This window comes from Oncorhynchus clarkii, chromosome 12, assembly GCF_045791955.1.
Source record: "Oncorhynchus clarkii lewisi isolate Uvic-CL-2024 chromosome 12, UVic_Ocla_1.0, whole genome shotgun sequence".
NCBI classification, from domain to species: Eukaryota; Metazoa; Chordata; class Actinopteri; order Salmoniformes; family Salmonidae; genus Oncorhynchus; species Oncorhynchus clarkii.
In genome coordinates this window covers 40,143,216-40,279,005 of record NC_092158.1, presented here as the reverse complement: position 1 = coordinate 40,279,005, position 135,790 = coordinate 40,143,216, and the positions used below count along the sequence as shown (strand labels likewise).

General features: G+C 43.7%; 2 protein-coding genes, 1 long non-coding RNA gene and 1 pseudogene across 3 annotated transcripts; 1 reads left to right on the top strand and 3 right to left on the bottom strand.

Annotated features, from left to right (window-relative positions):
* Positions 1–6,288: 6,288 nt before the first annotated feature.
* On the bottom strand, positions 6,289–7,175 carry LOC139422034 (tectonic-like complex member MKS1). Its single transcript, XM_071173174.1, has 4 exons — positions 7,108–7,175; positions 6,845–6,971; positions 6,564–6,716; positions 6,289–6,482 (listed from the first exon to the last, which is right to left on the bottom strand). Exons 1-3 carry the CDS (start codon positions 7,146–7,148, stop codon positions 6,591–6,593), a joined length of 294 nt encoding a protein of 97 aa, XP_071029275.1. The 5' UTR covers positions 7,149–7,175; the 3' UTR covers positions 6,289–6,482; positions 6,564–6,590.
* A 64,414-nt stretch (positions 7,176–71,589) lies between these two features.
* LOC139422464 (uncharacterized) lies at positions 71,590–75,099 on the bottom strand. The gene is made up of 7 exons (XM_071173633.1): positions 75,073–75,099; positions 74,233–74,307; positions 73,490–73,594; positions 73,265–73,399; positions 72,794–73,081; positions 72,495–72,637; positions 71,590–71,811 (listed from the first exon to the last, which is right to left on the bottom strand). Exons 1-7 carry the CDS (start codon positions 75,097–75,099, stop codon positions 71,766–71,768), a joined length of 819 nt encoding a protein of 272 aa, XP_071029734.1. The 3' UTR covers positions 71,590–71,765.
* A 276-nt stretch (positions 75,100–75,375) lies between these two features.
* LOC139422463 (rhomboid domain-containing protein 2-like) lies at positions 75,376–115,656 on the top strand (annotated as a pseudogene).
* LOC139423191 (uncharacterized) lies at positions 109,366–111,468 on the bottom strand. The gene is made up of 2 exons (XR_011635811.1): positions 111,181–111,468; positions 109,366–110,162 (listed from the first exon to the last, which is right to left on the bottom strand). It is a non-coding gene; the product is annotated as an uncharacterized lncRNA (long non-coding RNA).
* Positions 115,657–135,790: the final 20,134 nt, after the last annotated feature.

Here is a 135,790-nt window from a genome sequence, read left to right as displayed (position 1 = left end):
CCTATAAGTCATTTTGAACTGAAATCAGTAACATATGCACATTAGTTATACATTCTGCAATGAGCAAAGCAGTGTATAATTAATTCTTTACTGTTTATAGTCAATCATTGTGAGCTGTGGGCAGGACCAGACATCTAGGGACGGATAGAACATCAATCCAGAGCCTCTCAGCCAGATCATCTCTGCTGTTCCATTAGACACAACAGATAGATCAATCTGTTGATTCATATGGCCATTTTGGTTGGCTTGGTTGAATTGACAATTATCCATTCGAGATGCTAAAGAATCCTATACTATGGAAGGTCTTTAGCCCCACCCCTAATGTTATGCAAGTTTTCAGTTACCCATGTAACTGCATTTTCAGTTACCCATGTATTACTCACTACTTGTACAACCATGTTGAATTGCCTACATATTCTACATTTCCTTGAGGGTCAATGCCAGTGTATTCTATGGCTGCCATGAGTACATGCCTTTCTCTGTCTCCTCAGTCTGGAAGGGTGACTCGGCTGATAGAGAGAAAATATCATGACGTGATCTCATCCTCCATTTCTGATGACTTTTCCATCTACTCCCTCACTGACTGTGAATCGGAGGTAGAAGAGTTATACCCTACCGTACATGTCTGTTGAGTGACATCACTGTGAGGAGGATGGTCTCTGACATGTTGACTCTGATACACAGTGTAATGATGAGGATCATGAAAAGAGGACACCACCGCTGAAAGTTGAGGATGGAAAAGTGACAAGTTTGAAATTAGGGAAATGGACGAGGATGATGACCTGTCTATCTCCTCTTCCCCACTTACACACGCACACACACATTTTTGAGTAACTCTTTCACTGAATGTGGAGAATGGACTATGACCAGCTAGCTCTCTAACACACAGCTTGATGATGGCAATGACGTCTCTACTGAGGACAGTCCAGAGCCTCCAAAGGAACCACAAGGACCACTGAAGGACCATCGACTGGTAGGCATCTTAAATTTGTGTGTGCGTGTCACATCTCAGTGGTTTGACCCTATATCTGTTGAGATTATTGTGGCCAAGCCCAACATCCTCCTCCCTGCCTCTGTGAGTGCCCTGAAGAAGGTGTCACACCAGATGGAGGTGGTCCCCACCGTCCGGCCCTGCAGGCAGCAGCTGGACAAGAAGACACAGTGGACCAACACCAACGAGGAGAGTCTGAGGAGGATCAAAGAGAACCTGACCTCAATATAACTCAACCTGGAGGAAGGTCTGAAGACACACAATGACGGTCAGCACATCAACCAAGAGGCAGAAGAAGAATGAGGGATGCTGTAGAGGATGGATTGCGAAGTGAATGGGGAGGAGGAAGGAGAGACTGAGGGATGAAGACGTGGCTAGGGAGGTCAAGAGGATGGGCGAGCAGGTGAGGGCACTGATCCAAGTGATGAAGAGAAACTGCAGTGAAGGTGATCTTAAGGCAGTAGACCTGGACAGTTGGCTGAATGACTTGGAGGTTGAAAGCGGCATTCAAGAAATGCACTGGAGAGATGGCTGAAATTATAGACAGCATGGCAGAAATGCAGACCAGTATAGTCGAGAACAGGCTCCTCAAGTCATAAAAAAAGAACAATGTCCAGAGCTTTGTAAGTTACTCCAACTTATTGAGTGTAGTCATGTATTTGCAATGTGTATAGAGTAGTTATAAAGTATATCTACAGATTGTTTTTAACATAGCCTTTTCCTGATATTTTCCTTTACTTTCTGGTCCTACAAAGCCCAGGGAAGGTCTCTGGTCCTGTGTCTGGCAAGACTAGCCTCTCTGCTCTTGTGACCTCAGCACCCTGGACCCTGGCTGAAGCCCTACAGGCCCTGCCCTCTGCTGTGGCCCCTCCCTCCCCAGAGAATGTCCCAAGGCCTCGGACTCCTCTCAGCTCTGTCATTATCACTCCGTCCGCTACAGAGAACTTCCAATACCGCCACATGCCTCACCTGGCCCCAATCACCAACCTGAGCCAGACCGTCAGGAAGCGGCTCCAGGAAATGGCAGTAGTGGCCCCACAGGTGGGAGGAAATACAAGAAGGGTATATTGGCCACATGTCCTTCTACAGTATCGCATAGCTCTAGATTTTGCAGATCAAGAGAAGAGAACCCATGAACTTACATTACTTAATCTCCTTGTCCAAAGAATTCAGGAAGGGAAGGTCAAAAAGACAAAGGGAAAAGCCAAAAAAGTAGTGAAGCAAGAGAAGGCCAGTAAGATACAACAGATGGAAAATGTTGGAGAAAGTAAGGAGGAGGAAAAGAAAGAGGAAAAGAAGTCTGAGGAAGATGTGAGGAAATAGAGGAGGGAGAATTGAAACATAACCAGGGAATACTAGACCAGAGAATTAGAGAAATAGAATGAGGTAGCAGAGAAAGAGCATCTATCTGATGTGTACATGGATATATTGTACTTTTCATAATAAAACGTATGTTAATTGTCAAAACTATTTCGTTATCGATTTTACATTCCCTCTCCCAGTCGCAGCTTGACGTTTGACATGAATATTGCCCTGGAGGCAGAAATTTCTCAAGATATGGCAGATGCAAAGCCAAAATTGGCTATATTGTAAATATTTGTGGAAAATAATTGTGTTTTATGGACTTAATTTAAGGTAAGGATTAGCAGTGTGGTTAGGGTTAAGGTTAGGTTTAAAATCATATATTACTTTATGCCTGTGCCAGCTTGTGACCTGGGGGGGCTCGGAGCGATGCCAGGGGGGGGGCGCGTGTGATCCCGGGGAACATGCTTTTTTTTGCCGCAGGGAGTAGGGTTTTTTTTGCACCGAACAAGAGCACACAGTACAGAGCAGGAGATATGAAGTGCAGATAACAAAAATATTTAACAGGGATGAAAAGAAAGGCGGAGAGAGACGGAGATAATGAGACAAACGTAAGTCTCCCGAAAGCTAAGACGAAGCGTATGTAGCGCTTGGCTTCACTGTGACTACGGTGGGAGACGAGGAAAGACCGGTATGTTTACTGTGTATAAAAATTGTTGTTATTCAGCCCCCTTAGGTTAATACTTTGTAGCGCCACCTTTTGCTGCGATTACAGCTGTAAGTCGCTTGGGGTATGTCTCTATCAGTTTTGCACATCGAGAGACTGAAATGTTTTCCCATTCCTCCTTGCAAAACAGCTCGAGCTCAGTGAGGTTGGATGGAGAGCATTTGTGAACAGCAGTTTTCAGTTCTTTCCACAGATTCTCGATTGGATTCAGGTCTGGACTTTGACTTGGCCATTCTAACACCTGGAAATGTTTATCTTTGAACCATTCCATTGTAGATTTTGCTTTATGTTTTGGATCATTGTCTTGTTGGAAGACAAATCTCCGTCCCAGTCTCAGGTCTTTTGCAGACTCCATCAGGTTTTCTTCCAGAATGGTCCTGTATTTGGCTCCATCCATCTTCCCATCAATTTTAACCATCTCCCCTGTCCCTGCTGAAGAAAAGCAGGCCCAAACCATGATGCTGCCACCACCATGTTTGACAGTGGGGATGGTGTGTTGCTTTTACGCCAAACATAACGTTTTGCATTGTTGCCAAAAAGTTCAATTTTGGTTTCATCTGACCAGAGCACCTTCTTCCACATGTTTGGTGTGTCTTCCAGGTGTCTTGTGGCAAACTTTAAACAACACTTTTTATGGATATCTTTAAGAAATGGCTTTCTTCTTGCCACTCTTCCATAAAGGCCAGATTTGTGCAATATACGACTGATTGTTGTCCTATGGACAGAGTCTCCCACCTCAGCTGTAGATCTCTGCAGTTCATCCAGAGTGATCATGGGCCTCTTGGCTGCATCTCTGATCAGTCTTCTCCTTGTATGAGCTGAAAGTTTAGAGGGACGGCCAGGTCTTGGTAGATTTGCAGTGGTCTGATACTCCTTCCATTTCAATAGTATCGCTTGCACAGTGCTCCTTGGGATGTTTAAAGCTTGGGAAATCTTTTTGTATCCAAATCCGGCTTTAAACTTCTTCACAACAGTATCTCGGACCTGCCTGGTGTGTTCCTTGTTCTTCATGATGCTCTCTGCGCTTTTAACGGACCTCTGAGACTATCACAGTGCAGGTGCATTTATACGGAGACTTGATTACACACAGGTGGATTGTATTTATCATCATTAGTCATTTAGGTCAACATTGGATCATTCAGAGATCCTCACTGAACTTCTGGAGAGAGTTTGCTGCACTGAAAGTAAAGGGGCTGAATAATTTTGCACGCCCAATTTTTCAGTTTTTGATTTGTTAAAAAAGTTTGAAATATCCAATAAATGTCGTTCCACTTCATGATTGTGTCCCACTTGTTGTTGATTCTTCACAAAAAAATACAGTTTTATATCTTTATGTTTGAAGCCTGAAATGTGGCAAAAGGTTGCAAAGTTCAAGGGGGCCGAATACTTTCGCAAGTCACTGTAAATGTCCATCCAGAGGGGGGAAAAACTTTAGAACAACTTTACTCCACACACAGAGATGCGTACAAAGCTCTCCCTCGCCCTCCATTTGGCAAATCTGACCATAATTTTAACCTCCTGATTCCTGCTTACAATCTAAAATTAAAGCAGGAAGCATTGGTGACTCGGTCAATAAAAAAGTGCTCAGATGAAGCAGATGCTAAACTACAGGACTGTTTTGATTGCACAGACTGGAATTTGTTCCTGGGATTCTTCCGATGGCACCACATTAGTCACCGATAAGTACATCGATGACGTCATCCCCACAATGACTGTACGTACATACCCCAACCAGAAGCCATGAATTACAGGCAACATCTGCACTGAGCTAAAGGGTAGAACTGCCTCTTTCAAGGAGCGGGACTCTAACCCGGAAGTGTTGTGTATTGATATTCTAGTGTTGTCCCATTAGGGCACCTGTAAACGCCCCTTGCTTACCTACGTTGAAATGCTCGGAATGTTCTCCCTGTGAAATGCATTAAACAATGCCCACGTTAATTTCTACTCCTGTCTCATGTCCTGTCCTTACATTAGTTGTATAAGTAATACAGTGTGCTATACAACAAAACTGGCGACGAGGAAGAAACGTTCTCACGTTTGTGCTCATCATTTTCTGCAGAAAGTCTGAGGTAAGTTCGTAATTTTTTGGGGCTGTAGAAAGGCGCAAACAAAACGTGGAGCTAGCCAGTTGAGTGATGCTAGCTAGCCTTTGATGTCACAGCAACGAGAGCCTCGAGGGATAGGAAGAGTTTCGCTGCGGGAGAAAGTGAAGTTAGCGTGAGTTAAAAGAAAGGAAAAAAAAGGGTCTGGGAGTAAAGGATCGTCTGAAAAGTGTGAGAGAGAAAAATAAACTGAAAATGTCTGCATTGATTGGAAATATAGGAACATTTGATGAATCTGTGGAACAATGGAGTTCTTACACAGAACGTTTTGAGTACTTTGTGTTGGCAAATGGAATTAAAGCAGAAGTCGTTGTGCCAACATTTTTGACTGTTATGGGAGGAAAAACATTCAATCTACTGCGCAGCCTAGTAACGCCTGAAAAACCTGGTGATAAATCATATGATGAAATTGTGGCTACCTTAAAAGGACATTATTCTCCCAAACCACTGATAATCGCAGAGAGATTCCGGTTTCATAAGAGAAATCAAGAGGAGGGGCATCAATCTCACAGTTTGTGGCTGTATTGAAACAGTTATCTGAACGGAAGCTCCATCCCCACAGAACGTGAGTCAGCTGAGATCATTCTTAGGACTGCTGACATACTACGCAAAGTATGTGCCAAACCTTTGCACCCCCCCACTGTTTTAAGCTGCTGCTACTCTCTGCATAGTCACTTTACCTCTACCTACATGTACATATTACCTTGACTAACTGGTGCCCCCGCACATTGACTCTGTACCGGTACACCCTGTATATAGCCTCGCAATTGTTATTTTACTGCTGCTCTCTAATTATTTGTTACTTGTATTTAAATGATCTATGTTTTACTTAACACTTATTTTTCTTAAACTGCATTGTTGGTTAAGGGCTTGTAAATAAGCATTTCACTGTAAGGTTGAATTCGGCGCATGTGACAAATAAAATTGGATTTGAGATGACCTTTGCTGACGAAACAACTTGTGTTAAAGATCTGTCACAAACTAGATGCATACCATTTCAGTCCTGGCCAACCAAGCTGTTGAGGTAGTCTTTATGACGTACATAACGCTGAAATGAGGAAAAGAGAGGAGAGGTCATCATCATAGGAAATACTCTAACCTGCCTGAAAGGCTATAATAATATTTCATCAGTGTACTGTATGTACATGCATAAGGACAAATCTGACATGAGGCCACTTTGGGATACAAAAACATCTTCCAAGTTTTGATTTTGGGATGAACTATAATACAAGTATTATTACAGTGCACCAACAGTGAATAACACTACACACTCAGTCACTCACGTCTATATATGCACTGTTGCTGTTCCGTCTCCTCTGGTCTGACGCCACACCTCCCTCTTCTCCCCCTCCGTCTCAACCTTGGGTGCAAACACACAGCATCATAACACAGTAAATGGCTGAGGATGTATGAATTCTGCTACCAAGTAAGTGACCCTTACTTGAGCTAGGGGTAAAACATTTTGACTTCAGCGGGTGCGGGTCACTGGCCTGTTGGGCTCCTTGCCTTTGTTGAAGTCTGATTTGATGGTAACCACTCCATTTCCATCTGCTCTTATCGTGCAGACAAGCATTCCTTCTCCTTTTGGCCAAGTCTGAGAAATACAATAATAAAATGCCACTTTTCAATGCCTGAATTGGAATCTACTTCAAAGTTATTACATACAAAGCAGTGTAATAAGTGTATAGGCTACATAGTGGTTTTTCCCCTTGTGCTACTCACTTGCCCGCTGGTCCCAGGTTCCCCATGATGTGCATGGTCTGTACAGGTGTGTTGACCATGTGGCTGGTCTTCAAAGTCCTCCGAGGGGTCCCAGGTAAACAGCCTGGACTTGGGGATGGTGCGGTCACTGCAGACCAACAGAATACCACAAACACATTTTGCATACAAGGGTATGGTGTAATGTGAACATACCGGTATATCAATGCTGCTTCAATTACATTCACTTTAATAACAATTCACTTTGGTGAGTAACAGGGACCTACACTGGGCGTCTGTCCTGTCGTCTGTGTCTGACATTGGCCATCCTATGTGCCAGTAAGGTAGGATTGGACTTGACCTGCGTCACCATACTCTGGGAATGCTGTAGTGAGTATATCAAAAACAGCTTTAAAACACTAACGTTTCTTTTGGACAGAAAATAGGTAAATGCTTTGTTTTGAATAATGAAATTGTCACGTCTGCTCCAGAGGTCGCCAGGCTGCTCATCATTACGCACACCTGTTACCATTTTTACACGCACCAGCGCTTCATCGGACTCACCTGGACTCCATCACGTCATTGATTACCTCCCCTATATCTGTCACTTCCTCAGTTTCATTCCCATGTCTGCATCGATGTTGTTTTGTTTCTCTTGTCCAGACTGTTCGTCTTTAGTTTCATGTCTATTTATTAATAAATCCTCCCCCTATACTTGCTTCCCGTCTCCCAGAGTCTTTGGTTACAGAACCGTTACAGAAATGGAGATTCTGTTGAAAACCGCCCCTTCCCAATTGGTGTAGCAGTCAGAATCGGTGTAGGTGAAAATCCTGCAGTTCCATCTGCCCCTGGTCCGCTCCTGAGCCATGATCTCTGTGTGGTATTGTCTCTCCAGCGGAGTCTGGCATACTAACTCACTCTGGAACAAAACCACTTCATATTGTGCACACACACACCTTACTATGCAACATCAAACTATCCTAAACAGTAAATGCTTATTTGTTATAAGGACACTGACTGAACAGCTTCTCCTGCCAGCCTACCACTAACTCCTTATCATCATTTCTGGCTGAAAACAAAACCAAGATGTTGTGGTCCATATCTAGTCACCACGAAAATGACATCTACTCAACTAAGAAGCATCTGACATCTTTCTGTTTCAAAACATCTAACATCATCTTGCTGTTTCAAAACAGTGTTAACACCTGATTGAGCCTGAGTTGAGGGTGTCCAGCTCAATGCCTTCCCTCTCCTGTTGAGTCCAAACCTGCTGCTGAAGGTGTTGGGAGAGGGCTGCTGTGGAGGTGACTCTGAATACGGATCCTGTAAACACCATTGTAAATAAACAAAGTAAACAGGATTCTAGCTAGCTAAATGCCATGTTTTCATGGCAAACTCTGGGATCAGGTCAAGCAATATACTGGGTGTTTATCATCATCTGCTTTGAGAGCTAACGTTAGCCAACGACAGTGTATTGCTTGTATGGCAATGCAAGGACTAAAAGCCACACAAACGCCAACTGCAACTTACTTAATTGTAAGGTTTTTGACAGCATCCCGGGAACGATAGGCAGCCTCTCCGGTGTCGGTTCTCCTGCCGTCTGCCATGTTGTAACATTAGGAACTTTATTGATGGCTAGCTAACTAGCTAGGTTAGCATACACACACACGCGCTATGTATACAGTAGCAGGCAATTTTGCAGCTAGTACTTTTCACAAGCGTCTGCAAGCCTGGTTGGGTTTCTGGCGAGCAATACAACTATTTATTGGTTCACTACCGCCACTTACCGTGGGATACAGTCCAGAGCAGAATAATACATCCCCCCACTGATAACAGGTAAGATAATATCAGTACAATAATATTCCCTAAGAACCCCTGATGTAATTAAGACAAATCTGTCTGACACAAATAACTGCAATTTAAAAAGCTTTATTGGAAATGCACTTTTCAAACAGCACAATTCTAGTACAGATGAGTGTAGCTAAATCAGATACATGCTAATTTAGTTTAAATGTGATGTATTCCTCCAGTCCCAGTTCATTTCTACTCTTTTGACATGCTTCAGACCAGATGCATGCTCCACTTCAGTGTACAATGGTCCTGAATTTGCATATCAATGTGTTTGAAGCTTTTACGTTCTGCATCTCTCTGCTGTCTTTCATCTGAAGCCATATCCTCCAGGGTCTAAACAGGTGTAGATTTCCATCTCTGTGTGGGAGACCAGATATTGCAAGGAGACCAGTAAGGGGCCCTCAATTCTTCACTTTGGCCAAATGAAACCTAAGACCCCAATACCAGTGACACTGCCCTAAGGTTGGTGCTGTCCTTTGGATGAGACTGTCTAAAGATGTCATGGCACTTATGACATGAGTAGAGGTGTTGACCCTGCTTCTCCTGGCTATATTTCTAAGCCTAAGCATGTCAATCCAACTCATTATCATAGGCTGTATGGGGATCAATATTTTTTAAATAATGCTGCATGTCTCAAAATATAAGAATGAGACCAATATATGTATTTTGCTAATCATAGTTCCTGTCTCTGAAATTACGTTTGTGTGTGTTGTAGGAATAACCAATACTCAAAATCTATGTGTATGTGTGTGTGTGGTAGAAGTAATAGTTGGCCATTATTTCTTTGAACATCTCAGTTTGGGCAGCAGCCACTGAAGAAACCTGTCAATCAAAAACCACAGGAGAATAAATAGTATTATAAACTGGGTGGTTCGATCCCTGAATGCTGATTGGCTGAAAGCCGTGGTATATTTAAGCAATAAGGCACGAGAGGGTGTGGTATATGGCCAATATACCACAGCTAAGGACTGTTCTTACTCACAACACAACACGGAGTGCCTGGATACAGCCCTTAGCCGTGGTATATTGACCATATACCACAAACCCCCAAGGTTTCTTATTGCTATTATGAATTGGTTAACAACGTAATTAGAGCAGTAAAATTAAATAATTTGTCATACCTGTGGTATACGGTCTGATATACCACGGCTGTCAGCCAAACAGCATTCGGGGCTCGAACCACCCAGTTTATAACAGACCGTATACCACGGGTATGACAAAATATTTGTTTTTACTGCTCTAATTAAGTTGGTAACCAGTTAATAATAGCAATAAGGCACCTCGGGGGTATGTGGTATATGGCCAATATACCACGGCTAAGGGCTGTATCCAGGCACTCCGTGTTGCGTCGTGCTTAAGAACAGCCCTTAGCCGTGATATATTGGCCATATATCACACCACCTCGTGCCTTATTGCTTAAGTTTGCACTTACACATCAGATAGCTGCTCTTTCTCTGCTACCTCATTCTATTTCTATAATTCTCTAGTCTAGTATTCCCTGGTTATGTTCCACTTCTCCCTCCTCTATTTCCTCACCTCTTCCTCAGACTCTTCTTTTCCTCTTTCTTGTCCTCCTCCTTACTTTCTCCAACATTTCCCATCTGTTGCGTCTTACTGGCCTTCTCTTGCTTCAATTCTTTTTTGGCCTTGCCCTTCTTTTTCTTATTGACCTTCCCTTCCTGAATATTTTGGACAAGCAGATAAATTAATGTAAGTTTATGGGTTTTCTCTTCTCTTGAGCTACTATACCTAGAGCTATACTATACTAGAGAAGGACTTATGCTATACTATAGAAGGACTTACGGCCAATATTCCCTTCTTGTATTTCCTCTCACCTGTGGGGCCACTCCAGCCATTTCCTGGAGCAGCTTCCTGCCGGTCTCACTCAGGTTGGTGATGGGAGCCAGGCGAGGGCTGTGGCGGTATGGGAAGTTCTCTGTTCGGGGCAGAGCGATAATGACAGGGTTGAGAGGAGTCCGAGGCCTTGGAACATTTACTGGGTAGGGAGAGCCTACAGCAGAGGGCAGGGCCCGTAGGGCTTCAGCCAGTGTCCGGTGTGCTGAGGTCATAAGAGGAGAGAGGCCATTCTTGACAGATACAGGACCTGAGACCTTCCCTGGGCTCTGTAGGACCAGAAAGTAAAGTAACATATCAGGAAAGTGCTATGTTCAACACAATCTGTAGAAATACTTTATAACTATTCTATACACATTGCAGATACATGACTACACTCAATAAGTAATTGTCTGCATCATTTCCAATCCCCCATGTATATATATAAAAAATATTTAATATGCAGAACTTACCAGGAAGTCTGACTCATCGAAGGAGTGGAGAGACAGATCATCATCCTGGTCCATATCCCTCACATCAAGCTTTGTCACCTTTCCATTCTCAACTTTCAGCTTTGGTGTCCTCCTTTCATGATCCTCATCATCACACTGTGTATCAGAGTCAACTAGTCAGAGACCATCCTCCTCCCAGTGATGTCACTCAACAAAGACATGGACCGTAGGGTACAACTCTTTTACCTCAGATTCACAGTCAGTGAAGGAGTAGATGGAAAAGTCATCAGAACTGGAGGATGAGATCTCGTCATCACATTTTCTCTCTATCAGCCGAGTCACCCTTCCAGACTGAGGAGACAGAGAAAGGCATGTACTCATGGCAGCCACAGAATACACTGGCATTGACCCTCAAGGAAATGTAGAATATGTAGGCAATCCAACATGGTTGTGCAAGTAGTGAGTAATACATGGGTAAATGAACATGCAATAAATGCAACTCCCATAACATTAGGGGTGGGGCTAAAGATCTCGAATGGATAATTGTCAATTCAACCAAGCCAACCAAAATGGCCATATGAATCAACAGATTGATCTAACTGTTGTGTCTCTATGGGAACAGCAGAGATGACCTGGCTGAGAGGCTCTGGATTGATGCTCCATCCATCCCCAGATGTCTGGTCCTGCCCATAGCTCACAATGATTGGCTGTTAACAGTAAAGAATTAATTCAACACTGCTTTGCTCATTTTGGCCTTGAATTATGCATCAATAAATAATATAAGGACTGTTATGTGGTTGAATTTGAATGTGACTTACAGGCCTTTTGTGGATCTGAGGGGTCTGCACTGAAGTAGACTGTCAAGACAGCATTCAATGAGGTTAGATATCTGCATTTGCTTTAATTCTGAGAACTGCAGTTTGCACATGCAGAATGCATAACTAATGTGTATGTGTTTTTGTTTCAGGTCAGATATGACTTACAGGCTTTGGCCTTCTGTGCACCTTGCCGGTTGGCCACAACACGGATTCAGGGGTGTTCACCCTCACTGGTTTCAACTGTCAACACAACACTCAATTTAAAATGTGATAATATAACAAAAACAGGACAAAACAAAGAAATATTTGATATTTACCACATAAGGACGGCGTCTTAAAGCTCTTTTGATTCTCTCATCATTACGATCCATCTTTCTCTCTGGGGGAAAAATTTCCATCAATTATTTGACTATTAAAACATCCTAACACACAGACACACACACAAAGATGGCATCCCAAATGGCACCCTATTCCCTATATATGTATATATATGTTGGAAAGGAGGTGCACCAAAAGGCCAAAGATTACCTGCAACAACCTGAGTGAAGAAAACTATTGTACAGATTAAATCAAATCTGAACACCGTTTATGTAGTGAATTAATGCATGGTTACGTCATTTTGGGTCACAGCTTTATGACTGCGCTTAATACGTCACAAGAAAAACGCTTGTTTGGAGCCGGACTGTTGGAATCATCTTTTAACTGGTTGTAGCTCAATAACGAACGTGATGTGCTTATTATATCTTACTAACTGAGTAATGGTTGTATCGATGGTTGGTTGGACGTTTTACATAGATAGGCCAACATGATATCAATAGGAAGAAACCATTCCTTGTCAAATATTTTGTTGTATTATTGTTTTACTTTGAGTCACATTAAGGGACCACAATGGAAGCCGTTTACTTTATTGTGTTGTCCCTGGCCTGACACGTTTTATTTAATTAAACGGGTTTTATTATTTTATTAAACTGTCCAATCAAATATATCTAACTTTCTATCTAACTCACATGAGCTGTTGAGGACGCCTTGGTCATCACATTTCAGGCACAAGCCAGCAGGTGGAAGGAAGTGTCTTTAAATGCAGCACTGCCTTTAACGCACTTCATGATCTGCGCAACAGTATCTTTGTAGTTGTGAAAGTGATTAATCCAAATGCAGAAGTTCATTACATTTGTTTTGGTTTAGCAAGCTAGCTTCTCAAGTCTTGGCTAAAGTGTTGTGCAATATTGGAGGAAAGGTGTCGTTACTGACATTTTGTATTGTGCTTGATTATCCTCTAGTAGTTTGACAAGTATGCACTGAGCATCAACATGATCACCCGAATAGTTTAGAAAGATGTGGTTCAGAGGTTCAAGAGTTTTACTCCTGAGTTCAGGCTAACAAGTGGCATTGTTGCTGTCATTATAGTATTGTAATGAAACAGACAGGGAGCAGGTCTCGAACCCTCGGATCTTCTAGCCCGAGGTCCGGCGCGCTATCGACTGTGCAGCAAAAGCATGTTCGTGCGGCAGAGTCCATTTCCGTGCTTATAAACCCAGGGTCGTTACAGTATCATAAGTTTTGTTTACAGTCACTACATATTTCGGTTTATCAGAAGATGTCTAAAGTCTTGGAACTACAGTTTTTGCCAATGGGCATGGTACCTTAGCAAGGAGGGGTTGAGTGACTCAAGAATCATGCTCGGTAGCTAGCTAGCCACTTTGAATGGGTCTGTTGTAACGTTATCTAGTTTGCTACAACGTGTAGCTAACGTTAATGACGTAACAGATTGTGCCATTAGGTTTCAGCAGCAAGCTAGAGCACAACACATCAATGCCGCTGATGTCTGTCAACCCGATAATATCCGTTTAATCCTCTCCTCTTCCTTTGCGGTACACAAGCTCATCACATACTCCTTCCACCACCAGACAGAGATCCAGATACTCCTCAGCATTGGGGTTCTGGTGCTCCTCTGTGGTGGGATTGAGAAGAGTGTGGGCACTGTTTGGTTCCTCCTCATGTTTCAGCTGCTCTCTATCAACACAGGGGTGTTGTACACAATCGTGGGGCTGGTACTGTTTGGTGCATCTGCCCAGAATCAAGTGGAGGGGTTAGTTCCTGTATCCCCCTCCCTTATGGGTATGGCCACAGTGTACTCACTTATGGTTAAGGGCTTTCTTTTTGGGGTCAGTGTACCCATGTTAGCCCTGGCCTGGCTGTTTCTGGTCATAGTAACACTTTTGGTCCCACACTCTCTTCCTCTGCAACCCCATTAAAGCAGGGGGATCTCTATCCTTACTCCAACCTTATTGTGGTTGAAAATAACTGTGATACACTGCAGTATGTCACAGCTTTAAGTGGGCTTAATAGTGTAGTTAAGTGGTAATATGTTTATGTGCGGCGCTGTGGTCTAAGCCACTGCTTCTCAGTCTACAGTCCCTGGTTCGACTCCAGGCTGTATCACATCTGGCCGTTATTGGGAATCCCATAGGGCGGTGCACAATTGGCCCAGCTCTGTCCTGGTTTGGCCAGGGTAGGCCGTCATTGTAAATAAGAATTTGTTCTTAACTGACTTGCCTAGTCAAATAAAGGTTAAATAAAAATAAATAATATGCTTGAAATGTGTGTTGAGTTCTCATGCTGAACATAACGGGATGTTTGGTTAGGAAAATCTACCATCACTGTGTCACACATTCTCCTTATCTTGCCAGGGGCACCGGTGTCTTCATTGACAGATTGATAACATAGAAAATTCATTGAATGACAGAGCTCTCTCATTTGTTATACGTTGAAATGTAATATACTTGGACATGGGGTTTGAGGTAGTACTTAAAAGGTACACGGTTTCTTCACTGATGATTTTGGTTTGAAGAGTCAATCAAACTCTGAATGTTCAGGGTCAAATCAATGCAAGAAGTTTTTGATTGTCAGTTGAATGTAAGACCACTCCTTTTGGCTTGTACTTTGTGTTGTTCTACACATACGGTAGACAAATCTCTTGGCACTCTTGATTTATACAATCTTTATAAATCAGGCAATTTATATTACACTGATGTATTCCGTTTTTCAGCAATGAAATGAAATAGCATCCACTCACCAGTAAATTAGATCCATTACATGCAGTTTGTTGGGCAATGCATCAGTCAACATTATTGTAAATTCTGGAGCAGGGAGCAGTGGTTGAGGTTATCAAGAGTGTGGGCTACAAGGGCAGATTATGATGTCATCTTTAGAAAATAAGGTAGTTGGGCCTCCCAAGTGGCGCAGCGGTGTAAGGCACTGCACCGCAGTGCTTGAGGTGTCACTACAGACCTGGGTTCGATCTCAGGCTGTGTTACAGCCGGCCGTGACCGGGAGTCCCATGAGGCGACGTACAAATGGCCCCGCTGGACGGTGTTTCCTCCAACACGTTGGTGCGGCTTCTGGGTTAAGCCGGCAGTGTGTCAAGAAGCAGTGCAGCTTAGCAGGGTCCTGTTTCGGAGGATGCATGGCTCTTGACCTTCGCTTCTCCCGAGTCCATAGCGGAGTTGCAGCAATGGGACAAGACTGCAACTACCAATTGGGAGATAAAAAATATATATATAATAATTGGTCGTTGTACAACCAAGACTAAGTATAGAAAATCAATGATTATTATTTCTTTACAAATGCATTGTCACGATTCTTCAAAATCGAACCCAGAAGCAGACCAGGACAAGGAGAATAGGAAGAAGGTGAGTATTTATTTACAAGTGAATGTGAATGAGTAGATATATCCAGGTGGTGTAGCGGGTAGCGGTGGTGAGTTGATGGGAGTAAATAGGTGGATCCAATGGGGAAGTGGAATCCTCTGACGACCAGGCGGGAATGGGGTAAATGATCCGGGTGAGTAACTGAAGACAGAACAAACAGAGGTAAGTTCAAGGCAAGCCATACGTAACAAACAACAAAACAAATTCTATCCAACTTGAGGCTGATACTCTGGCACAACATACTGTTCATGGCTAACGATCCGGCAGGGAATGGATGTCAGGTCAGAGCTTTTGAAGGGGAGAGGTGATGATCAGGACAGGTGTGCAGATTACTGATGGGATACAGGTGCGGGTGAACATCGATCTCTCAACAAGCTAATTCGCCCGGCAACCAGACAGGGTGCGTTCCAGGACACCGGAAACACACTCCAGGACAGAAACACAGGCAAACACAGACTCAGGAAGCGGGATTCGTGACAGTACCCCCCCTCCGACGAACGCCACCGGGCGGACTACCTGGAGCGCCAGGGTGCAGGCGGTAGAAGTCACGAAGCAGGTCGTCATCAAGGATCTGACGCCGAGGAATCCAACTCCTCTCCTCTGGACCATATCCTTCCCAATCCACGAGATATTGGAACCCTCGACCCCGCCGTCTGGAGTCCATGATGCGGCGCACCGTGTAGACAGGACCACCTCCGATCATCCGAGGAGGAGGTGGCAACAGAGGACTGAGGTGAACCGGCTTGAGGCAGGAGACATGAAAGGTGGGGTGTACCCGAAGCGTTGCCGGCAATTTGAGTCGGACCACAGCAGGGTTATGATTCTCTCCACCACGAACGGAAAGATCCCTCTCCTGAGAAGGAAACAAGGGGAGGTTGGTAACCGTACAGGCATTGGAAGGGAGACATCCCAGTGGCAGATGAAGGAAGGGTATTATGGGCATACTCGACCCAGGGTAATTGAGATGACCAAGAGGTGGGATCAGAGGAGACAAGACAATGCAGCGTGGACTCCATCTTCTGGTTGGCTCTCTCCGCCTGACCATTAGATTGGGGGTGAAATCCAGATGTGAGACTGACTGTAGCTCCAATGGCCAAACAGAAGGATTTCCAGACAGCAGAGGTAAACTGAGGACCACGGTCAGAAACAATGTCACAGGGCAACCCGTGGAACTAACCAGGATCTCGGACATCTCAGTGGCAGAAGGCAGCTTGGAGAGGGGAACAAAGTGGGCAAACTTGCTGAATCTATCCACAATGGTCAGAATAACCGTGTTACCAACAGAAGAGGGCAACCCCGTGACAAAATCCAGGGCCAGATGCGACCAAGGTCGTCGGGGAATAGGTAGGGGGTGAAGAAGCCCAGAGCTGGCCCGATTGGTACTCTTATTCTGCGCACAAACAGGACAAGCGGCAACAAACCTCCGGGTATCTTCTCCCATGGCAGGCCACCAAAATCGTCTGCGCAGTAGCGCCATAGTCCGAGCAACACCAGGGTGACAAGCTATCTTGCTGGCGTGGGACCACTGAAGGACCGCAGAACGAACCGACTCAGGCACGAACAACCGACCGGGTGGACCGTTACCGGGCCCGGGCTGTGTCCGAAGAGCCGCCATCACCTCCTCCTCAATCCTCCATGTAACGGCTCCCACGACAACGTTCTGGGGAAGAATCGTCTCAGTCTTGGCCTCACTCTCCTCCGTCTTGGAGAACATCCGGGACAGGGCGTCCGCCTTCCCGTTCTTCGACCCAGGTCGGAACGTCAGGGAAAAAATTGAAGCGTCCAAAAAACAAAGCCCACCGGGCCTGACGAGAGTTGAGACGTTTAGCCGATTGCACGTAAGCCAGATTCTTGTGGTCAGTCCAGACCACAAACGGTTGCTCCGCTCCCTCCAACCAGTGACGCCACTCCTCCAAGGCAAGCTTCACAGCGAGAAGCTCCCGGTTACCCACATCGTAGTTTCTTTCAGCTGGAGAAAGACAAGAGTAGAAGGCGCAGGGATGGAGTTTACCGTCAGTGGAGCTACGCTGGGACAGGATGGCGCCCACCCCCACATCAGACGCATCCACCTCCACAACGAACTGACGGGAAGTGTCAGGTTGAGAGAGAATCGGGGCGTTGGTGAATCGGCTCTTCAAATCTAGAAATGCTCGGTCTGCCTCAGGAGACCAACAGAACTTTCTGGTGCAAGACGTCAGTACAGTTAAAGGGGCGGCCACCCGGCTGTAATCACGGATAAACCTCCGATAAAAATGTGCAAACCCCAGGAATCTCTGGAGCTGCAATCCCGAACCGCCCGAACCTTCTCTTGGTCCATCTTGATCTCTCCCCTGGAGATGATGTAACCGAGGAAGGACGTCGTGTGGGCGTGAAAATCACACTTCTCAGCCTTCACGAACAGACGGTTCTCCAATAACCGCTGCAGGACCTGCTTGACATGTTGAACGTGGCTAGAAAGCTCCTTCGAGAAGATGAGGATATCATCCAGGTAAACGAACACAAAAATACCAATCATATCTCTCAGAACGTCATTCACCATACTTTGGAACACAGCAGGAGCGTTGGTCAGTCCAAACGGCATCACCTGGTACTCGAAATGTCCCATCGGAGTATTGAACCCAGTCAACCACTCGTCCCCCTCTTTGATCCGAACCAAATGATAAGCATTACGTAAATCAAGCTTCGTAAAAACCGTAGCACCCTGTAAAGAATCGAAAGCCGAGCTCATCAAGGGCAGGGGATACTTGTTCTTGACCGTAATATCATTCAAACCCCGATAATCAATACACGGTCGAAGAGTGCCATCCTTCTTGCTCACAAAAAAAAAATCCTGCTCCCAGAGGTGATGACGAGGGCCGAATGAGACTTGCAGCTAGAGACTCCTTGATGTAGGTCTCCAAGGCCTCACGTTCAGGTCGAGAGATACTGTATAACCGTCCTTTGGGAAAGGCGGCTCCAGGAAACAGATTAATCGCACAGTCATAAGGTCGGTGGGGAGGAAGGGACTGAGCCTTCTGTTTACTGAATACTTCACCCAACTCGTGATATGTTTCTGGAACCAGGGACAAATCAGGAGGAGCAGAGTCACTGACCTGACTGGAAATGGCAGGAGAACAGGCAGTCCTAAGACAGTTAGCATGACAATCAATGCTCCAACTAGTTACCTTACCCGTCACCCAATCAAACGAGGGATTGTGTTCCTTCAGCCAGGGGTAACCAAGAACCAGAGGAACATGGGGCGAGGACAGAATGAAGAAGGAGATAAACTCTGAATGATTACCCGACAACAACATCTTAACCGGTTCAGTCCTCATAGTGATCCGTGCCAGACTACTGCCGTTCAGAGTGGTTGCTTCAATGGCTTCCGGCAATTCCTCCTTGGAAAGCCCCAGCTGTTCCACCAAGTCAGCATCAATAAAGCTGCCATCGGCACCTGAATCGATAAAAGCGTTCATCTCTAAGCTCTGATCCTTATTCATAAGGGTCGCAGGAAAACGGGGTCTGACAGGATTCTTGAGAGGTTGAATCTGGCTCGCTAAAATTCCTCCCAAAACTAGCGAGCCGGGCAGTTTAACGAGCGCTGTGGACAAGAGGAGATGTAATGTCCTGAGCTACCACAGTAGAGACAGCTGTTGGTCTCACGTCTACGTTGGCGCTCCTCCTTAGTTAGCGCATGTCGCCCCACTTGCATTGATTCAGGCTCTGGTGGCAAGACCCCTCCACTAATCCCATGTGGGGAATAACGATCAATACGTTCTGGTTCACTTCCTGAACCGAATGGTAACCGAGTTGCTGATTGATTGGATGGGCCCCACTGCTTCTCCCTCCTTCTCTCTCGGACTCTATTATCTACCCGAATAGATAAAGTGACCAAGCTGTCTAGGTCACTAGGCTCTGGATAGGATATCAGCTCGTCCTTGAGTTGCTCCGACAACCCCTGGTAAAAAGCCGCTTGTAGTGACTCCTCATTCCAACCACTCTCCACAGACAATGTCCTGAACTCGATCATAAAGTCTGCCACACTGCGAGCTCCTTGGCGAAGAGTGAACAAACGTTTAGCTGCGTCCTTACCTCGGACTGGATGGTCAAAAAGCCTTCTCATCTCTCCCGTGAATTCCTGGTATGAAGCCATGCAGGTCCCCTGTCGTTCCCAAACGGCTGAAGCCCAATCCAGAGCTCTTCCACGCAGCAGTTCAATAACAAAGGCTATCCTAGCCTTGTCAGTGGCGTAAGAATGGGGCTGCAGATCAAACACTAACCCACACTGCATAAGAAACGAACGGCATCTTCCCAAATCCCCTTCATATTTATCAGGCGTCGGTACCTTGGGTTCACGGAAGGAAACCGCATCAGGCACGGCAGGTGAGATGGAAAGCAAACTGAGCTGATCCTGGATCTGTGTCAAACTAGCAGATAATTTCTGGATTGTAACCGCTATCTCCTGTAGCGCCGTCTTGTGTTGTCCCACTGTCTTCCCCTGCTGGGTAATGGCATGGCAAACGGAATCCAGGTCCGCTGGGTTCATTCTTGGCCGGATCGTTCTGTCACGATTCTTCAAAATCGAACCCAGAAGCAGACCAGGACAAGGAGAGTAGGAAGAAGGTGAGTATTTATTTACAAGTGAATGTGAATGGGTAGATATATCCAGGTGGTGTAGCGGGTAGCGGTGGTGAGTTGATGGGAGTAAATAGGTGGATCCAATGGGGAAGCGGAATCCTCTGACGACCAGGCGGGGATGGGGTAAATGATCCGGGTGAGTAACTGAAGACAGAACAAACAGAGGTAAGTTCAAGGCAAGCCATACGTAACAAACAACAAAACAAATTCTATCCAACTTGAGGCTGATACTCTGGCACAACATACTGTTCGTGGCTAACGATCCGGCAGGGAATGGATGTCAGGTCAGAGCTTTTGAAGGGGAGAGGTGATGATCAGGACAGGTGTGCAGATTACTGATGGGATACAGGTGCGGGTGAACATCGATCTCTCAACAAGCTAATTCGCCCGGCAACCAGACAGGGTGCGTTCCAGGACACCGGAAACACACTCCAGGACAGAAACACAGGCAAACACAGACTCAGGAAGCGGGATTCGTGACATGCATGTTTACAAGTTATACTGTTTATATACAAATAGCTATTTTGCATAAACAACTGGATCAAGTGGTAAGTGTCATGTAACAGGTCATGATGGAACACGTTATTCAATATCAGTAATGCAAGAGAAAAAGTTCAAAGGAACACAATTTTTACACTTTATCACGACTTAATCAAAGACCTATTCTTTAATGAACCGATGAAAAACAAAGCACAATGACTGAATAGTTACTGCAATTTAAATGTACGAATTGAACAATACATGGTACAATATGAATGTGCTACAAGTATGGATATTTTACTCTAATTTAACTCTTCTCTCTGTATTTACACAACCTTCCTAGAGCATCTGAATAGGCAGCCATGTTGAATTTTGTAAATACATTTACAGACAGTAAAAATAGAATGCTTTCAATACCTTACATTTGAAATGAGTTCATATACAAGAAGGATCTTCACAGCATGATAGATGTCCTGACGCAATATTTCATATCATAATCACCTCGGTCACACCCTGACCATAGTTTGCTTTGTATGTTTCCATGTTTTGTTTGGTCAGGGTGTGATCTGAGTGGGCATTCTATGTTATATGTCTAGTTTGTCTATTTCTATGTTTGGCCTGATATGGTTCTCAATCAGAGGCAGGTGTTAGTCATTGTCTCTGATTGGGAACCATATTTAGGTAGCCTGGTTTGTGTTGGGTTTTGTGGGTGGTTGTCTCCTGTGTCAGTGTTTGTACCACACGGGACTGGTTCGGGTTTTCACGTTTCTTGTTTTTGTAGTTTATTCATGTATGGTTTCATTATTAAAGTTATAACCACGCTGCATTTTGGTCCGCCTCTCCTTCACCAGAAGAAAACCGTTACAACTACCCTCTGTAGTGCCTTGCGGTTTGAGGCCGAGCAGTTGACGTACCAGGCAGTGATGCAACGCTCTCGATGTTGCAGCTGTAGAACCTTTTGAGGATCTGAGGACCCATGCCAAATCTTTTTAGTTTCCTGAGGGGGAATAGGCTTTGTCATGCCCTCTTCACGACTGTCTTGGTGTGTTTGGACTATTCTAGTTTGTTGGTGATGTGGATACCAAGGAAGTTGAAGCTCTCAACCTGCTCCACTACAGCCACATTGATGAGAATGGGAGCGTGCTCGATCCTCCTTCTCCTGTAGTCCACAATCATCTCCTTAGTCTTGGTTACGTTGAGGGATAGGTTGATATTCTTGCACCACCCGTCCAGGTCTGACCTCCTCCCTATGGCCTGTCTCGTCGTTGTCGGTGATTTGGCCTACCACTGTTGCATCGTCTGCAATCTTAATGATGGTGTTGGAGTCGTGCATGGCCAAGCAGTCGTGGGTGAACAGGGAGTACAGGAGGGGACTGAGCACACACCCCTGAGGGGCTCCAGTGTTGAGGATCAGCGTGTTGTGCAGGTGGGAGAGGGCAGTGTGGAGTGCAATAGAGATTGCATCACCTGTGGATCTGTTTGGGCGGTGTGCAAATTGGAGTGGGTCTACAAAAACAATGTGTAACATTTAATGTATATTATCTCCAACTTTTCTAATCTGATGGGAAACAACAAAGGTCTGGCTGCACTCTTAATTTTATTTAAAAAATCTATTGGTTTATTCCAAAATAGAGAATCATTTTTTCCCCATAACCTTAAAGGAGAAGGTGGACCAAATCTCACCCTCCTCCACCCCTCACCCAAATGAAATAGGTTAACATCTAGGGCAGTGGTTCCCAAACTTTTTATAGTCCCGTACCCCTTTAAATATTCAACCTCCAGCTACGTACCCCCTCTAGCATAAGGGACAGCGCACTCTCAAATGTTGTTTTTTGCCATCACTGTGAGCCTGCCAGACACACACTATACAATACATGTATTAAACATAAGAACAAGTGTGAGTTTTTGTCACAACTCGGCTCGTGGAACGTGACAATGAGCTCTAATAGGACCAGGGCACAAGTAAGAATATATTAATTATCAATAATGTTGCTCTTTATTTAGCTATCTTACATATAAAACTTTATTTGTTCATCGAAAATTGTGAATAACTCACCACAGGTTAATGAGAAGGGTGTGCTAGAAAGGATGCACATATCTCTGCAATGTTGGGTTGTATTGGAGAGAGTCTCAGTCTTAAGTCATTTTCCACACACAGTCTGTGCCTGTATTTAGTTTTCATGCTAGTGAGGGACGAGAATCCACTCTCACATAGGTACGTGGTTGCAAAGTGCATCAGTCTTAACAGGCGATTTGCCAAGGCAGGATACTCTGAGCACAGCCCAATCCAGAAATCTGGCAATGGCTTCTGATTAAATTAAATTTTCACAGAACCGGTTGTTGCAATTTCTCTTGTTCAGATATCAGTAAGTGGACTGGAGGCAGGGCATGAAAGGGATAATTAATCCAGTTGTTTGTGTCATTCGTTTCAGGGAAGTACCTGCTTAATTGCTCACCCAACTCACTCAGTTGCTTCGCTATATCACATTTGACATTGTCCGTAAGCTTGAGTTCATTTGCACACAAAAAAATCATACAATGATGGCAATACCTGTGTGTTGTCCTTGTAATGCAGACAGAGAAGAGCTCCAACTTCTTAATCATAGCCTAAATTTTGTCCTGCACCCTGAAAATAGTTACGGAGAGTCCCTGTAATCTTAGATTCAGATCATTCAGGAGAGAAAAAAAATCACCCAGATAGGCCAGTCGTGTGAGAAACTCATCATCATGCAAGCGGTCAGACAAGTGAAAATGGTCAGTAAAGAAAACTTTAAGCTCGTCTCTCAATTCTAAAAAATGTGTCAATACTTTGCCCCTTGATAACCAGCGCACTTCTGTTTGTTGTACAAACGTTACATGGTCGCTGCCCATATCATTGCATAGTGCAGAATATACACGAGAGCTTTAACAAAGTATAAACCATTTGCCCTGTAGTGTCCAAAATGTCTTTCAAGCTGTCAGGCATTCCATGCTGTCTATAATTTCAGCCATCTCTCCAGTGCATTTCTTGAATGCCACTTTCAACCTCCAAGTCATTCAGCCAACTGTCCAGGCCTACTGCCTTAAGATCACCTTCACTGCAGTTTCTCTTCATCACTTGGATCAGTGCCCTCACCTGCTCGCCCATCCTTTTGACCTCCCTAGCCAGGTCTTTGTCCCTCAGTCTCTCCTTCCTCCTCCCCATTCACTTCGCAATCCATCCTCTACAGCATCCCTCATTCTTCTTCTGCCTTTTGATTAATGTCCTGACCGTCATTGTGCATCTTCAGACCTTCCTCCAGGTTGAGTTCTATTGAGGTCAGGTTCTCTTTGATCCTCCTCAGACTCTCCTCGTTGGTGTTGGTCCACTGTGTCTTCTTGTCCAGCTGCTGCCTGCAGAGCCGGACAGTGGGGACCACCTCCATCTGGTGTGACACCTTCTTCAGGGCACTCACAGAGGCAGGGAGGAGGATGTTGGGCTTGGCCACAATAATCTCAACAGATATAGGGTCAAACCACTGAGATGTGACACGCACACACACAAATTTAAAAGATGCCTACCAGTCGATGGTCCTTCAGTGGTCCTTGTGGTTCCTTTGGAGGCTCTGGACTGTCCTCAGTAGAGGCGTCATTACCATCATCAAGCTGTGTGTCAGAGAGCTAGCTGGTCATAGTCCATTCTCCACATTCAGCAAGAGTTATTCAAAAACGTGTGTGTGGGGGAGAGGGGGGTAGATCTGCTTTAATATTGCAGATACATTTTGAGATCTATCAATATAATTGTCTCTATCATTTCCAATCCCCCATGCAACATGCAGAACTAACCAGGAAGTCTGACTTGTCGTAGGAGTGGAGAGACAGATCGTCGTCTTCTACCATATAACTCACTTCAAGCTTTGTAACCTTTTATATCCTCCTCATCCTTAACTTTCAGCGGTGGTGTCCTCCTTACATGATCCTCATCATCACACTGTGTATCAGTCAACTTGTCAGAGACCATCCTCCTCACAGTGATGTCACTCAACAAAGACATGGACGGTAGGGTACAACTCTTTTACCTCTGCGACTGCAGAGTGCATCAGTTATTTGGAGTAAGGATACAGATCCTGCCCTGTGATGATGACGTTGCAGAGTAAGACAGTGTGTGGGACCAAACATTTTATGAGCAGAAACAGCCAGGGCAGGGTACGCTGACCCCAAAAAGGAAGCTCTTAACCATAAGTGAGTACACTGTGGCCATACCCACTTGATTCTGGGCAGATGCACCAAACGCTACCAGCCCCAGAATTGTGTACAACACCCCTGTGTTGATAGAGAGCAGCTGAAACATGAGGAGGAACCAAACAGTGCCCACACTCTTCTCAATCCCACCACAGAGGAGCACCAGAAGCCCAATGCTGAGGAGTATCTGGGTCACTGTCTTGTGGTGGAAGGGGTATGTGATGAGCTTGTGTCACTCAGCCCCTCCTTGCTAACTTACCATGCCCATCGCCAAAAACTGTAGTTCCAAGACTGAAGGCATCCTTTGATAACCTGAGACATGTATTGACAATAAACAAAACAAATTACATGATAATAACAGGATCAATGCCACTCGTTAGCCTCAACTCAGGAGTAAAACTCTTGAACCTCAACCACAGTTGTGGAAAATTCTATTCAAAAATTAAGGCAGGGTTTACTTACTGACTTTATTGTCCCCATGGGGAAATTTTGTTGCAGTGTCATGTACATGTTTAAAGTGGCGTTTAAATACAAAACAACATTTACAATACAACTTTCACAAGTTACATACCAATAAAACATTTAAAAAATGACTAGCCTGCTGGCCTTACTGATTCGATAGGAACATCAGCCCGAGCTATTTAGGAGGGATATCACACCTGGCACAAATGATTGTCTAGTTCTGTTTTTCTTGCTGAGGGGTGCCCAATACCTGTGCCCAGTGGGGAGTAGTTCAAAGTCTGGGTACAAGGGGTGGCTTGGGTCTAAAATGATTTTGTGAGACTTGCGGAGGGCCCTGACCTAAAAGATCTCATCCAGGCCTGTGTTTGACTCCAAGTACTTTGCTTGCTGTGGTGATAATCCTATATTTAACAATGTAATAAACATATTTAATACAAGCAGCTGCAGAGGAGAGCCACCTCTATTTTCACAGCAAGGATGAAATGGTTACATGTCCCTTATATAGTGGGAGGTGATAATACAATCATATTGTATTCACACAAGTGTTTTCTATTAATCAATAGTTCCGGAACACAATGGCCTTGTGTTAGGACGCAGACATACCAGTAGTCTAAGAATCGCATAACATCACAGTCCAACACGGAATATATCCCTTGAGAAGTTACAACAGCTCACCCCAAATTCTTCCACCACATCTTTCAAAACTGATTTTTGATGCTCAGTACATATGTCAAACTAATACCAGTGGATAATCAAGCACAATACAAAAATGTCAGTTACGACACCTGTCCTCCAATATTGCACAACACTTTAACTAAGACAGGGTAGATAGATTGCTAAACCAAAGCAAATGTAATGGACTTTTTATTAATCACGTTCACAACCAAAGTTATTTGATGTGCAGATCATGAAGTGCACTAAGGCAGTGCTGCATTTAAAGACACTGCCACCTGCTGGCTTGTGCCTGAAATGTGATGATCAGAGTTCTCAACAGCCCATTTGAGTTAGATAGAAAGTGAGATAGATATATTTGACAGTTTAGTAAAAAAAAATAAAAACGTAGAAAAAACGTTTAATAAAATAAAACGTGTCAGGGACAACGCAATAAAACAAATTCCATTGTGGTCCCTTAGTGCTTGTTACTCAAAGTGCAAAATTATTTTCGGGGGGGCAAGGAATGGTTTCTTTCTATTGATATCCTGTTAGCCTATCTATGTAAAAAAAAAAAAACATCCAACCAACCATCGATACAACCATTACTCAGTCAGTAGGAAATATGCACATCACTTTCATTAATTAGCTAGCTACAACCAGTGAGAAGACAATACCACTAGTTAGGCTCCAAACAAGCCTTTCTCTTGCAATGTATTATGACGTAACCAAGCATTAATTCCCTACATACACTGTGTTCAGATTTGATTTCATCTGTATAATCTCTTTCTTCACTCAGGTTGTTGCAGGTAACCTTTGGCCTTTTGGTGCACAGCCTTCCCAACCTGTATACAGGGTACCACATACACTCATAGAGCTCTGGAAAGAATTAACAAATGTTTCTGTAATCAGCATCTCTACATGTATGGCAGAAATTCCATTCCAGTGTCTGTTGATTTCCAACACAGGCACACCTCATTCTACTGAATGGGGTACTGATTAGGTGATCACCTGAACCAAATCTTATTTAACGAGGAAAAGTATAAAAACCACTGCTGTGGTCATCACTATCCTCTTGCAATAGGACCAGCTGGATGTTTAAATCAGTGCTAGTTGTACCTCAAAAGTAATTGGAATCAAAAAATAACTATTAACCATGCCAGAAGAGTTGAAAAGGAACATTTTGAGTGAGGAAAAGAAGGGCTTTACTGGCAGAGGGATACAGGATGCTTCCATCCTTAAAATTTCAAAGACAGCGGTTCATTGGGGTGGCAGGTAGCCTAGTGGTTAGAGCGTAGGACTAGTAACCAAAAGGTTTCAAGATCGAATCCCAGAGTTGACAAGGTAAAAATCTGTCGTTCTGCCCCTGAACAAAGCAGTTAACCTACAAAAAGAATGGCAAATGCAGCTGAGGTGAAGTGCACGGTGAGGATGGTTTGAAACAGGCTCCTAGGGGCAGGGCTGAAGTTGTGCAAAGCTAGAAAAAAGCCCCTCATCAATGAGAAGCAAAGAAGTGCCTGGCTGAGGTTTTCAAAAGACCACCACTGGAGTAAGGTCATCTTCTCCGATGAGTCCAATTTTCAGCTTTGCCCAACACCTGGCCGTCTAATGGTTAGACGGAGACCTGGAAAGGCCTACAAGTGTCTCGTACCCACTGTGAAATTTGGTGGAGGATGGTGGAGGATGGAAGGACCACCAGATCAAGACCCTGTCATGTCCAGCCCAGTCTCCAGACCTGAACCCCATTGAAAACTTCTGAAATGTGATCAAGAGGAAGATGGATGGTCACAAGCCATCAAACAAAGCCAAGCTGCTTGAATTTGAGCCAGGATGGCATAAAGTCACCCAACACCAACGTAAAAGACTGGTGGCCAAGACGCATGAAAGCTGTGATTGAAAATCAGGGTTATTCCACCAAATAATGATTTCAGAACTCTTCCTAAGTTAAAACAGTATTATTCGAGGTCTGACAACACCGCATCTGTTTTTGTTATTTTGATCAGTTGTAATTGTCTGCAAATATATGCTCTAAATGACAATATTTGAATTTGGGAGAAATGTCAGTAGTTTATAGAATAAAACAAAAATGTACATTTTACCCAAACACATACCTATAAATAGTAAACCCAGAGAAACTGATCATTTTGCAGTGGTCTCTTAATGTTATCCAAATCTGTGTATATACACACTCACACATATATATTATATATATTCATACAATATTGATGGAAATGTTTCCCCCAGAAAGCAATGGATCGTAATAATGAGAGAATCAAAAGAGCTTTAAGACGCAGCCCTTATGTGGTAAATATACAATACATGTCTGTTTTGTCCTGTTTTTGTTATATTATCACCTTTTAAATTGAGTGATGTGTTGACAGATGAATCCAATGAGGGTAAACACCCCTGATTCTGTGATGTGGTCAACCGGCAAGGTGTACAGAAGAACAAAACCTATAAGTCATTTTGAACTGAAATCAGTAACATATGCACATTAGTTATACATTCTGCAATGAGCAAAGCAGTGTATAATTAATAATTTACTGTTTATAGCCAATCATTGTGATCTGTGGGCAGGACCAGACATACAGGGATGGATGGAACATCAATCCAGAGCCTCAGCCAGGTCATCTCTGCTGTTCCCATAGAGACACAACAGATAGATCAATCTGTTGATTCATATGGCCATTTTGGTTGGCTTGGTTGAATTGACAATTATCCATTCGAGATGCTAAAGAATCCTATACTATGGAAGGTCTTTAGCCCCACCCCTAATGTTATGCGAGTTTTCAGTTACCCATGTATTACTCACTACTTGTACAACCATGTTGAATTGCCTACATATTCTACATTTCCTTGAGGGTCAATGCCAGTGTATTCTATGGCTGCCATGAGTTGAGCCTTTGTCTCCTCAGTCTGGAAGGGTGACTCGGCTGATAGAGAGAAAATATCATGACGTGATCTCATCCTCCATTTCTGATGACTTTTCCATCTACTCCTTCACTGACTGTGAATCGGAGGTAGAAGAGTTATACCCTACCGTACATGTCTGTTGAGTGACATCACTGTGAGGAGGATGGTCTCTGACATGTTGACTTTGATACACAGTGTGATGATGAGGATCATGAAAAGAGGACACCAACGCTGAAAGTTGAGGATGGAAAAGTGACGAGTTTGAAGTGAGGGAAATGGACGAGGATGATGACCTGTCTATCTCCTCTTCCCCACTTACACACGCACACACACATTTTTTAAAATTTGTGTGTGTGCGTGTCACATCTCAGTGGTTTGACCCTATATCTGTTGAGATTATTGTGGCCAAGCCCAACATCCTCCTCCCTGCCTCTGTGAGTGCCCTGAAGAAGGTGTCACACCAGATGGAGGTGGTTCCCACTGTCCGGCCCTGCAAGCAGCAGCTGGACAAGAAGACACAGTGGACCAACACCAACGAGGAGAGTCTGAGGAGGATCAAAGAGAACCTGACCTCAATAGAACTCAACCTGGAGGAAGGTCTGAAGACGCACAATGACAGTCAGCACATCAACCAAGAGGCAGAAGAAGAATAAGGGATGCTGTAGAGGATGGATTGCGAAGTGAATGGGGAGGAGGAAGGAGAGACTGAGGGATGAAGACGTGGCTAGGGAGGTCAAGAGGATGGGCGAGCAGGTGAGGGCACTGATCCAAGTGATGAAGAGAAACTGCAGTGAAGGTGATCTTAAGGCAGTAGACCTGGACAGTTGGCTGAATGACTTGGAGGTTGAAAGTGGCATTCAAGAAATGCACTGGAGAGATGGCTGAAATTATAGACAGCATGGCAGAAATGCAGACCAGTATAGCCGAGAACAGGCTCCTCAAGTCATAAAAAAAGAACAATGTCCAGAGCTTTGTAAGTTACTCCAACTTATTGAGTGTAGTCATGTATCTGCAATGTGTATAGAGTAGTTATAAAGTATATCTACAGATTGTTTTTAACATAGCCTTTTCCTGATATTTTCCTTTACTTTCTGGTCCTACAAAGCCCAGGGAAGGTCTCTGGTCCTGTGTCTGGCAAGACTAGCCTCTCTGCTCTTGTGACCTCAGCACCCTGGACCCTGGCTGAAGCCCTACAGGCCCTGCCCTCTGCTGTGGCCCCTCCCTCCCCAGAGAATGTCCCAAGGCCTCGGACTCCTCTCAGGTCTGTCATTATCACTCCGTCCGCTACAGAGAACTTCCAATACCGCCACATGCCTCACCTGGCCCCCATCACCAACCTGAGCCAGACCAGCAGGAAGCGGCTCCAGGAAATGGCAGTAGTGGCCCCACAAGTGGGAGGAAATACAAGAAGGGTATATTGGCCACATGTCCTTCTACAGTATCGCATAGCTCTAGATTTTGCAGATCAAGAGAAGAGAACCTATAAACTTACATGACTTTATCTCCTTGTCCAAAGAATTCAGGAAGGGAAGGTCAAAAAGACAAAGGGAAAAGCCAAAAAAGTAGTGAAGCAAGAGAAGGCCAGTAAGATACAACAGATGGAAAATGTTGGAGAAAGTAAGGAGGAGGAAAAGAAAGAGGAAAAGAAGTCTGAGGAAGATGTGAGGAAATAGAGGAGGGAGAATTGAAACATAACCAGGGAATACTAGACCAGAGAATTAGAGAAATAGAATGAGGTAGCAGAGAAAGAGCATCTATCTGATGTGTACATGGATATATTGTACTTTTCATAATAAAACGTATGTTAATTGTCAAAACTATTTCGTTATCGATTTTACATTCCCTCTCCCAGTCGCAGCTTGACGTTTGACATGAATATTGCCCTGGAGGCAGACATTTCTCAAGATATGGCAGATGCAAAGCCAAAATTGGCAATATTGTAAATATTTGTGGAAAATAATTGTGTTTTATGGACTTAATTTAAGGTAAGGATTAGCAGTGTGGTTAGGGTTAAGGTTAGGTTTAAAATCATATATTACTTTATGCCTGTGCCAGCTTGTGACCACTTTGCAGAACTGCCGCCAGGGCAAGATTCATGACAATAAATGCTGATGGGTTTTTCACACTCATGTTCCGTTCCGTTCCACCAACCAAAGGACATCCAGCCAACTTGGCAATTGTGGGAAGCATTGGCTTCAACATGGGCCTGCATCCCTGTGGAACGCATTCAACACCTTGTAGAATCCATACCCCGATAAATTGAGGCTGTTCTGAGGACAAAAGGGGGTGGGGGGATAACTAGATATTAGGAAGGTGTCCTTATTATTTTGTACACTCAGTGTATAACCTATAGATACTATCTTTACCAGCATCATAAAAGCTGATATTATTTCATGGGCCTATTGCAACGAAGATTGGCCACTAGAATATTGCCAGTTTATATTCATAACTAAAAGTTCACCTAATTGTATCTTCTGTTATAAAGACCATATTCAAATGAATAAAAACAAAAATAGAAAACTGTTTCCCATCTCAAGAGATGAAATTAAAATATGACTACAATAAGTGCCTATTAAGTAAAGGCTGACCATAATATTATATATATATATTTTTTTCTTCTTCTTTTAACCCCTTTATCTCCCCAATTTTCGTGGTATCCAATTGGTAGTTACAGTCTTGTCTCATTGCTGCAACTCCCTACGGACTCGGGAGAGGCGAAGGTAGAGAGCCATGCGTCCTCCACGAAACACGACCCTGACAAGCTGCACTGCTTCCTGACACAATGCCCGCTTAACCCGGAAGCCAGCCACACCAATGTGTCGGAGGAAACAACTCTCCCATTCACCTGTGTGAACTTCATCTTCGTGGCATGCTAGCCTTTTACCGGCTGCGGAGAGCCTTTTCTGTTTGCATTTTGTTGTGCACCAGGTTTTCATGTCTTTCCATGTTCTGTTTGTGAGAGCTGGCTCTGACCCATAACAGTCAATCCTCTTTGCCAGGAACCTTCTTTAGCACTTTACATTTTCCCAAATGCTTCCAAACTGATGCTCTCTCACAGCTGCTTTTAGTCTTGGGTTGAGAAGTCATTCTCCAAACCTAATCGGAAACAAAGAAAAGATTAAAACACATGACGGTCCAACACAATAGGGGAGGGGGGCATAGGGAAGGTAAGGGAGAGGAGATAAAAAGAAAAGACTTCCTCCGTGTCAGGTAAGCAGTCTCGAAGTGTACCCTCACCAACTTACCGGACTGAGTGAGTTCTGAACATCCCTCGCTGTCCTCTGTTCCTGCGTCCAAGTCTTCTTGGGCCTCTTTCTGGTGTCTGTCTTGACTTTTTAGTACGTTTTCTCAGTTCTTTCCCAGGCTTGCCTGAAAAACACAAAAGGATGGAACATACATAAGAGTAACAACAAATCCACATATTAGCTAGCAACGACATTACATTTTTGTTCAGAACTCACTCAGCCTGGTAAGTTTGACGGTAGACTGCGGATGTTCCCTTGCTTACGAAAGCAGCCGGTGTCTACCGTCACAGAATTACCAGGCTGTGTGAGTCCTGAACACCTGTCACTCGAGCTTTCGCTGTCAGGTTCATACTCACAGATGCAGCCGGTGTAACTCAGCTGGTGTTTTGTATCATATTTGTACAACAGCTGATGAAACTATGAATACATGTTATCAGTGTAACTTCCTGATAGTTGCTGATTGAAAATACAATCTACATAAGACATTCTAAATCAGCAGGTTTTGCATTGGTGGAGTTTTGGCTTGCTTGGTGACATCACCAGGTGGTCTAAGTTAATAGACCAATAACAAAGAGTTTGAAATCTCTCTGCCAATAACAGCTCATTTTGAGGCTACATTTCCCTCCCATTAGTGGATTGATCCATGTTTAACCATGTTTTGAGGCTATAGAGTGTTTGTTTACATGTACTTTGTTTACCCACATTGAAGTAAAACAAGCTTATATGCTGAGTTCTGATGGGGTACAACTGTTGAACTAAGCTCATGAGGCATTTATAAGTTATATTCTTCAAGAATCAATGGGTATATATATCATTCAATTGCAGGTTCAAAAATGGATTTTGCAACTTTAAAATGCAGGAAATTAGGGGGTGGTTGACGGTTGGCTACATACCTTGGCACGAGAGATTCCTGCTTTTAGATTACAATTTTAAAATAATGAATTGATAAATGTATAGTATGACAGATTACCTATGACAGCAACAACTGTCTCTCCAAATCAAACCTTCCCTTCTAGCACCGCACTGTCTCTGCCAGTCCTGCAGCAAATAAAACATGTTTTCACAAAAAATATATATATATAATTGGACCATCCGGATATCCATATTTGAATAGTGAAATATTCCAAATGCCTTTCCCTAGCTGCCATTTCAAAATACAATCACCTCTAAACAAAATGTCTCACATTGTGACTTGCGCAAATAACTCGGCATGCCACAGGAAAGCAACCGAGCTAGGACCACATTTGCATTACAATGTAGCTAGCTACCAGTAGCTAGTTTAACATTACTCCTATGGAGTTATTTAACATTATGCACAACACAACATTCTTCCATATGAGAACATCTAAGACATCATAGCAAAGATAAGCAATGCAATAATAATCCATTCCGAAATGTCTACTCCAGCTACCTTTAGCAGCTAGCTGGCTAATTAACCCATCAGTATAGCCAGGAAAAATGGCTCGCTAGCAAAATGCTACAACAGAGTTAATACTTTTCCATGCATCGACGAAATGTAGCCCGCTACAGCTACATTGGCCGAGTTATTGTTGAATAATAACGAAGCTATGTAAATTCATTTAAAATAATATCGCTAGTAACTTCAAAATACTTACAGCTGAAATACACTGCTGTTTTCTTTATGAGCATGGTGAACTGAGGAAGCCGCATCCACGTGTAGTGTTGTGGGGGAGGGGACAAGTTCCCCAAATAGACCCTGGCTTTGGATCAGGTTTGAATTCCCCCCGCTAATGGTCCTTGTTAGGTTTGGGGAGGGGAAGCTGATCCTAGATCTGTATCTAGGGGAAACTTCGCCCCAGCACATGCAAAGAAAGAGAGTTGGGGAGAAGGGGAGGAGAGAGAGCGTCGATCTCAGGATTGACAGATCATGTTCAAAATATACCAGTAAGAAATTGGTTTCAGAATATAATATATTACCTTTAGCAGTTCTAATGTCTTCATTTGCCCCATTTCATTAGTCTTGTTGATTGATTGCTGATATCTAGTTTCACAGAAAAGATGGTGTTGATGAAGAGCATCCATCCATGTATAGACATATAGTTCATACTGGTGGTCCTACCCATTACCCACTTCACTCCATTAACCCTAAACTTGCTGATCACATGGTGGTTTGTCTAAATGTATTTGACTTTAGGTTAGTTAAGGTTAAGAAGGTAAAGATTGTGTTTTGCTGTGTTGGGAGCACTAGTGGCAATGCTGCCTCACCCAGATCACACATTACCCTATATACACGTATATATTGTAGCCAGCTTAACTGAACACTTACCACCTTCTGATCTCTTGGTGTAATGAATAAGGTGTTGGCTTGCTAGTCCCAGTTGGAGCTACCCCCAAGTTTGTTACATTGGTATCAGAAGTGGGATAGTGCCTGTGAAGCCATCAAAGATGTGTGTACACATGAGAGACTTGCTATAAAGAAGTGTGGCGGCATGCTCTCCCCTCTCTCTGTAGCAACTTTAATCCAACACCGAGTGAACACATCGAGAGGTTTGGACATATTGGAGTAGCACTTAAGGTGTTGGCTTGACAGTTGATGGACCCAGGTCCAAAACCTGTTTTGGGGCGACCGCCTGAATTTACAAAAATATATTTGTTTGCCTACGGCAGTCCTTCTCAAATAGTGGGGCGCGCCCCCCTGGGGGGGCTCGGAGCGATGCCATGTTTTTTTTGCACCGAACAAGAGCACACAGTACAGAGCAGGAGATATGAAATGCAGATAACAAACCCTTAAGAGACACCATGGAAAAATATTTAACAGGGATGAAAAGAAAGGCGGAGAGAGACGGAGATAATGAGACAAATGTAAGTCTCCCGAAAGCTAAGACAATGTAGCGCTTGGCTTCACTGTGACTACGGTGGAAGACGAGGAAAGACCGGTATGTTTACTGTGTATAAAAATGTTGGCAGCGGACAGCATGAAGCCAAATAAATGAAGGCGTCACTTAAAGACATTACACCCCAATCAAGCCGCTTGAGTTTTTTCAGCAAAAACGTGCCGAATATTGCCAACAATCGTCCCGCTTTGTGAATGCTACTTCAGTAAACCAGCGAGCACTGTTAGCATAATATAAGGTGGCATACCAAATTGCTCAATGCAAAAAAAAAACACTCCATAGCAGAGGAGCTGATACTGCCTGCAGCATTAGTTAGACATGGTCTCTGTCATGCTGAATGACGCAAGTGCTGCAAAAATAAAAACTATCCCTCTGTCCAATGACACTGTCGCCAGACATATAAATGACATTGCTAACGATCTTAAAGAACAGCTGGTAGATAAACTCAAAGACAAACGTTTTGCCTTACAGTTCGATGAAGCAACTGACAGCAACAAAGACTGTTTGTTTATCGCTTATGTACGTTTTGACATGACAAACTCCCTGTGAGAGGATCTACTTTTTTGTAAATATGTCAGAGACAGAGCCACAGCTGAAGAGCTATTCAAAATGCTGGACTGCTTCCTGACTGAGAATTGGCTAAAGTGGGAGAACTGCATTGGTGTTTGCAGTGATGGTGCACAAACCATGGCAGGGATGAGAAAAGGACTTTGGGCACTCATCAAGAAGGCCTCACCTAATGCTGAGTGGACACACTGTGTTATACACAGAGAAGCACTGGCATCAAGGCACCTTTCCTCTGAATTAAGTGAGGTTATGACTGACATTGTAGGTGTAGTCAATTTTATAAAGACCAGACCACTAAAAACAAGAGTCTTCTCTGCTATCTGTGAGGAGATGGGACCTGAACATCAAGCTGTGCTGTTTCACAGTGAAGCAAGGTGGCTGTCACGAGGAAAAGTCTTGTCCCGAGTTTTTGAGCTCAGAGAGCAGATAAGAATGTTTTCGGAGCAGGAGCACAAGTATGACCTCGCAGAAAAATTTAGTGATGAGGACTTCCTGGAAAAACTGGCCTACCTGAGTGACATATTTGGAAAGCTAAATGAACTAAATCTACAGCTTCAAGGGAAAGATACACACCTCCCTCAGGTCACAGACAAGATCAGCTCTGTCACTCGAAAGCTTGCAATGGGGGGCAGGCGACTTGATGAAGGAAATACTGATTCATTCGAGAACCTGCATGAATTTGTTGACACTACTGACTATGATGCCACCTCAGTGATTCCATATATTAAGGAGCATATTTCATCACTGATGGGATTCTTTAAAAAGTACTTCCCTGAAAACAGTTCCCAATATGACTGGGTGAGAGATCCTTTCAATGCACCAGCTCCAACTGGTTTCAGCTCTGCAGAGGAGGACCAGTTCATTGATATGACATCTGACTCCACATTGAGACTGAGGTTCACATCACAGACACTGAGTGAATTCTGGCTGAGTGTAGAGAGGCAGTATCCACTCTTAGGGCAGAGGGCAATGGGCATTCTTCTTCCTTTTGCAACATCTTATCTTTGTGAGACTGGCTTCTCTGCTGTTGCTGCACTGAAGACCAAGTCCAGGTCCCAGCTAAACATTGAGCAGGAGCTGAGAGTTGCAGTATCATGCTTCAAACCCCGCTTCGAAAAGCTGTGCTCTGCAAAACGTGCTCATTGTAGCCATTAATCCTGACTTCCTCATTTTGATAAAACAAAATCTGCACAAATTGTTTTATTCATTTTTGTTTTATAGGCCAAAGTGTTTCATATATTGTGCTCCTGGGGTTAATGTTGCTGATACATTTTTAATAAATAATTATTATTATTTATTGATTATATTTTATTTTTCAGTATCAAATGGTGAAAAAATGTTTACAGTTTAAATAAGGATTTTTAAAAAATAAAAAAATTCAGGCAAATTGATGCACTTTAAGTCTTTTCTGTTACAGACTAAAAACAATGTTAATAAAGTTGAATTGGACAAATAATTTTTGTTTAATGAGTCAGACGAGAGGGATTTACTCCAGACACCTGAACAGGCCCTCATCCCCGTCATTTGTAGGAAAAAATATGTAGATTTCGCAGAAGGAGATCGGGGTGCCATGTGAGGATTTATCGACAAGTGGCTAATCTGCCTTGCCATCCGTACTGTTGGCCAACGTACAATAGCTGGAAAATAAATGGGACAAACTAAAAGCATGTATATCCTACCAACGGGACATTAAGAACTGTAATATCTTATGTTTCACAGAGTCGTGGCTGAACGACATCATAACATACAGCTGGCGGGTTTTACACTATCGGCAGGGTGGAAAAGCATCCTCTGGTAAGAAAAGGGGTGGCGGTCTATGTATATTTGTAAACAACAGCTGGTGCCCGATATCTAAGGAAGTCTCAAGGTTTTGCTCGCCTGAGCTAGAGAATCTCATGATAAGCTGCAGACCACACTATCTACCTAGAGAGTTTTCATCTGTATTTTAGGTAGCTGTCTACACATCAACACAGACCGATGCTGGCACTAAGATCGCACTCAATGAGCTGTATACCGCCATAAGCAAACAGGAAAACGCTCATCCAGAGGCGGCACTCCTAGTGGCCTGGGACATTAATGGAGTGAAACTTAAATCAGTTTGACCTCATTTCTACCAGCATGTTAAATGTCCATCCAGAGGGGGAAAAAACTTTAGAACAACTTTACACACAGAGATGCGTACAAAGCTCTCCCTCGCCCTCCATTTGGCAAATCTGACCATAATTTTAACCTCCTGATTCTTGCTTACAAGCAAAAATTAAAGCAGGAATAAAAAAGTGCTCAGATGAAGCAGATGCTAAACTACAGGACTGTTTTGCTTGCACAGACTGGAATATGTTCCTGGGATTCTTCCGATGGCACCACATTAGTCACCGGCCTCATCAATAAGTGCATCGATGACGTCGTCCCCACAATGACTGTACGTACATACCCCAACCAGAAGCCATGAATTACAGGCAATATCTGCACTGAGCTAAAGGGTAGAGCTGCCTCTTTCAAGGAGCGGGACTCTAACCCAGATATTGATATTCTAGTTTTGTCCCTTTAGGGCACCTGTAAACCCCCCTTGCTTACCTACGTTGAAATGCTTGGAATGTTCTCCCTGTGAAATGCATTAAACAATGCCCACGTTAATTTCTACTCCCGTCTCATGTCCTGTCCTTATATTAGTTGTATAAGTAATACAGTGTGCTATACAACAGGAAGCTTATAAGAAATCACACTATGCCCTCTGACGAACCATCAAACAGGCAAAATGTCAATACATGACTAAGATCGAATCGTACTACACCGGCTCTGACGCTCGTCAGATGTGGCAGGGCTTGCAAACTATTACAGACTACAAAGGGAAGCACAGCCGAGAGCTGCCCAGTGACACGAGCCTACCAGACGAGCTAAATAACTAATATGCTCGCTTTGAGGCAAGTAACAATGAAACATGCATGAGAGCATCAGCTGTTCCAGACGACTGTGTGATCACGCTCTCCGCAGCCGATGTAAAACCTTTAAACAGGTCAACATTCACAAGGCCGCAGGGCCAGAAGGATTACCAGGCCGTATACTCCGAGCATGCGCTGACCAACTGGCAAGTGTCTTCACTGACATTTTCAACCTCTCCCTGTCTGAGTCTGTACTACCAACATCTTTCAAGCAGACAAACATAGTCCCTGTGCCCAAGAACACTAAGGTAACCTGCCTAAATGACTACCAACCCGTAGCACTCACGTCTGTAGCCATGAAGTGCTTTGAAAGGCTGGTCATGGCTCACATCAACACCATTATCCCAGAAACCCTAGATCCAATCCAACAGATCCACAGATGATGCAATCTCTATTGCACTCCACACTGCCATTCACACATGGACAAAAGGAGCACCTATGTGAGAATGCTATTCATTGACTACATCTCAGCGTTTAACACCATAGTGCCCTCAAAGCTCATCACTAAGCTAAGGACCCTGGGACTAAACCCCTCCCTCTACAACTGGATCCTGGACTTCTTGACGGGCCGCCTCCAGGTGGTAAGGGTAGGTAACAACACATCCGCCACGCTGATCCTCAACACGGGGGCACCTCTAGGGTGCATGCTCAGTTCCGTCCTGTACTCCCTGTTTAATCATGACTGCATGGCAAGGCACGACTCCAACACCATCATTAAGTTTGCCGGTGACAACAGTGGTAGGCCTGATCACCGACAACGACGAGAAAGACTATAAGGAGGTCAGAGACATGACAATGTGGTGAAAGGACAACAACCTCTTCCTCAATGTGATCAAGACAAAGGAGATGATTGTGGAATACAGGAAAAGGAGGACTAACCACGCCCCTATTCTCATCGACGGGGCTGTAGTGGAGCAGGTTGAGAGCTTCAAGTTCCTTGGTGTCCACATCACCAAACTATCTTGGTCCAAACACACCAAGAGTCGTGAAGAGGGCACAACAAAGCCTATTTCCCCACAAGAGACTGAAAAGATTTGTCATGGGTCCTCAGATCCTCAAAAAATTATACAGCTGCACCATCGAGAGCATTCTGACTGGTTGAATCACTGCCTGGTATGGCAACTGGTCGGACTACAGAGGGTAGTGCGTACAGCCCAGTACATCACTGGAGCCAAGCTTTCTGCCATCCAGGACCTCTATACCAGGCGGTGTCAGAAGAAGGCCCTAAAAACTATCAAAGACTCCAGCCACCCTAGTCATAAAATGTTCTCTCTGCTACCATATGGCAAGCGGTAACGGAACGCCAAGTCTAGGTCCAAAAGACTTCTTAACAGCTTCTACCCCCAAGCCATAAGACTCCTGAACAGCTAATCAAGTGGCTACCCAGACTTTTTGCACCCCCCCCCACTGTTTTAAGCTGCTGCTACTCTCTGCATAGTCACTTTACCTCTAAGGACAAATCAGACATGAGGCCACTTTGGGATACAAAAACATCTTCCAAGTTTTGATTTTGGGATGAACTATAATACAAGTATTATTACAGTGCACCAACAGTGAATAACACTACACACTCAGTCACTCACGTCTATATATGCACTGTTGCTGTTCCGTCTCCTCTGGTCTGACGCCACACCTCCCTCTTCTCCCCCTCCGTCTCAACCTTGGGTGCAAACAGGCAGCATCATAACACAGTAAATGGCTGAGGATGTATGAATTCTGCTACCAAGTAAGTGACCATTACTTGATCTAAGGGTAAAACATTTTGACTTCAGCGGGTGCGGGTCACTGGCCTGTAGGGCTCCTTGCCTTTGTTGAAGTCTGGTTTGATGGTAACCACTCCATTTCCCTCTGCTCTTATCGTGCAGACAAGCATTCCTTCTCCTTTTAGCCAAGTCTGAAAAAATACAATAATAAAATGCCACTTTTCAATGCCTGAATTGGAATCTACTTCAAAGTTATTACATACAAAGAAGTGTAATAAGTGTATAGGCTACATAGTGGTTTTTCCCTTGTGCTACTCACTTGCCCGCTGGTCCCAGGTTCCCCATGATGTGCATGGTCTGTACAGGTGTGTTGACCATGTGGCTGGTCTTTAAAGTCCTCCGAGGGGTCCCAGGTAATCAGCCTGGACTTGGGGATGGTGCGGTCACTGCAGACCAACAGAATACCACAAACACATTTTGCATACAAGGGTATGGTGTAATGTGAACATACTGGTACACTGTTTGTCTTCAAAACAGCACGACGCATCAATGCTGCTTCAATTACATTCACTTTAATAATAATTCACTTTGGTGAGTAACAGGGACCTACACTGGGCGTCTGTCCTGTCGTCTGTGTCTGACATTGGCCATCCTATGTGCCAGTAAGGTAGGATTGGACTTGACCTGCGTCACCATACTCTGGGAATGCTGTAGTGAGTATATCAAAAACAGCTTTAAAACACTAACGTTTCTTTTGGACAGAAAATAGGTAAATGCTTTGTTTTGAATAATGAAATTGTCACGTCTGCTCCAGCTCCCTCTCTCTGGCGCTCGAGGTCGCCAGGCTGCTCATCATTACGCACACCTGTCACCATTTTTACACGCACCAGCGCTTCATCGGACTCACCTGGACTCCATCACGTCATTGATTACCTCCCCTATATCTGTCACTTCCTCAGTTTCATTCCCATGTCTGCATCGATGTTGTTTTGTTTCTCTTGTCCAGACTCTGTTCGTCTTTAGTTTCATGTCTATTTATTAATAAATCCTCCCCCTATACTTGCTTCCCGTCTCCCAGAGTCTTTGGTTACAGAACCGTTACAGAAATGGAGATTCTGTTGAAAACCACCCCTTCCCAATTGGTGTAGCAGTCAGAATCGGTGTAGGTGAAAATCCTGCAGTTCCATCTGCCCCTGGTCCGCTCCTGAGCCATGATCTCTGTGTGGTATTGTATCTCCAGAGGAGTCTGGCATACTGACTCACTCTGGAACAAAACCACTTCATATTGTGCACACACACACACACACACACACACACACACACACACACACACCTTACTATGCAACATCAAACTATCCTAAACAGTAAATGCTTATTTGTTATAAGGACACTGACTGAACAGCTTCTCCTGCCAGCCTACCACTAACTCCTTATCATCATTTCTGGCTGAAAACAAAACCAAGATGTTGTGGTCCATATCTAGTCACCACGAAAATGACATCTACTCAACTAAGAAGCATCTGACATCTTTCTGTTTCAAAACATCTAACATCATCTTGCTGTTTCAAAACAGTGTTAACACCTGATTGAGCCTGAGTTGAGGGTGTCCAGCTCAATGCCTTCCCTCTCCTGTTGAGTCCAAACCTGCTGCTGAAGGTGTTGGGAGAGGGCTGCTGTGGAGGTGACTCTGAATACGGATCCTGTAAACATCATTGTAAATAAACAAAGTAAACAGGATTCTAGCTAGCTAAATGCCATGTTTTCATGGCAAACTCTGGGATCAGGTCAAGCAATATACTGGGTGTTTATCATCATCTGCTTTGAGAGCTAACGTTAGCCAACGACAGTGTATTGCTTGTATGGCAATGCAAGGACTAAAAGCCACACAAACGCCAACTGCAACTTACTTAATTGTAAGGTTTTTGACAGCATCCCGGGAACGATAGGCAGCCTCTCCGGTGTCGGTTCTCCTGCCGTCTGCCATGTTGTAACATTAGGAACTTTATTGATGGCTAGCTAACTAGCTAGGTTAGCAACATACACACACACGCGCTATGTATACAGTAGCAGGCAATTTTGCAGCTAGTACTTTTCACAAGCGTCTGCAAGCCTGGTTGGGTTTCTGGCGAGCAATACAACTATTTATTGGTTCACTACCGCCACTTACCGTGGGATACAGTCCAGAGCAGAATAATACATCCCCCCACTGATAACAGGTAAGATAATATCAGTACAATAATATTCCCTAAGAACCCCTGATGTAATTAAGACAAAAATCTGTCTGACACAAAGAACTGCAATTTAAAAAGCTTTATTGGAAATGCACTTTTCAAACAGCACAATTCTAGTACAGATGAGTGTAGATAAATCAGATACATGCTAATTTAGTTTAAATGTGATGTATTCCTCCAGTCCCAGTTCATTTCTACTCTTGACATGCTTCAGACCAGATGCATGCTTCATTCAGTGTACAATGGTCCTAAATTTGCATATCACAGTGTTTGAAGCTTTTACGTTCTGCATCTCTCTGCTGTCTTTCATCTGAAGCCATATCCTCCAAGGTCTAAACAGGTGTAGATTTCCATCTCTGTGTGGGAGACCAGATATTGCAAGGAGACCAGTAAGGGGCCCTCAATTCTTCACTTTGGCCAAATGAAACCTAAGACCCCAATACCAGTGACACTGCCCTAAGGTTGGTGCTGTCCTTTGGATGAGACTGTGGAGACAGAGGTCTTATCTCTCGGTGGTTACTAAAGATGTCATGGCACTTATGACATGAGTAGAGGTGTTGACCCTGCTTCTCCTGGCTATATTTCTAAGCCTAAGCATGTCAATCCAACTCATTATCATAGGCTGTATGGGGATCAATATTTTTTAAATAATGCTGCATGTCTCAAAATATAAGAATGAGACCAATATATGTATTTTGCTAATCATAGTTCCTGTCTCTGAAATTACATTTGTGTGTGTTGTAGGAATAACCAATACTCAAAATCTATGTGTGTGTGTGTGTGTGTGTGGTAGAAGTAATAGTTGGCCATTATTTCTTTGAACATCTCAGTTTGGGCAGCAGCCACTGAAGAAACCTGTCAATCAAAAACCACAGGAGAATAAATAGTATTATAAACTGGGTGGTTCGATCCCTGAATGCTGATTGGCTGAAAGACGTGGTATATTTAAGCAATAAGGCACGAGAGGGTGTGGTATATGGCCAATATACCACAGCTAAGGACTGTTCTTACGCACAACACAACACGGAGTGCCTGGATACAGCCCTTAGCCGTGGTATATTGACCATATACCACAAACCCCCAAGGTTTCTTATTGCTATTATGAATTGGTTAACAACGTAATTAGAGCAGTAAAACTAAATAATTTGTCATACCTGTGGTATACGGTCTGATATACCACGGCTGTCAGCCAAACAGCATTCGGGGCTCGAACCACCCAGTTTATAACAGACCGTATACCACGGGTATGACAAAATATTTGTTTTTACTGCTCTAATTAAGTTGGTAACCAGTTAATAATAGCAATAAGGCACCTCGGGGGTATGTGGTATATGGCCAATATACCACGGCTAAGGGCTGTATCCAGGCACTCCGTGTTGCGTCGTGCTTAAGAACAGCCCTTAGCCGTGATATATTGGCCATATATCACACCACCTCGTGCCTTATTGCTTAAGTTTGCACTTACACATCAGATTGCTGCTCTTTCTCTGCTACCTCATTCTATTTCTATAATTCTCTAGTCTAGTATTCCCTGGTTATGTTCCACTTCTCCCTCCTCTATTTCCTCACCTCTTCCTCAGACTCTTCTTTTCCTCTTTCTTGTCCTCCTCCTTACTTTCTCCAACATTTCCCATCTGTTGCGTCTTACTGGCCTTCTCTTGCTTCAATTCTTTTTTGGCCTTGCCCTTCTTTTTCTTATTGACCTTCCCTTCCTGAATATTTTGGACAAGCAGATAAATTAATGTAAGTTTATGGGTTCTCTCTTCTCTTGAGCTACTATACCTAGAGCTATACTATACTAGAGAAGGACTTATGCTATACTATAGAAGGACTTACGGCCAATATTCCCTTCTTGTATTTCCTCTCACCTGTGGGGCCACTCCAGCCATTTCCTGGAGCAGCTTCCTGCCGGTCTCACTCAGGTTGGTGATGGGAGCCAGGCGAGGGCTGTGGCGGTATGGGAAGTTCTCTGTTCGGGGCAGAGCGATAATGACAGGGTTGAGAGGAGTCCGAGGCCTTGGAACATTTACTGGGTAGGGAGAGCCTACAGCAGAGGGCAGGGCCCGTAGGGCTTCAGCCAGTGTCCGGTGTGCTGAGGTCATAAGAGGAGAGAGGCCATTCTTGACAGATACAGGACCTGAGACCTTCCCTGGGCTCTGTAGGACCAGAAAGTAAAGTAACATATCAGGAAAGTGCTATGTTCAACACAATCTGTAGAAATACTTTATAACTACTCTATACACATTGCAGATACATGACTACACTCAATAAGTAATTGTCTGCATCATTTCCAATCCCCCATGTATATATATAAAAAATATTTAATATGCAGAACTTACCAGGAAGTCTGACTCATCGAAGGAGTGGAGAGACAGATCATCATCCTGCTCCATATCCCTCACATCAAGCTTTGTCACCTTTCCATTCTCAACTTTCAGCTTTGGTGTCCTCCTTTCATGATCCTCATCATCACACTGTGTATCAGAGTCAACTAGTCAGAGACCATCCTCCTCCCAGTGATGTCACTCAACAAAGACATGGACCGTAGGGTACAACTCTTTTACCTCAGATTCACAGTCAGTGAAGGAGTAGATGGAAAAGTCATCAGAACTGGAGGATGAGATCTCGTCATCACATTTTCTCTCTATCAGCCGAGTCACCCTTCCAGACTGAGGAGACAGAGAAAGGCATGTACTCATGGCAGCCACAGAATACACTGGCATTGACCCTCAAGGAAATGTAGAATATGTAGGCAATCCAACATGGTTGTGCAAGTAGTGAGTAATACATGGGAAACTGAAAATGCAATAAATGCAACTCCCATAACATTAGGGGTGGGGCTAAAGATCTCGAATGGATAATTGTCAATTCAACCAAGCCAACCAAAATGGCCATATGAATCAACAGATTGATCTAACTGTTGTGTCTCTATGGGAACAGCAGAGATGACCTGGCTGAGAGGCTCTGGATTGATGCTCCATCCATCCCCAGATGTCTGGTCCTGCCCATAGCTCACAATGATTGGCTGTTAACAGTAAAGAATTAATTCAACACTGCTTTGCTCATTTTGGCCTTGAATTATGCATCAATAAATAATATAAGGACTGTTATGTGGTTGAATTTGAATGTGACTTACAGGCCTTTTGTGGATCTGAGGGGTCTGCACTGAAGTAGACTGTCAAGACAGCATTCAATGAGGTTAGATAGGGATATCTGCATTTGCTTTAATTCTGAGAACTGCAGTTTGCACATGCAGATCGCATAACTAATGTGTATGTGTTTTTGTTTCAGGTCAGATATGACTTACAGGCTTTGGCCTTCTGTGCACCTTGCCGGTTGGCCACAACACGGATTCAGGGGTGTTCACCCTCACTGGTTTCAACTGTCAACACAACACTCAATTTAAAATGTGATAATATAACAAAAACAGGACAAAACAAAGAAATATTTGATATTTACCACATAAGGACGGCGTCTTAAAGCTCTTTTGATTCTCTCATCATTACGATCCATCTTTCTCTCTGGGGGAAAAATTTCCATCAATTATTTGACTATTAAAACATCCTAACACACAGACACACACAAAGATGGCATCCCAAATGGCACCCTATTCCCTATATATGTATATATATGTTGGAAAGGAGGTGCACCAAAAGGCCAAAGATTACCTGCAACAACCTGAGTGAAGAAAACTATTGTACAGATTAAATCAAATCTGAACACCGTTTATGTAGTGAATTAATGCATGGTTACGTCATTTTGGGTCACAGCTTTATGACTGCGCTTAATACGTCACAAGAAAAACGCTTGTTTGGAGCCGGACTGTTGGAATCATCTTTTAACTGGTTGTAGCTCAATAACGAACGTGATGTGCTTATTATATCTTACTAACTGAGTAATGGTTGTATCGATGGTTGGTTGGACGTTTTACATAGATAGGCCAACATGATATCAATAGGAAGAAACCATTCCTTGTCAAATATTTTGTTGTATTATTGTTTTACTTTGAGTCACATTAAGGGACCACAATGGAAGCCGTTTACTTTATTGTGTTGTCCCTGGCCTGACACGTTTTATTTAATTAAACGGGTTTTATTATTTTATTAAACTGTCCAATCAAATATATCTAACTTTCTATCTAACTCACATGAGCTGTTGAGGACGCCTTGGTCATCACATTTCAGGCACAAGCCAGCAGGTGGAAGGAAGTGTCTTTAAATGCAGCACTGCCTTTAACGCACTTCATGATCTGCGCAACAGTATCTTTGTAGTTGTGAAAGTGATTAATCCAAATGCAGAAGTTCAGTACATTTGTTTTGGTTTAGCAAGCTAGCTTCTCAAGTCTTGGCTAAAGTGTTGTGCAATATTGGAGGAAAGGTGTCGTTACTGACATTTTGTATTGTGCTTGATTATCCTCTAGTAGTTTGACAAGTATGCACTGAGCATCAACATGATCACCCGAATAGTTTAGAAAGATGTGGTTCAGAGGTTCAAGAGTTTTACTCCTGAGTTCAGGCTAACAAGTGGCATTGTTGCTGTCATTATAGTATTGTAATGAAACAGACAGGGAGCAGGTCTCGAACCCTCGGATCTTCTAGCCCGAGGTCCGGCGCGCTATCGACTGTGCAGCAAAAGCATGTTCGTGCGGCAGAGTCAATTTCCGTGCTTATAAACCCAGGGTCGTTACAGTATCATAAGTTTTGTTTACAGTCACTACATATTTCGGTTTATCAGAAGATGTCTAAAGTCTTGGAACTACAGTTTTTGCCAATGGGCATGGTACCTTAGCAAGGAGGGGTTGAGTGACTCAAGAATCATGCTCGGTAGCTAGCTAGCCACTTTGAATGGGTCTGTTGTAACGTTATCTAGTTTGCTACAACGTGTAGCTAACGTTAATGACGTAACAGATTGTGCCATTAGGTTTCAGCAGCAAGCTAGAGCACAACACATCAATGCCGCTGATGTCTGTCAACCCGATAATATCCGTTTAATCCTCTCCTCTTCCTTTGCGGTACACAAGCTCATCACATACTCCTTCCACCACCAGACAGAGATCCAGATACTCCTCAGCATTGGGGTTCTGGTGCTCCTCTGTGGTGGGATTGAGAAGAGTGTGGGCACTGTTTGGTTCCTCCTCATGTTTCAGCTGCTCTCTATCAACACAGGGGTGTTGTACACAATCGTGGGGCTGGTACTGTTTGGTGCATCTGCCCAGAATCAAGTGGAGGGGTTAGTTCCTGTATCCCCCTCCCTTATGGGTATGGCCACAGTGTACTCACTTATGGTTAAGGGCTTTCTTTTTGGGGTCAGTGTACCCATGTTAGCCCTGGCCTGGCTGTTTCTGGTCATAGTAACACTTTTGGTCCCACACTCTCTTCCTCTGCAACCCCATTAAAGCAGGGGGATCTCTATCCTTACTCCAACCTTATTGTGGTTGAAAATAACTGTGATACACTGCAGTATGTCACAGCTTTAAGTGGGCTTAATAGTGTAGTTAAGTGGTAATATGTTTATGTGCGGCGCTGTGGTCTAAGGCACTGCTTCTCAGTCTACAGTCCCTGGTTCGACTCCAGGCTGTATCACATCTGGCCGTTATTGGGAATCCCATAGGGCGGTGCACAATTGGCCCAGCTCTGTCCTGGTTTGGCCAGGGTAGGCCGTCATTGTAAATAAGAATTTGTTCTTAACTGACTTGCCTAGTCAAATAAAGGTTAAATAAAAATAAATAATATGCTTGAAATGTGTGTTGAGTTCTCATGCTGAACATAACGGGATGTTTGGTTAGGAAAATCTACCATCACTGTGTCACACATTCTCCTTATCTTGCCAGGGGCACCGGTGTCTTCATTGACAGATTGATAACATAGAAAATTCATTGAATGACAGAGCTCTCTCATTTGTTATAAGTTGAAATGTAATATACTTGGACATGGGGTTTGAGGTAGTACTTAAAAGGTACACGGTTTCTTCACTGATGATTTTGGTTTGAAGAGTCAATCAAACTCTGAATGTTCAGGGTCAAATCAATGCAAGAAGTTTTTGATTGTCAGTTGAATGTAAGACAACTCCTTTTGGCTTGTACTTTGTGTTGTTCTACACATACGGTAGACAAATCTCTTGGCACTCTTGATTTATACAATCTTTATAAATCAGGCAATTTATATTACACTGATGTATTCCGTTTTTCAGCAATGAAATGAAATAGCATCCACTCACCAGTAAATTAGATCCATTACATGCAGTTTGTTGGGCAATGCATCAGTCAACATTATTGTAAATTCTGGAGCAGGGAGCAGTGGTTGAAGTTATCAAGAGTGTGGGCTACAAGGGCAGATTATGATGTCATCTTTAGAAAATAAGGTAGTTGGGCCTCCCAAGTGGCGCAGCGGTGTAAGGCACTGCACCGCAGTGCTTGAGGTGTCACTACAGACCTGGGTTCGATCTCAGGCTGTGTTACAGCCGGCCGTGACCGGGAGTCCCATGAGGCGACGTACAAATGGCCCCGCTGGACGGTGTTTCCTCCAACACATTGGTGCGGCTTCTGGGTTAAGCGAGCAGTGTGTCAAGAAGCAGTGCAGCTTAGCAGGGTCCTGTTTCGGAGGATGCATGGCTCTTGACCTTCGCTTCTCCCGAGTCCATAGCGGAGTTGCAGCAATGGGACAAGACTGCAACTACCAATTGGGAGATAAAAATATATATATATAAATAATAATTGGTCGTTGTGCACAGTAAAGAGAAGCCATAAATTACAACCAAGACTAAGTATAGCAAACCAATGATTATTATTTCTTTCCAAATGCATGTTTACAAGTTATACTGTTTATATACAAATAGCTATTTTGCATAAACAACTGGATCAAGTGGTAAAAGTAATGTAACAGGTCATGATGGAACACGTTATTCAATATCAGTAATGCAAGAGAAAAAGTTCAAAGGAATACAATTTTTACACTTTATCACGACTTAATCAAAGACCTATTCTTTAATGAACCGATGAAAAACAAAGCACAATGACTGAATAGTTACTGCAATTTAAATGTACGAATTGAACAATACATGGTACAATATGAATGTGCTACAAGTATGGATATTTTACTCTAATTTAACTCTTCTCTCTGTAAGAAGAAAACCGTTACAACTACCCTCTGTAGTGCCTTGCGGTTTGAGGCCGAGCAGTTGCCGTACCAGGCAGTGATGCAACGCTCTCGATGTTGCAGCTGTAGAACCTTTTGAGGATCTGAGGACCCATGCCAAATCTTTTTAGTTTCCTGAGGGGGAATAGGCTTTGTCATGCCCTCTTCACGACTGTCTTGGTGTGTTTGGACCATTCTAGTTTGTTGGTGATGTGGATACCAAGGAAGTTGAAGCTCTCAACCTGCTCCACTACAGCCACATTGATGAGAATGGGGGCGTGCTCGATCCTCCTTTTCCTGTAGTCCACAATCATCTCCTTAGTCTTGGTTACGTTGAGGGATAGGTTGATATTCTTGCACCACCCGTCCAGGTCTCTGAGCTCCTCCCTATGGCCTGTCTCGTCGTTGTCGGTGATTTGGCCTACCACTGTTGCATCGTCTGCAATCTTAATGATGGTGTTGGAGTCGTGCATGGCCAAGCAGTCGTGGGTGAACAGGGAGTACAGGAGGGGACTGAGCACACACCCCTGAGGGGCTCCAGTGTTGAGGATCAGCGTGTTGTGCAGGTGGGAAAGGGCAGTGTGGAGTGCAATAGAGATTGCATCACCTGTGGATCTGTTTGGGCGGTGTGCAAATTGGAGTGGGTCTGCAAAAAAAGTGTGTGACATTTAATGTATATTATCTCCAACTTTTCTAATCTGATGGGAAACAACAAAGGTCTGGCTGCACTCTTCTATTGAGGTCAGGTTCTCTTTGATCCTCCTCAGACTCTCCTCGTTGTGTTGGTCCACTGTGTCTTCTTGTCCAGCTGCTGCCTGCAGGGCCGGACAGTGGGGACCACCTCCATCTGGTGTGACACCTTCTTCAGGGCACTCAGAGGCAGGGAGGAGGATGTTGCGCTTGGCCACAATAATCTCAACAGATATAGGGTCAAACCACGGAGATGTGACACGCACACACAAATTTAAAAGATGCCTACCAGTCAATGGTCCTTCAGTGGTCCTTGTGGTTCCTTTGGAAGCTCTGGACTGTTCTCAGTAGAGGCGTCATTGCCATCATCAAGCTGTGTGTCAGAGAGCTAGCTGGTCATAGTCCATTCTCCACATTCAGCAAGAGTTATTCAAAAACGTGTGTGTGGGGGAGGGGGGTGGGGTAGATCTGCTTTAATATTGCAGATACATTTTGAGATCTATCAATATAATTGTCTGTATCATTTCCAATCCCCCATGCAATATGCAGAACTAACCAGGAATTCTGACTTGTCGTAGGAGTGGTGAGACAGATCGTCGTCTTCTACCATATAACTCACTTCAAGCTTTGTCACCTTTTATATCCTCCTCATCCTTAACTTTCAGCGGTGGTGTTCTCCTTACGTGATCCTCATCATCACACTGTGTATCAGTCAACTTGTCAGACACCATCCTCCTCACAGTGATGTCACTCAACAAAGACATGGACAGTAGGGTACAACTCTTTTACCTCAGATTCACAGTCAGTGAAGGAGTAGATGGAAAAGTCATCAGAATAGGAGGACGAGTTCACCTCATCATATTTTCTCTATCAGCCGAGTCACCCTTCCAGACTGAGGAGACAGAAAGGCATGTACTCATGGCAGCCATAGAATACACTGGCATTTACTCTCAAGGACCTTCCATAGTATATGATTCTTTAGCATCTTGAATGGATGATTGTCAATTCAATCAAGTCAACCAAAATGGCCATATGAATCAACAGATTGATCTGTTGTGTCTCTATGGGAATAGCAGAGATGACCTGGCTGAGAGGCTCTGGATTGATGATCCATCCCCAGATGTTTGCTCCTGCCCACAGCTCACAACGATTGGCTGTAAACAGTAAAGAACGAATTAAACACTGCTTTTCTCATGGCAGAATGCATAACTAATGTTTGTGTTATTGTTTTTAGATTAGATACAGTGGGGCAAAAAAGTATTGTCAGCCACCAATTGTGCAAGTTCTCCCACTTAAAAAGATGAGAGAGGCCATTACTGATATTGAATAACGTGTTCCATCATGACCTGTTACATTACTTTTACCACTTGATCCAGTTGTTTATGCAAAATAGCTATTTGTAAATAAACAGTATAACTTGAAGACATGCAATTGTAAATAAATAATCATTATTGATTTGCTATACTTAGACTAGGTAGTAATTTATGGCTTCTCTTTACTGTGCACAACGACCAATTAATTATAAAAATGTTTTGGTGCTTTTAAACATTTTTTGTGACATCCAATTGGTAGTTACAGTTTGTCCAATCGCTGCAACTCCTCTACGGATTTGGGAAAGGCAAAGGTCGAGAGCCATGCGTCCTCCGAAACACAACCCTGCCAAGCCACACTGCTTCTTCACACAGAAGCCAGCCGCACCAATGTGTTTGGAGGAAACTGGCGACTGCAGAGTGAATCAGTTATTTGGAGTAAAGACACAGATCCTAACCTGTGATGATGACGTTGCAGAGTAAGACAGTGTGTGGGACCAAAAATGTTATGAGCAGAAACAGCCAGGGCAGGGCTAACATGGGTACGCTGACCCCAAAAAGGAAGCTCTTAACCACAAGTGAGTACACTGTGGCCATACCCATAAGGGAGAGGGATACAGGGACTAACCCCTCAACTTGATTCTGGGCAGATGCACCAAACACTACCAGCCCCAGAATTGTGTACAACACCCCTGTGCTGATAGAGCAGCTGAAACATGAGGAGGAACCAAACAGTGCCCACACTCTTCTCAATCCCACCACAGAGGAGCACCAGAAGGCCGATGCTGAGAGGTATCTGGGTCACTGTCTTGTGGTGGAAGGGGTATGTGATGAGCTTGTGTCACTCAGCCCCTCCTTGCTAACTTACCATGCCCATCGCCAAAAACTGTAGTTCCAAGACTGAAGGCATCCTTTGATAACCTGAGACATGTATTGACAATAAACAAAACAAATTACATGATAATAACAGGATCAATGCCACTCGTTAGCCTCAACTCAGGAGTAAAACTCTTGAACCTCAACCACAGTTGTGGAAAATTCTATTCAAAGATAAAGGCAGGGTTTACTTACTGACTTTATTGTCCCCATGGGGAAATTTTGTTGCAGTGTCATGTACACGTTTAAAGTGGCGTTTTAATACAAAACAAAATTTACAATACAACTTTCATAACAGTTACATACCAATAAAACATTTAAAAAATGACTAGCCTGCTGGCCTTACTAATTCGATAGGAACATCAGCCCAAGCTATTTAGGAGGGATAACACACCTGGCACAAATGTTTGTCTAGTTCTGTTTATCTTGCTGAGGAGGTGCCCTATACCTGTGCCCAGTGGGGAGTAGTTCAAAGTCTGGGTACAAGGGGTGGCTTGGGTCTAAAATGATTTTGTGAGACTTGCGGAGGGCCCTGACCTAAAAGATCTCATCCAGGCCTGTGTTTGACTCCAAGTACTTTGCTTGCTGTGGTGATAATCCTATATTTAACAATGTAATAAACATATTTAATACAAGCAGCTGCAGAGGAGAGACACCTAATTTCACAGCAAGGATGAAATGGTTACATGTCCCTTATATAGTGGGAGGTGATAATACAAATCATATTGTATTCACACAACAGTGTTTTCTATGAATCAATAGTTCCGGAACACAATGGCCTTGTGTTAGGACGCAGACATACCAGTAGTCTATGAAACGCATAACATCAGTCCAACACAGAACATATCCCTTGAGAAGTTACAACAGCTCACCCCAAATTCTTCCACCACATCTTTCAAAACTGATTTTTGATGCTCAGTACATATGTCAAAAGAATACCAGTGGATAATCAAGCACAATACAAAAATGTCAGTTACGACACCTGTCCTCCAATATTGCACAACACTTTAACTAAGACAGGGTAGATAGCTTGCTAAACCAAAGCAAATGTAATGGATTTCCGCATTTTTATTAATCACGTTCACAACCAAAGTTATTTGATGCTCAGATCATGAAGTGCACTAAGGCAGTGCTGCATTTAAAGACACTGCCACCTGCTGGCTTGTGCCTGAAATGTGATGATCAGAGTTCTCAACAGCCCATTTGAGTTAGATAGAAAGTGAGATAGATATATTTGACAGTTTAGTAAAAAAATAAAAACGTAAAAAAAACGTTTAATAAAATAAAACGTGTCAGGGACAACGCAATAAAACAAATTCCATTGTGGTCCCTTAGTGCTTGTTACTCAAAGTGCAAAATTATTTTTTGGGGGGGCAAGGAATGGTTTCTTTCTATTGATATCCTGTTAGCCTATCTATGTAAAAAAAAAAAAAAACATCCAACCAACCATCGATACAACCATTACTCAGTCAGTAGGAAATATGCATATCACTTTCGTTAATCAGCTAGCTACAACCAGTGAGAAGACAATACCACTAGTTAGGCTCCAAACAAGCCTTTCTCTTGCGATGTATTATGACGTAACCAAGCATTAATTCCCTACATACACCGTGTTCAGATTTGATTTCATCTGTATAATCTCTTTCTTCACTCAGGTTGTTGCAGGTAACCTTAGGCCTTTTGGTGCACAGCCTTCCCAACCTGTATACAGGGTACCACATACACTCATAGAGCTCTGGAAAGAATTAACAAATGTTTCTGTAATCAGCATCTCTACATGTATGGCAGAAATTCCATTCCAGTGTCTGTTGATTTCCAACACAGGCACACCTCATTCTACTGAATGGGGTACTGATTAGGTGATCACCTGAACCTGGGTGGCAGGTAGCCTAGTGGTTAGAGCATTGGACTAGTAACCAAAAGGTTTCAAGATCGAATCCCAGAGTTGACAAGGTAAAAATCTGTCGTTCTGCCCCTGAACAAGGCAGTTAACCTACAAAAAGAATGGCAAATGCAGCTGAGGTGAAGTGCACGGTGAGGATGGTTTGAAACAGGCTCCTAGGGGCAGGGCTGAAGTTGTGCAAAGCTAGAAAAAAGCCCTTCATCAATGAGAAGCAAAGAAGTGCCATGCGGAGGTTTTCAAAAGACCATAGTAGAGGACTGGAGTAAGGTCATCTTCTCCGATGAGTCCAATTTTCAGCTTTGCCCAACACCTGGTCGTCTAATGGTTAGACGGAGACCTGGAAAGGCCTACAAGCCAGTGTCTCGCACCCACTGTGAAATTTGGTGGAGGATGGAATCGGGCAGATTTATCTTTGTGAAGGACGCATGAATCAAGCCACGTACAGGGTTGTCCTGGACGAAAACTTGCTTCCTTCTACTCTGACAATGTTCACCAACTCTGAGGATTGTTTTTTCTAGTAGGACAATGCTCCATGCCACACAGTCAAGTCAATCAAGGTGTGGATGGAGGACCACCAGATCAAGACCCTGTCATGTCCAGCCCAGTCTCCAGACCTGAACCCCATTGAAAACTTCTGAAATGTGATCAAGAGGAAGATGGATGGTCACAAGCCATCAAACAAAGCAAAGCTGCTTGAATTTTTGCGCCAGGATGGCATAAAGTCACCCAACACCAACGTAAAAGACTGGTGGCCAAGACGCATGAAAGCTGTGATTGAAAATCAGGGTTATTCCACCAAATAATGATTTCAGAACTCTTCCTAAGTTAAAACATTTGTATTATTCGAGGTCTGACAACACCGCATCTGTTTTTGTTATTTTGATCAGTTGTAAATTTCTGCAAATAAATGCTCTAAATGACAATATTTGAATTTGGGAGAAAAGTCAGTAGTTTATAGAATAAAACAAAAATGTACATTTTACCCAAACACATACCTATAAATAGTAAACCCAGAGAAACTGATCATTTTGCAGTGGTCTCTTAATGTTATCCAAATCTGTGTATATACACACTCACACATATATATTATATATATTCATACAATATTGATGGAAATGTTTCCCCCAGAAAGCAATGGATCGTAATAATGAGAGAATCAAAAGAGCTTTAAGACGCAGCCCTTATGTGGTAAATATACAATACATGGCTGTTTTGTCCTGTTCATGTTATATTACCACCTTTTTAATTGAGTGATGTGTTGACGGATGAATCCAATGAGGGTAAACACCCCTGATTCTGTGATGTGGTCAACCGGCAAGGTGCACAGAAGAACAAAGCCTATGTCATTTTTAACTGAAATCAGTAACATATGCACATTAGTTATACATTCTGCAATGAGCAAAGCAGTGTATAATTAATTATTTACTGTTTATAGCCAATCATTGTGAGCTGTGGGCAGGACCAGACATCTAGGGACGGATAGAACATCAATCCAGAGCCTCTCAGCCAGATCATCTCTGCTGTTCCATTAGACACAACAGATAGATCAATCTGTTGATTCATATGGCCATTTTGGTTGGCTTGGTTGAATTGACAATTATCCATTTGAGATGCTAAAGAATCCTATACTATGGAAGGTCTTTAGCCCCACCCCTGCGAGTTTTCAGTTACCCATGTAACTGCATTTTCAGTTACCCATGTATTACTCACTACTTGTACAACCATGTTGGATTGCCTACATATTCTACATTTCCTTGAGGGTCAATGCCAGTGTATTCTATGGCTGCCATGAGTACATGCCTTTTTCTGTCTCCTCAGTCTGGAAGGGTGACTCGGCTGATAGAGAGAAAATATCATGACGTGATCTCATCCTCCATTTCTGATGACTTTTCCATCTACTCCTTCACTGACTGTGAATCGAGGTAGAAGAGTTATACCCTACCGTACATGTCTGTTGAGTGACATCACTGTGAGGAGGATGGTCTCTGACATGTTGACTCTGATACACAGTGTGATGATGAGGATCATGAAAAGAGGACACCACCGCTGAAAGTTGAGGATGGAAAAGTGACAAGTTTGAAGTGAGGGAAATGGACGAGGATGATGACCTGTCTATCGCCTCTTCCCCACTTACACACGCACACACATTTTTGAGTAACTCTTTCACTGAATGTGGAGAATGGACTATGACCAGCTAGCTCTGACACACAGCTTGATGATGGCAATGACGCCTCTACTGAGGACAGTCCAGAGCCTCCAAAGGAACCACAAGGACCACCGAAGGACCACCGACTGGTAGGCATCTTTTAAATTTGTGTGTGTGCGTGTCACATCTCAGTGGTTTGACCCTATATCTGTTGAGATTATTGTGGCCAAGCCCAACATCCTCCTCCCTGCCTCTGTGAGTGCCCTGAAGAAGGTGTCACACCAGATGGAGGTGGTCCCCACCGTCCGGCCCTGCAGGCAGCAGCTGGACAAGAAGACACAGTGGACCAACACCAACGAGGAGAGTCTGAGGAGGATCAAAGAGAACCTGACCTCAATAGAACTCAACCTGGAGGAAGGTCTGAAGATAAACAATGATGGTCAGGACATCAACCAAGAGGCCGAAGAAGAATGAGGGATGCTGTAGAGGATGGATTGCGAAGTGAATGGGGAGGAGGAAGGAGAGACTGAGGGATGAAGACGTGGCTAGGGAGGTCAAGAGGATGGGCGAGCAGGTGAGGGCACTGATCCAAGTGATGAAGAGAAACTGCAGTGAAGGTGATCTTAAGGCAGTAGACCTGGACAGTTGGCTGAATGACTTGGAGGTTGAAAGTGGCATTCAAGAAATGCACTGGATGAAAGAAATGCAGACCAGTATAGCCGAGAACAGGATCCTCAAGTCATAAAAAAAGAACAATGTCCAGAGCTTTGTAAGTTACTCCAACTTATTGAGTGTAGTCATGTATCTGCAATGTGTATAGAGTAGTTATAAAGTATATCTACAGATTGTTTTTAACATAGCCTTTTCCTGATATTTTCCTTTACTTTCTGGTCCTACAAAGCCCAGGGAAGGTCTCTGGTCCTGTGTCTGGCAAGACTAGCCTCTCTGCTCTTGTGACCTCAGCACCCTGGACCCTGGCTGAAGCCCTACAGGCCCTGCCCTCTGTTGTGGCCCCTCCCTCCACAGAGAATGTCCCAAGGCCTCGGACTCCTCTCAGCTCTGTCATTATCACTCCGTCCGCTAGAGAACTTCCAATACCGCCACATGCCTCACCTGGCCCCCATCACCAACCTGAGCCAGACCGGCAGGAAGCGGCTCCAGGAAATGGCAGTAGTGGCCCCACATGTGGGAGGAAATACAAGAAGGGTATATTGGCCACATGTCCTTCTACAGTATCGCATAGCTCTAGATTTTGCAGATCAAGAGAAGAGAACCCATAAACTTACATGACTTTATCTCCTTGTCCAAAGAATTCAGGAAGGGAAGGTCAAAAAGACAAAGGGAAAAGCCAAAAAAGTAGTGAAGCAAGAGAAGGCCAGTAAGATACAACAGATGGAAAATGTTGGAGAAAGTAAGGAGGAGGAAAAGAAAGAGGAAAAGAAGTCTGAGGAAGATGTGAGGAAATAGAGGAGGGAGAATTGAAACATAACCAGGGAATACTAGACCAGAGAATTAGAGAAATAGAATGAGGTAGCAGAGAAAGAGCATCTATCTGATGTGTACATGGATATATTGTACTTTTCATAATAAAAAGTATGTTAATTGTCAAAACTATTTCGTTATCGATTTTACATTCCCTCTCCCAGTCGCAGCTTGACGTTTGTCATGAATATTGCCCTGGAGGCAGAAATTTCTCAAGATATGGCAGATGCAAAGCCAAAATTGGCAATATTGTAAATATTTGTGGAAAATAATTGTGTTTTATGGACTTAATTTAAGGTAAGGATTAGCAGTGTGGTTAGGGTTAAGGTTAGGTTAAAAATCATATATTACTTTATGCCTGTGCCAGCTTGTGACCACTTTGCAGAACTGCCGCCAGGGCAAGATTCATGACAAAAAATGCTGATGGGTTTTTCACGCTCATGTTCCATTCCACCAACCAAAGGAAATCCAGCCAACTTGGCAACTGTGGGAAGAATTGGCTTCAACATGGGCCTGCATCCCTGTGGAACGCATTCAACACCTTGTAGAATCCATACCCCGGTAAATTGAGGCTGTTCTGAGGACAAAAGGGGGTTGGGGGATAACTAGATATTAGGAAGGTGTCCTTAATATTTTGTACACTCAGTGTATAACCTATAGGCTACACTGCGCAGTTAGGGGCCGTCTGTAAAGGTACTATCTTTACCAGCATCATAAAAGCTGATATTATTTAATGGGCCTATTGCAACGAAGATTGGCCACTACAATATTGGCAGTTTATATTCAGAACTAAAAGTTCACCTAATTGTATCTTCTGTTATAAAGACCATATTCAAATGAATAAAAACTAAAATAGAAAACTGTTTCCCATCTCGAGAGATTAAATAAAAAAATGACTACAATAAGTGCCTATTAAGTAAAGGCTGACCATAATATTATATTTTTTTGTTAATTTTTTTCTTTTATCTCCCCAATTTTCGTGGTATCCAATTGGTAGTTACAGTCTTGTCTCATTGCTGCAACTCCCTACGGACTCGGTAGAGAGCCATGCGTCCTACCCGAAACACGACCCTGACAAGCTGCACTGCTTCCTGACACAATGCCCGCTTAACCCGGAAGCCAGCCACACCAATGTGTCGGAGGAAACACCGTACACCTGGCGACCGTGTCAGCATGCATGCGCCCGGCCCGCCACAGGAGTTGCTAGAGCGCAATGGGACAAGGACATCCCTGCCAGACAAACCATCCCCTAACCAGGACGACGCTGGGACAATTGTGCGCCAACCGATGGGTCTCCGGGTCGCAGCCGGCTGCGACAGAGCCTGGACTCGAACCAGGATCTATAGCGGCAAAGCTAGCAACTGCGATGCAGTGCCTAAGACCACTGCACCACTCTGGAGGCAGGGTTTTGTATTAAATCATGCATAAATCCCTTGTGACAAGTGGAATGGAAGCTTTTGAATTGGACGTTTCAGACAAAAAATGAAATTGCTAAAAAATGTCTAGCCCCTTTATCTATTGGTAACAGGGTTGACGTATTATGCTCATCACACTAAATGAAAAAATGAAAAAAAAAGAGCAGAACTAGCTCACGAGCTCAACTAGCACCTGCATTTTGGAGCTATGTCTAAAAAGCTTTTTGTCTTTTACAACTCTCCCATTCACCTGTGTGAACTTCATCTTCGTGGCATGCTAGCCTTTTACCGGCTGCGGAGATCCTTTTCTGTTTGCATTTTGTTGTGCACCAGGTTTTCATGTCTTTCCATGTTCTGTTTGTGAGAGCTGGCTCTGACCCATAACAGTCAAACCTCTTTGCCAGGAACCTTCTTTAGCACTTTACATTTTCCCAAATGCTTCCAAACTGATGCTTTCTTACAACTGCTCTTAGTCTTGGGTTGAGAAGTCATTCTCCAAACCTAATCGCAAACAAAGAAAAGATTAAAACACATGACGGTCCAACACAATAGGGGAGGGGGGCATAGGGAAGGTAAGGGAGAGGAGATAAAAAGAAAAGACTTCCTCCGTGTCAGGTAAGCAGTCTCGAAGTGTACCCTCACCAACTTACCGGACTGAGTGAGTTCTGAACATCCCTCGCTGTTCTCTGTTCCTGCATCCAAGTCTTCTTGGGCCTCTTTCTGGTGTCTGTCTTGACTTTTTAGTACGTTTTCTCAGTTCTTTCTCAGGCTTGCCTGAAAAACACAAAAGGATGGAACATACATAAGAGTAACAACAAATCAACATATTAGCAAGCAACGACATTACATTTTTGTTCAGAACTCACTCAGCCTGGTAAGTTTGATGGTAGACTGCGGATGTTCCCTTGCTTACGAAAGCAGCCAGTGTCGACCGTCACAGAATTACCAGTTACTCGAGCTTTCGCTGTCAGGTTCATACTCACTGAAATAGCCGGTGTCACTCAGCTGGTGATTTGTATCATATTTGTACAACAGCTGATGAAACTATGAATAAATGTTATCAGTGTAACTTCCTGATAGTTGCTGATTGAAAATACAATCTACATAAGACATTCTAAATCAGCAGGTTTTGCATTGGTGGAGTTTTGGCTTGCTTGGTGACATCACCAGGTGGTCTAAGTTAATAGACCAATAACAAAGAGTTTGAAATCTCTCTGCCAATAACAGCTCATTTTGAGGCTACATTTCCCTCCCATTAGTGGATTGATCCATGTTAAACCATGTTTTGAGGCTATAGAGTGTTTGTTTACATGTACTTTGTTTACCCACATTGAAGTAAAACAAGCTTATATGCTTAGTTCTGATGGGGTACAACTGTTGAACTAAGCTCATGAGGCATTTATAAGTCATATTCTTCAAGAATCAATGGGTGTATATATCATTCAATTGCAGGTTCAAAAATGGATTTTGCAACTTTAAAATGCAGGAAATTAGGGTGTGGTTGACGGTTGGCTACATACCTTGGCACGAGAGATTCCTGCTTTTAGATTACAATTTTAAAATAATAGCACCGCACTGTCTCTGCCAGTCCTGCAGCAAATAAAACATGTTTTCACAAAAAATATATATATAATTGGACCATCCGGATATCCATATTTGAATAGTGAAATATTCCAAATGCCTATCCCTAGCTGCCATTTCAAAATACAATCACCTCTAAACAAAATGTCTCACATTGTGACTTGCGCAAATAACTCGGCATGCCACAGGAAAGCAACCGAGCTAGGACCACATTTGCATTACAATGTAGGTAGCTACCAGTAGCTAGTTTAACATTACTCCTATGGAGTTATTTAACATTATGCACAACACAACATTCTTCCATATGAGAACATCTAAGACATCATAGCAAAGATAAGCAATGCAATAATAATCCATTCTGAAATGTCTACTCCAGCAACCTTTAGCAGCAGTATAGCCAGGAAAAATGGCTCGCTAGCTAGCTGCTAGCAAGCTAACATAATGCTTCAACATAGCTAATACTTTTCCATGCATCGACGAAATGTAGCCCGCTACAGCTACATTGGCCGAGTTATTGTTGAATAATAACGAAGCTATGTAAATTCATTTAAAATAATAACGCTAGTGACTGCAAAATACTTACAGCTGAAATACACTGCTGTTTTCTTTATGAGCATGGTGCACTGAGGAAGCCGCATCCACCTGTCGTGTTGTGGGGGAGGGGACAAGTTCCCCAAATAGACCCTGGCTTTGGATCAGGTTTGAATTTCCCCCGAGAATGGTCCTTTTTAGGTTTGGGGAGGGGAAGCTGATCCTAGATCTGTATCTAGGGGAAACTTCGCCCCAGCACATGCAAAGTACGAGAGTTGTGGAGAAGGGGAGGAGAGAGAGCGTCGATCTCAGGATTGACAGATCATGTTCAAAATATACCAGTAAGAAATTGGTTTCAGAATATAATATATTACCTTTAGCAGTTCTAATGTCTTCATTTGCCCCATTTAATTAGTCTTGTTGATTGATTGCTGATATCTAGTTTCACAGAAAAGATGGTGTTGATGAAGAGCATCCATCCATGTATAGACATATAGTTCATACTGGTGGTCCTACCCATTACCCACTTCACTCCATTAACCCTAAACTTGCTGCTCACATGGTGGTTTGTCTAAATGTATTTGACTTTAGGTTAGTTAAGGTTAAGAAGGTAAAGATTGTGTTTTGCTGTGTTGGGAGCACTAGTGGCAATGCTGCCTCACCCAGATCACACATTACCCTATATACGTATATATTGTAGCCAGCTTAACTGAACACTTACCACCTTCTGATCTCTTGGTGTAATGAATAAGGTGTTGGCTTGCTAGTCGCTGGACCGGGGTTCGAGTCCCAGTTGGAGCTACCCCCAAGTTTGTTACATTGGTATCAGAAGTGGGAAAGTGCCTGTGAAGCCATCAAAGATGTGTGTACACGTTAGAGATTTGCTATAAAGAAGTGTGGCGGCATGCTCTCCCCAAGGAAGGAGGTCTCAGCTGACTCACGTTCTGTAGCAACTTTAATCCAACACCGAGTGAACACATCGAGAGGTTTGGACACTTACGGTGTTGGCTTGACAGTTGATGGACCCTGGTCCAAAACCTGTTTTGGGGCGACCGCCGGAATTTACAAAAATATATTTGTTTGCCTACGGCAGTCCTTCTCAAATAGTGGGGCGCGCCCCCCTGGGGGGGCTCGGAGCGATACCAGGGGGGGCGCGTGTGATCCCGGGGAACATGCTTTTTTTTGTCGCAGGGAGTAGGGTTTTTTTGCACCGAACAAGAGCACACAGTACAGAGCAGGAGATATGAAGTGCAGATAACAAACCCTTAAGAGACACCATGGACAAAATATTTAACAGGGATGAAAAGAAAGGCGGAGAGAGACGGAGATAATGAGACAAACGTAAGTCTCCCGAAAGCTAAGAGGAAGCGTATGTAGCGCTTGGCTTCACTGTGACTACGGTGGGAGACGAGGAAAGACCGGTATGTTTACTGTGTATAAAAATGTTGGCAGTGGACAGCATGAAGCCAAATAAATGAAGGCGTCACTTAAAGACATTACACCCCAATCAAGCCGCTTGAGTTTTTTCAGCGAAAACGTGCCGAATATTGCCAACAATCGTCCCGCTTTGTGAATGCTACTTCAGTAAACCAGCGAGCACTGTTAGCATAATATAAGGAGGCATACCAAATTGCTCAGTGCAACAACCCCCATAGCAGAGGAGCTGATACTGCCTGCAGCATTAGTTAGACATGGTCTCTGTCATGCTGAATGACGCAAGTGCTGCAAAAATAAAAACTATCCCTCTGTCCAATGACACTGTCGCCAGACGTATAAATGACATTGCTAACGATCTTAAAGAACAGCTGGTAGATAAACTCAAAGACAAACGTTTTGCCTTACAGTTCGATGAAGCAACTGACAGCAACAAAGACTGTTTGTTTATCGCTTATGTACGTTTAGACATGACAAACTCCCTGTGAGAGGATCTACTTTTTTGTAAATATGTCAGAGACAGAGCCACAGCTGAAGAGCTATTCAAAATGCTGGACTGCTTCCTGACTGAGAATGGGCTAAAGTGGGAGAACTGCATTGGTGTAATGCTGAGTGGACACACTGTGTTATACACAGAGAAGCACTGGCATCAAGGCACCTTTCCTCTGAATTAAGTGAGGTTATGACTGACATTGTAGGTGTAGTCAATTTTATAAAGAGCATACCACTAAAAACAAGAGTCTTCTCTGCTATCTGTGAGGAGATGGGAGCTGAACATCAAGCTGTGCTGTTTCACAGTGAAGCAAGGTGGCTGTCACGAGGAAAAGTCTTGTCCCGAGTTTTTGAGCTCAGAGAGCAGATAAGAATGTTTTCGGAGCAGGAGCACAAGTATGACCTCGCAGAAAAATTTAGTGATGAGAACTTCCTGGCAAAACTGGCCTACCTGAGTGACATATTTGGAAAGCTAAATTAACTAAATCTACAGCTTCAAGGGAAAGATACACACCTCCCTCAGGTCACAGACAAGATCAGCTGTCACTCGAAAGCTTGCAATGTGGGGCAGGCAACTTGATGAAGGAAATACTGATTCATTCGAGAACCTGCATGAATTTGTTGACACTACTGACTATGATGCCACCTCAGTGATTCCATATATTAAGGAGCATATTTCATCACTGATGGGATTCTTTAAAAAGTACTTCCCTGAAAACAGTTCCCAATATGACTGGGTGAGAGATCCTTTCAATGCACCAGCTCCAACTGGTTTCAGCTCTGCAGAGGAGGACCAGTTCATTGATATGACGTCTGACTCCACATTGAGACTGAGGTTCACATCACAGACACTGAGTGAATTCTGGCTGAGTGTAGAGAGGCAGTATCCACTCTTAGGGCAGAGGGCAATGGGCATTCTTCTTCCTTTTGCAACATCTTATCTTTGTGAGACTGGCTTCTCTGCTGTTGCTGCACTGAAGACCAAGTACAGGTCCCAGCTAAACATTGAGCAGGAGTTGAGAGTTGCAGTATCATGCTTCAAACCCCGCTTCGAAAAGTTGTGCTCTGCAAAACGTGCTCATTGTAGCCATTAATCCTGACTTGGTCATTTTGATAAAAAAATAGGGCAGAAATTGTTTTATTTATTTTTGTTTTAAGGGCCATAGTGTTTCATATATTGTGCACCTGAGTTAATGTTGCTGATCAATTTTTAATAAATATTTATTTAATTATTTATTGATTATATTTAATTGTATTATTCAGTATCAAATGGTCAAAAAATGTTTACAGTTTCAATAAGGATTTTTTAAAAAATAAATTTTAAAAATCAGGCAAATTGATGCACATAAAGTATTTTGTTACAGACTAAAAAACAATGTTAATAAAGTTATTATTTGTTGTAAGTTGATCTATATTTATTTTTTATTTTTTTGTTTTCTTTAATGTTAATAAGGATACAATGTTATGCAGAGGTGTACTTATAACAATTTTATAGACAAATGATGCTATTTACAGTCGCGGCAGAGAGTTTGGGGGCGCAAAATGTTTACTTCTTCCTAGGGGGGGCATAACAGAAAATAATTGAGAAGCACTGGCCTACGGGCAGGGAGACCCGGGTTTGAGACAAAAAGGGGCATTACACCATTGCTGTTTGCAAAAAAACACTACATTGGTGGAAGCAGTGGAATTGTGCTTTGGGAGAGGTGTGCACATTTCATGGGCAGGATCTGTACCTGGGCCTCCTATGGGAAAAACCAGTGTCCTTGACCATTAGACCAAGAGGTCAGTGTCTTGAGCTGAGGGTGACACTGATTTTAAAGTTGCACGCAGGACTACCTCATTACCAGATCATGAGACAGACTCATGTTTACTACGCACATGGGATAGTGTAAAGGGAACTTTGCCTAGGAAGCCAATGCTAGAAGTGTTAGACGGCGGAAGATAGAGAATTAGTCCAGTAACTGAAAGGTCACTGTTTTGAGTCCTGAGTCAGGCAACAAAACGTGTGATTTGATCTGAACTGGCAGATCTGTGACCAACCCCTTCAGAAAAACAAATTCCGTTTGTTCCCCGTAACATGGACTAATAAAGTTGTACTGGCGCCAGAGAGGATGGCTGCCGTTTAATTGGCTCTTAACCAACCATGCTATTTTGTTTGATTTTTCACTTTGATTGAAACTTATTTTGTACATAATGTTGCTGCTACCGTCTCTTATGACCGAAAAGAGCTTCTGGACATCAGAACAGCGATTACCCACCTTGAATTGGACAAAGAATTTTTGTTTAATGAGTCAGACGAGAGGGATTTACTCCAGACACCTAAACAGGCCCTCATCCCCCGTCATTTGTAGGAAAAAATATGTAGATTTCGCAGAAGGAGATCGGGGTGGCATGTGAGGATTTGGCGACGAGTGGCTAATCTGCCTTGCCATCCGTACTGTTGGCCAACGTACAATAGCTGGAAAATAATTGGGACAAACTAAAAGCACGTATATCCTACCAACGGGACATTAAGAACTGTAATATCTTATGTTTCACAGAGTCGTGGCTGAACGACATCATAACATACAGCTGGCGGGTTTTATACTATCGGCAGGATGGAAAAGCATCCTCTGGTAAGACAAGGGGTGGCGGTCTATGTATATTTGTAAACAACAGCTGGTGCCCGATATCTAAGGAAGTCTCAAGGTTTTGCTCGCCTGAGCTAGAGTATCTCATGATAAGCTGCAGACCACACTATCTACCTAGAGAGTTTTCATCTGTATTTTAGGTAGCTGTCTACACATCACCACAGACCGATGCTGGCACTAAGATCGCACTCAATGAGCTGTATTCCGCCATAAGCAAACAGGAAAACGCTCATCCAGAAGCGGCACTCCTAGTGGCCGGTGACATTAATGGAGGGAAACTTAAATCAGTTTGACCTCATTTCTACCAGCATGTTAAATGTCCATCCAGAGGGGGGAAAACTTTAGAACAACTTCACTCCACACACAGAGATACGTACAAAGCTCTCCCTCGCCCTCCATTTGGCAAATCTGACCATAATTTTAACCTCCTGATTCCTGCTTACAAACAAAAATTAAAGCAGGAAGCATTGGTGACTCGGTCAATAAAAAAAGTGCTCAGATGAAGCAGATGCTAAACTACAGGACTGTTTTGCTTGCACAGACTGGAATATGTTCCTGGGATTCTTCCGATGGCACCACATTAGTCACCGGCCTCATCAATAAGTGCATCGATGACGTCGTCCCCACAATGACTGTACGTACATACCCCAACCAGAAGCCATGAATTACAGGCAATATCTGCACTGAGCTAAAGGGTAGAGCTGCCTCTTTCAAGGAGCGGGACTCTAACCCGGATATTGATATTCTAGTTTTGTCCCTTTAGGGCACCTGTAAACCCCCCTTGCTTACCTACGTTGAAATGTTCTCCCTGTGAAATGCATTAAACAATGCCCACGTTAATTTCTACTCCCGTCTCATGTCCTGTCCTTATATTAGTTGTATAAGTAATACAGTGTGCTATACAACAGGAAGCTTATAAGAAATCCCACTATGCCCTCCGACGAACCATCAAACAGGCAAAATGTCAATACAGGACTAAGATCGAATCGTACTACACCGGCTCTGACGCTCGTCAGATGTGGCAGGGCTTGCAAACTATTACAGACTACAAAGGGAAGAACAGCCGAGAGCTGCCCAGTGACACGAGCCTACCAGACGAGCTAAATAACTAATATGCTTGCTTTGAGGCAAGTAACAATTAAACATGCATGAGAGCATCAGCTGTTCCAGACGACTGTGTGATCACGCTCTCCGCAGCCGATGTAAAACCTTTAAACAGGTCAACATTCACAAGGCCGCAGGGCCAGAAGGATTACCATTCCGTATACTCCGAGCATGCGCTGACCAACTGGCAAGTGTCTTCACTGACATTTTCAACCTCTCCCTGTCTGAGTCTGTACTACCAACATCTTTCAAGCAGACAACCATAGTCCCTGTGCCCAAGAACACTAAGGTAACCTGCCTAAATGACTACCAACCCGTAGCACTCACGTCTGTAGCCATGAAGTGCTTTGAAAGGCTGGTCATGGCTCACATCAACACCATTATCCCAGAAGCTCTAGATCCAATCCACCAGATCCACAGATGATGCAATCTCTATTGCACTCCACACTGCCATTCACACATGGACAAAAGGAGCACCTATGTGAGAATGCTATTCATTGACTACATCTCAGCGTTTAACACCATAGTGCCCTCAAAGCTCATCACTAAGCTAAGGACCCTGGGACTAAACCCCTCCCTCTACAACTGGATCCTGGACTTCTTGACGGGCCGCCCCCAGGTGGTAAGGGTAGGTAACAACACATCCGCCACGCTGATCCTCAACACGGGGGCACCTCTAGGGTGCATGCTCAGTCCCGTCCTGTACTCCCTGTTTAATCATGACTGCATGGCCAGGCACAACTCCAACACCATCATTAAGTTTGCCAGTGACAACAGTGGTAGGCCTGATCACCGACAACGACGAGAAAGACTATAAGGAGGTCAGAGACATGACAATGTGGTGAAAGGACAACAACCTCTTCCTCAATGTGATCAAGACAAAGGAGATGATTGTGGAATACAGGAAAAGGAGGACTAACCACGCCCCTATTCTCATCGACGGGGCTGTAGTGGAGCAGGTTGAGAGCTTCAAGTTCCTTGGTGTCCACATCACCAAACTATCTTGGTCCAAACACACCAAGAGTCGTGAAGAGGGCACAACAAAGCCTATTTCCCCACAAGAGACTGAAAAGATTTGTCATGGGTCCTCAGATCCTCAAAAAATTCTACAGCTGCACCATCGAGAGCATTCTGACTGGTTGAATCACTGCCTGGTATGGCAACTGGTTGGACTTTGACCGCTAGACACTACAGAGGGTAGTGCGTACAGCCCAGTACATCACTGGAGCCAAGCTTTCTGCCATCCAGGACCTCTATACCAGGCGATGTCAGAAGAAGGCCCTAAAAACTATCAAAGACTCCAGCCACCCTAGTCATAAAATGTTCTCTCTGCTACCATATGGCAAGCGGTACCGGAACGCCAAGTCTAGTTCCAAAAGACTTCTTAACAGCTTCTACCCCCAAGCCATAAGACTCCTGAACAGCTAATCAAATGGCTACCCAGACTTTTTGCACCCCCCCACTGTTTTAAGCTGCTGCTACTCTCTGCGTAGTCACTTTACCTCTACCTACATGTACATATTACCTCTATTACCTCAACTAACTGGTGCCCCCGCACATTGACTCTGTACCGGTACACCCTGTATATAGCCTCACAATTGTTATTTTACTGCTGCTCTCTAATTATTTGTTACTTTTATTTAAATGATCTATGTTTTACTTAACACTTATTTTTCTTAAACTGCATTGTTGGTTAAGGGCTTGTAAATAAGCATTTCACTGTAAGGTTGTATTCGGCGCATGTGACAAATAAAATTGGATTTGAGATGACCTTTGCTGACGAAACAACTTGTGTTAAAGATCTGTCACAAACTAGATACATACCATTTCAGTCCTGGCCAACCAAGCTGTTGAGGTAGTCTTTATGACGTACATAACGCTGAAAGGAGGAAAAGAGAGGAGAGGTCATCATCATAGGAAATACTCTAACCTGCCTGAAAGGCTATAATAATATTTCATCAGTGTACTGTATGTACATGCATAAGGACAAATCTGACATGAGGCCACTTTGGGATACAAAAACATCTTCCAAGTTTTGATTTTGGGATGAACTATAATACAAGTATTATTACAGTGCACCAACAGTGAATAACACTACACACTCAGTCACTCACGTCAATATATGCACTGTTGCTGTTCCGTCTCCTCTGTTCTGACGCCACAACTCCCTCTTCTCCCCCTCCGTCTCAACCTTGGGTGCAAACACACAGCATCATAACACAGTAAATGGCTGAGGATGTATGACTTCTGCTACCAAGTAAGTGACCCTTACTTGAGCTAGGGGTAAAACATTTTGACTTCAGCGGGTGCGGGTCACTGGCCTGTAGGGCTCCTTGCCTTTGTTGAAGTCTGGTTTGATGGTAACCACTCCATTTCCATCTGCTCTTATCGTGCAGACAAGCATTCCTTCTCCTTTTAGCCAAGTCTGAGAAATACAATAATAAAATGCCACTTTTCAATGCCTGAATTGGAATCTACTTCAAAGTTATTACATACAAAGTAGTGTAATAAGTGTATAGGCTACATAGTGGTTTTTCCCCTTGTGCTACTCACTTGCCCGCTGGTCCCAGGTTCCCCATGATGTGCATGGTCTGTACAGGTGTGTTGACCATGTGGCTGGTCTTCACAAAGTCCTCCGAGGGGTCCCAGGTAATCAGCCTGGACTTGGGGATGGTGCGGTCACTGCAGACCAACAGAATACCACAAACACATTTAGCATACAAGGGTATGGTGTAATGTGAACATACCGGTACACTGTTTGTCTTCAAAAATCCTGCAGTTCTGCCCCTGGTCCGCTCCTGAGCCATGATCTCTGTGTGGTATTGTCTCACCAGCGGAGTCTGGCACACTGACTCACTCTGGAACAAAACCACTTCATATTGTGCACACACACACACACACACACACACCTTACTATGCAACATCAAACTATCCTAAACAGTAAATGCTTATTTGTTATAAGGACACTGACTGAACAGCTTCTCCTGCCAGCCTACCACTAACTCCTTATCATAATTTCTGGCTGAAAACAAAACCAAGATGTTGTGGTCCATATCTAGTCACCACGAAAATGACATCTACTCAACTAAGAAGCATCTGACATCTTTCTGTTTCAAAACATCTAACATCATCTTGCTGTTTCAAAACAGTGTTAACACCTGATTGAGCCTGAGTTGAGGGTGTCCAGCTCAATGCCTCCCCTCTCCTGTTGAGTCCAAACCTGCTGCTGAAGGTGTTGGGAGAGGGCTGCTGTGGAGGTGACTCTCTGAATACGGATCCTGTAAACACCATTGTAAATATAAACAAAGTAAACAGGATTCTAGCTAGCTAAATGCCATGTTTTCATGGCAAACTCAGGGATCAGGTCAAACAATATACTGGGTGTTTATCATCATCTGTTTTGAGAGCTAACGTTAGCCAACGACAGTGTCTTGCTTGTATGGCAATGCAAGGACTAAAAGCCACACAAACGCCAACTGCAACTTACTTAATTGTAAGGTTTTTGACAGCATCCCGGGAACGATAGGCAGCCTCTCCGGTGTCGGTGCTCCAGCGGTCTGCCATGTTGTAACATTAGGAACTTTATTGATGGCTAGCTAACTAGCTAGGTTAGCAACATACACACACACACACACACACACACGCTATGTATACAGTAGCAGGCAATTTTGCCAATTTTGTAGCTAGTACTTTTCACAAGCGTCTGCAAGCCTGGTTGGGTTTCTGGCGAGCAATACAACTATTTATTGGTTCACTACCGCCACCTACCGTGGCATACAGTCCAGAGCAGCAGAATAAATCCCCCCCCCCCCCCCCCCCCCCCCTCCCCTCCCCACCACCACTGATAACAGGTAAGATAATATCAGTATAATAATATTCCCTTGATCTAAAAAGTTTAAGAACCCCTGATGTAATTAAGACAAAAATCTGTCTGACACAAAGAACTGCAATTTAAAAAGCTTTATTGGAAATGCACTTTTCAAACAGCACAATTCTAGTACAGATGAGTGTAGATAAATCAGATACATGCTAATTTAGTTTAAATGTGATGTATTCCTCCAGTCCCAGTTCATTTCTACTCTTTTGACATGCTTCAGACCAGATGCATGCTTCATTCAGTGTGCAATGGTCCTAAATTTGCATATCACAGTGTTTGAAGCTTTTACGTTCTGCATCTCTCTGCTGTCTTTCATCTGAAGCCATACCCTCAAGGTCTAAACAGGTGTAGATTTCCATCTCTGTGTGGGAGACCAGATATTGCAAGGAGACCAGTAAGGGGCCCTCAATTCTTCACTTTGGTCAAATGAAACCTAAGACCCCAATACCAGTGACACTGCCCTAAGGTTGGTGCTGTCCTTTGGATGAGACTGTGGAGACAGAGGTCTTATCTCTCGGTGGTTACTAAAGATGTCATGGCACTTATGACATGAGTAGAGGTGTTGACCCGGCTTCTCCTGGCTATATTTCTAAGCCTAAGCATGTCAATCCAACTCATTATCATAGGCTGTATGGGGATCAATATTTTTTAAATAATGCTGCATGTCTCAAAATATAAGAATGAGACCAATATATGTATTTTGCTAATCATAGTTCCTGTCTCTGAAATTACGTTTGTGTGTGTTGTAGGAATAACCAATACTCAAAATCTATGTGTGTGTGTGTGTGTGTGTGGTAGAAGTAATAGTTGGCCATTATTTCTTTGAACATCTCAGTTTGGGCAGCAGCCACTGAAGAAACCTGTCAATCAAAAACCACAGGAGAATAAATAGTATTATAAACTGGGTGGTTCGATCCCTGAATGCTGATTGGCTGAAAGACGTGGTATATTTAAGCAATAAGGCACGAGAGGGTGTGGTATATGGCCAATATACCACAGCTAAGGACTGTTCTTACGCACAACACAACACGGAGTGCCTGGATACAGCCCTTAGCCGTGGTATATTGACCATATACCACAAACCCAAGGTTTCTTATTGCTATTATGAATTGGTTAACAACGTAATTAGAGCAGTAAAATTAAATAATTCGTCATACCTGTGGTATACGGTCTGATATACCACGGCTGTCAGCCAAACAGCATTCAGGGCTCGAACCACCCAGTTTATAACAGACCGTATACCACGGGTATGACAAAATATTTGTTTTTACTGCTCTAATTAAGTTGGTAACCAGTTAATAATAGCAATAAGGCACCTCGGGGGTATGTGGTATATGGCCAATATACCACGGCTAAGGGCTGTATCCAGGCACTCCGTGTTGCGTCGTGCTTAAGAACAGCCCTTAGCCGTGATATATTGGCCATATATCACACCACCTCGTGCCTTATTGCTTAAGTTTGCACTTACACATCAGATAGCTGCTCTTTCTCTGCTACCTCATTCTATTTCTATAATTCTCTTCTCCCTCCTCTATTTCCTCACCTCTTCATCAGACTCTTCTTTTCCTCTTTCTTGTCCTCCTCCTTACTTTCTCCAACATTTCCCATCTGTTGCGTCTTACTGGCCTTCTCTTGCTTCAATTCTTTTTTGGCCTTGCCCTTCTTTTTCTTATCGACCTTCCCTTCCTGAATATTTTGGACAAGCAGATAAATTAATGTAAGTTTATGGGTTCTCTCTTCTCTTGAGCTACTATACCTAGAGCTATACTATACTAGAGAAGGACTTATGCTATACTATAGAAGGACTTACGGCCAATATTCCCTTCTTGTATTTCCTCTCACCTGTGGGGCCACTCCAGCCATTTCCTGGAGCAGCTTCCTGCCGGTCTCACTCAGGTTGGTGATGGGAGCCAGGCGAGGGCTGTGGCGGTATGGGAAGTTCTCTGTTCGGGGCAGAGCGATAATGACAGGGTTGAGAGGAGTCCGAGGCCTTGGAACATTTACTGGGTAGGGAGAGCCTACAGCAGAGGGCAGGGCCCGTAGGGCTTCAGCCAGTGTCCGGTGTGCTGAGGTCATAAGAGGAGAGAGGCCATTCTTGACAGATACAGGACCTGAGACCTTCCCTGGGCTCTGTAGGACCAGAAAGTAAAGTAACATATCAGGAAAGTGCTATGTTCAACACAATCTGTAGAAATACTTTATAACTACTCTATACACATTGCAGATACATGACTACACTCAATAAGTAATTGTCTGCATCATTTCCAATCCCCCATGTATATATATAAAAAATATTTAATATGCAGAACTTACCAGGAAGTCTGACTCATCGAAGGAGTGGAGAGACAGATCATCATCCTTGTCCATATCCCTCACATCAAGCTTTGTCACCTTTCCATTCTCAACTTTCAGCTTTGGTGTCCTCCTTTCATGATCCTCATCATCACACTGTGTATCAGAGTCAACTAGTCAGAGACCATCCTCCTCCCAGTGATGTCACTCAACAAAGACATGGACCGTAGGGTACAACTCTTTTACCTCAGATTCACAGTCAGTGAAGGAGTAGATGGAAAAGTCATCAGAACTGGAGGATGAGATCTCGTCATCACATTTTCTCTCTATCAGCCGAGTCACCCTTCCAGACTGAGGAGACAGAGAAAGGCATGTACTCATGGCAGCCACAGAATACACTGGCATTGACCCTCAAGGAAATGTAGAATATGTAGGCAATCCAACATGGTTGTGCAAGTAGTGAGTAATACATGGGAAACTGAAAATGCAATAAATGCAACTCCCATAACATTAGGGGTGGGGCTAAAGATCTCGAATGGATAATTGTCAATTCAACCAAGCCAACCAAAATGGCCATATGAATCAACAGATTGATCTAACTGTTGTGTCTCTATGGGAACAGCAGAGATGACCTGGCTGAGAGGCTCTGGATTGATGCTCCATCCATCCCCAGATGTCTGGTCCTGCCCATAGCTCACAATGATTGGCTGTTAACAGTAAAGAATTAATTCAACACTGCTTTGCTCATTTTGGCCTTGAATTATGCATCAATAAATAATATAAGGACTGTTATGTGGTTGAATTTGAATGTGACTTACAGGCCTTTTGTGGATCTGAGGGGTCTGCACTGAAGTAGACTGTCAAGACAGCATTCAATGAGGTTAGATAGGGATATCTGCATTTGCTTTAATTCTGAGAACTGCAGTTTGCACATGCAGATCGCATAACTAATGTGTATGTGTTTTTGTTTCAGGTCAGATATGACTTACAGGCTTTGGCCTTCTGTGCACCTTGCCGGTTGGCCACAACACGGATTCAGGGGTGTTCACCCTCACTGGTTTCAACTGTCAACACAACACTCAATTTAAAATGTGATAATATAACAAAAACAGGACAAAACAAAGAAATATTTGATATTTACCACATAAGGACGGCGTCTTAAAGCTCTTTTGATTCTCTCATCATTACGATCCATCTTTCTCTCTGGGGGAAAAATTTCCATCAATTATTTGACTATTAAAACATCCTAACACACAGACACACACAAAGATGGCATCCCAAATGGCACCCTATTCCCTATATATGTATATATATGTTGGAAAGGAGGTGCACCAAAAGGCCAAAGATTACCTGCAACAACCTGAGTGAAGAAAACTATTGTACAGATTAAATCAAATCTGAACACCGTTTATGTAGTGAATTAATGCATGGTTACGTCATTTTGGGTCACAGCTTTATGACTGCGCTTAATACGTCACAAGAAAAACGCTTGTTTGGAGCCGGACTGTTGGAATCATCTTTTAACTGGTTGTAGCTCAATAACGAACGTGATGTGCTTATTATATCTTACTAACTGAGTAATGGTTGTATCGATGGTTGGTTGGACGTTTTACATAGATAGGCCAACATGATATCAATAGGAAGAAACCATTCCTTGTCAAATATTTTGTTGTATTATTGTTTTACTTTGAGTCACATTAAGGGACCACAATGGAAGCCGTTTACTTTATTGTGTTGTCCCTGGCCTGACACGTTTTATTTAATTAAACGGGTTTTATTATTTTATTAAACTGTCCAATCAAATATATCTAACTTTCTATCTAACTCACATGAGCTGTTGAGGACGCCTTGGTCATCACATTTCAGGCACAAGCCAGCAGGTGGAAGGAAGTGTCTTTAAATGCAGCACTGCCTTTAACGCACTTCATGATCTGCGCAACAGTATCTTTGTAGTTGTGAAAGTGATTAATCCAAATGCAGAAGTTCAGTACATTTGTTTTGGTTTAGCAAGCTAGCTTCTCAAGTCTTGGCTAAAGTGTTGTGCAATATTGGAGGAAAGGTGTCGTTACTGACATTTTGTATTGTGCTTGATTATCCTCTAGTAGTTTGACAAGTATGCACTGAGCATCAACATGATCACCCGAATAGTTTAGAAAGATGTGGTTCAGAGGTTCAAGAGTTTTACTCCTGAGTTCAGGCTAACAAGTGGCATTGTTGCTGTCATTATAGTATTGTAATGAAACAGACAGGGAGCAGGTCTCGAACCCTCGGATCTTCTAGCCCGAGGTCCGGCGCGCTATCGACTGTGCAGCAAAAGCATGTTCGTGCGGCAGAGTCAATTTCCGTGCTTATAAACCCAGGGTCGTTACAGTATCATAAGTTTTGTTTACAGTCACTACATATTTCGGTTTATCAGAAGATGTCTAAAGTCTTGGAACTACAGTTTTTGCCAATGGGCATGGTACCTTAGCAAGGAGGGGTTGAGTGACTCAAGAATCATGCTCGGTAGCTAGCTAGCCACTTTGAATGGGTCTGTTGTAACGTTATCTAGTTTGCTACAACGTGTAGCTAACGTTAATGACGTAACAGATTGTGCCATTAGGTTTCAGCAGCAAGCTAGAGCACAACACATCAATGCCGCTGATGTCTGTCAACCCGATAATATCCGTTTAATCCTCTCCTCTTCCTTTGCGGTACACAAGCTCATCACATACTCCTTCCACCACCAGACAGAGATCCAGATACTCCTCAGCATTGGGGTTCTGGTGCTCCTCTGTGGTGGGATTGAGAAGAGTGTGGGCACTGTTTGGTTCCTCCTCATGTTTCAGCTGCTCTCTATCAACACAGGGGTGTTGTACACAATCGTGGGGCTGGTACTGTTTGGTGCATCTGCCCAGAATCAAGTGGAGGGGTTAGTTCCTGTATCCCCCTCCCTTATGGGTATGGCCACAGTGTACTCACTTATGGTTAAGGGCTTTCTTTTTGGGGTCAGTGTACCCATGTTAGCCCTGGCCTGGCTGTTTCTGGTCATAGTAACACTTTTGGTCCCACACTCTCTTCCTCTGCAACCCCATTAAAGCAGGGGGATCTCTATCCTTACTCCAACCTTATTGTGGTTGAAAATAACTGTGATACACTGCAGTATGTCACAGCTTTAAGTGGGCTTAATAGTGTAGTTAAGTGGTAATATGTTTATGTGCGGCGCTGTGGTCTAAGGCACTGCTTCTCAGTCTACAGTCCCTGGTTCGACTCCAGGCTGTATCACATCTGGCCGTTATTGGGAATCCCATAGGGCGGTGCACAATTGGCCCAGCTCTGTCCTGGTTTGGCCAGGGTAGGCCGTCATTGTAAATAAGAATTTGTTCTTAACTGACTTGCCTAGTCAAATAAAGGTTAAATAAAAATAAATAATATGCTTGAAATGTGTGTTGAGTTCTCATGCTGAACATAACGGGATGTTTGGTTAGGAAAATCTACCATCACTGTGTCACACATTCTCCTTATCTTGCCAGGGGCACCGGTGTCTTCATTGACAGATTGATAACATAGAAAATTCATTGAATGACAGAGCTCTCTCATTTGTTATAAGTTGAAATGTAATATACTTGGACATGGGGTTTGAGGTAGTACTTAAAAGGTACACGGTTTCTTCACTGATGATTTTGGTTTGAAGAGTCAATCAAACTCTGAATGTTCAGGGTCAAATCAATGCAAGAAGTTTTTGATTGTCAGTTGAATGTAAGACAACTCCTTTTGGCTTGTACTTTGTGTTGTTCTACACATACGGTAGACAAATCTCTTGGCACTCTTGATTTATACAATCTTTATAAATCAGGCAATTTATATTACACTGATGTATTCCGTTTTTCAGCAATGAAATGAAATAGCATCCACTCACCAGTAAATTAGATCCATTACATGCAGTTTGTTGGGCAATGCATCAGTCAACATTATTGTAAATTCTGGAGCAGGGAGCAGTGGTTGAGGTTATCAAGAGTGTGGGCTACAAGGGCAGATTATGATGTCATCTTTAGAAAATAAGGTAGTTGGGCCTCCCAAGTGGCGCAGCGGTGTAAGGCACTGCACCGCAGTGCTTGAGGTGTCACTACAGACCTGGGTTCGATCTCAGGCTGTGTTACAGCCGGCCGTGACCGGGAGTCCCATGAGGCGACGTACAAATGGCCCCGCTGGACGGTGTTTCCTCCAACACGTTGGTGCGGCTTCTGGGTTAAGCCAGCAGTGTGTCAAGAAGCAGTGCAGCTTAGCAGGGTCCTGTTTCGGAGGATGCATGGCTCTTGACCTTCGCTTCTCCCGAGTCCATAGCGGAGTTGCAGCAATGGGACAAGACTGCAACTACCAATTGGGAGATAAAAAATATATATATAATAATTGGTCGTTGTGCACAGTAAAGAGAAGCCATACATTACAACCAAGACTAAGTATAGAAAATCAATGATTATTATTTCTTTACAAATGCATTGTCACGATCCGGCAGGGAATGGATGTCAGGTCAGAGCTTTTGAAGGGGAGAGGTGATGATCAGGACAGGTGTGCAGATTACTGATGGGATACAGGTGCGGGTGAACATCGATCTCTCAACAAGCTAATTCGCCCGGCAACCAGACAGGGTGCGTTCCAGGACACCGGAAACACACTCCAGGACAGAAACACAGGCAAACACAGACTCAGGAAGCGGGATTCGTGACAGTACCCCCCCTCCAACGAACGCCACCGGGCGGACTACCTGGAGCGCCAGGGTGCAGGCGGTAGAAGTCACGAAGCAGGTCGTCATCAAGGATCTGACGCCGAGGAATCCAACTCCTCTCCTCTGGACCATATCCTTCCCAATCCACGAGATATTGGAACCCTCGACCCCGCCGTCTGGAGTCCATGATGCGGCGCACCGTGTAGACAGGACCACCTCCGATCATCCGAGGAGGAGGTGGCAACAGAGGACTGAGGTGAACCGGCTTGAGGCAGGAGACATGAAAGGTGGGGTGTACCCGAAGCGTTGCCGGCAATTTGAGTCGGACCACAGCAGGGTTATGATTCTCTCCACCACGAACGGAAAGATCCCTCTCCTGAGAAGGAAACAAGGGGAGGTTGGTAACCGTACAGGCATTGGAAGGGAGACATCCCAGTGGCAGATGAAGGAAGGGTATTATGGGCATACTCGACCCAGGGTAATTGAGATGACCAAGAGGTGGGATCAGAGGAGACAAGACAACGCAGCGTGGACTCCATCTTCTGGTTGGCTCTCTCCGCCTGACCATTAGATTGGGGGTGAAATCCAGATGTGAGACTGACTGTAGCTCCAATGGCCAAACAGAAGGATTTCCAGACAGCAGAGGTAAACTGAGGACCACGGTCAGAAACAATGTCACAGGGCAACCCGTGGACCCTGAACACCTCCCTAACCAGGATCTCGGACGTCTCAGTGGCAGAAGGCAGCTTGGAGAGGGGAACAAAGTGGGCAAACTTGCTGAATCTATCCACAATGGTCAGAATAACCGTGTTACCAACAGAAGAGGGAAACCCCGTGACAAAATCCAGGGCCAGATGCGACCAAGGTCGTCGGGGAATAGGTAGGGGGTGAAGAAGCCCAGAGCTGGCCCGATTGGTACTCTTATTCTGCGCACAAACAGGACAAGCGGCAACAAACCTCCGGGTATCTTCTCCCATGGCCGGCCACCAAAATCGTCTGCGCAGTAGCGCCATAGTCCGAGCAACACCAGGGTGACAAGCTATCTTGCTGGCGTGGGACCACTGAAGGATCGCAGAACGAACCGACTCAGGCACGAACAACCGACCGGGTGGACCGTTACCGGGCCCGGGCTGTGTCCGAAGAGCCGCCATCACCTCCTCCTCAATCCTCCATGTAACGGCTCCCACGACAACGTTCTGGGGAAGAATCGTCTCAGTCTTGGCCTCACTCTCCTCCGTCTTGGAGAACATCCGGGACAGGGCGTCCGCCTTCCCGTTCTTCGACCCAGGTCGGAACGTCAGGGAAAAAATTGAAGCGTCCCAAAAACAAAGCCCACCGGGCCTGACGAGAGTTGAGACGTTTAGCCGATTGCACGTAAGCCAGATTCTTGTGGTCAGTCCAGACCACAAACGGTTGCTCCGCTCCCTCCAACCAGTGACGCCACTCCTCCAAGGCAAGCTTCACAGCGAGAAGCTCCCGGTTACCCACATCGTAGTTTCTTTCAGCTGGAGAAAGACGACAAGAGTAGAAGGCGCAGGGATGGAGTTTACCGTCAGTGGAGCTACGCTGGGACAGGATGGCGCCCACCCCCACATCAGACGCATCCACCTCCACAACGAACTGACGGGAAGTGTCAGGTTGAGAGAGAATCGGGGCGTTGGTGAATCGGCTCTTCAAATCTAGAAATGCTCGGTCTGCCTCAGGAGACCAACAGAACTTTCTGGTGCAAGACGTCAGTACAGTTAAAGGGGCGGCCACCCGGCTGTAATCACGGATAAACCTCCGATAAAAATGTGCAAACCCCAGGAATCTCTGGAGCTGCAATCCCGAACCGCCCGAACCTTCTCTTGGTCCATCTTGATCTCTCCCCTGGAGATGATGTAACCGAGGAAGGACGTCGTGTGGGCGTGAAAATCACACTTCTCAGCCTTCACGAACAGACGGTTCTCCAATAACCGCTGCAGGACCTGCTTGACATGTTGAACGTGGCTAGAAAGCTCCTTCGAGAAGATAAGGATATCATCCAGGTAAACGAACACAAAAATACCAATCATATCTCTCAGAACGTCATTCACCATACTTTGGAACACAGCAGGAGCGTTGGTCAGTCCAAACGGCATCACCTGGTACTCGAAATGTCCCATCGGAGTATTGAACCCAGTCAACCACTCGTCCCCCTCTTTGATCCGAACCAAATGATAAGCATTACGTAAATCAAGCTTCGTAAAAACCGTAGCACCCTGTAAAGAATCGAAAGCCGAGCTCATCAAGGGCAGGGGATACTTGTTCTTGACCGTAATATCATTCAAACCCCGATAATCAATACACGGTCGAAGAGTGCCATCCTTCTTGCTCACAAAAAAAAATCCTGCTCCCAGAGGTGATGACGAGGGCCGAATGAGACTTGCAGCTAGAGACTCCTTGATGTAGGTCTCCAAGGCCTCACGTTCAGGTCGAGAGATACTGTATAACCGTCCTTTGGGAAAGGCGGCTCCAGGAAACAGATTAATCGCACAGTCATAAGGTCGGTGGGGAGGAAGGGACTGAGCCTTCTGTTTACTGAATACTTCACCCAACTCGTGAAATGTTTCTGGAACCAGGGACAAATCAGGAGGAGCAGAGTCACTGACCTGACTGGAAATGGCAGGAGAACAGGCAGTCCTAAGACAGTTAGCATGACAATCAATGCTCCAACTAGTTACCTTACCCGTCACCCAATCAAACGAGGGATTGTGTTCCTTCAGCCAGGGGTAACCAAGAACCAGAGGAACATGGGGCGAGGACAGAATGAAGAAGGAGATAAACTCTGAATGATTACCCGACAACAACATCTTAACCGGTTCAGTCCTCATAGTGATCCGTGCCAGACTACTGCCGTTCAGAGTGGTTGCTTCAATGGCTTCCGGCAATTCCTCCTTGGAAAGCCCCAGCTGTTCCACCAAGTCAGCATCAATAAAGCTGCCATCGGCACCTGAATCGATAAAAGCGTTCATCTCTAAGCTCTGATCCTTATTCATAAGGGTCGCAGGAAAACGGGGTCTGACAGGATTCTTGAGAGGTTGAATCTGGCTCGCTAAAATTCCTCCCAAAACTAGCGAGCCGGGCAGTTTAACGAGCGCTGTGGACAAGAGGAGATGTAATGTCCTGAGCTACCACAGTAGAGACAGCTGTTGGTCTCACGTCTACGTTGGCGCTCCTCCTTAGTTAGCGCATGTCGCCCCACTTGCATTGATTCAGGCTCTGGTGGCAAGACCCCTCCACTAATCCCATGTGGGGAATAACGATCAATACGTTCTGGTTCACTTCCTGAACCGAATGGTAACAGAGTTGCTGATTGATTGGATGGGCCCCACTGCTTCTCCCTCCTTCTCTCTCGGACTCTATTATCTACCCGAATAGATAAAGTGACCAAGCTGTCTAGGTCACTAGGCTCTGGATAGGATATCAGCTCGTCCTTGAGTTGCTCCGACAACCCCTGGTAAAAAGCCGCTTGTAGTGACTCCTCATTCCAACCACTCTCCACAGACAATGTCCTGAACTCGATCATAAAGTCTGCCACACTGCGAGCTCCTTGGCGAAGAGTGAACAAACGTTTAGCTGCGTCCTTACCTCGGACTGGATGGTCAAAAAGCCTTCTCATCTCTCCCGTGAATTCCTGGTATGAAGCCATGCAGGTCCCCTGTCGTTCCCAAACGGCTGAAGCCCAATCCAGAGCTCTTCCACGCAGCAGTTCAATAACAAAGGCTATCCTAGCCTTGTCAGTGGCGTAAGAATGGGGCTGCAGATCAAACACTAACCCACACTGCATAAGAAACGAACGGCATCTTCCCAAATCCCCTTCATATTTATCAGGCGTCGGTACCTTGGGTTCACGGAAGGAAACCGCATCAGGCACGGCAGGTGAGATGGAAAGCAAACTGAGCTGATCCTGGATCTGTGTCAAACTAGCAGATAATTTCTGGATTGTAACCGCTATCTCCTGTAGCGCCGTCTTGTGTTGTCCCACTGTCTTCCCCTGCTGGGTAATGGCATGGCAAACGGAATCCAGGTCCGCTGGGTTCATTCTTGGCCGGATCGTTCTGTCACGATTCTTCAAAATCGAACCCAGAAGCAGACCAGGACAAGGAGAGTAGGAAGAAGGTGAGTATTTATTTACAAGTGAATGTGAATGGGTAGATATATCCAGGTGGTGTAGCGGGTAGCGGTGGTGAGTTGATGGGAGTAAATAGGTGGATCCAATGGGGAAGCGGAATCCTCTGACGACCAGGCGGGGATGGGGTAAATGATCCGGGTGAGTAACTGAAGACAGAACAAACAGAGGTAAGTTCAAGGCAAGCCATACGTAACAAACAACAAAACAAATTCTATCCAACTTGAGGCTGATACTCTGGCACAACATACTGTTCGTGGCTAACGATCCGGCAGGGAATGGATGTCAGGTCAGAGCTTTTGAAGGGGAGAGGTGATGATCAGGACAGGTGTGCAGATTACTGATGGGATACAGGTGCGGGTGAACATCGATCTCTCAACAAGCTAATTCGCCCGGCAACCAGACAGGGTGCGTTCCAGGACACCGGAAACACACTCCAGGACAGAAACACAGGCAAACACAGACTCAGGAAGCGGGATTCGTGACATGCATGTTTACAAGTTATACTGTTTATATACAAATAGCTATTTTGCATAAACAACTGGATCAAGTGGTAAGTGTCATGTAACAGGTCATGATGGAACACGTTATTCAATATCAGTAATGCAAGAGAAAAAGTTCAAAGGAACACAATTTTTACACTTTATCACGACTTAATCAAAGACCTATTCTTTAATGAACCGATGAAAAACAAAGCACAATGACTGAATAGTTACTGCAATTTAAATGTACGAATTGAACAATACATGGTACAATATGAATGTGCTACAAGTATGGATATTTTACTCTAATTTAACTCTTCTCTCTGTATTTACACAACCTTCCTAGAGCATCTGAATAGGCAGCCATGTTGAATTTTGTAAATACATTTACAGACAGTAAAAATAGAATGCTTTCAATACCTTACATTTGAAATGAGTTCATATACAAGAAGGATCTTCACAGCATGATAGATGTCCTGACGCAATATTTCATATCATAATCACCTCGGTCACACCCTGACCATAGTTTGCTTTGTATGTTTCCATGTTTTGTTTGGTCAGGGTGTGATCTGAGTGGGCATTCTATGTTATATGTCTAGTTTGTCTATTTCTATGTTTGGCCTGATATGGTTCTCAATCAGAGGCAGGTGTTAGTCATTGTCTCTGATTGGGAACCATATTTAGGTAGCCTGGTTTGTGTTGGGTTTTGTGGGTGGTTGTCTCCTGTGTCAGTGTTTGTACCACACGGGACTGGTTCGGGTTTTCACGTTTCTTGTTTTTGTAGTTTATTCATGTATGGTTTCATTATTAAAGTTATAACCACGCTGCATTTTGGTCCGCCTCTCCTTCACCAGAAGAAAACCGTTACAACTACCCTCTGTAGTGCCTTGCGGTTTGAGGCCGAGCAGTTGACGTACCAGGCAGTGATGCAACGCTCTCGATGTTGCAGCTGTAGAACCTTTTGAGGATCTGAGGACCCATGCCAAATCTTTTTAGTTTCCTGAGGGGGAATAGGCTTTGTCATGCCCTCTTCACGACTGTCTTGGTGTGTTTGGACTATTCTAGTTTGTTGGTGATGTGGATACCAAGGAAGTTGAAGCTCTCAACCTGCTCCACTACAGCCACATTGATGAGAATGGGAGCGTGCTCGATCCTCCTTCTCCTGTAGTCCACAATCATCTCCTTAGTCTTGGTTACGTTGAGGGATAGGTTGATATTCTTGCACCACCCGTCCAGGTCTGACCTCCTCCCTATGGCCTGTCTCGTCGTTGTCGGTGATTTGGCCTACCACTGTTGCATCGTCTGCAATCTTAATGATGGTGTTGGAGTCGTGCATGGCCAAGCAGTCGTGGGTGAACAGGGAGTACAGGAGGGGACTGAGCACACACCCCTGAGGGGCTCCAGTGTTGAGGATCAGCGTGTTGTGCAGGTGGGAGAGGGCAGTGTGGAGTGCAATAGAGATTGCATCACCTGTGGATCTGTTTGGGCGGTGTGCAAATTGGAGTGGGTCTACAAAAACAATGTGTAACATTTAATCTATATTATCTCCAACTTTTCTAATCTGATGGGAAACAACAAAGGTCTGGCTGCACTCTTAATTTTATTTAAAAAATCTATTGGTTTATTCCAAAATAGAGAATCATTTTTTCCCCATAACCTTAAAGGAGAAGGTGGACCAAATCTCACCCTCCTCCACCCCTCACCCAAATGAAATAGGTTAACATCTAGGGCAGTGGTTCCCAAACTTTTTATAGTCCCGTACCCCTTTAAATATTCAACCTCCAGCTACGTACCCCCTCTAGCATAAGGGACAGCGCACTCTCAAATGTTGTTTTTTGCCATCACTGTGAGCCTGCCAGACACACACTATACAATACATGTATTGAACATAAGAACAAGTGTGAGTTTTTGTCACAACTCGGCTCGTGGAACGTGACAATGAGCTCTAATAGGACCAGGGCACAAGTAAGAATATATTAATTATCAATAATGTTGCTCTTTATTTAGCTATCTTACATATAAAACTTTATTTGTTCATCGAAAATTGTGAATAACTCACCACAGGTTAATGAGAAGGGTGTGCTAGAAAGGATGCACATATCTCTGCAATGTTGGGTTGTATTGGAGAGAGTCTCAGTCTTAAGTCATTTTCCACACACAGTCTGTGCCTGTATTTAGTTTTCATGCTAGTGAGGGACGAGAATCCACTCTCACATAGGTACGTGGTTGCAAAGTGCATCAGTCTTAACAGGCAATTTGCCAAGGCAGGATACTCTGAGCACAGCCCTCTGATTAAATTACATTTTCACAGAACCGGTTGTTGCAATTTCTCTTGTTCAGATATCAGTAAGTGGACTGGAGGCAGGGCATGAAAGGGATAATTAATCCAGTTGTTTGTGTCATTCGTTTCAGGGAAGTACCTGCTTAATTGCTCACCCAACTCACTCAGTTGCTTCGCTATATCACATTTGACATTGTCCGTAAGCTTGAGTTCATTTGCACACAAAAAAATCATACAATGATGGCAAGAGCTCCAACTTCTTAATCATAGCCTAAATTTTGTCCTGCACCCTGAAAATAGTTACAGAGTCCCTGTAATCTTAGATTCAGATCATTCAGGAGAGAAAAAAAATCACCCAGATAAGCCAGTCGTGTGAGAAACTCATCATCATGCAAGCGGTCAGACAAGTGAAAATGGTCAGTAAAGAAAACTTTAAGCTCGTCTCTCAATTCTAAAAAATGTGTCAATACTTTGCCCCTTGATAACCAGCGCACTTCTGTTTGTTGTACAAACGTTACATGGTCGCTGCCCATATCATTGCATAGTGCAGAATATACACGAGAGCTTTAACAAAGTAAACCATTTGCCCTGTAGTGTCCAAAATGTCTTTCAAGCTGTCAGGCATTCCTTTGGCAGCAAGAGCCTCTCGGTGGATGCTGCAGTGTACCGAAGTGGCATCGGGAGCAACTGCTTGCATGCGCATTACCACTCCACTAGGTCTCCATGTCATGGCTTTTGCGCCATCAGTACAGTAGATACCAACACAGTACAGATACCAGCAACATACACACACGCACGCTATGTATACAGCAGCCAATTCTGGAACTAGTACTTTTCACAAGTATCTCCTCGTTGCATGGTAACAAAAGTCTCTACCTGCCTTCTTGGGTTTCTGGTGAAAAATCCAACTATTTATTGGTGCTCTACCGCACTCAATAAGTAGGAGTAACTTACAAAGCTCTGGATATTGTTTTTTTTTTCAGATTTGAGGAGCCTGTTCTCGAGTATACTGGTCTGCATTTCTGCCATGCTGTCTATAATTTCAGCCATCTCTCCAGTGCATTTCTTGAATGCCACTTTCAACCTCCAAGTCATTCAGCCAACTGTCCAGGCCTACTGCCTTAAGATCACCTTCACTGCAGTTTCTCTTCATCACTTGGATCAGTGCCCTCACCTGCTCGCCCATCCTTTTGACCTCCCTAGCCAGGTCTTTGTCCCTCAGTCTCTCCTTCCTCCTCCCCATTCACTTCGCAATCCATCCTCTACAGCATCCCTCATTCTTCTTCTGCCTTTTGATTAATGTCCTGACCGTCATTGTGCATCTTCAGACCTTCCTCCAGGTTGAGTTCTATTGAGGTCAGGTTCTCTTTGATCCTCCTCAGACTCTCCTCGTTGGTGTTGGTCCACTGTGTCTTCTTGTCCAGCTGCTGCCTGCAGAGCCGGACAGTGGGGACCACCTCCATCTGGTGTGACACCTTCTTCAGGGCACTCACAGAGGCAGGGAGGAGGATGTTGGGCTTGGCCACAATAATCTCAACAGATATAGGGTCAAACCACTGAGATGTGACACGCACACACACAAATTTAAAAGATGCCTACCAGTCGATGGTCCTTCAGTGGTCCTTGTGGTTCCTTTGGAGGCTCTGGACTGTCCTCAGTAGAGGCGTCATTACCATCATCAAGCTGTGTGTCAGAGAGCTAGCTGGTCATAGTCCATTCTCCACATTCAGCAAGAGTTATTCAAAAACGTGTGTGTGGGGGAGAGGGGGGTAGATCTGCTTTAATATTGCAGATACATTTTGAGATCTATCAATATAATTGTCTCTATCATTTCCAATCCCCCATGCAACATGCAGAACTAACCAGGAAGTCTGACTTGTCGTAGGAGTGGAGAGACAGATCGTCGTCTTCTACCATATAACTCACTTCAAGCTTTGTAACCTTTTATATCCTCCTCATCCTTAACTTTCAGCGGTGGTGTCCTCCTTACATGATCCTCATCATCACACTGTGTATCAGTCAACTTGTCAGAGACCATCCTCCTCACAGTGATGTCACTCAACAAAGACATGGACGGTAGGGTACAACTCTTTTACCTCTGCGACTGCAGAGTGCATCAGTTATTTGGAGTAAGGATACAGATCCTGCCCTGTGATGATGACGTTGCAGAGTAAGACAGTGTGTGGGACCAAACATTTTATGAGCAGAAACAGCCAGGGCAGGGTACGCTGACCCCAAAAAGGAAGCTCTTAACCATAAGTGAGTACACTGTGGCCATACCCACTTGATTCTGGGCAGATGCACCAAACGCTACCAGCCCCAGAATTGTGTACAACACCCCTGTGTTGATAGAGAGCAGCTGAAACATGAGGAGGAACCAAACAGTGCCCACACTCTTCTCAATCCCACCACAGAGGAGCACCAGAAGCCCAATGCTGAGGAGTATCTGGGTCACTGTCTTGTGGTGGAAGGGGTATGTGATGAGCTTGTGTCACTCAGCCCCTCCTTGCTAACTTACCATGCCCATCGCCAAAAACTGTAGTTCCAAGACTGAAGGCATCCTTTGATAACCTGAGACATGTATTGACAATAAACAAAACAAATTACATGATAATAACAGGATCAATGCCACTCGTTAGCCTCAACTCAGGAGTAAAACTCTTGAACCTCAACCACAGTTGTGGAAAATTCTATTCAAAAATTAAGGCAGGGTTTACTTACTGACTTTATTGTCCCCATGGGAAAATTTTGTTGCAGTGTCATGTACACGTTTAAAGTGGCATTTAAATACAAAACAACATTTACAATACAACTTTCACAAGTTACATACCAATAAAACATTTAAAAAATGACTAGCCTGCTGGCCTTACTGATTCGATAGGAACATCAGCCCGAGCTATTTAGGAGGGATATCACACCTGGCACAAATGATTGTCTAGTTCTGTTTTTCTTGCTGAGGGGTGCCCTATACCTGTGCCCAGTGGGGAGTAGTTCAAAGTCTGGGTACAAGGGGTGGCTTGGGTCTAAAATGATTTTGTGAGACTTGCGGAGGGCCCTGACCTAAAAGATCTCATCCAGGCCTGTGTTTGACTCCAAGTACTTTGCTTGCTGTGGTGATAATCCTATATTTAACAATGTAATAAACATATTTAATACAAGCAGCTGCAGAGGAGAGCCACCTCTAATTTCACAGCAAGGATGAAATGGTTACATGTCCCTTATATAGTGGGAGGTGATAATACAATCATATTGTATTCACACAAGTGTTTTCTATTAATCAATAGTTCCGGAACACAATGGCCTTGTGTTAGGACGCAGACATACCAGTAGTCTATGAATCGCATAACATCACAGTCCAACACGGAATATATCCCTTGAGAAGTTACAACAGCTCACCCCAAATTCTTCCACCACATCTTTCAAAACTGATTTTTGATGCTCAGTACATATGTCAAACTAATACCAGTGGATAATCAAGCACAATACAAAAATGTCAGTTACGACACCTGTCCTCCAATATTGCACAACACTTTAACTAAGACAGGGTAGATAGATTGCTAAACCAAAGCAAATGTAATGGACTTTTTATTAATCACGTTCACGACCAAAGTTATTTGATGCTCAGATCATGAAGTGCACTAAGGCAGTGCTGCATTTAAAGACACTGCCACCTGCTGGCTTGTGCCTGAAATGTGATGATCAGAGTTCTCAACAGCCCATTTGAGTTAGATAGAAAGTGAGATAGATATATTTGACAGTTTAGTAAAAAAATAAAAACGTAGAAAAAACGTTTAATAAAATAAAACGTGTCAGGGACAACGCAATAAAACAAATTCCATTGTGGTCCCTTAGTGCTTGTTACTCAAAGTGCAAAATTATTTTCGGGGGGGCAAGGAATGGTTTCTTTCTATTGATATCCTGTTAGCCTATCTATGTAAAACAAAAAAAAAACATCCAACCAACCATCGATACAACCATTACTCAGTCAGTAGGAAATATGCACATCACTTTCATTAATTAGCTAGCTACAACCAGTGAGAAGACAATACCACTAGTTAGGCTCCAAACAAGCCTTTCTCTTGCAATGTATTATGACGTAACCAAGCATTAATTCCCTACATACACTGTGTTCAGATTTGATTTCATCTGTATAATCTCTTTCTTCACTCAGGTTGTTGCAGGTAACCTTTGGCCTTTTGGTGCACAGCCTTCCCAACCTGTATACAGGGTACCACATACACTCATAGAGCTCTGGAAAGAATTAACAAATGTTTCTGTAATCAGCATCTCTACATGTATGGCAGAAATTCCATTCCAGTGTCTGTTGATTTCCAACACAGGCACACCTCATTCTACTGAATGGGGTACTGATTAGGTGATCACCTGAACCAAATCTTATTTAACGAGGAAAAGTATAAAAACCACTGCTGTGGTCATCACTATCCTCTTGCAATAGGACCAGCTGGATGTTTAAATCAGTGCTAGTTGTACCTCAAAAGTAATTGGAATCAAAAAATAACTATTAACCATGCCAGAAGAGTTGAAAAGGAACATTTTGAGTGAGGAAAAGAAGGGCTTTACTGGCAGAGGGATACAGGATGCTTCCATCCTTAAAATTTCAAAGACAGCGGTTCATTGGGGTGGCAGGTAGCCTAGTGGTTAGAGCGTTGGACTAGTAACCAAAAGGTTTCAAGATCGAATCCCAGAGTTGACAAGGTAAAAATCTGTCGTTCTGCCCCTGAACAAGGCAGTTAACCTACAAAAAGAATGGCAAATGCAGCTGAGGTGAAGTGCACGGTGAGGATGGTTTGAAACAGGCTCCTAGGGGCAGGGCTGAAGTTGTGCAAAGCTAGAAAAAAGCCCTTCATCAATGAGAAGTAAAGAAGTGCCTGGCTGAGGTTTTCAAAAGACCATAGTAGAGGACTGGAGTAAGGTCATCTTCTCCGATGAGTCCAATTTTCAGCTTTGCCCAACACCTGGCCGTCTAATGGTTAGACGGAGACCTGGAAAGGCCTACAAGTGTCTCGCACCCACTGTGAAATTTGGTGGAGGATGGAATCGGGTCATGAATCAAGCCACGTACAGGGTTGTCCTGGACGAAAACTTGCTTCCTTTTACTCTGACAATGTTCACCAACTCTGAGGATTGGTTTTTCCAGTAGGACAATGCTCCATGCCACACAGTCAAGTCAATCAAGGTGTGGATGGAGGACCACCAGATCAAGACCCTGTCATGTCCAGCCCAGTCTCCAGACCTGAACCCCATTGAAAACTTCTGAAATGTGATCAAGAGGAAGATGGATGGTCACAAGCCATCAAACAAAGCCAAGCTGCTTGAATTTGAGCCAGGATGGCATAAAGTCACCCAACACCAACGTAAAAGACTGGTGGCCAAGACGCATGAAAGCTGTGATTGAAAATCAGGGTTATTCCACCAAATAATGATTTCAGAACTCTTCCTAAGTTAAAATATTAGTATTATTCGAGGTCTGACAACACCGCATCTGTTTTTGTTATTTTGATCAGTTGTAATTTTCTGCAAATATATGCTCTAAATGACAATATTTGAATTTGGGAGAAATGTCAGTAGTTTATAGAATAAAACAAAAATGTACATTTTACCCAAACACATACCTATAAATAGTAAACCCAGAGAAACTGATCATTTTGCAGTGGTCTCTTAATGTTATCCAAATATGTGTATATACACACTCACACATATATATATATATTATATATATTCATACAATATTGATGGAAATGTTTCCCCCAGAAAGCAATGGATCGTAATAATGAGAGAATCAAAAGAGCTTTAAGACGCAGCCCTTATGTGGTAAATAAACAATACATGTCTGTTTTGTCCTGTTTTTGTTATATTATCACCTTTTAAATTGAGTGATGTGTTGACAGATGAATCCAATGAGGGTAAACACCCCTGATTCTGTGATGTGGTCAACCGGCAAGGTGTACAGAAGAATAAAGCCTATAAGTCATTTTGAACTGAAATCAGTAACATATGCACATTAGTTATACATTCTGCAATGAGCAAAGCAGTGTATAATTAATTATTTACTGTTTATAGCCAATCATTGTGATCTGTGGGCAGGACCAGACATCCAGGGATGGATGGAACATCAATCCAGAGCCTCTCAGCCAGGTCATCTCTGCTGTTCCCATAGAGACACAACAGTTAGATCAATCTGTTGATTCATATGGCCATTTTGGTTGGCTTGGTTGAATTGACAATTATCCATTCGAGATGCTAAAGAATCCTATACTATGGAAGGTCTTTAGCCCCACCCCTAATGTTATGCAAGTTTTCAGTTACCCATGTCACTACTTGTACAACCATGTTGAATTGCCTACATATTCTACATTTCCTTGAGGGTCAATGCCAGTGTATTCTATGGCTGCCATGAGTACATGCCTTTCTCTGTCTCCTCAGTCTGGAAGGGTGACTCGGCTGATAGAGAGAAAATATCATGACGTGAACTCATCCTCCATTTCTGACGACTTTTCCATCTACTCCTTCACTGACTGTGAATCAGAGGTAGAAGAGTTATACCCTACCGTACATGTCTGTTGAGTGACATCACTGTGAGGAGGATGGTCTCTGACATGTTGACTCTGATACACAGTGTGATGATGAGGATCATGAAAAGAGGACACCACCGCTGAAAGTTCAGGATGGAAAAGTGACAAGTTTGAAGTGAGGGAAATGGACGAGGATGATGACCAGTCTATCTCCTCTTCCCCACTTACACACGCACACACATTTTTGAGTAACTATTTCACTGAATGTGGAGAATGGACTATAACACACAGCTTGATGATGGCAATGACGCCTCTACTGAGGACAGTCCAGAGCCTCCAAAGGAACCACAAGGACCACTGAAGGACCATCGACTGGTAGGCATCTTTTAAATTTGTGTGTGTGCGTGTCACATCTCAGTGGTTTGACCCTATATCTGTTGAGATTATTGTGGCCAAGCCCAACATCCTCCTCCCTGCCTCTGTGAGTGCCCTGAAGAAGGTGTCACACCAGATGGAGGTGGTCCCCACTGTCCGGCTCTGCAGGCAGCAGCTGGACAAGAAGACACAGTGGACCAACACCAACGAGGAGAGTCTGAGGAGGATCAAAGAGAACCTGACCTCAATAGAACTCAACCTGGAGGAAGGTCTGAAGACGCACAATGACGGTCAGCACATCAACCAAGAGGCAGAAGAAGAATGAGGGATGCTGTAGAGGATGGATTGCGAAGTGAATGGGGAGGAGGAAGGAGAGACTGAGGGATGAAGACGTGGCTAGGGAGGTCAAGAGGATGGGCGAGCAGGTGAGGGCACTGATCCAAGTGATGAAGAGAAACTGCAGTGAAGGTGATCTTAAGGCAGTAGACCTGGACAGTTGGCTGAATGACTTGGAGGTTGAAAGTGGCATTCAAAAAATGCACTGGAGAGATGGCTGAAATTATAGACAGCATGGCAGAAATGCAGACCAGTATAGCTGAGAACAGGCTCCTCAAGTCATAAAAAAAGAACAATGTCCAGAGCTTTGTAAGTTACTCCAACTTATTGAGTGTAGTCATGTATCTGCAATGTGTATAGAGTAGTTATAAAGTATATCTACAGATTGTTTTTAACATAGCCTTTTCCTGATATTTTCCTTTACTTTCTGGTCCTTCCTACAAAGCCCAGGGAAGGTCTCTGGTCCTGTGTCTGGCATGACTAGCCTCTCTGCTCTTGTGACCTCAGCACCCTGGACCCTGGCTGAAGCCCTACAGGCCCTGCCCTCTGCTGTGGCCCCTCCCTCCCCAGAGAATGTCCCAAGGCCTCGGACTCCACTCAGCTCTGTCATTATCACTCCGTCCGCTACAGAGAACTTCCAATACCGCCACATGCCTCACCTGGCCCCCATCACCAACCTGAGCCAGACCGGCAGGAAGCGGCTCCAGGAAATGGCAGTAGTGGCCCCACAGGTGGGAGGAAATACAAGAAGGGTATATTGGCCACATGTCCTTCTACAGTATCGCATAGCTCTAGATTTAGCAGATCAAGAGAAGAGAACCCATGAACTTACATTACTTTATCTCCTTGTCCAAAGAATTCAGGAAGGGAAGGTCAAAAAGACAAAGGGCAAAGCCAAAAAAGTAGTGAAGCAAGAGAAGGCCAGTAAGATACAACAGATGGAAAATGTTGGAGAAAGTAAGGAGGAGGAAAAGAAAGAGGAAAATAAGTCTGAGGAAGATGTGAGGAAATAGAGGAGGGAGAATTGAAACATAACCAGGGAATACTAGACCAGAGAATTAGAGAAATAGAATGAGGTAGCAGAGAAAGAGCATCTATCTGATGTGTACATGGATATATTGTACGTTTCATAATAAAACGTATGTTAATTGTCAAAACTATTTCGTTATCGATTTTACATTCCCTCTCCCAGTCGCAGCTTGACGTTTGTCATGAATATTGCCCTGGAGGCAGACATTTCTCAAGATATGGCAGATGCAAAGCCAAAATTGGCAATATTGTAAATATTTGTGGAAAATAATTGTGTTTTATGGACTTAATTTAAGGTAAGGATTAGCAGTGTGGTTAGGTTTAAAATCATATATTACTTTATGCCTGTGCCAGCTTGTGACCACTTGTGACTACCCCGATAAATTGAGGCTGTTCTGAGGACAAAAGGGGGTGAGGGATAACTAGATATTAGGAAGGTGTCCTTATTATTTTGTACACTCAGTGTATAACCTATAGGTACTGTCTTTACCAGCATCATAAAAGCTGATATTATTTCATGGGCCTATTGCAACGAAGATTGGCCACTAGAATATTGCCAGTTTATATTCATAACTAAAAGTTAACCTAATTGTATCTTCTGTTATAAAGACCATATTCAAATGAATAAAAACGAAAATAGAAAACTGTTTCCCATCTCAAGAGATTAAATTAAAATATGACTACAATAAGTGCCTATTAAGTAAAGGCTGACCATAATATTTTATTTTTTTGTTATTTTTTTTATTTTAACCCCTTTATCTCCCCAATTGTCGTGGTATCCAATTGGTAGTTACAGTCTTGTCTCATTGCTGCAACTCCCTACGGACTCGGGAGAGGCGAAGGTAGAGAGCCATTCGTCCTCCACGAAACACGACCCTGACAAGCTGCACTGCTTCCTGACACAATGCCCGCTTAACCCGGAAGCCAGCCACACCAATGTGTCGGAGGAAACAACTCTCCCATTCACCTGTGTGAACTTCATCTTCGTGGCATGCTAGCCTTTTACCGGCTGCGGAGAGCCTTTTCTGTTTGCATTTTGTTGTGCACCAGGTTTTCATGTCTTTCCATGTTCTGTTTGTGACAGCTGGCTCTGACCCATAACAGTCAATCCTCTTTGCCGGGAACCTTCTTTAGCACTTTACATTTTCCCAAATGCTTCCAAACTGATGCTTTCTCACAGCTGCTCTTAGTCTTGGGTTGAGAAGTCATTCTCCAAACCTAATCGCAAACAAAGAAAAGATTAAAACACATGACGGTCCAACACAATAGGGGAGGGGGGCATAGGGAAGGTAAGGGAGAGGAGATAAAAAGAAAAGACTTCCTCCGTGTCAGGTAAGCAGTCTCGAAGTGTACCCTCACCAACTTACCGGACTGAGTGAGTTCTGAACATCCCTCGCTGTCCTCTGTTCCTGCGTCCAAGTCTTCTTGGGCCTCTTTCTGGTGTCTGTCTTGACTTTTTAGTACGTTTTCTCAGTTCTTTCCCAGGCTTGCCTGAAAAACACAAAAGGATGGAACATACATAAGAGTAACAACAAATCCACATATTAGCAAGCAACGACATTACATTTTTGTTCAGAACTCACTCAGCCTGGTAAGTTTGACGGTAGACTGCGGATGTTCCCTTGCTTACGAAAGCAGCCGGTGTCTACCGTCACAGAATTACCAGGCTGTGTGAGTCCTGAACACCTGTCACTCGAGCTTTCGCTGTCAGGTTCATACTCACAGATGCAGCCGGTGTAACTCAGCTGGTGTTTTGTATCATATTTGTACAACAGCTGATGAAACTATGAATACATGTTATCAGTGTAACTTCCTGATAGTTGCTGATTGAAAATACAATCTACATAAGACATTCTAAATCAGCAGGTTTTGCATTGGTGGAGTTTTGGCTTGCTTGGTGACATCACCAGGTGGTCTAAGTTAATAGACCAATAACAAAGAGTTTGAAATCTCTCTGCCAATAACAGCTCATTTTGAGGCTACATTTCCCTCCCATTAGTGGATTGATCCATGTTTAACCATGTTTTGAGGCTATAGAGTGTTTGTTTACATGTACTTTGTTTACCCACATTGAAGTAAAACAAGCTTATATGCTGAGTTCTGATGGGGTACAACTGTTGAACTAAGCTCATGAGGCATTTATAAGTTATATTCTTCAAGAATCAATGGGTATATATATCATTAAATTGCAGGTTCAAAAATGGATTTTGCAACTTTAAAATGCAGGAAATTAGGGGGTGGTTGACGGTTGGCTACATACCTTGGCACGAGAGATTCCTGCTTTTAGATTACAATTTTAAAATAATGAATTGATAAATGTATAGTATGACAGATTACCTATGACAGCAACAACTGTCTCTCCAAATCAAACCTTCCCTTCTAGCACCGCACTGTCTCTGCCAGTCCTGCAGCAAATAAAACATGTTTTCACAAAAAATATATATATAATTGGACCATCCGGATATCCATATTTGAATAGTGAAATATTCCAAATGCCTTTCCCTAGCTGCCATTTCAAAATACAATCACCTCTAAACAAAATGTCTCACATTGTGACTTGCGCAAATAACTCGGCATGCCACAGGAAAGCAACCGAGCTAGGACCACATTTGCATTACAATGTAGCTAGTGTTGATAATGGGATATGTAGGAGGGTGAGCCGGTCAAGGATCGATTCAGACAAGGTGGTAAATTGTATGACAAGCGACAGTTTAATTATGAGTAAAGATATCTGGTACAACGTATACGGGCCCATTTCATTCAGCTCATAAGGAACCAGCAGAAAAGAAGCCCCGCTAACAGTTTGCACATGTGTCATATACAGAACAGAAAGTAGGTTGATTCTAGAAGATCGGGTCTTCGGGTTGGTTCAGGCTGAGGTGTAGTCTTCTTGGATTGGCCCTGTTGGGCCGTCCGTCATCCCTCTGAGTCCCGTTCTTTGTCACACAATGTTCAGCTAAAAAAGGAGATTAGGTGTGTGCGCTGTCCTCAGTCACACAATGTTCGGCTAGAAAGGAGATTAGGTGTGTGCGCTGGTTTCTGCAAGTCAAGGCTGTCTCTTCCTCCCAATGTGTGGGTGTATGTCTTATCTGTGTGTCCTCGGCAGTTAGTGTGTGTAATGTGTGTGTGCTGTGTGTGTGGGTGTGGGAGCTATCCTGTATGGGACCTAACATGTTTTACTGTGAAAATACGTTGTCTCAGTTATAGCAATGTAATAGCAGTAGGCTGGTCACCTGCATAAGAAATAGCACTTCCTTACACTAGCTACCAGTAGCTAGTTTAACATTACTCCTATGGAGTTATTTAACATTATGCACAACACAACATTCTTCCATATGAGAACATCTAAGACATCATAGCAAAGATAAGCAATGCAATAATAATCCATTCCGAAATGTCTACTCCAGCAACCTTTAGCAGCTAGCTGGCTAATTAACCCATCAGTATAGCCAGGAAAAATGGCTCGCTAGCAAAATGCTACAACAGAGTTAATACTTTTCCATGCATCGACGAAATGTAGCCCGCTACAGCTACATTGGCCGAGTTATTGTTGAATAATAACGAAGCTATGTAAATTCATTTAAAATAATATCGCTAGTAACTTCAAAATACTTACAGCTGAAATACACTGCTGTTTTCTTTATGAGCATGGTGAACTGAGGAAGCCGCATCCACGTGTAGTGTTGTGGGTGGAGGGGACAAGTTCCCCAAATAGACCCTGGCTTTGGATCAGGTTTGAATTCCCCCCGCTAATGGTCCTTGTTAGGTTTGGGGAGGGGAAGCTGATCCTAGATCTGTATCTAGGGGAAACTTCGCCCCAGCACATGCAAAGAAAGAGAGTTGGGGAGAAGGGGAGGAGAGAGAGCGTCGATCTCAGGATTGACAGATCATGTTCAAAATATACCAGTAAGAAATTGGTTTCAGAATATAATATATTACCTTTAGCAGTTCTAATGTCTTCATTTGCCCCATTTCATTAGTCTTGTTGATTGATTGCTGATATCTAGTTTCACAGAAAAGATGGTGTTGATGAAGAGCATCCATCCATGTATAGACATATAGTTCATACTGGTGGTCCTACCCATTACCCACTTCACTCCATTAACCCTAAACTTGCTGATCACATGGTGGTTTGTCTAAATGTATTTGACTTTAGGTTAGTTAAGGTTAAGAAGGTAAAGATTGTGTTTTGCTGTGTTGGGAGCACTAGTGGCAATGCTGCCTCACCCAGATCACACATTACCCTATATACGTATATATTGTAGCAAGCTTAACTGAACACTTACCACCTTCTGATCTCTTGGTGTAATGAATAAGGTGTTGGCTTGCTAGTCCCAGTTGGAGCTACCCCCAAGTTTGTTACATTGGTATCAGAAGTGGGATAGTTCCTGTGAAGCCATCAAAGATGTGTGTACACATGAGAGACTTGCTATAAAGAAGTGTGGCGGCATGCTCTCCCCTCTCTCTGTAGCAACTTTAATCCAACACCGAGTGAACACATCGAGAGGTTTGGACATATTGGAGTAGCACTTAAGGTGTTGGCTTGACAGTTGATGGACCCAGGTCCAAAACCTGTTTTGGGGCGACCGCCTGAATTTACAAAAATATATTTGTTTGCCTACGGCAGTCCTTCTCAAATAGTGGGGCGCGCCCCCCTGGGGGGGCTCGGAGCGATGTGTAAGAATTATAAGAATTTCTAGCTTAAAGTATGCCTAGCAATGTAATAACCTTATTAATATAACAGTCTGAGAAGAGAACATGAGGGAGCTGTGGGGGGAGAGGAGCTGAGAAGGGAGTACATCTGCTCGATCAACCAACCTGAGGAGCAGGGAGAAGAAGATGGCGGACCGATTTGCTCCGCGGATGTCTGGGGACTATCCTGTCAACTCGAAATCCTGGCAGAAGCAGACGATGAAGACGGGAGTTCACTCTTGCTGGAAGGGGTGTTCAAGGGTAAATCAACCAACCTGAGGGAAGCCGAAAGGAGATCAAACCGACTCATTGCGATGCGCATCAGGGAAGAAGAGATGCGGGAAAGTGAGAGAAGGAGAAAGAAGGTGGACCGATATGCGCATGAAATGTACACAGCTGCTCAGATGCCTCTCAGACTGAGCCCTGGGAATTACAACCGTGAAGAGTATGTGCCATGGAAAATGCAGGACTTGACAGCTCTCATGGAGCAACTACCCAGCCTACACGGAGGGGCCTCAGCCTGGTTACTCCAATAGTAGATACTGGCGTCTGGTATCAGAATGGCTCCAGCTAACATGACGGTCCAACTAGCTGGGCGACAGACCACACCACCATGAACGTCCTGATCAAGGCTGCTGGCTTGGAATCCCACGGAGGAGCTACGCCTCCTGGAACCATGGGACGCACTGAGGAGGGCTTATCCTACCGACAGGAACTCATGGAGAACAGTCCACGCTGAACTGTGGACGGATATGTTTCTGAAAAGGAAGGTTTTACATCCACTGTCCTTTTTCAGAAACAAGAGGGGGAGGGAAGAGTGCTGATGACAACTTGATATCCGCACAGCTGGCTGAAATCATTGGACTAACCCTAGCCCTGGCCCCAGCAAATCTTTGTCCTGAACTGATAAGGGAGAACCCATGGGCCCACTCATGAAGGGAAACTTACAAAGGGTTTCCTACATATGGTGGCACCCCCACATGAAAGACATGACAGATTTATTCTGTGACAACTACAATGGGGTCCTACCCAATACCAAATGCGTACCTCCAAGTATAGACTACACTGTATAGACTACACTGGGACATGGGAACAAACAATGTACAGAATGGAAAGAGATATCTAGTAGTGATGGTAGATAGGTTCTCCAAATGGGTAGAGGCAAATACAACAGCTAAGGAGGATGGGAAGTCGGTCATTAAGAGGTTACAAACTGAGCTCATACCTAGGTATGGGGTCCATAGACAAATAAGATTGTTCAAACCAACACCTGAGACAGGTGGAGGAGAGATTCGAAATTGTACACAAGTTTGATTCAGTGTACAAGCCGCGATCCCTGGAACTTGTGGAATGCTGCAACCAAACTCTGAGAGCCAAGTTAGCTAAAGTATGTGCGGGTTCTAAATTGACATGGGTGGAAGCCCTGCCCCTTGCGTTGATGGCCATGAGGTCCTCGCCAGGAGCAGGGACTCATCTTTCACCCCATGAAATAATAACTGGGAGAGTTATGCCAGGTCCACCAAGAGAGGGAGGTCATATGCCCCCTCTTGATGTACACCAGATATGTATGACTGACTATGTGAGAAAATTGACGGAACTGTCTGCAGCTCTCTCCAAACAGATACACCGTGTCCAAGAGGGGGAGCTGACGGGAGATCCTGAGCCACCGAAGGTAAGTTGGTGACTGGGTGAGGGTTTAAGTCCACAAAAGAAAGTGGCTGGAACCCAGGTGGACTGGACCGTACGAAGTGAAGGAGGTTACTTCACACTCAGTCCAGGTCAAAGGTAAATCAGGCGCACCTTGGCACCACTTGACTCATTGTACACCAGCACCGACTCCTTCCAGAACTTTGACTGAAGTCAGGGTCGATGTGAGCGACCTAAATTCGATTCCAACCACAGAACCTTTAGTTGGTGAGGATATGGGAGCGACTCCCAAACCCACCAACTAACCGATCTTCCAGGGATAAGGGTTATCCCTGGACGAGACTGGGGATATCAGGCAGGTTTGTTATTTTTGTCATAACCACAGGAGTTTCCATGGGAATCCTCCTATGGCTATTAGAGCACCATACACCTCCATCAGGAACACACGTAGGACAAACTAATGTGTCATCCAACTCCACCACATCCACAAGCATACACATAATTCATAGGCGCAACATTCAGGCCGAAGAGACAGAGTGCACCGCAAAGCAGATTAGAACCACCACCCTATGCATACCCATCAATACTGCCACCACTGTCACCCTACCATGGGGAATACTGGGAAGCCCTGGGGAGGGACACGGTACCCACGCCCTTAGTTGGTCTAGATCAGTGTGGTACATGACAGAAGGGGGGTATTATAAATGGACGTGGAAGAATTTAGTGGCAGAGACTGGTCCTGACTGGTCTAGCTGGACAGTGCATCAGACAGGACAGTGCATCACTCCTGTGGCGGAGAAGGTTGACGTTAACTAAAGTTGAAACTGGTTTGAAATTGGTAATCAAACACGGTGAAGGTGGTACTGGGTGTACCCCCTTCTTATTGTCACCATGGGAAGAGCAGAGAGTCTATTGGCATCTAAAGATATGCATTACTAACATAACCACCCCCCTTGCAGTGCTCTCAGAGCGAGAATCGGTAACCACAAATGACCCTAGGTGGGGCCCTGTTACCATGACCACTGCTCCTCCCAAAGTGGATGATGCCATCCTGATGGCCACAGGGATCTCAGGCTTCACTAATAATTGGCTGTTGTTGACCGAAGAAGCTGCAAATAGCACTAGACAGAGTTGTGTGGTGTGTATGGGAGCTCGTCCATTGCTTCGCATTGTCCCTGCGGTAGTGACTATAACATGCTTAATCCCATTAATGACTAAAGATAACCCCAGTTGTAATTGTACTGCCTGGGATGCTGTCTATCCCATAACTAAATCTACCGCTAGGAAACCATTGTTTTCCAACAAGGTTGCCAAGGCAAATTTCACCTGTGTCAATATGACGGGAGGAGGTACCAATGTGGGACAGGTTCCAGGGGATTGGTGTCTGGATACAATCAACATTGTTGGGAGTTTCAGGCCAATATCCAGAGCAGATGTGTGGTGGTGGTGTGGCAACACTGTCCTGTTTGATAAATTACCCTCCAATACTACTGGAAGCTGTGCACTTGTTACTCTCCTTTTGCCTGTTTCTATCTACCCTACAGGGGCTGGAGACCTCGTCCTTAGGGTCCAGAGGGTGAACCCTGAATATTGGAGGGGACGTTCCAGGCGTGCCACCACCCCATCTAGTGGTGATCCCACATACATAGACGCCATTGGAGTCCCAAGGGGAGTTCCTGACGAGTACAAGTTGGTGGATCAGGTGGCAGCTGGGTTTGAGTCCTCCATTTGTTGGTGGTGTACTGTTAATAAAAATGTGGATAGAATCAACTACATACATTTTAATGTACAGAAGCTGGGCAATTGGACCCAGCAGGGCTTTGAAGCCGTGCATGGTCAGTTAGCTGCAACTTCCCTTATGACATTCCAGAATCGCATTGCAGTGGATATGTTACTGGCGGAGAAAGGTGGAGCTTGTACTATGTTTGGTGAACAGTGTTGTACTTTCATCCCTAATAACACAGCCTCCGATGGTAGCTTGACCGTAGCCCTAGAAGGTTTGAGGACTCTCAATGGTAAAATGAAATCCCATTCTGGTATAGACTCCTCCATGTGGGATTCCTGGATGAACGCGTTTGGGAAATATAAAACTCTGGTATCCTCAATTTTGGTCTCTATCTCAGTTTTCGCAGCCATTTTAGTGTTGTGCGGCTGCTGCTATATTCCATGCATTCGGTCACTCACTACTAGAGTTATATCTAAGGCCATCGACCCAGCAAGTCCTTCCCAGATGTTTCCCCTTTTAGGGGATGGGGAACTCGATTATGATGAGGGTTATCCAGTTGCTTTTATTGATTAGCTTCTCCATGGTATGTCGTGCCTCTTCTGAGATGGGAAGAGGGGGCATTGCGGCCTTTGTGGGCCATTCCGTATAGACTTACCTAGTTTAGGCTGTTTTCCTTTTTGGGTTATGTTTTTGTTTTTGCTTGGAGTAATGTATCTGGACTATATCACATCTCTTAGGAGATCTTTCCCACATCTTTCCCTCTGGGAAAAGTTCTCTCTCTTGTGGTTGAATCTAGTTCGGTTGTGTCACGTCTCTTGGGAGACGTGAAGAGAGGGATTTGTAAGAATTATAAGAATTTCTAGCTTAAAGTATGCCTAGCAATGTAATAACCTTATTAATATAATGAAGCTGCCATAACACATATAACTTCTCTGCTTTCGTGGGAGACTATTCACACGCACATACAAAGGAACAGAGCTGGCTTACTGCTGAGCACTGATAACAGTATCTCATGACAAACACCAGCTGCATGCACACACCCACCCTTGAGAAACAGGAACAGACAAGCACACACACATAATCTCCTTCTTAGCTGAACATTGTGTGACAAAGAACAGCACGACGAGACTCAGAGGGATGACGGACGGCCCAACAGGACCAACCAGAAGACCAGAACTTCTAGACTCAACCTACTTTCTGTACTGTATATAACATATATGCACTCTGTTATCGCTGCTTCTTTTCTGCTGGTTCCTTATGAGCTGAATGAAATGGGCCCGTATACGTTGTACCAGATATCTTTACTCATAATTAAACTGTCGCTTGTCATACAATTTACCACCTTGTCTGAATCGATCCTTGACCGGCTCACCCTCCTACATATCCCATTATCAACAGATGCCATGTTTTTTTTGCACCGAACAAGAGCACACAGTACAGAGCATGAGATATGAAGTGCAGATAACAAACCCTTAAGAGACACCATGGAAAAATATTTAACAGGGATGAAAAGAAAGGCGGAGAGAGACGGAGATAATGAGACAAATGTAAGTCTCCCGAAAGCTAAGACGAAGCGTATGTAGCGCTTGGCTTCACTGTGACTACGGTGGAAGACGAGGAAAGACCGGTATGTTTACTGTGTATAAAAATGTTGGCAGCGGACAGCATTAAGCCAAATAAATGAAGGCGTCACTTAAAGACATTACACCCCAATCAACCCGCTTGAGTTTTTTCAGCGAAAACGTGCCGAATATTGCCAACAATCGTCCCGCTTTGTGAATGCTACTTCAGTAAACCAGTGAGCACTGTTAGCATAATATAAGGAGGCATACCAAATTGCTCAGTGCAACAACCCCCATAGCAGAGGAGCTGATACTGCCTGCAGCATTAGTTAGACATGGTCTCTGCCATGCTGAATGACGCAAGTGCTGCAAAAATTAAAACTATCCCTCTGTCCAATGACACTGTCGCCAGACGTATAAATGACATTGCTAACGATCTTAAAGAACAGCTGGTAGATAAACTCAAAGACAAACGTTTTGCCTTACAGTTCGATGAAGCAACTGACAGCAACAAAGACTGTTTGTTTATCGCTTATGTACGTTTTGACATGACAAACTCCCTGTGAGAGGATCTACTTTTTTGTAAATATGTCAGAGACAGAGCCACAGCTGAAGAGCTATTCAAAATGCTGAACTGCTTCCTGACTGAGAATGGGCTAAAGTGGGAGAACTGCATTGGTGTTTGCAGTGATGGTGCACAGACCATGGCAGGGATGAGAAAAGGACTTTGGGCACTCATCAAGAAGGCCTCACCTAATGCTGAGAAGCACTGGCATCAAGGCACCTTTCCTCTGAATTAAGTGAGGTTATGACTGACATTGTAGGTGTAGTCAATTTTATAAAGACCAGACCACTAAAAACAAGAGTCTTCTCTGCTATCTGTGAGGAGATGGGAGCTGAACATCAAGCTGTGCTGCTTCACAGTGAAGCAAGGTGGCTGTCACGAGGAAAAGTCTTGTCCCGAGTTTTTGAGCTCAGAGAGCAGATAAGAATGTTTTCGGAGCAGGAGCACAAGTATGACCTCGCAGAAACCTTTTGTGATGAGAACTTCCTGGCAAAACGGGCATTCTTCTTCCTTTTGCAACATCTTATCTTTGTGAGACTGGCTTCTCTGCTGTTGCTGCACTGAAGACCAAGTACAGGTCCCAGCTAAACATTGAGCAGGAGCTGAGAGTTGCAGTATCATGCTTCAAACCCCGCTTCGAAAAGCTGTGCTCTGCAAAACGTGCTCATTGTAGCCATTAATCCTGACTTCCTCATTTTGATAAAACAAAATCTGCACAAATTGTTTTATTCATTTTTGTTTTATAGGCCAAAGTGTTTCATATATTGTGCTCCTGAGTTAATGTTGCTGATCAATTTTTAATAAATAATAATTATTATTTATTGATTATATTTTATTTTTCAGTATCAAATGGTGAAAAAATTTTTACAGTTTAAATAAGGATTTTTAAAAAATTTACAAATTCAGGCAAATTGATGCACTTTAAGTCTTTTCTGTTACAGACTAAAAACAATGTTAATAAAGTTGAATTGGACAAAGAATTTTTGTTTAATGAGTCAGACGAGAGGGATTTACTCCAGACACCTGAACAGGCCCTCATCCCCGTCATTTGTAGGAAAAAATATGTAGATTTCGCAGAAGGAGATCGGGGTGGCATGTGAGGATTTATCGACAAGTCGCTAATCTGCCTTGCCATCCGTACTGTTGGCCAACGTACAATAGCTGGAAAATAAATGGGACAAACTAAAAGCATGTATATCCTACCAACGGGACATTAAGAACTGTAATATCTTATGTTTCACAGAGTCGTGGGTGAACGACATCATAACATACAGCTGGCGGGTTTTACACTATCGGCAGGGTGGAAAAGCATCGTCTGGTAAGACAAGGGGTGGCGGTCTATGTATATTTGTAAACAACAGCTGGAACCCGATATCTAAGGAAGTCTCAAGGTTTTGCTCGCCTGAGCTAGAGTATCTCATGATAAGCTGCAGACCACACTATCTACCTAGAGAGTTTTCATCTGTATTTTAGGTAGCTGTCTACACATCACCACCTACCGATGCTGGCACTAAGATCAGCTGTTCCAGACGACTGTGTGATCACGCTCTCCGCAGCCGATGTAAAACCTTTAAACAGGTCAACATTCACAAGACCGCAGGGCCAGAAGGATTACCAGGCCGTATACTCCGAGCATGCGCTGACCAACTGGCAAGTGTCTTCACTGACATTTTCAACCTCTCCCTGTCTGAGTCTGTACTACCAACATCTTTCAAGCAGACAACCATAGTCACTGTGCCCAAGAAAACTAAGGTAACCTGCCTAAATGACTACCAACCCGTAGCACTCACGTCTGTAGCCATGAAGTGCTTTGAAAGGCTGGTCATGGCTCACATCAACACCATTATCCCAGAAACCCTAGATCCAATCCAACAGATCCACAGATGATGCAATCTCTATTGCACTCCACACTGCCATTCACACATGGACAAAAGGAGCACCTATGTGAGAATGCTATTCATTGACTACATCTCAGCGTTTAACACCATAGTGCCCTCAAAGCTCATCACTAAGCTAAGGACCCTGGGACTAAACCCCTCCCTCTACAACTGGATCCTGGACTTCTTGACGGGCCGCCCCCAGGTGGTAAGGGTAGGTAACAACACATCCACCACGCTGATCCTCAACACGGGGGCACCTCTAGGGTGCATGCTCAGTCCCGTCCTGAACACCCTGTTTAGTCATGACTGCACGGCCAGGCACGACTCCAACACTATCTTTAAGTTTGCCGGTGACAACAGTGGTAGGCCTGATCACCGACAATGACGAGAAAGACCATAAGGAGGTCAGAGACATGACAATGTGGTGAAAGGACAACAACCTCTTCCTCAATGTGATCAAGACAAAGGAGATGATTGTGGAATACAGGAAAAGGAGGACTAACCACGCCCCTATTCTCATCGACGGGGCTGTAGTGGCGCAGGTTGAGAGCTTCAAGTTCCTTGGTGTCCACATCACCAAACTATCTTGGTCCAAACACACCAAGAGTCGTGAAGAGGGCACAACAAAGCCTATTTCCCCACAAGAGACTGAAAAGATTTGTCATGGGTCCTCAGATCCTCAAAAAAATTCTACAGCTGCACCATCGAGAGCATTCTGACTGGTTGAATCACTGCCTGGTATGGCAACTGGTCGGACTTTGACCGCAAGGCACTACAGAGGGTAGTGCGTACAGCCCATTACATCACTGGAGCCAAGCTTTCTGCCATCCAGGACCTCTATACCAGGCGGTGTCAGAAGAAGGCCCTAAAAACTATCAAAGACTCCAGCCACCCTAGTCATAAAATGTTCTCTCTGCTACCATATGGCAAGCGGTACCGGAACGCCAAGTCTAGGTCCAAAAGACTTCTTAACAGCTTCTACCCCCAAGCCATAAGACTCCTGAACAGCTAATCAAATGGCTACCCAGACTTTTTGCACCCCCCCCCACTGTTTTAAGCTGCTGCTACTCTCTGCATAGTCACTTTACCTCTACCTACATGTACATATTACCTCTATTACCTCGACTAACTGGTGCCCCCGCACATTGACTCTGTACCGGTACACCCTGTATATAGCCTCACAATTGTTATTTTACTGCTGCTCTCTAATTATTTGTTACTTTTATTTAAATGATCTATTTTTTACTTAACACTTATTTTTCTTAAACTGCATTGTTGGTTAAGGGCTTGTAAATAAGCATTTCACTGTACGGTTGTATTCGGCGCATGTGACAAATAAAATTGGATTTGAGATGACCTTTGCTGACGAAACAACTTGTGTTAAAGATCTGTCACAAACTAGATACATACCATTTCAGTCCTGGCCAACCAAGCTGTTGAGGTAGTCTTTATGACGTACATAACGCTGAAAGGAGGAAAAGAGAGGAGAGGTCATCATCATAGGAAATACTCTAACCTGCCTGAAAGGCTATAATAATATTTCATCAGTGTACTGTATGTACATGCATAAGGACAAATCTGACATGAGGCCACTTTGGGATACAAAAACATCTTCCAAGTTTTGATTTTGGGATGAACTATAATACAAGTATTATTACAGTGCACCAACAGTGAATAACACTACACACTCAGTCACTCACGTCAATATATGCACTGTTGCTGTTCCGTCTCCTCTGGTCTGACGCCACACCTCCCTCTTCTCCCCCTCAGTCTCAACCTTGGGTGCAAACAGGCAGCATCATAACACAGTAAATGGCTGGGAATGTATGAATTCTGCTACCAAGTAAGTGACCCTTACTTGAGCTAGGGGTAAAACATTTTGACATCTGCAGGTGCTGGTCACTGGCCTGTAGGGCTCCTTGCCTTTGTTGAAGTCTGGTTTGATGGTAACCACTCCATTTCCATCTGCTCTTATCGTGCAGACAAGCATTCCTTCTCCTTTTAGCCAAGTCTGAGAAATACAATAATAAAATGCCACTTTTCAATGCCTGAATTGGAATATACTTCAAAGTTATTACATACAAAGTAGTGTAATAAGTGTATAGGCTACATAGTGGTTTTTCCCCTTGTGCTACTCACTTGCCCGCTGGTCCCAGGTTCCCCATGATGTGCATGGTCTGTACAGGTGTGTTGACCATGTGGCTGGTCTTCACAAAGTCCTCCGAGGGGTCCCAAGTAATCAGCCTGGACTTGGGGATGGTGCGGTCACTGCAGACCAACAGAATACCACAAACACATTTTGCATACAAGGGTATGGTGTAATGTGAACATACCGGTACACTGTTTGTCTTCAAAACAGCACGACGCATCAATGCTGCTTCAATTACATTCACTTTAATAATAATTCACTTTGGTGAGTAACAGGGACCTACACTGGGCGTCTGTCCTGTCGTCTGTGTCTGACATTGGCCATCCTATGTGCCAGTAAGGTAGGATTGGACTTGACCTGCGTCACCATACTCTGGGAATGCTGTAGTGAGTATTTCAAAAACAGCTTTAAAACACTAACGTTTCTTTTGGACAGAAAATAGGTAAATGCTTTGTTTTGAATAATGAAATTGTCACGTCTGCTCCAGCTCCCTCTCTCTGGCGCTCGAGGTCGCCAGGCTGCTCATCATTACGCACACCTGTTACCATTTTTACACGCACCAGCGCTTCATCGGACTCACCTGGACTCCATCACGTCATTGATTACCTCCCCTATATCTGTCACTTCCTCAGTTTCATTCCCATGTCTGCATCGATGTTGTTTTGTTTCTCTTGTCCAGACTCTGTTCGTCTTTAGTTTCATGTCTATTTATTAATAAATCCTCCCCCTATACTTGCTTCCCGTCTCCCAGAGTCTTTGGTTACAGAACCGTTACAGAAATTGAGATTCTGTTGAAAACCACCCCTTCCCAATTGGTGTAGCAGTCAGAATCGGTGTAGGTGAAAGTCCTGCAGTTCCATCTGCCCCTGGTCCGCTCCTGAGCCATGATCTCTGTGTGGTATTGTCTCTCCAGCGGAGTCTGGCATACTGACTCACTCTGGAACAAAACCACTTCATATTGTGCACACACACACCTTACTATGCAACATCAAACTATCCTAAACAGTAAATGCTTATTTGTTATAAGGACACTGACTGAACAGCTTCTCCTGCCAGCCTACCACTAACTCCTTATCATCATTTCCGGCTGAAAACAAAACCAAGATGTTGTGGTCCATATCTAGTCACCACGAAAATTACATCTACTCAACTAAGAAGCATCTGACATCTTTCTGTTTCAAAACATCTAACATCATCTTGCTGTTTCAAAACAGTGTTAACACCTGATTGAGCCTGAGTTGAGGGTGTCCTGCTCAATGCCTCCCCTCTCCTGTTGAGTCCAAACCTGCTGCTGAAGGTGTTGGGAGAGGGCTGCTGTGGAGGTGACTCTCTGAATACGGATCCTGTAAACACCATTGTAAATATAAACAAAGTAAACAGGATTCTAGCTAGCTAAATGCCATGTTTTCATGGCAAACTCTGGGATCAGGTCAAGCAATATACTGGGTGTTTATCATCATCTGCTTTGAGAGCTAACGTTAGCTAACGACAGTGTCTTGCTTGTATGGCAATGCAAGGACTAAAAGCCACACAAACGCCAACTGCAACTTACTTAATTGTAAGGTTTTTGACAGCATCCCGGGAACGATAGGCAGCCTCTCCGGTGTCGGTGCTCCAGCCGTCTGCCATGTTGTAACATTAGGAACTTTATTGATGGCTAGCTAACTAGCTAGGTTAGCAACATACACACACACGCGCTATGTATACAGTAGCAGGCAATTTTTCCAATTTTGTAGCTAGTACTTTTCACAAGCGTCTGCTCGTTGCATGGTAACAACTGTCTGCAAGCCTGGTTGGGTTTCTGGCGAGCAATACAACTATTTATTGGTTCACTACCGCCACCTACCGTGGGATACAGACCAGAGCAGCAGAATAAATCCCCCCCCCACCACCACCACTGATAACAGGTAAAATAATATCAGTATAATAATATTCTCTTGATGTAAAAAGTTTAAGAACCCCTGATGTAATTAATTAAGACAAAAATCTGTCTGACACAAATAACTGCAATTTAAAAAGCTTTATTGGAAATGCACTTTTCAAACAGCACCATTCAAGTACAGATGAGTGTAGCTAAATCAGATACATGCTAATTTAGTTTAAATGTGATGTATTCCTCCAGTCCCAGTTCATTTCTACTCTTTTGACATGCTTCAGACCAGATGCATGCTCCACTTCAGTGTACAATGGTCCTGAATTTGCATATCAATGTGTTTGAAGCTTTTACGTTCTGCATCTCTCTCTGCTGTCTTTCATCTGAAGCCATATCCTCCAGGGTCTAAACAGGTGTAGATTTCCATCTCTGTGTGGGAGACCAGATATTGCAAGGAGACCAGTAAGGGGCCCTCAATTCTTCACTTTGGCCAAATGAAACCTAAGACCCCAATACCAGTGACACTGCCCTAAGGTTGGTGCTGTCCTTTGGATGAGACTGTCTAAAGATGTCATGGCACTTATGACATGAGTAGAGGTGTTGACCCTGCTTCTCCTGGCTATATTTCTAAGCCTAAGCATGTAAATCCAACTCATTATCATAGGCTGTATGGGGATCAATATTTTTTAAATAATGCTGCATGTCTCAAAATATAAGAATGAGACCAATATATGTATTTTGCTAATCATAGTTCCTGTCTCTGAAATTACGTTTGTGTGTGTTGTAGGAATAACCAATACTCAAAATCTATGTGTGTGTGTGTGTGTGTGTGTGTGTGTGTGTGTGTGTGTGTGTGTGTGTGTGTGTGGTAGAAGTAATAGTTGGCCATTATTTCTTTGAACATCTCAGTTTGGGCAGCAGCCACTGAAGAAACCTGTCAATCAAAAACCACAGGAGAATAAATAGTATTATAAACTGGGTGGTTCGATCCCTGTATGCTGATTGGCTGAAAGCCGTGGTATATTTAAGCAATAAGGCACGAGAGGGTGTGGTATATGGCCAATATACCACAGCTAAGGACTGTTCTTACGCACAACACAACACGGAGTGCCTGGATACAGCCCTTAGCCATGGTATATTGACCATATACCACAAACCCCCAAGGTTTCTTATTGCTATTATGAATTGGTTAACAACGTAATTAGAGCAGTAAAATTAAATAATTTGTCATACCTGTGGTATACGGTCTGATATACCACGGCTGTCAGCCAAACAGCATTCAGGGCTCGAACCACCCAGTTTATAACAGACCGTATACCACGGGTATGACAAAATATTTATTTTTACTGCTCTAATTAAGTTGGTAACCAGTTAATAATAGCAATAAGGCACCTCGGGGGTTTGTGGTATAAGGCCAATATACCACGGCTAAGGGCTGTATCCAGGCACTCCGTGTTGTGTCGTGCTTAAGAACAGCCCTTAGCCGTGATATATTGGCCATATACCACACCTCCTCGTGCCTTATTGCTTAAGTTTGCACTTACACATCAGAGAGCTGCTCTTTCTCTGCTACCTCATTCTATTTCTATAATTCTCTAGTCTAGTATTCCCTGGTTATGTTCCACTTCTCCCTCCTCTATTTCCTCACCTCTTCCTCAGACTCTTCTTTTCCTCTTTCTTGTCCTCCTCCTTACTTTCTCCAACATTTCCCATCTGTTGCGTCTTACTGGCCTTCTCTTGCTTCAATTCTATTTTGGCCTTGCCCTTCTTTTTCTTATTGACCTTCCCTTCCTGAATATTTTGGACAAGCAGATAAAGTAATGTAAGCTTATGGGTTTTCTCTTCTCTTGAGCTGCTATAGCTAGAGCTATACTATACTATACTAGAGAAGGACTTATGCTATACTATAGAAGGACTTATGGCCAATATTCCCTTCTTGTATTTCCTCTCACCTGTGGGGCCACTCCAGCCATTTCCTCGAGCAGCTTCCTGCCGGTCTCGCTCAGGTTGGTGATGGGTGCCAGGCGAGGGCTGTGGCGGTATGGGAAATTCTCTGTTCGGGGCGGAATGATAATGACAGGGTTGAGAGGAGTCCGAGGCCTTGGAACATTTACTGGGTAGGGAGAGCCTACAGCAGAGGGCAGGGCCCGTAGGGCTTCAGCCAGGGTCCGGTGTGTTGACGTCACAAGAGGAGAGAGGCCATTGTTGACAGATACAGGACCTGAGACCTTCCCTGGGCTCTGTAGGACCAGAAAGTAAAGTAACATATCAGGAAAGTGCTATGTTCAACACAATCTGTAGAAATACTTTATAACTACTCTATACACATTGCAGATACATGACTACACTCAATAAGTAATTGTCTGCATCATTTCCAATCCCCCATGTATATATATAAAAAATATTTAATATGCAGAACTTACCAGGAAGTCTGACTCATCGAAGGAGTGGAGAGACAGATCATCATCCTGCTCCATATCCCTCACATCAAGCTTTGTCACCTTTCCATTCTCAACTTTCAGCTTTGGTGTCCTCCTTTCATGATCCTCATCATCACACTGTGTATCAGAGTCAACTAGTCAGAGACCATCCTCCTTCCAGTGATGTCACTCAACAAAGACATGTACGGTAGGGTACAACTCTTTTACCTCAGATTCACAGTCAGTGAAGGAGTAGATGGAAAAGTCATCAGAACTGGAGGATGAGATCGCGTCATCACATTTTCTCTCTATCAGCCGAGTCACCCTTCCAGACTGAGGAGACAGAGAAAGGCATGTACTCATGGCAGCCATAGAATACACTGGCATTGACCCTCAAGGAAATGTAGAATATGTAGGCAATCCAACATGGTTGTACAAGTAGTGAGTAATACATGGGTAAATGAACATGCAATAAATGCAACTCCCATAACCTTAGGGGTGGGGCAAAAGATCTTCCATAGTACAGGATTCTTTAGCATATCGAATGGATAATTGTCAATTCAACCAAGCCAACCAAAATGGCCATATGAATCAACAGATTGATCTAACTGTTGTGTCTCTATGGGAACAGCAGAGATGACCTGGCTGAGAGGCTCTGGATTGATGCTCCATCCATCCCCAGATGTCTGGTCCTGCCCACAGCTCACAATGATTGGCTGTTAACAGTAAAGAATGAATTCAACACTGCTTTGCTCATTTTGGCCTTGAATTGTGTATCAATAAATAATATAAGGACTGTTATGTGGTTGAATTTGAATGTGACTTACAGGCCTTTTGTGGATCTGAGGGGTCTGCACTGAAGTAGACTGTCAATACAGCATTCAATGAGGTTAGATAGGGATATCTGCATTTGCTTTAATTCTGAGAACTGCAGTTTGTACATGCAGAATGCATAACTAATGTGTATGTGTTTTTGTTACAGGTCAGATATGACTTACAGGCTTTGGCCTTCTGTGCACCTTGCCGGTTGGCCACAACACGGATTCAGGGGTGTTCACCCTCACTGGTTTCAACTGTCAACACATCACTCAATTTAAAATGTGATAATATAACAAAAACAGGACAAAACAAACAAATATTTGATATTTACCACATAAGGGCGGCGTCTTAAAGCTCTTTTGATTCTCTCATCATTACGATCCATCTTTCTTTCTGAGGGAAACATTTCCATCAATTAATTGACACAAAACACATCCTGACTCACACACAGAGACACACTCAAAGATGGCATCCCAAATGGCACCCTATTCCCTATATATGTATATATAATATATATGTTGGGAAGGAGGTGCCCCAAAAGGCCAAAGATTACCTGCAACAACCTGAGTGAAGAAAACTATTGTACAGATTAAATCAAATCTGAACACCGTTTATGTAGTGAATTAATGCATGGTTACGTCATTTTGGGTCACAGCTTTATGACTGCGCTTAATACGTCACAAGAAAAACGCTTGTTTGGAGCCGGACTGGTGGTATCATCTTTTCACTGGTTGTAGCTCAATAACGAACGTGATGTGCTTATTATATCTTACTGACTGAGTAATGGTTGTATCGATGGTTGGTTGGATGTTTTACATAGATAGGCCAACATGATATCAATAGGAATAAACCATTCCTTGCCAAATATTTTGTTGTATTATTGTTTTACTTTGAGTCACATTAAGGGACCACAATGGATGCCGTTTACTTTATTGTGTTGTCCCTGGCCTGACACGTTTTATTTAATTAAACGGGTTTTCTTATTTTATGAAACTGTCCAATCAAATATATCTAACTTTCTATCTAACTCACATGGGCTGTTGAGGACTCCTTGGTCATTACATTTCAGGCACAAGCCAGCAGGTGGAAGGAAGTGTCTAATTGCAGCACTGCCTTTAACGCACTTCATGGTCTGCGCAACAATATCTTTGTGGTTGTGAAAGTGATTAATCCAAATGCGGAAGTTCAGTACATTTGTTTTGTTTTAGCAAGCTAGCTTCTCAAGTCTTGGCAAATGAAACAGACAGGGAGCAGGTCTCGAACCCTCGGACCTTCTAGCCCGAGGTCCGGCGCGCTATCGACTGTGCCGCAAAAGCATGTTCGTGCGGCAGAGTCAATTTCCTTGCTTATAAACCCAGGGTCGTTACAGTATCATCCGTTTTGGTTACAGTCACTACATATTTCGGGTTATCAGAAGATGTCTAAAGTCTTGGAACTACAGTTTTTGCCAATGGGCATGGTACCTTAGCAAGGAGGGGTTGAGTGACTCAAGAATCATGCTCAGTAGCTAGCTAGCCACTTTGAATGGGTCTGTTGTAACGTTATCTAGCGTGCTACAACGTGTAGCTAACGTTAATGACGTAACAGATTGTGCCATTAGGCTACAGCAGCAAGCTAGAGCACAACACATCAATGCCGCTGATGTCTGTCAACCCGATAATATCCGTTTAATCCTCTCCTCTTCCTTTGCGGTACACAAGCTCATCACATACTCCTTCCACCACCAGACAGAGATCCAGATACTCCTCAGCATTGGGGTTCTGGTGCTCCTCTGTGGTGGGATTGAGAAGAGTGTGGGCACTGTTTGGTTCCTCCTCATGTTTCAGCTGCTCTCTATCAACACAGGGATGTTGTACACAACCGTGGGGCTGGTACTGTTTGGTGCATCTGCCCAGAATCAAGTGGAGGGGTTAGTTCCTGTATCTCCCTCCCTTATGGGTATGGCCACAGTGTACTCACTTATGGTTAAGGGCTTTCTTTTTGGGGTCAGTGTACCCATGTTAGCCCTGGCCTGGCTGTTTCTGGTCATAGTAACACTTTTGGTCCCACACTCTCGTCCTCTGCAAACCCATCATAGCAGGGGGGGGATCTCTATCCTTACTCCAACCTTATTGTGGTTGAAAATAACTGTGATACACTGCAGTATGTCACAGTTTTAAGTGGGCTTAATAGTGTAGTTAAGTGGTAATATGTTTATGTGTGGCGCTGTGGTCTAAGGCACTGCATCTCAGTCTACAGTCCCTGGTTCGAATCCAGGCTGTATCACATCTGGCCGTTATTGGGAATCCCATAGGGCGGTGCACAATTGGCCCAGCTCTGTCCTTGTTTGGCCAGGGTAGGCCATCATTGTAAATAAGAATTTGTTCTTAACTGACTTGCCTAGTTAAATAAAGGTTAAATAAATAATATGCTTGAAATGTGTGTTGAGTCCTCATGCTGAACATAACGGGATGTTTAGTTAGGAAAATCTACCATCACTGTGTCACACATTCTCCTTATCTTGCTCTGGTGAAACATACGGAAGGGGCTGGCACCCACTTCTAGACATGTCTGATGCTAGAGCATCAGTCCTGGATAAGAAGATGCCTTTCAGGCTGCTGAGGGACAACTCTGGTTTTAGAAGTGTTTTTTTCCCATCCGGTCAGATAAATAGTCCAAACAGCCAACCCAACCGCGTCCTCATGGCCCTAAAGCACACTTTTGCCTCGTTTTGTATCACCTTTCAATGATACATCTGGGGGGGACAAAAATGCAATTTCAGAATGGGGGGGATGTCTCCCTGTCCCCAGTGAAAGTTGTGCCCCTGAACATTGATGTCCTGTATGACCCTACATCAATAGAGAAGGAAGACGGTCCACCCACCCTGAGTACTGAGAAAGCACTAGACGCATCATTTATCCTACAAGACGAGAGGTCATTAAATTAACATGATTGCTGGGTGCAAGCCAGAGTACATGATGTACTACAGTATAATGAGCAGATTCAATAAATGATCCTCAGCTGTAATTGAATACTGTATAATAGGCACCTAGTGGTCCCCCATGATTAGATAGAGAATCACTGTTTAGTTAGATAAGCTCTGTGTAATCTCTCCACATTCTCATTGGTTGCAGAGTCATACCCAGTCCAAGCCTACTCTCCAGTTTCCTCCAACCTACAGGTTACCGAGACCACACCAAAGACATTTGAAGGCTGGGCCCACTCCTACTATACACAGGGGAGCCCTGTTATCAGGTTATTATGTTCACAACCATGGATATGCCCTCAAGCATAGCTTTGAGTAATGTCACAAACATGAACACAGCTGCAGCCACAGTCAAGGCCATGGACATAGTCACGGACACAGTCATTGGCAGACATCTGCCTCTCAAACCAGCAGTCACTGGGCTCCAGTGGCTCAACATCTACATTCTCAACATTTTCTCCAGTCTGTCTGTCAGTGCCCCCCAGAGTTTCACAGCAAACATGCCCGAGTCTGTGATGGTTCACCCAGGGGCACCGGTGTCTTCATTGACAGATTGATAACACAGAAAACTCATTGAATGACAGAGCTCTCTCATTTGTTATAAGTTGAAATGTAATATACTTGGACATGGGGTTTGAGGTAGTGCTTAAAAGGTACACGGTTTCTTCACTGATGATTTTGGTTTGAAGAGTCAATCAAACTCTGAAAGTTCAGGGTCAAATCAATGCAAGAAGGTTTAGCTTGTCAGTTGAATGTAAGACCACTCCTTTTGGCTTGTACTTTGTGTTGTTCTACACATACGGTAGACAAATCTCTTGGCACTCTTGATTTATACAACCTTTATGAATCAGGCAATTTATATTACACTGATGTATTCCGTTTTTCTTTCCGTATCTCCTTACAGCAATGAAATGAAATAGCATCCACTCACCAGTAAATTAGATCCATTACATGCAGTTTGTTGGGCAATGCATCATTCAACATTATTGTATATTCTGGAGCAGGGAGCAGTGGTTTAGATTATCAAGAGTGTGGGCTACAAGGGCAGATTATGATGTCATCTTTAGAAACTACATGCATACCATTTCAGTCCTGGCCAACCAAGCTGTTGAGGTAGTCTTTATGACGTACATAACGCTAAAAGGAGGAAAAGAGAGGAGAGGTCATCGTCATAGAAAAGACTCTAACCTGCCTGAAAGGCTATACTAATATTTCATCAGTGTACTGTATGCACATGCATAAGGACAAATCTGACATTAGGCCACTTTGGGTTACAAAAACATCTTCAAGTTTTGATTTTGGGATGAACTATAATACAAGTATTGTTACAGTGCACCAACAGTGAATAACACTACACACTCAGTCACTCACGTCTATATATGCACTGTTGCTGTTCCGTCTCCTCTGGTCTGACGCCACACCTCCCTCTTCTCCCCCTCAGTCTCAACCTTGGGTGCAAACAGGCAGCATCATAACACAGTAAATGGCTGGGAATGTATGCATTCTGCTACCAAGTAAGTTACCCTTACTTGAGCTAGGGGTAAAACATTTTGACTTCAGCGGGTGCGGGTCACTGGCCTGTAGTGCTCCTTGCTTTGAGAGCTAACGTTAGCTAACAGTGTCTTGCTTGTATGGCAATGCAAGGACTAAAAGCCACACAACGGCCAACTGCAACTTACTTAATTGTAAGGTTTTTGACAGCATCCCGGGAACGATAGGCAGCCTCTCCGGTGTCGGTGCTCCAGCTATCTGCCATGTTGTAACATTAGGAACTTTATTGATGGCTAGCTAACTAGCTAGGTTAGCAACATACACACGCGCTGTGTATACAGCAGCAGGCAATTTTGCCAATTTTGTAGCTAGTACTTTTCACAAGCGTCTGCTCGTTGCGTGGTAACAACTGTCTGCCAGCCTGGTTGGGTTTCTGGCGAGCAATACAACTATTTATTGGTTCACTACCGCCACTTACCGTGGGATACAGTCCAGAGCAGAATAATACATCCCCCCACTGATAACAGGTAAGATAATATCAGTACAATAATATTCCCTAAGAATTCCTGATGTAATTAATTAAGACAAATCTGTCTGACACAAATAACTGCAATTTAAAAAGCTTTATTATTGGAAATGCACTTTTCAAACAGCACCATTCAAGTACAGATGAGTGTAGCTAAATCAGATACATGCTAATTTAGTTTAAATGTGATGTATTCCTCCAGTCCCAGTTCATTTCTACTCTTTTGACATGCTTCAGACCAGATGCATGCTCCACTTCAGTGTACAATGGTCCTGAATTTGCATATCAATGTGTTTGAAGCTTTTACGTTCTGCATCTCTCTGCTGTCTTTCATCTGAAGCCATATCCTCCAAGGTCTAAACAGGTGTAGATTTCCATCTCTGTGTGGGAGACCAGATATTGCAAGGAGACCAGTAAGGGGCCCTCAACTCAACTTCACTTTGGCCAAAGGAGACCTTTTTTTCCGGTCACGACTTGCAGACTTGTTTTCGAGTTGCTGTGCGTTTTGTTGCCAACCTGTTTTGCTACCTGACAAATTTACGGTTTTTACTTTTTAATTACCGTTTATATTTGTGTTTTTTCCTACTCAACTTTTTCACTCCGGACGCTTTATCTGGACACGGTTCGTCAGGATCTCCAACAGCCGAAGCTAAGTAGTAACATTAACATGATGCCTTCTAATTGCAGTCGCTGTACTCGCCTTACGGTGAGGATAGCTGTGCTACAAGCCCAGCTTCAGACGCAATCGCTAGGCAAGGGTAATTTCAGTGTAGGAAAGGATGAAACCGCGTCTGTGCCACCAGTAAGTACAGATAGTAGTATAAATCCCCTGGCACAGTCCCCGCAGCCGGACAACTTTCTCACGGTTTCTGGAAGGAAATGCTGTAGGAACGCTCAACTGTCGCTCATTCAGCCGACAGAAACTTTCAACCGGTTTTCCCCATTAAGCAGCGGGTCGGAGTCAGAGGCCGAGTCTTCTCTGGTCTCTACTCCTCCCGTTACGGGGTCTGAGACGCCGAAGCTTCCCACCATTAGCTCTGACAAATTGAAAACTCTAGTCATTGGCGACTCCATTACCCGCAGTATTAGACTTAAAACGAATCATCCAGCGATCATACACTGTTTACCGGGGGGCAGGGCTACCGACGTTAAGGCTAATCTGAAGATGGTGCTGGCTAAAGCTAAAACTGGCGAGTGTAGAGAGTATAGAGATATTGTTATCCACGTCGGCACCAACGATGTTAGGATGAAACAGTCAGAGATCACCAAGCGCAACATAGCTTCTGCGTGTAAATCAGCTAGAAAGATGTGTCGGCATCGAGTAATTGTCTCTGGCCCCCTACCAGTTAGGGGGAGTGATGAGCTCTACAGCAGAGTCTCACAACTCAATCGCTGGTTGAAAACTGTTTTCTGCCCCTCCCAAAAGATAGAATTTGTAGATAATTGGCCCTCTTTCTGGGACTCACCCACAAACAGGACCAAGCCTGACCTGCTGAGGAGTGACGGACTCCATCCTAGCTGGAGGGGTGCTCTCATTTTATCTACCAACATAGACAGGGCTCTAACTCCTCTAGCTCCACAATGAAATAGGGTGCAGGCCAGGCAGCAGGCTGTTAGCCAGCCTGCCAGCATAGTGGAGTCTGCCACTAGCACAGTCAGTGTAGTCAGCTCAGCTATCACCATTGAGATTGGTCTGTGCCTCGACCTAGGTTGGGCAAAACTAAACATGGCGGTGTTCGCCTTAGCAATCTCACTAGGATAAAGACCACCTCCATTCCTGTCATTATTGAAAGAGATCATGATACCTCACATCTCAAAATAGGGCTACTTAATGTTAGATCCCTTACTTCAAAGGCAATTATAGTCAATGAACTAATCACTGATCATAATCTTGATGTGATTGGCCTGACTGAAACATGGCTTAAGCCTGATGAATTTACTGTGTTAAATGAGGCCTCACCTCCTGGCTACACTAGTGACCATATCCCCCGTGCATCCCGCAAAGGCGGAGGTGTTGCTAACATTTACGATAGCAAATTTCAATTTACAAAAAAAAAAAATGACGTTTTCGTCTTTTGAGCATCTAGTCATGAAATCTATGCAGCCTACTCAATCACTTTTTATAGCTACTGTTTACAGGCCTCCTGGGCCATATACAGCGTTCCTCACTGAGTTCCCTGAATTCCTATCGGACCTTGTAGTCATAGCGGATAATATTCTAATCTTTGGTGACTTTAATATTCACATGGAAAAGTCCACAGACCCACTCCAAAAGGCTTTCGGAGCCATCATCGACTCAGTGGGTTTTGTCCAACATGTCTCTGGACCCACTCACTGTCACAGTCATACGCTGGACCTTGTTTTGTCCCATGGAATAAATGTTGTGGATCTTAATGTTTTTCCTCATAATCCTGGACTATCGGACCACCATTTTATTACGTTTGCAATTACAACAAATAATCTGCTCAGACCCCAACCAAGGATCATCAAAAGTCGTGCTATAAATTCACAGACAACACAAAGATTCCTTGATGTCCTTCCAGATTCCCTCTGTCTACCCAAGGACGCCAGAGGACAAAAATCAGTTAACCACCTAACTGAGGAACTCAACTTAACCTTGCGCAATACCCTAGATGCAGTTGCACCCCTAAAAACTAAAAACATTTCTCATAAGAAACTAGCTCCCTGGTACACAGAAAATACCCGAGCTCTGAAGCAAGCTTCCAGAAAATTGGAACGGAAATGGCGCCACACCAAACTGGAAGTCTTCCGACTAGCTTGGAAAGACAGTACTGTGCAGTACCGAAGAGCCCTTACTGCTGCTCGATCATCCTATTTTTCTAACTTAATTGAGGAAAATAAGAACAATCCGAAATTCCTTTTTGATACTGTCGCAAAGCTAACTAAAAAGCAGCATTCCCCAAGAGAGGATGACTTTCACTTTAGCAGTGATAAATTCATGAACTTCTTTGAGGAAAAGATTATGATTATTAGAAAGCAAATTACGGACTCCTCCTTAAATCTGCGTATTCCTTCAAAGCTCAGTTGTCCTGAGTCTGCACAACTCTGCCAGGACCTAGGATCAAGAGAGACGCTCAAGTGTTTTAGTACTATATCTCTTGACACAATGATGAAAATAATCATGGCCTCTAAACCTTCAAGCTGCATACTGGACCCTATTCCAACTAAACTACTGAAAGAGCTGCTTCCTGTGCTTGGCCCTCCTATGTTGAACATAATAAACGGCTCTCTATCCACCGGATGTGTACCAAACTCACTAAAAGTGGCAGTAATAAAGCCTCTCTTGAAAAAGCCAAACCTTGACCCAGAAAATATAAAAAACTATCGGCCTATATCGAATCTTCCATTCCTCTCAAAAATTTTAGAAAAGGCTGTTGCGCAACAACTCACTGCCTTCCTGAAGACAAACAATGTATACGAAATGCTTCAGTCTGGTTTTAGACCCCATCATAGCACTGAGACGGCACTTGTGAAGGTGGTAAATTACATTTTAATGGCATCGGACCGAGGCTCTGCATCTGTCCTCGTGCTCCTAGACCTTAGTGCTGCTTTTGATACCATCGATCACCACATTCTTTTGGAGAGATTGGAAACCCAAATTGGTCTACATGGACAAGTTCTGGCCTGGTTTAGATCTTATCTGTCGGAAAGATATCAGTTTGTCTCTGTGAATGGTTTGTCCTCTGACAAATCAACTGTAAATGTCGGTGTTCCTCAAGGTTCCGTTTTAGGACCACTATTGTTTTCACTATATATTTTACCTCTTGGGGATGTTATTCGAAAACATAATGTTAACTTTCACTGCTATGCGGATGACACACAGCTGTACATCTCAATTAAACATGGTGAAGCCCCAAAATTGCCCTTGCTAGAAGAATGTGTTTCAGACATAAGGAAGTGGATGGCTGCAAACTTTCTACTTTTAAACTCGGACAAAACAGAGATGCTTGTTCTAGGTCCCAAGAAACAAAGAGATCTTCTGTTGAATCTGACAATTAATCTTAATGGTTGTACAGTCGTCTCAAATAAAACTGTGAAGGACCTCGGCGTTACTCTGGACCCTGATCTCTCTTTTGAAGAACATATCAAGACCATTTCAAGGACAGCTTTTTTCCATCTACGTAACATTGCAAAAATCAGAAACTTTCTGTCCAAAAATGATGCAGAAAAATTAATCCATGCTTTTGTCACTTCTAGGTTAGACTACTGCAATGCTCTACTTTCCGGCTACCCGGATAAAGCACTAAATAAACTTCAGTTAGTGCTAAATACGGCTGCTAGAATCCTGACTAGAACCAAAAAATTTGATCATATTACTCCAGTGCTAGCCTCTCTACACTGGCTTCATGTCAAAGCAAGGGCTGATTTCAAGGTTTTACTGCTAACCTACAAAGCATTACATGGGCTTGCTCCTACCTATCTCTCTGATTTGGTCCTGCCGTACATACCTACACGTACGCTACGGTCACAAGACGCAGGCCTCCTAATTGTCCCTAGAATTTTTAAGCAAACAGCTGGAGGCAGGGCTTTCTCCTATAGAGCTCAATTTTTATGGAACGGTCTGCCTACCCATGTCAGAGACGCAAACTCGGTCTCAACCTTTAAGTCTCTACTGAAGACTCATCTCTTCAGTGGGTCATATGATTGAGTGTAGTCTGGCCCAGGAGTGGGAGGGTGAACGGAAAGGCTCTGGAGCAACGAACCGCCCTTGCTGTCTTTGCCTGGCCGGTTCCCCTCTTTCCACTGGGATTCTCTGCCTCTAACCCTATTACAGGGGCTGAGTCACTGGCTTTACTGGGGCACTCTCATGCCGTCCCTGGAGGGGGTGCGTCACCTGAGTGGGTTGAGTCACTGATGTGGTCATCCTGTCTGGGTTGGCGCGCCCCCCCCCCCCCCACCTTGGGTTGTGCCGTGGCGGAGGTCTTTGTGGGCTATACTCAGCCTTGTCTCAGGATGGTAAGTTGGTGGTTGAAGATATCCCTCTAGTGGTGTGGGGGCTGTGCTTTGGCAAAGTGGGTGGGGTTATATCCTTCCTGTTTGGCCCTGTCCGGGGGTGTCCTCGGAGTGGGCCACAGTGTCTCCTGACCCCTCCTGTCTCAGCCTCCAGTATTTATGCTGCAGTAGTTTATGTGTCGGGGGGCTAGGGTCAGTTTGTTATATCTGGAGTACTTCTCCTGTCCTATTTGGTGTCCTGTGTGAATCTAAGTGTGTGTTCTCTAATTCTCTCCTTCTCTCTCTCGGAGGACCTGAGCCCTAGGACCATGCCCCAGGACTACCTGACATGATGACTCCTTGCTGTCCCCAGTCCACCTGGCTGTGCTGCTGCTCCAGTTTCAACTGTTCTGCCTTATTATTATTCAACCATGCTGGTCATTTATGAACATTTGAACATCTTGGCCATGTTCTGTTATAATCTCCACCCGGCACAGCCAGAAGAGGACTGGCCATCCCACATATGCTCTCTCTAATTCTCTTTTTCTTTCTCTCTCTCGGAGGACCTGAGCCCTAGGACCATGCCCCAGGAATACCTGACATGATGACTCCTTGCTGTCCCCAGTCCACCTGACTGTGCTGCTGCTCCAGTTTCAACTATTCTGCCTTATTATTATTCGACCATGTTGGTCATTTATGAACATTTGAACATCTTGACCATGTTTTGTTATAATCTCCACCCGGCACAGCCAGAAGAGGACTGGCCACCCCACATAGCCTGGTTCCTCTCTAGGTTTCTTCCTAGGTTTTGGCCTTTCTAGGGAGTTTTTCCTAGCCACTGTGCTTCTAAACCTGCATTGCTTGCTGTTTGGGGTTTTAGGCTGGGTTTCTGTACAGCACTTTGAGATATCAGCTGATGTACGAAGGGCTATATAAATAAATTTGATTTGATTTTGACCTAAGACCCCAATACCAGTGACAATGCCCTAAGGTTGGTGCTGTCCTTTGCTTCTCCTGGCTATATTTCCAAGCCTAAGCATGTAAATCCAATTCATTATCATAGGCTGTATGGGGATCAATATATATTTGTTATTTAAATAATGCTGCATGTCTCAAAATATAAGAATGAGACCAATATATGTATTTTGTTAATCATAGTTCCGGTCTCTGAAATGACATTTGTGTGTGTTGTAGGAATAACCAATACTCAAATCTGTGTGTGTGTGTGGTAGAAGTAATAGTTGGCCATTATTTATTTGAACATCTCAGTTTGGACAGCAGCCACTGAAGAAACCTGTCAATCAAAAACCACAGGAGAATAAATAGTATTATAAACTGGGTGGTTCGATCCCTGAATGCTGATTGGCTGAAAGCCGTAGTATATTTAAGCAAAAAGGCACGAGGGGGTGTGGTATATGGCAAATATATCACAACTAAGGGCTGTTCTTTCGCACAACACAACACGGAGTGCCTGGATACAGCCCTTAGCCGTGGTATATTGGCCATATACCACAAACCCCCAAGGTTTCTTATTGCTATTATGTACTGGTTAACAACGTAATTAGAGCAGTAAAATTAAATACTTTGTCATGCCTGTGGTATATGGTCTGATATACCACGGCTGTCAGCCAATCAGCATTCAGGGCTCGAACCACCCAGTTTATAACAGACCGTATACCACACGTATGACAAAACATGTATTTTTACTGCTCTAATGAAGTTGGTAACCAGTTAATAATAGCAATAAGGCACCTCAGGGGTTTGTGGTATATGGCCAATATACCATGGCTAAGGGCTGTATCCAGGCACTCCGTGTTGCGTCGTGCTTAAGAACAGCCCTTAGCCGTGATATATTGGCCATATATCACACATCCTCGTGCCTTATTGCTTAAGTTTGCACTTACACATCAGAATCTGCTCTTTCTCTGCTACCTCATTCTATTTCTATAATTCTCTAGTCTAGTATTCCCTGGTTATGTTCCACTTCTCCCTCCTCTATTTCCTCACCTCTTCCTCAGACTCTTCTTTTCCTCTTTCTTGTCCTCCTCCTTACTTTCTCCAACATTTCCCATCTGTTGCGTCTTACTGGCCTTCTCTTGCTTCAATTCTGTTTTGGCCTTGCCCTTCTTTTTCTTATTGACCTTCCCTTCCTGAATATTTTGGACAAGGAGATAAAGTAATGTAAGCTTATGGGTTCTCTCTTCTCTTGAGCTATACTAGAAAAGGATTTATGCTATACTATATAAGGACTTACGGCCAATATTCCCTTCTTGTATTTCCTCTCACCTGTGGGGCCACTCCAGCCATTTCCTGGAGCAGCTTCTTGCCGGTCTCGCTCAGGTTGGTGATGGGAGCCAGGCGAGGGCTGTGGTGGTATGGGAAGTTCTCTGTTCGGGGCGGAGCGATAATGACAGGGTTGAGAGGAGTCCGAGGCCTTGGGACATTTACTGGGTAGGGAGAGCCTACAGCAGAGGGCAGGGCCCGTAGGGCTTCAGCCAGGGTCCGGTGTGCTGAGGTCACAAGGGGAGAGAGGCCATTCTTGACAGATACAGGACCTGAGACCTTCCCTGGGCTCTGTAGGACCAGAAAGTAAAGTAACATATCAGGAAAGTGCTATGTTCAACACAATCTGTAGAAATACTTTATAACTACTCTATACACATTGCAGATACATTACTACACTCAATAAGTCATTGTCTGCATCATTTCCAATCCCCCATGTGTATATATATAAAAATATTTAACATGCAGAACTTACCAGGAAGTCTGACTCATTGAAGAAGTGGAGAGAGATCATCATCCTCATCCCTCACATCAAGCTTTGTCACATTTCCATTCTCAACTTTCAGCGGTGGTGTCCTCCTTTCATGATCCTCATCACACTGTGTATCAGAGTCAACTAGTCAGAGACCATCCTCCTCCAAGTGATGTCACTCAACAAAGACATGGACGGTAGGGTACAACTCTTTTACCTCAGATTCACAGTCAGTGAAGGAGTAGATGGAAAAGTCATCAGAACTGGAGGATGAGATCACGTCATGATATTTTCTCTCTATCAGCCGAGTCACCCTTCCAGACTGAGGAGACAGAGAAAGGCATGTACTCATGGCAGCCATAGAATACACTGGCATTTACTCTCAAGGACCTTCCATAGTATACGATTCTTTAGCATCTTGAATGGATGATTGTCAATTCAACCAAGCCAACCAAAATGGCCATATGAATCAGATTGATCTATCTGTTGTGTCTCTATGGGAATAGCAGAGGTGACCTGGCTGAGAGGCTCTGGATTGATGCTCCATCCCCAGATGTTTGGTCCTGCCCACAGCTCACAATGATTGGCTGTAAACAGTAAAGAACGAATTAAACACTGCTTTTCTCATTGCAGAATGCATAACTAATGTTTATGTGTTTTTAGGTCAGATATGACTTACAGGCTTTGACCTTCTGTGCAACTTGCCGGTTAGCCACATCACAGAATCAGGGGTGTTAACCCTCATTGGATTCAACTGTCAACACATCACTCAATTTAAAAGGTGATAATATAACAAAAACAGGACAAAACAAATACATATTTTATATTTACCACATAAGGGCGGCGTCTTAAAGCTCTTTTGATTCTCTCATCAATACAATCCATCTTGCTTTCTGAGGGAAACATTTCCATCAATTTGATTGACACAAAACATATCCTGACACACACACACACACACACACTATACCCTGTATATACACTACCGGTCAAGTTTTAGAACAGCTACTCATTCAAGGGTGTTTATTTTTACTGTTTTCTACATTGTAGAATAATAGTGAAGACATCAAAACTATGAAATAACACATCGAATAATGTAGTAACTCCAAAAAGTGTTAAATGTAAATATATTTTATATTTGAGATTCTTCAAATAGCCACCCGTTGCTTTGATGACAGCTTTGTACAAAGTAGCCCAAGAAACATTCCTGAATAAAGCCCTGATCATCCACATACCTGACAATAACTGACAACTGCAAGCTGACTGGTGGCACAATAGGTCCCAGAGAGGTGAGGAAATTTTTACCCCCTGAGGACTGGAGTTTTTCCTTATATGTTAATCTAACTAGGAAGACTCTGGACCCTATAAGGTAACACATTGATTAATCACTTGTAAAAACGTTTTATATGGGCTCTGATGGGACCAGTTTTTCCTAATCAGGTCAAATGTTGTTTTTTAACTCCTGGGGGGATGCAGACCTGTCAAACTGCAGCTACCTTATATTTGTTCATATCAATTGTATTTAGACTAGATTAAGAGGGGGATTTCCTCAACCCAGACAAGAACTGATAGACAATATAACTGCAACGTTCGTCGTTGGGAGAAAGAGAGGACCAAGGTGCAGCGTGGTAAGTGTCCATAATTAATAGAACAAACTGAACACGACAAAATACAAAAACAACAAACAGAAACAGTTCCGTGTGGAACACACAGAACATAATCACCCACAACTCAAAAGTGAAACCAGGCTACCTAAGTATGGTTCTCAATCAGGGACAACGATTGACAGCTGCCTCTGATTGAGAACCATACCAGGCCAAATACAGAAATCCCAAAACATAGACAACCCACCCAACTCACGCCCTGACCATACTAAACAAAGACATAACAAAAGAACTAAGGTCAGAACGTGACAATAACTCACAGGGCTGAGCTTGCTTTATGCGTGCTTGCATCATGCAGGCCTATGCAACTGTTGGCCTTACATTTTTTTTTACTCACATCTGTCTGCCATCACTATCATGTTGATTGATGAATTCCCGTTAATCATTTTGAATTAACGTATAGGCAGCCTAGCCAGCCCAATTGAATATATATACTAAATTTGATCACATTTTCTCCTGACACAAATGGACTATAAATACATGTTACCAATTAGTTTACCCTGATCGGATGGACAGGGCGTTTAGGCTGTATGCAGGCAGTACAGGCGACTTGATGAAAGGCTCCCTATTAACCAGTTCTACCAGTTAGTATTGAACGCCCTCACCTACTTCATGAAACCGATCTCAAGCAGAGGTCGACCCTCGCTTTTAATTCGCACCTTTTCCGTGTACCCCAGAGAATGAAAATGGTTTTTCAACCAAAAAAATACACAACATTTTCGGCAGCGTTGGCCATTCTACCATTCTGGGGGAGATAACTGCACACTCGCGCTGGTAACGCTAGCTAGCTACTGGAATTCGTGTCATTTATTTAAATTTGGCTTGCTAACGGCACACAAAAATAAAGTTATAAAACCAAGAAAACTATTTCTAATATACCTCCTCGCTCTCCTGTAATTTAAAAAAACGAATTTGAATTGAATAATATAAAAAAAATGCTCAACTATCACTCTTCACTTTTAATCTCTATCCAACGTCACTAAATTTCTCACCACGTAGAATCCCCATAATGCTCTGTGGCACAATCCCAATACAACACAATAGGGCTGCATTCCAAACACTTAAAATGCACACCTTCTCCCCTCAGCCCTCAAATTAAGTGGACACTTCTAATTTAAAAAAATTAACTATTTAACCTTATTTTGACCAGGTAAGCTAGTTGAGAACAAGTTTTCATTTACAACTGCGACCTGGCCAAGATAAAGCAAAGCAGTGCGAAACAAACAACAACACAGAGTTACACATGGAATAAACAGGTGTACAGTCAAAAACACAATAGAAAAAAAAATAATTATATATACAGTGTGTGATAATGGCGTGAGGAGGTAAGGCAATAAATAGGCCATAGTAGCAAAGTAATTACAATTTAGCAAATTAACACGAGTGAGAGATGAGCAGATTGTGATGTGCAAGTAGAGATACTGGTGTGCAAAAGAGCAGAAAAGTGATGACGTCTGATGAGTTGACACTTGCAGGGCAAGGGAAGAATTATTTAATTTTAAATGGACCGCCCAGAAATGTGTCACTTGTTCATCCCACGGTTGTGTTCTGTCATCATGGAACTGTTGTGTGTGCCTTTTATGCACTACAGTCAATTATGATTGCATTTCATATCTTGGCTAGAAGACAATGCCTTCGCAGACATCGAATGTTAGCCATCCTACTATGTCAGATTAATCGAAAATTACAATGTATAAGTGTGATGTCAGGGAAAGTTATATTCTTTCGTGTCGTTGACTATCATTAAATGTGAAAACTGTATATTATCAAATCAATTCTCTGTGTAATTTAATTACGCAATAAAACTAATCACGTAACTTTAACGAGGAAGTCGGGGCACCACAGAAAAAAAATTGTTTATAGTGTCAATTTCCCAAATATAACTCCTCAGTTATTTTCATATCTTATCAAAACAGTCGCTTATTAATAATGAATTGTATTACCTCATCAGTGTCATTACTGAATGTCGCAAACCCTTGGATATCTGCACGAACCCTAGCATAGAATCATGAATCAGCAATATACAAATTGGCTTAATGATTTATTTACTAACTAACTTAATGAATCACAGAATTACATAAAACATACTCACAATTAGTTCATACATAGGTTACGTAACATGTTGCTGTTTCTCTCTGTTGTCGCAGGTCCATCTGCTGGAGGGAATCGACAGAAAAGTCTCTGGTTGCGTTCCTAGTGGATACATCAGGCATACTGATGTTGTCGCATACAATAGGTGTTTCGGAGGTTGTCGGTGTTCTTCGTCCTCGGCTAAGTACATTTCCAGCTGCAGACTGAAGAGGCCTCGTATAAGATTTGCTCCTTCTGTGGCAATGTTTTAGAGTTTAACAATTTCTAGTCGTGTAGCCAACGCTACACGCTGTATGGTCTTAGAAATTCAACCATTTACAACCTTAGCTTACACCGTGGTCTAGTCTGAATTGCGTCACGGGGGCTTTTATACTTGGGTAGAAAAGGGGCCGTCTCATCATGTTTGTGATCACCTGGGCGTGGCTACTGACTGTGCATAAATTACCATAAAACAACCAATTCTGATTTAGAAGACTAAATCTCATTGTTAGCTTTTGAAAAGTATTCTTATACTTATTCATTCATATTATACAACATTCAGATGTAAAGCTGACAGCTGGGAAATGTGCACTTTAAGAGATAGAGTTATGTGTGTTTCCTGTCCTTCATGAGCACCAAATTAAACACACTCGTCATGACTGTCCCTTAAGTGTCCACGGACCATTCCCACACTCTCAAAAATATAAATATTTTTTAATTCTCCCATTTTGGGGATCAGGAGTTTTTTATTTACATTTGCTTCTACTTACACTTGTATGTTGACTTATCCATATTAATGTTGGTTTTAAGTTTTGGCTGACTTTGCTAAGCGGATCATCATCGCAAATTTAATTATGGGGCTAATTGTACATTCACAAACTCGAATTTACAATTGTAAGTGAAACTCGGCAAAAACAGAGGTGATTATGAAATTAAATATTTCGTCAGAACATGTATCATGCTGTGAAGATCCCCACAATGTGTTTTATCTTGTAAATGAACTCATTTCAAATGTAAGGCATTGAAAGCATTCTATATTGGCAGTCTGTAACTGTACTTACAAAATTCAACATGGCTGTCTATTCAGATACCTTAGGAAGGTTGTGTAAATACAGAGAGAAGAGTAAGATTAGAGTAAAATATACATACTTGTAGCACATTCATATTGTACCATGTATTGTTAAATTCGTACATTTAAATTGCAGTAACTATTTAGTAATTGAGCCTTGTTCTTCATCAATTCATTAAATAATAGGTCGTAGATTAAGTGGTGGTCAAATGTAAAAGTGTCCAGGTGTTTTTTTTCTCACGCTCTCTGACTTTAAGGCTTAGTGCCAACTAGTTACGTTTAAATGGACACTACCACAGCATATAGGCAATGCAATATGTGTTGGTTGTATGTCCACTTTCAGTACAACATGAATACGTCTATTAACTGTCATTTATATGTGTTCTGATAATCACTACCTCTGGTGTGTAGGATACAAAACATTAGGAACACCTCCCCAATATTAATAACAGCCTCAATTCGTCAGGTATGGTCTCTACAAGGTGTTGAAAGCGTTCCACAGAGATGCTGGCCCATGTTGTCTCCAATGCTTCCCACAGTAGTCAAGTTGTCTGGATGTCCTTTGGGTGGTGGACCATTCTTGATACACACGGGAAACTGTTGAGCGTTAAAAACCCAGTAGCGTTGCAGTTCTTGACACATGGAACCCGATGCACCTGGCACCTACTACTATGCCACTCAGTAAGTATTTTATCTAGGTGTCTTTCTATGCTGATGGTTGGTGGTCCAATACAAAATATTTACTTCAACTTGAGGTTCTGCTGAACATTAACTGTATGAAATGGATGATATAAGAGTGATGTTCAGCAGTTTCTTTTAATAGAGAAACCCCTAAACTATTGTAGTGATATGGCAGGGTTCATGTTTTCATGTGTGACTGAACTTTTTCTCTTGCATTACTGATATTGAATAACGTGTTCCATCATGACCTGTTACATGACTCTTACCACTTGATCCAGTTGTTTATGCAAAATAGCTATTTGTATATAAACAGTGTAACTGGAAAACATGCATTAGTAAAGAAATAATAATCATTCATTCGCTATACTTAGACTAGGTAGTAATTTATGGCTTCTCTTTACTGTGCACAACGACCAATTATTCTAAAAATGTTTTGGTACTTTTATACATTTTTCGTGATATCCAATCGGTAGTTAGTCTTGTCCCATCGCTGCAACTCCCCTACGGACTTGGAAAAGGCAATGGTCGAGAGCCATGCGTCCTCCGAAACACAACCCTGCCAAGCCACACTGCTTCTTCACACAGAAGCCAGCCGCAGCAATGTGTTGGGAGGAAACTGGCGACTGCAGTGTGCATCAGTTATTTGGAGTAAGGATACAAGAACTTGATTCTGGGCAGATGCACCAAACACTGTCTTGTGGTGGAAGGGGTATGTGATGAGCTTGTGTCACTTGGTTTATTCCAAAATAGAGAATCATTTTTTCCCCATAACCTTAAAGGAGAAGGTGGACCAAATCTCACCCTCCTCCACCCCTCACCCAAATGAAATAGGTTAACATCTAGGGCAGTGGTTCCCAAACTTTTTATAGTCCCGTACCCCTTTAAATATTCAACCTCCAGCTACGTACCCCCTCTAGCATAAGGGACAGCGCACTCTCAAATGTTGTTTTTTGCCATCACTGTGAGCCTGCCAGACACACTATACAATACATGTATTAAACATAAGAACAAGTGTGAGTTTTTGTCACAACTCGGCTCGTGGAACGTGACAATGAGCTCTAATAGGACCAGGGCACAAGTAAGAATATATTAATTATCAATATTGTTGCTCTTTATTTAGCTATCTTACATATAAAACTTTATTTGTTCATCAAATTGTGAATAACTCACCACAGGTTAATGAGAAGGGTGTGCTTGAAAGGATGCACATATCTCTGCAATGTTGGGTTGTATTGGAGAGAGTCTCAGTCTTAAGTCATTTTCCACACACAGTCTGTGCCTGTATTTAGTTTTCATGCTAGTGAGGGACGAGAATCCACTCTCACATAGGTACGTGGTTGCAAAGTGCATCAGTCTTAACAGGCGATTTGCCAAGGCAGGATACTCTGAGCACAGCCCAATCCAGAAATCTGGCAATGGCTTCTGATTAAATTACATTTTCACAGAACCGGTTGTTGCAATTTCTCTTGTTCAGATATCAGTAAGTGGACTGGAGGCAGGGCATGAAAGGGATAATTAATCCAGTTGTTTGTGTCATTCGTTTCAGGGAAGTACCTGCTTAATTGCTCACCCAACTCACTCAGTTGCTTCGCTATATCACATTTGACATTGTCCGTAAGCTTGAGTTCATTTGCACACAAAAAAATCATACAATGATGGCAAGAGCTCCAACTTCTTAATCATAGCCTAAATTTTGTCCTGCACCCTGAAAATAGTTACAGAGAGTCCCTGTAATCTTAGATTCAGATCATTCAGGAGAGAAAAAAAATCACCCAGATAGGCCAGTCGTGTGAGAAACTCATCATCATGCAAGCGGTCAGACAAGTGAAAATGGTCAGTAAAGAAAACTTTAAGCTCGTCTCTCAATTCTAAAAAATGTGTCAATACTTTGCCCCTTGATAACCAGCGCACTTCTGTTTGTTGTACAAACGTTACATGGTCGCTGCCCATATCATTGCATAGTGCAGAATATACACGAGAGCTTTAACAAAGTAAACCATTTGCCCTGTAGTGTCCAAAATGTCTTTCAAGCTGTCAGGCATTCCTTTGGCAGCAAGAGCCTCTCGGTGGATGCTGCAGTGTACCGAAGTGGCATCGGGAGCAACTGCTTGCATGCGCATTACCACTCCACTAGGTCTCCATGTCATGGCTTTTGCGCCATCAGTACAGTAGATACCAACACAGTACAGATACCAGCAACATACACACACGCACGCTATGTATACAGCAGCCAATTCTGGAACTAGTACTTTTCACAAGTATCTCCTCGTTGCATGGTAACAAAAGTCTCTACCTGCCTTCTTGGGTTTCTGGTGAAAAATCCAACTATTTATTGGTGCTCTACCGCACTCAATAAGTAGGAGTAACTTACAAAGCTCTGGATATTGTTATTTTTTTCAGATTTGAGGAGCCTGTTCTCAAGTATACTGGTCTGCATTTCTGCCATGCTGTCTATAATTTCAGCCATCTCTCCAGTGCATTTCTTGAATGCCACTTTCAACCTCCAAGTCATTCAGCCAACTGTCCAGGCCTACTGCCTTAAGATCACCTTCACTGCAGTTTCTCTTCATCACTTGGATCAGTGCCCTCACCTGCTCGCCCATCCTTTTGACCTCCCTAGCCAGGTCTTTGTCCCTCAGTCTCTCCTTCCTCCTCCCCATTCACTTCGCAATCCATCCTCTACAGCATCCCTCATTCTTCTTCTGCCTTTTGATTGATGTCCTGACCGTCATTGTGCATCTTTAGACCTTCCTCCAGGTTGAGTTCTATTGAGGTCAGGTTCTCTTTGATCCTCCTCAGACTCTCCTCGTTGGTGTTGGTCCACTGTGTCTTCTTGTCCAGCTGCTGCCTGCAGAGCCGGACAGTGGGGACCACCTCCATCTGGTGTGACACCTTCTTCAGGGCACTCACAGAGGCAGGGAGGAGGATGTTGGGCTTGGCCACAATAATCTCAACAGATATAGGGTCAAACCACTGAGATGTGACACGCACACACACAAATTTAAAAGATGCCTACCAGTCGATGGTCCTTCAGTGGTCCTTGTGGTTCCTTTGGAGGCTCTGGACTGTCCTCAGTAGAGGCGTCATTACCATCATCAAGCTGTGTGTCAGAGAGCTAGCTGGTCATAGTCCATTCTCCACATTCAGCAAGAGTTATTCAAAAACGTGTGTGTGGGGGAGAGGGGGGTAGATCTGCTTTAATATTGCAGATACATTTTGAGATCTATCAATATAATTGTCTCTATCATTTCCAATCCCCCATGCAACATGCAGAACTAACCAGGAAGTCGGACTTGTCGTAGGAGTGGAGAGACAGATCGTCGTCTTCTACCATATAAATCACTTCAAGCTTTGTAACCTTTTATATCCTCCTCATCCTTAACTTTCAGCGGTGGTGTCCTCCTTACATGATCCTCATCATCACACTGTGTATCAGTCAACTTGTCAGAGACCATCCTCCTCACAGTGATGTCACTCAACAAAGACATGGACGGTAGGGTACAACTCTTTTACCTCTGCGACTGCAGAGTGCATCAGTTATTTGGAGTAAGGATACAGATCCTGCCCTGTGATGATGACGTTGCAGAGTAAGACAGTGTGTGGGACCAAACATTTTATGAGCAGAAACAGCCAGGGCAGGGTACGCTGACCCCAAAAAGGAAGCTCTTAACCATAAGTGAGTACACTGTGGCCATACCCATAAGGGAGAGGGATACAGGGACTAACCCCTCCACTTGATTCTGGGCAGATGCACCAAACACTACCAGCCCCAGAATTGTGTACAACACCCCTGTGTTGATAGAGAGCAGCTGAAACATGAGGAGGAACCAAACAGTGCCCACACTCTTCTCAATCCCACCACAGAGGAGCACCAGAAGCCCAATGCTGAGGAGTATCTGGGTCACTGTCTTGTGGTGGAAGGGGTATGTGATGAGCTTGTGTCACTCAGCCCCTCCTTGCTAACTTACCATGCCCATCGCCAAAAACTGTAGTTCCAAGACTGAAGGCATCCTTTGATAACCTGAGACATGTATTGACAATAAACAAAACAAATTACATGATAATAACAGGATCAATGCCACTCGTTAGCCTCAACTCAGGAGTAAAACTCTTGAACCTCTGAACCACAGTTGTGGAAAATTCTATTCAAAGATAAAGGCAGGGTTTACTTACTGACTTTATTGTCCCCATGGGGAAATTCTGTTGCAGTGTCATGTACACGTTAAAGTGGCGTTTAAATACAAAACAACATTTACAATACAACTTTCATAAGTTACATACCAATAAAACATTTAAAAAATGACTAGCCTGCTGGCCTTACTGATTCGATAGGAACATCAGCCCGAGCTATTTAGGAGGGATAACACACCTGGCACAAATGTTTGTCTAGTTCTGTTTTTCTTGCTGAGGAGGTGCCCTATACCTGTGCCCAGTGGGGAGTAGTCCGGGTACAAGGGGTGGCTTGGGTCTAAAATGATTTTGTGAGACTTGCGGAGGGCCCTCACCTAAAAGATCTCATCCAGGCCTGTCTGTTTGACTCCCAAGTACTTTGCTTGCTGTGGTGATAATCCTATATTTAACAATGTAATAAACATATTTAATACAAGCAGCTGCAGAAGAGAGCCACCTCTAATTTCACAGCAAGGATGAAATGGTTACATGTCCCTTATATAGTGGGAGGTGATAATACAATCATATTGTATTCACACAACAGTTTTTTCTATAAATCAATAGTTCCGGAACACAATGGCCTTGTGTTAGGACGCAGACATACCAGTAGTCTATGAAACGCATAACATCACAGTCCAACACAGAACATATCCCTTGAGAAGTTACAACAGCTCACCCCAAATTCTTCCACCACATCTTTCAAAACTGATTTTTGATGCTCAGTACATATGTCAAACTAATACCCGTGGATAATCAAGCACAATACAAACATGTCAGTTACGACACCTGTCCTCCAATATTGCACAACACTTTAGCTAAGACAGGGTAGATAGATTGCTAAACCAAAGCAAATGTAATGGACTTCCGCATTTTTATTAATCACGTTCACAACCAAAGTTATTTGATGCTCAGATCATGAAGTGTACTAAGGCAGTGCTGCATTTAAAGACACTGCCACCTGCTGGCTCGTGCCTGAAATGTG

What these genes read in the sequence shown, in the direction of transcription:
- LOC139422464 (XM_071173633.1), bottom strand. Translation starts at nt 75,099, where the DNA reads ATGACCAAGGCGTCCTCAACAGCTCAT. An exon ending in AGGCGTCCTCAACAGCTCAT is followed by an intron (nt 74,308 to 75,072) that starts GTGAGTTAGATA and finishes TTGTGTTGACAG; the next exon opens with TTGAAACCAGTGAGGGTGAA. An exon ending in TGCACAGAAGGCCAAAGCCT is followed by an intron (nt 73,595 to 74,232) that starts GTAAGTCATATC and finishes CTGTCTCCTCAG; the next exon opens with TCTGGAAGGGTGACTCGGCT.
- LOC139422034 (XM_071173174.1), bottom strand. Translation starts at nt 7,148, where the DNA reads ATGGCCAATGTCAGACACAGACGACAGGACAGACGCCCAGT. An exon ending in CGACAGGACAGACGCCCAGT is followed by an intron (nt 6,972 to 7,107) that starts GTAGGTCCCTGT and finishes GTTGGTCTGCAG; the next exon opens with TGACCGCACCATCCCCAAGT. An exon ending in AACCTGGGACCAGCGGGCAA is followed by an intron (nt 6,717 to 6,844) that starts GTGAGTAGCACA and finishes TGTATTTCTCAG; the next exon opens with ACTTGGCCAAAAGGAGAAGG.